We start from the raw sequence: 144,179 nt of genomic DNA, 5'->3' as shown, positions 1-144,179 counted from the left end.
ACCGCTCATCGAGCGCCAAATTCCACTGTAGGGTCATCACCAGACATATAAGTCCAATTGTGCAACTTACAACTGAAGCTACTGAGCTTAAGCTGCGATCTAATCCTGACCTCAAATCCTTCCAGACTGGCCCATCACCAAAACACATAATACACCTCTCGAACCTCATCCATGGAATTACAAGTCGGCGATGCACAGCTGATACCGAGCGCTCATGTGCGCATACGAATACGTGAAAGGAATTCAAAGAGTTATGTCCCAAGCTGAATCAATCCCACACGATAAGGAAAGAAAGATGGGAAGTATATATCCTAAATTCCCTGTAGCCTCTCGAAGATAAGTATGGACGTCATCATACCGATCCGCAAGACTCTACTAGACACTTGCTCATGACTTGTAGAACTTGTGAACCTGGAGCTCTAATACCACCTTATCACGACTCAAAATCCAACTAGTCGTGATGGCACCTAACCCAACCTGTTAGGTAAGCTAATTACCAACTATCCAATTATAAAATAATTATTAAAGCAATTTAAGTGAATAAAGGTCTTAATCTTATACATTCCCCAAGAACTGGTAGTACAAACCATGAGCTTCTAACAATAGAGTTTACAAAGCAGAAATGAAATAAATACATAGTCTGTTTGAATAGTACATAAACAGAGCTTTTATAAAATCTAAGGCTACCATGAACAAGAGGCAGCTACAACAGGAACACAGGTACATCTTCAAATCCGGCAACCATCGAGCACAGCAACAACAACAGCCAATATCTACACGTAATGTGCAGAAGTGTAGTATCAGCACAACCGACCCCATGTACTGAGTAAGTAACAAACCTAGTCGTAGGTTGAAAGTAGTGACGAGCTTCCACCAAGGTCAGGTCCATAACCAATAGTCCACAACAGTCCATAACAACATAAAGCAAATAATAATAGAAGTAACTCAGAGATAAAATGCTCAGCCAAATCATGATTTCCAAAATAATAGTTCTTCCTTTCAAATACATCAGTGAAAACCCAAATCGTTTGCCGAAATTGCCAAAAATATGAATAGTTTGAAAATAATAAATTTCTCCTAAAATCTTTTCAATAATAAATAAGATGTTTCATTTTTTCCTTCCAGATAACCCGTGTAAATACAAATGCATCACTATGCCCATCTGTCAAAATGTATGAGAAATCATGAATGATGTGATGTTGTACATCATGAGGAAAATACATCTCTATGCCCGTATGTCATGTGTGCATGCCAATGCGATGCAACTCAGTGATAAAATCATAAACAGCCCCTCTGGCAGAACATCACTCATATACAGCCCCTCGGACAAACCTCACAGTCACTCATGCCACTCGAGCATACCTCATAATCATGCATGCCACTCGAGCATACCTCACAATCACTCATGCCACTCAGGCATACCTCACAATCACTCATGTCTCCCAGTCACTCAGCACATGGCACTCGGCACTTGCACTTAGTAGGTACATGCGCTCACTGGGGGTATGTACAGACTCCGGAGGGGCTCTTTCAGCCCAAGCGCTATAATCTGTACGGACAACTCACGTACTGCACAGACAACTCATGTGCTGTACTAATAAAGTATATAAAGCATGCTGCAGGCGAGTAGCCCCGATCCATACTAATCCTCACAATCAGGCCCTCGGCCTCACTCAGTCATCAATCTCTCCAGTCTCTCGGGCTCACAATGTCATGCAAATAGCCCAAAATGATGATATGATGTATCAATAAATAACAACAGAGACTGAGATATGATATGCAATAAAATGAATATGACTGAGTATGAATTTTCGGTTTAAGCAAATAATTCACAGCAATATGACCTCTGTGGGTCCCAATAATACTGGCACATAGCCTTAACATGATTTTTAATATACTTTTCAGCTCAATTTCTTTAACTCATAAAACCGCATGGAAAATGCCAAGATCATTTAACTATAAAAGTCCACATAAATAATTATGTCACAATTTCTATAGTGCATGCCCACACGCCCGTCACCTAGCATGTGTGTCACCTCCCAACAATTCACATAATACATATATTCAGGGTTCACACCCTCAACTCCAAGATTAGAAGAGTTACTATCACGACCCAAAATCTCACATGTCGTGATGGCGCCTATCTCAATACTAGACAAGCCAAAAATCTTAATAAACCACCATATCTTTTAAATTTGAAAACAAATAATTAAATTCAGCGGAATAAATCTCACAATTTCAAATATAACACTCCCAAAACCCAGTGTCACTGAGTACATGAGCATCTAATATGAGTTCAATGTTTGACTGATAAAAACCACTGTCTGAAAATATAGAGCAGTACAATAACTGAAGGAAAGAGAGAGAAGGTCAGCGGACGCCAAGCAGCTACCTTGATAGTCTCCAACTGATAGTACTCTGAAATCTATCAATCTCTGTGTCCGAAAGCACCTGGATCAGCACACGAGGTGCAGAGTGTAGTATGAGTACAACTAACTCAATAAGTAACAAGACTAACCTCTGGGCTGAAAGAAATGATGAGCTCCGTAGTACAGTCCAGTAAAAATTATGGTACTGAAATGTAGGCATGCTTCCAAGTTCAACAGTTAAAATCAGTACAAATGAAATAGATCAATACTGCATGATATGAGGCATGTGACATCTCAGTAGAAGGACCTCATGTAAATACTGGTCACAAATTATCCGGTCACTTGGTACTATTTATGGCCAGTCCATCCCAGGGGTGTTCCAACGCGTATATATATATATATATATATATATATATATATATATATATATATATATATATATGCACATGGATTGACAGTCAGTCACCCAGTACCGTATAAGGCCAATCCAGCCCTGGGATAATTTATCCCTAAATATAAATGACACGGACAAGATCCATGTCCAGATAACTCATAACAATACAAATAAGTAATGCAAGTCCATGCCCTGGGAAAAATCCATCCCAAATATATATATATAAGCAATAAGTAAGGCAAGTCCATGCCATGAGAAATCCATCCTGAATATCGATGATCATCTACGCTCATTGGGGGTGTGTACAGACTCCGGAGGGGCTCCTTCAGTCCAAGCGTATACAAAGCCAATATGACCTACTGCAGGCGGGCATTCCCGATCCGTATAATAACAAAGCCTATAAGGCTTGCTGCAAGCGGGCAGCCCCGATCCAAAAATAGTAAAGCCTATAAGGCCTACTGTAGGCGGGCAGCCCCGATCCATATAATAATAATGTATAAAGCCATTATGGCATGCTGCGTTACGCAGCTCAATCCCATAAATATCCTCACAATGGACAATTATTACTAAGTGTGAAATGTATATTTTTGAACAATTAATTCAACAACAACACGACCCCATGGGTCCCAAAATATTGGCATGTAGCCTAAACATGATCTTTCTCACAAGCCTCAACTCAATTCCTCTAACACGTGCCACATGTTCAGATAATAACATGATTCTTTAATTTTACAACTTCACATGATTTATTCAAGACACAATTTCTGTGGTGCACGTCTGCATGTTTGTCACCTATCATGTGTGTCACCTTCAACAATTCATATCATACCAAATTCAGGGATTCATACCCTCAGAACCATGTAATTCTTTACTCCGGTATGTCTTTGCCTCGTGAATTGGCCCCCAAACGCCTCGAATCTAGCCACAAATAATTTGTTTCGGTCAATAAAAATGATAGGAATTAATTCCATAAGAAAATACAAATTTTCCATCAACATCCGAAATTTCACCCAAAAATCGCCCGTGGGGCCCACGTCTCAGAACCTGACAAAAGTTACAAAATCCGAAAGCTCATTCAACCACAAGTCTAACCATACTAAGTTTACCAAAATCCGACCCCAACTCGACCCTCAAATCTTCAATTTAAACCAAGAGGGTTTTCAAACTTTTCCAACTTAATTCACCAATTAAATGATAAAAATAACCATGGATTCGGGTAATTTAACCAATATTGAGTAAGAACATTTACCTCGTTATTTTCCTTGAAAAACTCACGAAAATCGCCTCTTCCCGAGCTCAAATCCGTCAAAAACTTTCAGAACTTAAACTCTCTGTCCAGACCTCTCTTCTTTGCGAACGCAACAAGTTCCTCGCGTTCGCGAAGCACAAAATGTGCTGCCCAACATTTGCTCTTCGCGAACGCGAGACACTGCTTGCGAACGCGATGCATTACGAAGCCCTTCGTCGCGAACGCGAAGGCAAAATATCAATGCCCACTATTTTTCCCTTCGTGAACGCGGTGAAAAACCTCGTATGACTCCAGCCCCTCTTCGCGAACGCGAGACTCTCTCGCGAACGCAAAGGGAAAATCTTGCCTGCCTCAAATTCCCCTTCGCGAACGCGAGGGCCTACTCGCGAACGCGAAGAATGAAACCAGAAAAATACACCAGCAACCTTCAGTCAACATGCTAAGTCCAAAAACGACCCGTTAACCTCCCGAAACTCACCTGAGCACCTCGGTACCTCAACCAAATATATCAACAAGTCCTAAAACATCATATGAACTTAGTCGAAGCCTCGAATCACATCAAACAATGCTAAAACCACGAATCGCGCCTCAATTCAAGCCTAATGAATTTTAAAACTTCCAATTTCTTCAAATGACTCCAGAACCTATCAAATCACATCCGATTGACCTCAAATTTTACACACAAGTCATAAATGACATAACGAAGCTATTCAAATTTCCAGAATTCAATTTCGAGCCCGATATAAAAAAGTCAACTCCCCGGTCAAACTTCCAAACTCAATTTTCTATTTTAGCCATTTCAAGCCAAATTCTACTACGGACTTCCAAATAATTTTTGGACACGCTCCTAAGTCCAAAATAATCATACGGAGCTATTGGAATCATCAAAACTCAATTCCGGGGTCGTTTACACATAAGTCAATATCTGATCAACTATTTCAACTTAAACTTCTAACATGAAAATTCATTCTTCCAAGCTAACTCTGAAATACCTTAAAACCAAAACCGACAATTTACACAAGTCATAATATCTCGTAGGAAGTTATTAAAGACTTCAAATAGCTAAAAGGAGCGTAAATGCTCAAAACGACTGGTCGAGTCATTACAATCTCCCCCACTTAAGCATATGTTCATCCTCGATCGTGCCAAGTGTTGTTTCCAAGCCATCACATCACTATTCCATCTACCATGCACATACCCGGGGGTGATCCCACGTCACCCTATTCTATATAGGCCTGACTATAATACAATAGAAAATCATTAATTTAACCTTAGCCCAAAACATGGAGCCCAATTTCTAATACCCAGAATTCTTTCCAAGATCTAAATCTTACACACCGTATAAGTCTGAACAAGATGTATCGAGCCATAGCCATAAACCCAGATATAATCACATTACATACTACACAACACACATGCTCGCAACACCATTCTTGATCACAATCACAGTAATTACTCCAAACCAACCAAGCACAAGTATTAAAACCCCGCATTCAATAGAACCTCATTCCAAAACCTTCGTGCACTGCCAATGATGAAAGAAACAATCAAAAACTCATAACCACTCATCAGATCAACTAACCATGAAGCTCTCTCACCCCAACCAGAACTATAATCACTTTCTAAGTCGTTTCAATATTATACTCCTGAATATACCGTAATCAAACATGATAGTACCCATTCTAGGTCCAATGACCTTATATTATTAAATACAATTATCCTATTAACATGCCACACCAATACCACTGAATCCACAACTGCGCAACCTCGTACCCAAAATGGAAGATGTCTCAAAGTAGAGAACTGTATTGTAAGTTCAACAAGTACCACCACAACTGTGATGCTATAAGCTCATTATATATAGTGGACCCCATACACATAAGTTTAATAACAGTAACCAGCTCTTCTAGAGGTCACATTAACATCCCTCGCATGGACAACTCACGTGCTATGGTATCAATATCTGAACCTGCACGGATACAACTCACGTACCAATAATATCGATAATTTGAATATCAACAGTCTATCAACAAGGAGAGTATCGTAACACCTATGAATATCTGTAAATCAAAACAAAAAGGCCCTTTCAATCACACACCCTTTTCAGGGATCCTCGGGCAGTTATAACATTCCTCTAAATATCCAAAATTGACCATTCCGTTCAGAATTTGTGATCTTCCTTTCAAGAATGAATTGCCACATCGTACCTATAAATCTAAATCCCTCAAAACACACTGCTATGCTCAAATCTAAATTGTACTTCCCGAACAAGCCAAAGGACATGTGCTCTTTTAGCACAATCAACACTCAAATAAGTAACCCTACCCTAACACGACCAATCAATTTCATACTTCGTGTGCACTACATCCTTCAAAATAACAACTTACTCATTCCATAATTTTCATACTTTACTCGAGTCATCCCCGATCTCAAACTCAGTAATTCATAACTAATCAACAAGTATGCCTCGGACCAAAACCAACATCACACCTAATCATGCAATCAAATCGTAGATAGCAGACTCCCCCACTTGGACCAAGGCCATATAACAAAACATCTAATATCTCACCATACCCAGTTAATATCTAAATTGACTATGCTAAGCAATAAAAGACCAACTCGGGTCTCGTCCCCCAATAATTCCCACATACGACCGATACACCCGGTACACAATTATAGTATCGCCCATCGACGTAGATACATAAACAGGTGAAACTAAGGACTCACGGGGCATATCCAGAAATGAACAAAATATGATGAAACCAGGGTCAAATAATATAGATGCCTCCCTGTGGCACACTGAGACAATACATGTGATCACCACATCTGAAGCAACAACATCTAGCCTGGCAGGAAAAGCATAGAATCAGCCCTGACTGCCACCGGATCGACCTCCCCCTCTTGGGCAACCCCTAGATGACTGAGCCCCACCCTGAGCTAGCTGAGCGGGTGGTGGAGCAACTGGTATAGAAGTAGTAGCCTGACTCCTCGCGTACGGCAGGGACAATATTTCCTCACATGGCCCAGCTCTCCACACTCATAGCACTCCATCTCGTGGAATGGTGGCGAGTTCTGAGGCAGACCTCGGGAACCAGAATGACTACCAGAAGGACCCGGTACATATGATCCTTGAACTGATGGTGCACGGAGTGTACTCGGGGCTGGAAGTGCACTGAGTGATGAATGACTCTGATGAGAACTGTATGAACCATGGTTAGATGATGCACCACTGTGAACTGGATGATTCGTCTAAGCGTGTCTGTAAGAACGAACCCTACCGTGGTAAAACTGACCCCCTGAAGGAACACCGCTATAATCACCTGGACCACGAGGCCTCTTAGATTCTCTCTTTCCGCGTTCCTGGCTGCGAACCATCTCTATCTACTGAGCAATGTCCACTACCTCATCAAAAGTAGCACCAGATACTCTCTCCCTAGTCATAAGTAACTGCAGCTGATATGTGAGGCCATCAATGAACCTCCTAATCCTCTCCCTATCAGTGGGAACCAACCAGACTGCGTGACGAGCCAACTCAGAAAATCTCATCTCATACTGCATCACAGATATATTACCCTGGCGAAGCTGCTCAAACTATCTGCGCAGTACGAACTTCTCCAGAAAGACCACGGAGAACTGCTGCCAAGTAAGGGGTGTTGCGTTAATAGGCCTACGCCTCTCGTAAGTCTCCCACCATCTGAGTGCAGCCCCAGAAAATTGAAAAGTAGTGAATAAGACCCCACTGGTCTCCAGAATACCCGCTGTCCGAAGCATTCGTTGACACCTATCCAGAAAATCCTAAGCATCTTCTGACTCAGTACTGCTAAATGGTGGAGGTCGAAGCCTCTCAAATCTCTCAAGTCTCCTCAGCTCATCAGCTGTCACAATAGGAACTATCAGGGCCTGAGCAGCTGCAGCCAGCTAGGCTGGTAGTGCCCCCGGTATCTGAAGTCCCTGTACTACCTGGTCTTGAATAAGTGCAACAGGGGTATGAATACCTCCCCCAGCCTGAGAAGTGGCAGGTGCGGCCTGAGCCGAAATCACCTAAGCAAGACCATTGCAGGCTGCCAATATCTAGGCCAAAGTCTCTTGAAGGCCTGGAATCTCAATGGGTACAGCTGGTGTCTGAGCTGATCCTGTCAGCTCAACTATATTTGGAATCTGCTCCTGAGCTAGAGCAACTGGTGGTACTACAGGTGCTGGTCCAATTGTGGTACGAGCTACACCTCGACCTCTACCTCGGCCATGGCCTCTACCATGGCCCCGGCCTCTCGCGGCCCTAACTGGTGGCACTGGTGGCTGACCATCTGATCCAGTAGTATGTGTTCTCACCATCTGTGAGAGAATAGAATAACAGAAATTTAGTTTTTGGAAACAACAAATTCGCACGATAGAATACAAGAAAGTGAAATTTTCCTAAGGGTTCTGCAGCCTCTCGAAGATAAGTACAGACGTCTTCGTACCGATCCGGAAGACTCTACTAAACCTACTCATGACTCATGAGACCTATGTTACCTAGGCTCTGATACCAACTTGTCACGATCCAAAATCTCACCTGTCGTGATGGCGCCTATCTCAATACTAGACAAGCCAAAAATCTCAATAATCCACCATATCTTTTAAATTTGAAAACAAATAATTAAATTCAGTGGAAGAAATCTCACAATTTTAAATATAATACTCCCAAAACCCGGTGTTACTGAGTGCATAAGCATCTAATATGAGTACAATGTTTGACTGATAAAAACCACTATCTAAAAATATAGAGCAGTTCAATAACTGAAGGAAAGAGAGACAATGTCAGCGGATGCCAAGCAGCTACCTTGATAGTCTCCAACTGATAGTACTCTGAAATCGAACAATCTCAGTGTTCGAAAGCACCTGGATTTGCACACGAGGTGCAGAGTGTAGTATGAGTACAACTAACTCAATAAGTAACAAGACTAACCTCTGGGCTGAAAGAAAAGATGAGCTCCATAGGTACAGTCCAGTAAAAATAATGGTACAGAAATATAGGCATGCTTTCAAGTTCAACAGTTAAACTTGGTACAAATGAAATAGATCAATACTTCATGATATAAGGCATGTGACATCTCAGTAGAAATACCTCATGTAAATACTGGTCACAAATTATCCGGTCACTCGGTATTGTTTATGGCCAGTCCAACCCAGGGTTGTTCCAACCCGTATATATATGCACATCGACTGACAGTCAGTCACCTTGTACCGTATAAGGCCAATCCAGCCCTGGGATAATTTATCCCTAAATATAAATGACACGGACAAGATCCATGTCCAGATAACTCATTATAATACAAATAAGTAAGGCAAGTCCAAGCCTGGGAAACATCCATCCCAAACATACATATAAGAAGAAGTAAGGCAAGTCCATGCCCTGGGAAATCCATCCTGAATATCGATGATCATCTACGCTCATTGGGGGTGTGTACAGACTCCGGAGGGGCTCCTTCAGTCCAAGCGTATACAAAGCCAATATGACCTACTGCAGGCGGGCATTCCCGATCCGTATAATAACAAAGCCTATAAGGCCTGCTGCAGGTGGGCAACCCCGATCCAAAAATAGTAAAGCCTATAAGGCCTGCTGTAGGCGGGCAGCCCCGATCCATATAATAATAATGTATAAAGCCATTATGGCCTGCTGCGTTACGCAGCTCAATCCCATAAATATCCTCACAATGGACAATTATTACTAAGTGTGAAATGTATATTTTTGAACAATTAATTCAACAACAACATGACCCCATGGGTCCCAAAATATTGGCATGTAGCCTAAACATGATCTTTCTCACAAGCCTCAACTCAATTCCTCTAACACATGCCATATGTTAAGATAATAACATGATTCTTTAATTTTACAACTTCAGAGGATTTATTCAAGACACAATTTCTATGGTGCACGTCTACATGTTCATCGCCTATCATGTGTGTCACCCTCAACAATTCATATCATACCGAATTCGGGGATTCATACCCTCAGAACCAAGTTTAGAAGTGTAACTTACCTCAAACCGTGTAATTCTTTACTCCGGTATGCCTTTTCCTCGTGAATTGGCCTCCAAACGCCTTGAATCTAGCCACAAATAATTCATTTCGGTCAATAAAAATGATAGGAATTAATTCCATAAGAAAATACAAATTTTCCATCAACATCCGAAATTTCACCCAAAAATTGCCCGAGGGGCCCACGTCTCAGAACCCGACAAAAGTTACAAAATTCGAAAGCCCATTCAACCACGAGTTTAACCATACTAAGTTTACCAAAATCCGACCCCAACTCGACCCTCAAATCTTCAATTTAAACTAAGAGGGTTTTCAAACTTTTCCCACTTAATTCACCAATTAAATGATAAAAATAACCATGAATTCGGGTAATTTAACCAATATTGAGTAAGAACGCTTACCCCGTTGTTTTCCTTGAAAAATACCTAAAAATTACCTCTTCCCGAGCTCCAATCCGTCAAAAACTGAAAATGGGACAAGGTCCCATTTTCAAAACTTAAACTCTCTGTCCAGACCTCTCTTCTTCGTGAACGCGACAAGTCCCTCGCGTTCGCGAAGAACAAAATGTGTTGCCCAACATTTTCTCTTCGCAAACACGAGACACTGCTCGCGAATGCGATGCTTTACGGAGCCCTTCTTCACGAACGCGAGCTCCTCTTCGCGAACGCGAGCTCCCCTTCATGAACGCGAAGGCAAAATATCCATGCCCACTATTTTTCCCTTCGCGAACGCGATGAACAACCTTGTATGACTCCAGCCCTTCTTCGCGAACGCGAGACCCTCTCATGAACGCAAAGGGAAAATCTTTCTTGCCTCAAATTCCCCTTCGTGAACGTGAGGGCCCACACGTGAATGCGAAGAAGAAACCAAAAAAATACACCAGCAGTCTTCAGCCAACATGCTAAGTCCAAAAACGACCCGTTAACCTCCCGAAACTCACCCGAGCGCCTCGGGACCTCAACCAAATATATCAACAAGTCCTAAAATATCATACGAACTTAGTCAAAGTCTCGAATCACATCAAACAACGCTAAAACCACGAATCGCACCTCAATTCAAGCCTAATGAACTTTGAAACTTTCAATTTCTACAAATGACTCCAGAATCTATCAAATCACGTCCGATTGACCTAAAATTTTGCACACAAGTCATAAATGGCATAACGAAGCTATTCAAATTTCCAGAATCATATTTCGAGCCCGATAACAAAAAGTCAACTCCACGGTCAAACTTTCAAACTCAACTTTCTATTTTAGCCATTTCAAGCCAAATTCTACTACGGACTTCCAAATAATTTTTGGACACGCTCCTAAGTCCAAAATTATCATACGGAGCTATTGGAATCATCAAAACTCTATTCCGAGGTCGTTTACACATAAGTCAACATCCGGTCAACTATTTCAACTTAAGCTTCTAACATGAATATTCATTCTTCCAAGCTAACTCCGAAATACCTTAAAACCAATACCGGCAATTCACACAAGTCATAATACCTCATAGGAAGTTATTCAAGACTTCAAATAGTTGAAAGGAGCATAAATACTCAAAATGACTGGTCGGTTCGTTACAGTTACTTACCTCGAACAAGCCGAATCCAATATAGAGCAAGCTAAACAATGCTCCAGAAATCCCATTATGCGCGTATCAACTTCCAAACGGCTCGAATCTAGTCACAATTAATTTGATTCAGCTCACAAAAATTATAGGAATTAATTCCATATCAAAATACTAATATTTTCCAAAAATCCGAAATTACCCCCTAAAAATCACCCGTGGGGCCCACATCTCGGAATCCGACAAAACTCACAAAATATGACAACCCATCCAATTACAAGTTCAACCATACTAATTTCACTCAAATCCGACTTCAAATCGATATTCAAACTTGAAATTTTCGTTTTGTGACATTATAGAAATTTCCTTCTATTTCTCTTGAAGATTCAATAATCTTACACCAAAAATGAAGATTAATTCATGAAATATAATCACAAGGGAGTCAAGAACACTTACCCCAAGTTGTGTAAAAAAATTCCTCTCCAAAATCTCCCAAACTGTACTCCAAAATCCGAAAATGGGTGAAAAATGTCGAACCCTCGAACTTAAAGGATTCTGCCCAGTCGATCCGCACCTGCAGACAAGATATACGTACCTGCGCCTCCGCTTGTGCGAGCAAAATGTTGCATGTGTGGGCTTCACTTGCCTGCCCAGTTTGCGCATCTGCAAGGAAACCACCGCATTTGCGAGGCCGCATCTGCGGGAAAGACATCGCAAATGCAAAAATCCTCAGCTTCCATCCATCTCGCTTCTGCGCGCAATCTTCCGCATCTGCGCTCACGCAGTTGCGGAATTTCCCTCGCACCTGCGACCAATGCCTCACAGTCCCTTCCCACATTAGCGCTTGCCAGTCTCGCTCTCGCACCTGCGATGGAATTTCCGCAGATGCGATTGCATCACATGGCAGAAACTTCAGTTTTTTCTCCTAAGTCTGAATTGATCCGTTAGCCATCCGAAACTCGTCCGAGCCCCTCGGGACCCCTTCCGAACATACCAACAAGTCCCATAACATAACAAGGACCTACTCGAGGTCTCAAATCACACCTAACAACATCGAAATGATGAATTACACCTCAATTCTAAATTAACAAACTTTGAACTTTCAAATGCTACATTTTGTGCCGAAACACATCAAATCAATCCGGAATGACTACAAATTTTGCACACAAGTCATATTTCACATTACGGACCTATTCCAATTTCCAGAATCGGATTTCGACCCCGATATCAAAAAGTCAACCCCCCGGTCAAACTTCCCAAAAATTCATCTTTCGGCATTTCAAGCCTAATTCCACTACGGAACTCCAAATAAGTTTTCGGATACGCTCCTAAGTCCAAAATGACCAGACGGAGCTATTTGAATCATCAAAACTACATTCCAGGGTCGTTTACACATAAGTCGATATCCGGTCACTATTTTAACTTAAGCTTTAAACCTTGGAACTAAGTATTCCAATTCATTCCAAAACCTCATCGGACCCGAACCAAATTACCCCGGCAAGTCACACAATAACTGTAAAATACAATTTGAGCAGTAAATGGGGAAACAGGGTTGTAATACTCAAAACGACTGGTCGGGTCGTTACACCTTGTATATATATTAAATATTTATAAATATTTGATGGTTAACCCAGTTATTAACTTGAGATTAATGTAGGTACCCATAAATTTAAATTTTTTGATCCGTCTATGGAGAAAACTCATATTACATGCATGCAACAATAGCTAATAATGCATATTTAAATAACAGAATGAGGCAAGATTGTGATGACCCAAAATGTCATCTTTAAAGTTAATAATTAATTTTGTATACTAAGACCTCAAAAGGCACTATTTATCATTCCTCTACTTGCGTGCACAGTCCGTAAAATTTTTCGGAAAGTTTTTATGTGAAAATTGGATTAAAATGTGAATTAGAGCTTTAAAACTCAACTAAGTTGACTTTGGTCAATATTTTGAATAAACAGACTCGGATCAGTGTTTTGACAGTTCCAGAAGGTCCGTATCGTGATTTGGGACTTGGGTGTATGCCCGGAATCAAATTCCGAGGTCCCTAGCCCGAGATATGGAATTTTGATGAAAAATTAAAAGTTTAAGATCAAATAGTGACTGGATGTCGAATTATGTGCAAACGACCCCGGAATAGAATTTTGATGATTCCAACAGCTCCATATTGTGATTTTGGACTTAGGAGCATGATCAGAATTTTATTTTGAAGTCCGTAGTGAAATTAGGCTTGAATTGGCTAAAATAGGAATTTAAAGTTTGGAAGTTTGACCGGGGAGTTGACTTTTTGATATCGGAGTCAGAATCCAGTTCCAAAAATTTTCATAGCTCTGTTAGGTCATTTATGACTTGTGTGCAAAATTTGAGGTCAATCGGACTTGATTTGATAGGTTTCGACATCGAATGTAGAAGTTGGAAATTCTAAGTTTCATTAAGCATGAATTGGAGCATGATTCGTGATTTTAGCGTCGTTTTATGTGCTTTGAGGTTTCAACTAAGTTCGTATGATATTTTAGGACTTGTTGGTATATTTGGTTGAGGTCCCGAGGGCCTCGGGTGAGTTTCAGATGGTTAACGGATCAAAAATTGGACTTAAAAAGCTGCTGCAATTTTTGTTCTCTTCTGTTGGATATTATGGGCTGTGATCAAGCCCAAGATCAAGCCTAGCTATCAAGCCTAGGGTCGATGGCCAGGGTCGAAGGCAGAGACAAGGCTCAGGATTGATGCCATGATCGAAGGCCCAGCCTCGAGTCCATGATCGAAGGCCCAGCCTCGAGGCCATGATCGAAGGCCCAGGCTCGAGGCCATGATCGAAGGACCATGCTCATGGCCATGATCGAAGGACAAGGCTCGAGGCCAAGATCGAAGGACCAGGCTCGAGGCCATGATCGAAGGACCAGGCTCGAGGCCATAATCGAGGCCTAGGCTCGAGGGCCATGATCGAAGCCACGATCGAGGCCCAGTTTCGAAGGCTGCCTGGGCAGATTTATAAAAGAGGGCATTCATCCCATTTGCCATTTTTAACAAATTGGAGCTTGAGCAAAGGTGTTTTTTGATAGATTTTCAAGGAAAGACATTGAGTTCAGTGATTCTAACTCGAATTTGGTCAATATATATGAATATATCATTATTTTAACTATTTAATTAGTGTTTTGAGATTGAAATTTGAGAAATTTTAGAAATCTTATAGAAACGAATTTTTGAGATTTCGGTGTCGATTCGGAGTCGGATTTGAGTGAAACTGGTATGGTTGGACTCATAATTGAATGGGTTATCGGATTTTGTGAGTTTCATCGGATTCCGAGATGTGGGCCCCGCGGGCCATTTTTGAGCTAATTTCGGATTTTATTGAAAAATATAGTATTTTCTTATGAAATTGATTCCTATAAGTTTTGTTGACTGTATCGAATTAATTATGACTAGATTCGAGTTGATCGGAGTCGGAAAATCGAGGAAAAAGCATACTACTTGGTTAAATTGAAGCAAGTCGAGGTAAGTGACTTGTCTAACCTTGTGTGGGGGAAATCTCCCCTAGGATTGGTATTGAAGTGATAAATTATAATGTGTTGAAAGTCGTGTACATGAGATGACGAGGGTGTACACGGGCTAAATGTGAAAGATTATATTTTTAAATTGTGTAGATCACTGTTGCGCATTAATTAAACTATTTTATTCTGATATATTCTTCATCATTGATTTAATGTTTATATTTTAAAGTTGCTTGACATTTTCCTACTAATTGTTTTATCTGTTTAGTTGAAACTTGGTTTCTTTTATTTTATGCATTATTTGAAGTTGTTTTTATTTAAATTAAATATTATTAATATGAAGTATTTGACATTTTAAATTTGGTATTGAAGCAACGTATTAAAGATTTTGAAATATTATTTTGCTGAATTATTTATTCCTGGATATTTTTGTAAGATTTTCTTACTCATTGTGATGGAGCCGTGATCTTTTTATTGTGGAAAAATATTATTGGTGATTTATGTTGGCATGAGTCGTGAGCGCTTTATTGTGGAAAAATATTATTGTTGAAGTATTTTGGCAAGTTAAATTATTTGAGCATTTGAGGTGCAAATTGTGATTTATTGTGATGTTGATATGCATGCGGTGGTATAAGGTCTGGGTATTGAAACGCATGCGGTGAGATAAGGGTGGCTTGATATGCGTGGCTAGTAGAGAAAACTACTAGAAGTCATGCGGTATGATAACGATGGCTAAAACGCGATATGCAATTTCGGGAAAAATGTTTTCTTTAAAATAAATTATGAAGGCTCCCGCGGTGAGATAAGGAAATGAGATATTGTGAATTTATTTATGATTTGGGACTACGAGGCGGTACCTCGGGAGTGCCCTTGTTGATGTTGATTTGTGGTCGTAGTTGCCTTTGATTTGTTTGTGATTTTTCTTAAAGTTGAAAAGAAATTATGTTTTGTTCCACGAGGTATTATTTGCTATTATTTGTGTAATTAAATGGTGACCTACTACTTGATTCATTTCCATTGTCATTTTATTTTATTATATTATAAAACATTTTACCATCCATCTATTATTATTTTTCAGTAGGGCCTGACCTGAAATCGTCACTACTCTACCGAGGTTAGGTTTGGCACTTACTGGGTACCGTTGTGGTATACTCATACTACACTTCTGCACATCTTTTTGTGCAGATCCAGGTACACCTTATCAAACCAGGCATCAGTAAACTAGTTGTACGAGGAGACTTCGAGGTATATCTGTCATCGACCGCAGACTCCGGAGTCCCCTTCTCTCTGACTATATTGTCTTCCTTATTTGCTTTAGACTCTGATGTATAGAGACATAGAGAATAAATTCGTAGAAGCTTGTGACTTACTTCTACCGGATTTTGGGAGTTGAAATTGTTTGAATTGTAGTTTATTTATTTCAGATATTTATTATTATTCCGCATTGATAGACTTACCTAGTCTTAGAGACTAGGTTCCGTCACGATATCTTACGGAGGAAATTTGGGGTCGTGACAAGTTGGAATTAGAGCACTAGGTTCATAGGTATTATGAGTCACAAGCAGGTTTAGTAGAGTCTTGTGGATCAGTACGGAGACGTCTGTACTTATCTTCGAGAGGTTATGGAACTGTTAGGAAATATTCACTTCTTTGATTCCTTATCGTGTGCCTTTGTTCTTAAGGGAGTATATTCCTCGGAGTCTTAAAGATGCATGGCGCGCAGAGTGTGAGCAGTTGCGCCAGGGTTCTATGACTGTGTCAGAGTATGCGGTCCGATTCAGTGATTTGGCTAGGCATGCACCAGCCTTGGTTGCTACGGTTCGAGAACGGGTTTGCAGATTTATTGAGGGTCTCCACCCTAATATCAGATACAGTATGGCCCGAGAGGTAGAGTTAGACATCGCATACCAACAGGTTGTGTCGATTGCTAGGAGATTGGAAGGTATGCGGATCTGGGAGAGGGAAGAGAGGGAAGCTAAGAGACCCCGAGATTTTGGAACATATAATAATTCTCGTGCCCCAGTTGTAGCCCGTCATGGTAGAGGTTATGTGAGTCGTCCTATTCATTCAGCACTTCCAGCTTCCAGTGGTATTCCGGCTACTCCTAGACCTCAAGTTCTATATTATGCACCACCAGTGTCTTATGTACCTCCTGTACGGGGTGCTTTCAGTGGGCAGTTTAGTCGATCAGGCCCGAGCCAATCCCATTAGCCACGTCCTCTGAGGGTTTGTTTTGAGTGTGGTGGCACTCGTCATATCATGAGGGATTAGTTACCACTCCACCTGCACAGCCAGCTAGAGGTGGAGGTCGGGTAGGTATAGGTCGCCCTAGAGGGGGAGGCCAGGCCAGATATTATGCCCTACCTTCTATGACAGATGTCGTTGCTTCTGATTCTATTATCACATGTATTATTCTGGTCTGTCATAGAGATGCATCAGTCTTATTTGATCCAGGCTCCACTTATTCTTACATGTCATATTATTTTGCCCCGTATTTGGGTGTATCACGCGATTCCTTGAGTTCTTCTGTTTATGTATCTACACCCGTGGGTGAATCTATTATTGTGGACCGTATGTATTGGTCGTGTTTAATTGTTATCAGTGGTTTTGAGACCATAGTTTATTTATTATTGCTTAGTATGGTGGATTTTGATATTATTTTGGGCATGGACTGGTTGTCGCCCTATCACGCTATTCTTAATTGTTATGCCAAGACGGTGACGTTGGCTATGCCAGGTCTACCACGGCTAGAATGGAGAGGTACCTCGGATCATGTTCCTAGCAGGGTTGTTTCATTTCTTAAATCTCAACGAATGGTTGAGAAGGGGTGTGATGTGTATCTTGCCTATGTAAGAGATGTTAGTATTGATACTTCTACCGTGGAGTCAGTTTCTATAGTAAGGGATTTTTTTGATGTATTTCCAGCGGATCTTCCGGGTATGCCACCCGACAGGGATATTGATTTGGGTATTGATTTGTTATCGGGCACTCAGCCCATTTCTATTCCACCATATCCTATAGCCCCAGCAGAGTTGAAAGAATTAAAAAAACAGTTACAAGAGTTGCTTGATAAGGGCTTCATTCGGCCCAGTGTATCGCCTTGGGGTGCTTCGGTCTTATTTGTAAAGAAGAAGGATGGTTCTATGCGGATGTGTATTGATTACTGCCAGCTGAACAAGGTTACAGTGAAGAACAAGTATCCATTGCCACGTATTTATGACTTATTTCATCAGCTTCAGGGTGCCAGAGTGTTCTCTAAGATCGACTTACGTTCAGGCTATCACCAGTTGAAGATTCGAGAGCCATATATCCCGAAGACTGCTTTCAGGACTCGGTACGGTCATTACGAGTTCCTTGTGATGTCTTTTGGGCTGACCAATGCCCCAACAGCATTTATGCACTTATTGAATAGTGTATTTCAGCCCTATCTTGATTCTTTCGTCATTATGTTTATTGACGACATTCTAGTGTATTCCCAGAATCGGGAAGATCATGAATAGCACCTGAGGACTATACTTCAGACTTTGAGAGAAAAGAAGTTATATGCAAAATTTTCAAAGTGCGAATTCTGGCTTGATTCAGTGGGATTTTTGGGCCATATAGTCTCGTGCGAGGAAATCAAGGTAGATCTAAAGAAGATTGAAGCAGTGCAGAGTTGGTCCAGACCGTCCTCAGTTACGAAAATCCGGAGTTTCCTTGGCTTGGCAGGGTATTATCGCCGATTTGTAAAGGGTTTCTCTTCTATTGCTGCATCTATGACCAAATTGACCCAGAAGGGTGCTCCGTTCAGGTGGACCGAGGAATGTGAGGAGATCTTCCAAAAGCTCAAGACAGCTTTAACTACAGCCCCAGTATTGGTATTACCTACAGGTACAGGATCTTATACTGAGTATTGTGACACATCGCGTATTGATCTCGGCGTAGTGTTGATGTAAGACGGTAGGGTGATTGCCTACGCGTCCAGACAGTTAAAGGTACATGAAAAGAATTATCTGGTCCACGATCTTGAATTAGCAGCTATTGTTCATGCCTTAAAGATTTGGCGGCATTACTTATACGGTGTCTATTGTGAGGTCTACACCGATCACCGGAGTCTACACCATCTATTTAAATAGAAGGATCTTAATTTTTGGCAACAGAGATGGTTGGAGTAGCTTAAGGATTATGATATCACCATTCTCTATCATCCCGGAAAGGCCAATGTAGTGACCGATGCCTTGAGTCATAAGGCTGAAAGTTTGGGCAGCTTAGCATATTTACTGGTAGCAGAGAGGCCTTTAGCCTTAGATGTGCAGGCCTTGGCCAATCAATTTGTCAGATTGGATGTTTCCGAGCCGAGCCGAGTGTTGGCTTGTGTGGTTTATCAGTCTTCTCTTTATGATCGTATCAGGGAGTGTCAGTATGATTACCCTTATCTGCTTGTCCTTAAGGACACAGTTCAGCACGGTGATGCCAAGGAAGTCACTATTGGAGATGACGATGTATTACGGATGCAGGGCAGGCTATGTGTGCCTAATATAGATGGTTTGCGTGAGTTGATTCTCCAGGAGACTCACAGTTCGCGGTACTCCATTCATCTGGGTGTTGCGAAGATGTATCAGGACTTGAGGCAACATTACTGGTGGAGGAGGATGAAGAAAGACATAGTGGAATATGTAGCTCGGTGCCTAAATTGTCAGCAGGTGAAGTATGAGCATCAGCGGTCAAGTGGGTTGCTTCAGAAGTTAGAGATTCCGGAGTAAAAATGGGAGCAAATCACTATGGACTTTGTTGTTGGACTTCCACGGACTCAACAGAAGTTTGATACAGTTTGGGTGACTGTGTATAGGCTGACCAAGTCAGCTCATTTCATTCCTGTGATGACTACCTACTCTTCCGAGCAGTTGGCTCTAATCTATATTCGTGAGATTGTCAGACTTCACGGCGTACCGATAACTATCATCTCTGATCGGGCTACGCAGTTTACATCACGGTTCTGGAGGGCAGTATAGCGTGAGTTGGGTACTCGGGTAGAGTTAAGTACAGTATTTCACACTCAGACAGACGGGTAGTCCGAACACACTATTCAGATACTGGAGGATATGCTTCGTTCGCGTGTGATATATTTTGGGGGTTCTTGGGATCAATTCTTACCACTTACGGAGTTTTCTTACAATAACAGTTATCAGTCGAGCATTCAGATGCCTCCGTATGAGGTGTTGTATGGTAGGCAGTGCAGGACTCTAGTGGGTTGGTTCGAACCGGGCGAGGCTAGACTATTGGGTACAGACTTGGTTCAGGATGCCTTGGAAAAGGATAAGTTGATTCAGGATCGACTTCGTACAGCCCAATCTAGACAGAAGAGTTATGCGGATTGGAAGGTTCGTGATGTTGCATTCATGGTTGGTGAGTGGGTCCTGCTCCGGGTTTCGCCTATAAAGGGGGTGATGAGGTTCGGGAAGAAGGGCAAGTTTAGCCCTAGGTATATTAGACCTTTTGAGATTGTTGAGAGAGTTGGAGAGGTGGCTTACAGACTTGCACTACCACTTAGTCTCTCTGCAGTTCATCCAGTATTTCATGTTTCTATGCTTCGAAAATATCACGGTGATCTGTTTCATGTGTTAGACTTCAGTTCGGTTTAGTTGGACAAGGATCTATCTTATGTTGAGGAACTAGTGGCTATTTTAGATAGGCAGGTTCGAAAGCTAAGGTCAAAGAACATTGCTTCCGTGAAGGTTCAGTGGAGGGGTCATCCGGTCGAGGAGACGACTTGGGAGACCGAGCATGATATGTGCAGCTGTTATCCACACTTATTCACCAGCTCAGGTACTTTTTCTAACTCCGTTCGAGGACGAACGTTTGTTTTAGAGGTGGAGAATGTGATGGCCCAAAATGTTATCTTTAAAGTTAATAATTAATTATGTGTTCTAAGATCTCGAAAAGTACTATTTATCATTCCTCGACTTGTGTGCGCAGTCTGTAAAATTTTTCGAAAAGGTTTTATGTGGAAAATGGATTAAAATGTGAATTAAAGCTTTAAAACTCAACTAAGTTGACTTTGGTCAATATTTTGAGCAAACAGACTCGGATCAGTGTTTTGACAGTTCCGGTAGGTCCGTATCATGCTTTGGGACTTGGACATATGCCCGGAATCAAATTCCGAGGTCCCTAGCCCGAGATATGGAATTTTGATAAAAAATTAAAAGTTTAAGTTCAAATAGTGACCGGATGTCGAATTATATACAAAAGACCCCGGAATAGAATTTTGATGATTCCAACATGTCCGTATAATAATTTTGGACTTAGGAGCGTGATCGGAATTTTATTTGGAAGTCCGTAGTGAAATTAGGCTTGAAATGGCTAAAATAGGAATTTAAAGTTTGGAAGTTTGACCGGGGAGTTGACTTGTTGATATCGGAGTCGGAATCTAGTTCCAAAAATTTTCATAGCTCTGTTAGGTCAATTATGTCTTGTGTGCAAAATTTGAGGTCAATCGGACTTGATTTGATAGGTTTCGACATCGAATGTAGAAGTTGGAAATTCTAAGTTTCATTAAGCTTGAATTGGAGCATAATTCGTGATTTTAGCGTCGTTTTATATGATTTGAGGTTTCAAATAAGTTCGTATGATGTTTTAGGACTTGTTGGTATATTTGGTTGAGGTCCCAAGGGCCTCGGGTGAGTTTCAGATGGTTAACGGATCAAAAATTAGACTTAAAAAGCTGCTGCAATTTTTGTTCTCTTCTGCTGGATGTCGCGCCCCTCTTTCTCGCGAAATCGGGTTTTGACATTGACAACTCTTTTAAAAGGAAGGGTTACTAAAAGAGAGAGCCACCACCTAATGGATTAAGGTGCGTTAGGGCACCTATTGCAAATGACTCGGGTTTAGTAGTTTGCGTCACCAAAGATCGGGTAAAGGCTCAAATTACCTCGAGGAGAAGGTGTTAGGCACTCCTTGAGGTCCACAACGGTGGGTCCCGGCTGAACTCAAATCATGTGAATTAGTCTAAGAGAAAAGAAACAATTGACAAATGAAATAAACAATTTATTTTAAAATAGAAATGGGGAGGTCCTAAGTTTTTTAGCGTAAAAGATCACCCCATGCAACATAAATAATACTCCGTAACTCCCTCAAGACGGGATATTACTCATTTTATTCAGCGGGCACAGACTATCATCTCCTGCTACCCGATTACTATCTTTAAGTTGTTTACCTAAAGCGCTCTAGTCAATTCTAAAGTTGCACTACCTGTCTCATGCCTAGGGTCCAGGAGGCATTTGGACCTCTATTTCAGGGTGGTTCTAGACCTTAACTTTGGTTGCTCAAAAGGAAAAAACTAGGCGACATACAAAAACAGTTAGGACTTTTAATTAGAAACAAGTATGGGCTCAAGTTACCCTCCGCATTTAGACATCAAATGCACGCCAAACTGATTAGCATTGACAATTGCAGATTTTAATAAGTTAAGGTTGTAGAACCCTATAGGCAAGATCTCTATGTGACATTGAATTTAATGAGCAGACATTTTATACGTAAAAGCCTTTTCTCTTAATACAATTTCTAAAACCGGCATAATTGCCTACCGATTGCAGGTATAATGGATTAAAACCTATAGGCATGATGCCTAGGTGATTCACGCAGTAACTAACAATGGTAATCATAGGAATATGTTCAGAATTGCTTAATCGAGTCGTATAGGCATGGTTTCTAGAATGGTAATTAGCACGGTGTTGAAAACTCTTAAAGAAATGAGCAGGGCGATAATTAAAATGGATTCAGACTTTATAGGCATGATTTCTAGAATTAAAACTGATTTTATATCCTATAGGCATGATTTCTATAATTAAAAATAGATTTTAGATCCTATAGGCATGGCATCTAATTTGTAGATTAAACCGTACGTAAACAGAATCCTATGCACCCATTGAGATATTAATCATTCAATATCCTATAAGCATGGTTTCTAACTAGTAAAAGCATAACACATTTGAACCAAATAAAGAACCTATAGGCATAATTTCTAATGCACATTTGAGCAAAGTAATGAACCTATAGGCAGGATTTCTACCCATTTTCAATACAAGTGTAAGATAAAACCCATTTCCCAATTTCACTAATACCCCAAAATGTTATTACAAGAATTATTACAAATCAGAATTAATGGAATAAATTACAAAGTAGAATAACTATAGGGAGCCTACAGCAGGCCCAAATATATACCTAGCCAAGCCAAGCCTTCATTCTCATGGCTGATAACAGCCCAAATTTACATCTTCATGGACATAAGGCAGCCAGGAATTAAGTGATTCACCCTGTGGGCATAAAAGTTGAGCATATAGAACCAAAACCCTAGTGTGTCAGAGTTTCCAAGGGCTTCAAGAACCCAAGGCAGTGCTCACATTAGGGAGGTTAACAGAGATAATTCAGAGGAGAGACTAGGGACCAAGTCCTAGTGTGTCAGAGTTCATGAGGGTCTCAAATGAACCCTGAGCAGTGCTCACACTAGAGAGGTCAAAGGACAGAACCTACGTAGCCTTGGCTTTCAGCCGGCTAAGAATGGGATTCAAAGAGCTTAGGTGACAAGTGAAAGAAGGGACCAAAGTTGAGAAACAGGAATTGAGGGATTTAAACAGACACGACCAAATTGAGAAAACAAAGCAAACAGTTGAATAAATCACAGAACTTTAAAAAGCAAGCTGAATGTAAACTAAGAAATATGTCCCACACTTAGCACAGAAGCAGTCATATGCTGAAAAGAAGTTGAGAAAAGAACATGTTTGCATGATTGACAAAGATTGTTGTACACAGGTGCAAAACAGGTTGAAACATGGTTGAATTATGCTAAGTACACAACCTTGTATTGTTACCAAGAAAATAGGACAGTATTGTGATGAGTCAAATAATCATAGAAAGAGCAGGGCATCATGTTAGCACAGGGGTGAGATTACAATCACAAATAAAGACACATATGCAAAACTATTACTACAGAGTGGAAGGTAAAATCATGTCAAGTAGCAGATATAGGCATTCAAGCTTTGTCATAGTGGTCTAATTAGCTAAAGATGATCCGGTTATAACAAAGGTTTAGCCTAACATTGCAAAGTAACAATTCAAACATGATGAGACAACTGTTCCAAATCACAAGCAAACACCAGAGAGGTATGGGGTCGAGTGATCATGTTGAGTGACACAATAGCAGAGAGGCAGATTATGACTAACAATGAAGGTCTTGACACAGGCTAACACAAATATGACGCATCCACTACAAGTATTCAGGACAAAGTAAGTAAACATGTTCATGAGCATTCAGGAGTCAATTCACTCACTGAATAAACCTTAAGAAGGTTCAGATTAATCAGGCTAGGAGTAGATAACTTCAAAACTGTTAGCATTAAGAGCAGTTAAATGCTAAAGAGACTAAAAGCATATAAAGTTGACAGAACGATGCCTAAACACAACTCAGAAGCATATTGAACCATGGATTCAGAAGTAAGAACACATACAAATCAGAGACACGTAATGATGAAATTGCACAAGTCAAGTGACTTACCAGTTAAGCGAAAATGCATAAAATAACAGAAGTCCACAATATTCTGAATAGCAAGTTCTCAGAACTAAACGGCCTTGACTTTCAGCCGGCCAAAATCAGAGTATAGAATGCAATATCAGAGTAAAGCTTTAGATCTAGTGAGGCTATAATGAGTCAAAAGTGTCCTCTAAAGGGAATGGGGGAAGGGTTTATATAGTGTAGAATTCGAACACATAGACATGGAAAACAAATTATTCAGATGCAAACAAGATAGAAAGAAAATATTCCGGAATCAATTAGAAGCGATTTTAGAGCATAAATTAGAGATTTAGTAAATCAATAGGGAAACACACAAATAATACCAAAAATACCAAAATCGTTTAGAGTTATATTTAAGGCAAAGAATAAAGTAAAAAATAGGGAAAGATAAGGAAAAGAGTAGTCAAACACAGAAAAGGAAAAATATCAAGTAAGAATCGGTAAGAAACAAAGGGGAATTCAAACCCTAGTTGGCAGAAGTCGAAGATTGGCCAAAATCTCGGCTAATCGGACCCATATAGCCATGGTTGTGAAGCATATGGACGAGATACATGTCCAGATTCAAGTAGTCAAGAGGAAATGGTCAAAATCTGAGGTGTAGTACTTGCCATGTTTAGGAAAGTACTAAGAGGTAACATAGAATCATAGGAGATGGTGGTATAATACACAAAAGGTAAGAAAATTATGGAAAAATCCATGATTGAGGCAGATTCAGAGAGGTTATTTGAGAGGCGGCGGGTTATGATTTTCAGAGAGGAAAGAATAGAGAAGCGGCGGGTTTGGAGGGAATGGGGTTAGGGTTTAGGGTTGAGTGAAATAAGGAAAGGGGGAGTTGTTTGTGAGCCGTTGATCATTTTTTATCAACGGATGGGATTTGAGAAGGGGCTGGGTCGAGTTTGGACTGGGTTGGGTCGTTTAGAATTGGGATGGGGTAATTGGGCCAAGGTCTGGGTAGTCATGTCCGAAATTAGGAGGAATTTAGGGTTAGATTTTAAATAAATAATTTTAATCAAATAAATAATTTATAAAAGTAATAAATAAATAAAAAAATATCATTTGTACATGCAAATGATTAAAACGGTTATTTAACATTATAAAAATATAAAAAATTAATTTTTGTATAAATAATGTAATTATATGTACATATGGGCTATTATTGCAAAATATTCAATTTAGCCCTGAAAAATACAAATGTAACTATACGAAGTGCACGGAAATTATTTAAAACCTCATATTGGTATAAATGATAAGTTTAGATGATTAAATTATCATAAAAATAATTAGAAGGGTAATTATTAGATATTTATATAATAAAATGCAGAAATAAATTGATTTAAAGTCTTTAAAAATCATGGAAGATTATGAAAAATACTCGTGTATGCTTGTAAATCGAATGATGATGCATATGCACTATTTTGAAAGTATTTATATATATATTTGGAAAAATATGAGGGAAAATGGGTATCAACACTGGATATTCTGGGCTGTGATCGAGCCCAAGATCGAGCCTAGATATCGAGCCTAGGGTCGACGGCCAGGGTCGAAGCCAGAGACGAGGCTCAGGATCGATGCCATGATCAAAGGCCCAGCCTCGAGGCCATGATCGAAGGACCAGGCTCGATGCCATAATCAAGGCCTAGGCTCGAGGGCCATGATCGAAGCCACGATCCAGACCCAGTTCTGAAGGCTGCCTAGGCAGATTTATAAAAGAGGACATTCGTCCCATTCGCCATTTTTAAAAAAATGGAGCTTGAGCAGAGGTGATTTTTAATAGATTTTCAAGGAAAGACATTGGGGTAAGTGATTCTAACTCGAATTTGGTCAATATACACGAATATATCATTATTTTTACCATTTAATTAGTGTTTTGAGATTGAATTTTGGGGAATTTTAGAAATCTCATAGAAACAAATTTTTGAGATTTCGGTGTCGATTCGGAGTCGGATTTGAGTAAAACTGGTATGGTTGGACTCTTAATTGAATGGGTTATCGGATTTTGTGAGTTTCGTCGGATTCAGAGACGTGGCCCCGCGGGCCATTTTTGAGCTAATTTCGGATTTTATTGAAAAATATAGTATTTTCTTATGAAATTGATTCCTATAAGTTTTGTTGACTGTATCGAATTAATTATGACTAGATTCGAGTCGATCGGAGTCGGAAAATCGAGAAAAAAGCATACTACTTGGTTAAATTGGAGCAAGTCGAAGTAAGTGACTTGTCTAACCTTGTGTAGGAAAAATCTCCCCTAGGATTGGTATTGAAGTGATAAATTATAATGCGTTGAAAGTCGTATACACGAGGTGACGAGAGTGTACACGGGCTAAATGTGAAATATTATATTTTTAAATTGTGTTGATCACTGTTGCGCATTAATTAAACTATTTTATTCTGATATATTCTTCATCATTGATTTAATGTTTATATTTTAAAATTGCTTGACCTTTTCTTGGTAATTGTTTTACCTGTTTAGTTGAAACTTGGTTTCTTTTATTCTGTACATTATTTGAAGTTAATTTTTTTTTAAATTAAATATTATTAATATGAAGTATTTGACATTTTTAAATTTGGTATTGAAGCAACGTATTAAAGATTTTGAAATATTATTTTGTTGAATTATTTATTCCTAGATATTTTGTGAGATTTTCGTACTCATTGTGATGGAGCCGTGAGCTCTTTATTGTGAAAAAATATTATTAGTGATTTATGTTGGCATGAGCCGTGAGCTCTTTATTGTGGAAAAATATTGTTGTTGAAGTATTTTGGCAAGTTAAATTATTTGAGCACTTGAGGTGCAAATTGTGATATATTGTGATGTTGATACGTATGCGGTGGTATAAGGTCTGGGTATTGAAACGCATGCGGTGAGATAAGGGTGGCTTGATACGCGTGGCTAGTAGGGGAAACTACTAGAAGTCATGCGGTGTGATAAGGATGGCTAAAACGCGGGATGTTATTTTGGAAAAAATATTTTCTTTAAAATAAATTGTGAAGGCTCCCGCGGTGAGATAAGGAAATGAGATATTGTGAATTTATTTATGATTTGGGACTACGAGACGGTACCTCGGGAGTGCCCTTGTTGATGTTGATTTATGGTCGTAGTTGCCTTTGATTTGTTTGTGGTTTTTCTTAAAGTTGAAAAGAAATTTGTTTTGTTCCACGAGGTATTATTTACCATTATTTGTGTAATTAAATGGTGACCTACTACTTGATTCATTTCTATTGTCATTTTATTTTATTATATTGTGAAACATTTTACCATCCATCTATTATTATTTTTCAGTAGGGTCTGACCTGAAATCGCCACTACTCTACCGAGGTTAGGCTTGGCACTTACTAGGTACCGCTGTGGTGTACTCATACTACGCTTCTGCACATCTTTTTGTGCAGATCTAGGTATACCTTATCAAACCAGGTATCAGTAAACTAGTTGTACGAGAAGACTTCGAGGTATATCTGCCAGCGACCGCAGACTCCGGAGTCCCCTTCTATCTTACTATATTGTCTTCCTTATTTTCTTTAGACTCTGATGTATAGAGACATAGAGAATAAATTCGTAGAAGCTTATGACTTATTTCTACCGGGTTTTGGGAGTTGAAATTATTTGAATTGTAGTTTATTTATTTCAGATATTTATTACTATTCTGCATTGATAGATTTACCTAGTGTTAGAGACTAGGTGCCGTCACGACATCCTACGGAGGAAATTTGGGGTCTCGACAAAGATGATAACAAAAGATTTACTCGAGGTATTGGGATCTTTTTCCCTTAAAGGAGCTAAAATATTGTTTAGTAATGTAACTAAAGCAAGATTCATGCTAGGATTGGTAAACTCCAAACCGAGGTCCTTTCAAGGATCTGTTTAGTCTAAATTGACACGATTAACGCAAACTTGATCATTCTCTCCAATTCGAAGTAAAATACTTTGGGACTTAGAGAGAGAAAAAAACGACTGTGTTGGTTATCGCAAAAAAAGAAAAAGATATTAGGCGAATTTGATGCTCCCCGAAATCATGAGAAAGTCACTCAAACCCACAAGTATTTTCTTTATAGATTGCCTCTTCCTCCAACGTAAAATTATTCTCTTTGATAGACTTCTTCACACATGCCTTTTGATTTCTTCTCTTTAATCATGTCTGCAATTTCCTGAAAAGCTGCATACAATATATTCTTTGTGTCAGCACGATCATGCGCCATGATCAAATCAAGAAATTTCCAAGTAGCTAGAAATCAATATTGGCTTTGGAACACATTAAATAACATGTTATAAGTCAAAAATAAAGAACAACTCTCTGTTATAATTTGTTATATGAAGTCAGGACCAATAATTAATGCAAGATTTGTGGCTGCAAACTTTCATGAACTCTTGGTAAGCAAGCCATAGAATCAAGAATATTACGATTCTCACAAAATAATACTCAATATAGAAAATACTTGTAAATTCTTTGAAAACTTATCCAGTTCAACTTGTAAAATGTTTGAAATCTTACCGGCAAAAAGGAAAAAGATTTGAGGTTGTTAGTTGGGAGAGAGAAAGAGACATGTGTGACAGTTTTTTGAAGGAAAGAAAAAGATGAATGTTGAAGCTTTGCAGAAATAAAATCTTTTTAATTTAAAGTCCTAAATATAAGGAAATAATTCAAATAAAAAAAGATTTGATAACCAAAATTTTAAATTTTTAGTGTTTTTAAAGTCCTAAATATTAAAAATAATAGTTAAATAACTGTTTTGTCTAGTGTTAACTGTTAACTATATTTTAGAAGGGTAAAAAAGACGAATGACATTTCGCTAAGGGCTTTCGTGCTTTTAATATAATATAAATAAATAGATATAGATATTATATTATAGATTAGTTTGAATTTTTTCCTTTTTACGTCGTAGCATGTCTCAAACACTCAATTTCCATATCGAAGAGGTTGATTTTTATCTGTCAAAGAGAAAGCAAGAAAAAGAGAGACGCACAAAATTGGGGATCCACGTGTTGTTATCCAACTTGTTTGAAGTCAAAACCAAAAGTGTAACACGTGTTAAGTTAAGTGGTCAAAAACCTCTAGTACATTCTTACATCCATGACCAAATATCACAAATTTCCATTTTCTCAAAACCATCTGATCATCTTTAATTTTCTTTAATATGAATATCTTAATCACACTAATAAAAACAAATCTGATTATTTGAAAATTGGATTTACATATTTGTGTTTACCCTAAAAATCGGATAAAGTTGAATTTATGTATGGTTCTAAGGGCAAGTAGATTCCTCTGATATGAAAATAACAATGCACGTATTTATGGTGCAAAAATAGAAGATGATGAACAAAGATATTAGGTGAGCTTTAGAAAGATAAACACAATGAATTCTTAATCCTAGTGAAAAAGTGTCTTCTATTACAAACTCTCCTGGCTTTTATAGCCAAGGATTGCTACTTTATCTATAGCAACATGATGGAATAAATATTACTAGTGGAGGACCCATGATGGTATGTCTCCTCCTTAATTCCCGCAGAGATTCTCTCCTTTGGTGCAGTTGTAACAGCTTTTGTCTATGAACTCGATACCGACTCGAGCTCGGTACCGGATCGGAACCTCGGCCTTGATTTCGAGCTAGGTGATCACTTTCGGGCATCGATATTCGGGACCTGTATCGACCGATGTTACCTCGGTCGATTCGAACGCCCGGGCTCGACGCCCCCATCTCGGAATTCACTCGGGGTCTCCATGAAGGTACCCCTCGATTGAAATGCCATCCTCGATCGATCGTCACGACCGAGGATCGGTTTTAACCGTATACAGATAGCCCCCTCGTTTCTCGGAAAGGAGATGACAAGGAACGATGTGATTTCCCTAAGGTTCGACCGAATCGACAATGACGTTTCTATCGGCTTTGACTATGACGTGCATGATAGCTGTCCCATCGATTTGGTTTTGTCGAGGCATTTAATGCGCGTCAGTCGGTGGTCGGCCACCGCTAGACGAATCGTCGTGCCTTATAAATGATTTTCGCATACAATGTTTTCCACTTTTGTGCTTCCTCTTTTCCTAAATTCTCTTTGATTAGTTTCTCTTATTTCGTCGTTTTAGTGCCGCTTGTACCAGAGTTTCGGTGTCGTCCCCTCTTTCACCTTTCTTTGCGACTTTTTCTTCTCGTATTAATGGCGAAAACTTCAAAAATCGTACCTCACAAGGAGAAAGCTTCTTCCTCACGGCCGTGTGACGATAAGGCGCCGACCGAGCCGTCCGTTCAAGATTATATTCCCGGCCCGTGTATTTTAAAAGCTGATTTTAAAGTGGAGAATCCTTCGTCCGTTCTGGGTCGGTGTGAGCACGTATCGATGTATATGTGCTCTATAGCGTAGGTTAACCTCGAGACCGTCAGGAAAGATTGCGGCTGGGGTTCTGAGGTTGTGATACAAATCCCCTCCTCCGATGAGAGCGTCACTACCTATGTGGAGGGATTTCTGAGTGTTTACACCTACCCTTTTACGTTGGGAGCTGTCGATCCCGTGATTTTTGATTTCTACAGGAGATATCAGGTCACCCTCGGCCAAATTCATCCTTCCTTATGGCGTATAGTCATCTTATTGCGTTTCTTCTCTATCAAAGCCGGAGGGTTGGATTTTTCTCTGAGCCACCTTATACGACTGTATCGGCCTCAGATTTATCGTGGACTTATTAGGCTATATCATCGGGCATCGAAGGCTTTGATGTCGAGCATCGATGAAGATAAGGATCGAGGCTAGATGGGTCGATATGTTCGGGTGAGGACTCGTGATCTTATCCTGGAGGAAAAGATGCTGTTTCCTGAAAAATGGAACTTCGACCGTAAGTGATCCGTGTTTGCTTTTCGTGCCTTTTTCCGTGTTTGCTAATATTATTTTCTGATGTTCAGCTGCACCTTGGATGCCACAAGTTGTGCTTGATCTCGAGGATTGGGTTCGAAAGTTAGCCTCGACTTCATCCTATGCCGAGCGCGCTTGGCGTGATTTGGCTAAAGGTAGATGGGAGGCCAAGAATCATGGTGAGGTTCGGTTCCTGTTTCCCTCGAGGTATATTCTGCGTTCATTTCGTTATTGATTTTTCCCTTGTATATAGGTGTCACGCCCCGAACCTAGGAGCGAGACAAGCACCCCGTGCCTCACCTAACCTGGCGTACCAAATTGCGACTAAGGGACTCTGAACACATAATGTCATACTTTGGCCATGGGGCCACCTTGCAAGACAATTTGCGAAGCAAAATATAAAACTGAATGGAAACTAGCACTAACTAAATATCAATATAAAGCTAGGCCGACAAGGCCGTCATAGCTACTACAGCTGACAAACCACCAATTTATACAAACCCAACATACTGCACTAACCAACAGGATATGCCTACAAGCCTCTACTGATAGATGTACTGTGATCGGAACAGGGCCCCGACCTACCCATAACATATATACAGATATACATAAGATGTACACAAAACTCTAGTCCTGGCAACTCCGAAAGACGTGGAGCTTACCGATCAGGCGAAACTCGGAAAACACCTACTGAGGAGGTCTACCCGTCTGTCTGTCTGAACCTGCACGCATGAAATGCAGCGCCCCCAAAAAAGGGACGTCAGTACGAAATAATGTACCGAGTATGTAAGGCAATAAAATAACTGAAATCTGAAACTGAACTGATAATATGATAACTGAAATTAACTGGGAGTCAAAGATGATCTGGAGATATACTTACCTGCTGATAATGACTCAACTCCTTCAATATAGTAAGTAAAATAATTGTACGGCCTTATAAGGCTCGGTATATATAACTGCTCTGCCATAGTAGGCTCGCTTATAGGCGCTCGGCCATACTAGGCTATGTATCTCGACCATGCTGGGCTCGCTCATAGGCGCTCGGCCACAGTAGGCTCGGTATATAACTTTCCATCTGATCAGAGGTTGCCCAATAGGGGCCTGCCCATCGATTATAGCTCGATGGTAATGAAAATACTGTAATACTGTATATATAGGCTTGCTGCTCTCTTGACTGAAAGAAGACAATACTAAAATTGAATATAGAGTCTCGATAAGGAATAATATTGTAACTTATGAGAGTAGAATAGTGTGAATAAATTCATGAATATGAACTTCTCTTTTTGTCTCATTACTAACACATGTAGCTACGAGATCATGCCAAAATGAAGGAAGGCTTAGCCTTAACATACCTTATCACAATCTTTTCAATCACCAAGTTGAACTCACCTCTTCGCACCTTAATCTACAAGAATGATAATAATACTATCGTTAAGTTACGAAAGGTACAACTATCGCACAACGAACGACAAACCTATTTTGTATTAAAACGGGCAGCATCTCCCCTATAATATGCCCTTCCTCCAACTTCAAGATAACACCAACAATACAAGGACAGAACAATAACAACATATATACATCATTTTCCAGCCCTATATACACCATCAAATACTACAAAACAGCCCAACACACCCCAATCTCTTCGTACACAAAACGACCACCGTAGTAGTGTCAAACGACCCGAAAATGTTATGACGAACGACCAGCCAACCACCCTACATTTATATGGTGTTTATAAACCCCCTTCCTCCTCCAAAACTCCACAAAATAGTAATAAAACACGCAGCCCAACAGCAACACAAAACAGTCCACAAAACAGTCCGCTACAAGTGAATAACTCGAACTCACGGCTTCCGATCACCATCCCGTGAGTTCTTACAAGTATAGAACGACTTACCATGAATTTACAGAAGAAAAAATGGATGAAAGAGAGCAGTAAACTCACCTTATTTGTTGGATAACTCAGCTCCTATCTTGGTTCTTCAAACTCTAAGTTTTACCTCCAATTGGAACTTGAAAGGGAGAGAAAATCAATTAGGGTTTGTGGGAAATTTTTGGGAGGATTCTTTGCAGAGCTTATGTCTGGTTATTATGCTCTATTTTAAGTCTAATATATGAAGAAAATAGTCCCTTAAAAGGCCTCTTTGGACGACCCGAAATGGCCCATTTTTGGGCTTTCATTTAAGCAAGTAGGTGACACACCTACTTGTCACCTAGCAGCTTGCGCAGTATCGCAAAAATGCACATATCTCTCTACTCCAATGTCGTATTGACAAATGGTTTAATGCGTTGGAAAATAGACTCATAGATCTTTAATTTGATGGGTGGAACACACCATAACTCTAAGTATATTGGGAGAAAATTGCAGTTACATTTGACCCAAAGTTTCAGTAAAACTTATGAATGTAACTTGTGATGACTTTCATCGACTTTTGTTCCACAACTCGCTTGACTTAAAAACATAACACACGGATGTAATACGACTAATATAAATCATAACATAATCTCTTTATCATGTTAATCACCCTAGTCTCACCCCAAAGGTACATGTTATAACATTCCCAACTTGTCGACTTTCGATGAAACATTGTTTTATTTAATTGCTTTAGCTTCTGAACTGTCCAACCCTCTTTGTACTTGTTGTTCATGATCTTCAATATTTGTAACCTCAGAGGTAACATGATTAACTTACTTTATATACTTTTAAATATTATCTCATTTTTTTGTCCTACATTAGTTTGCTTATGACGCATTTTTACATACGAAAATATAGGGTGTAACATCACTCCCCCCTTGGGAACATTCGTCCTCGAATGTTTACTCTTGGAGACTTTGGAAACTTTTTCCAGAGTATCCTTCGTACACTAGGTTAAAACCAACCTGCACGTAGCCAGAAACATACTATGCATGCCACACATGGCCAATCTTTATAAATAGCAGCAATTTGCCTCACCGACCGTAAATCATAAATATTGAAAGTGAAAAATAAAAGCTTACCTGATGACCTGCTAGCCTACATAGAGCTATGTTGTAGCGTCCCATCTCGAACCATATCTTCATTTTGAAATAGGTGGGGGTATTTAGACTTCATTTCTTCCTCCGATTCCCACGTCATCTCTTCTACATTCTTGCTCCTCCATAAAACCTTTACGGAAGCTACCTCCTTATTTCGTAGATTGCGGATTTGTCGGTCTAGGATGGCAACTGGAATTTCCTCGTATGACAAGTCCTCTGTAATCTGTACATCATCCGTGGGCACCACTCGGGTAGGATCGCCAATGCACTTCCGTAGCATAGATACGTGAAAAACCGGATGGACAGACTCCAATTCTGAGGGCAACTCTAACTCATAAGCTAGTTGGCCCACTCTCCGAATGATCCTATAAGGCCCAATATACCGTGGGCTAAGCTTTCCTTTCTTGCCAAACCTCATCACGCCCTTCATAGGTGATACCTTTAAGAATACCCAGTCATTAATCCTGAACTCTAAGTCTCGTCGCCGCACGTCAAAATATGACTTCTGACGACTCTGAGCTGTCAACAGTCGCTCCCGGATAACCTTTACTTTCTCTACGGCCTGCTGAACCAGGTCTGGCCCATGTAACCCAGATTCTCCAACATCAAACCACCCTATAGGAGATCTGCACTTACGCCCATACAAAGCCTCGTACGGAGCCATCTGGATACTGGAGTGGTAACTGTTATTATATGCAAACTCGATAAGAGGTAGATGTTCATCCCAACTTCTTTTAAAATCCAACACACATACTCGTAACATATCCTCGAGCGTCTGAATTGTGCGCTCGGCTTGTCCATCAGTCTGTGGATGAAAAGCTGTGCTGAGATTCACCTGAGTCCCTAGACCTCTCTGAAATGACCTCCAAAAATGTGCTGTAAACTGAGCCCCACGGTCAGATATAATAGAAACTGGTACTCCGTGTAGCCGCACTATCTCCTTAATATATAACTTTGCATAATCTTCTGCTGTATATGTAGATCTGACCGGTAGGAAGTGAGCTGATTTCGTGAGCCTATCGACTATCACCCATATGGAATCGAACTTACGATTAGAACGAGGTAAACCCATGATAAAGTCCATGTTTATCGCCTCCCATTTCCATGTCGGGATCTCTATAGTCTGCATTAGCCCTCCGGGCTTCTGGTGTTCTACCTTCACTTGCTGGCAACTAGTACATTGGGCGACAAACTCAGCAATGTTCTTCTTCATATCATTCCACCAGTACATATCCTTAATGTCATGATACATCTTCGTCGATCCAGGGTGGATGGAATACCATGAATAATGTGCCTCTGACATAATCCTGTCTCGTAGCCCTGCTACATCTGGAACACACAAACGACCCTTGTATCTGAGAACCCCATCTCCCTTGAGCTCTAACAATGGCTTCTTCTGCTGCGGAACTCGCTCTCTCAACTCGACCAACTCTGGGTCCTCGTACTGCCTTTCCTTGACTTCAGCTATGAGGGATGATTTTGCAGTGTTTTGGATTACAACTCCACCATCCTCAGAATCTACTAACCGAACCCCCAACGAAGCCAATTGATGAATATCTCTAGCTAATTGTCTTTTCTCGGGCTCTACATGTGCTAAGCTACCCATAGATCGGCGACTTAAGGCATCTGCTACAACATTAGCTTTCCCTGGATGGTAGAGAATGTTAACATCGTAATCTTTCAATAACTCAAGCCATCGCCTCTGTCGCAAATTCAACTCTTTCTGCTTGAAAATATATTGTAGGCTTTTATGATCAGTAAATATATCAACATGAACACCATATAAATAATGCCGCCATATCTTAAGTGCATGGACAACCGCAGCTAACTCGAGGTCGTGGGTCGGATAATTCCTCTCGTGCTTCCTCAACTGCCTTGAAGCATATGCAATTACCTTCCCATGTTGCATCAGGACACATCCTAACCCGACACCTGATGCATCACAATACACGGCATAACCCTCTAGACCCTCTGGAAGTGTTAGAACTGGAGCTGAGGTCAACTTGTTCTTAAGCTCTTGGAAACTCCGCTCACAAGCCTCTGTCCATTGAAACTTAGTTTCTTTCTGTGTCAACTTCGTCAATGGTGCCGAAAGGGAAGAAAAACCCTCTACGAACCTCCGATAGTATCCTGCTAAGCCTAGAAAGCTACGAACCTCTGTCGGAGTGGTAGGTCTAGGCCAAGATTTCACGGCCTCAATCTTCTGAGTGTCCACCTTTATCCCTTCATCTGATACAATATGCCCCAAGAATGCTACAGACTTCAACCAGAACTCACATTTAGAAAACTTAGCATACAACTTACGATCACGGAGGGTTTGGAGTACCGCTCGCAGGTGGTCCGCATGCTCATCCTCTGAACGGGAATAAACCAGAATATCATCAATAAATACTATCACGAACAGATCTAAAAATGGCCGGAATAGGCTATTCATCAAGTCCATAAATACAGCGGGTGCATTAGTCAACCCGAAGGACATGACAAGGAACTCGAAGTGGCCATATCGGGTCCTGAAGGCTGTCTTCGGAATATCTTTTTCCCGAACTCTGACCTGGTGGTACCCCGACCTCAAATCAATCTTGGAAAAGCATCTAGCTCCCTGCAACTGATCAAACAAGTCATCGATCCTTGGAAGTGGATACTTATTCTTAATAGTTACCTTGTTCAACTGCCTATAATCGATACACATCCTCAGCGAGCCGTCTTTCTTCCGCACAAATAGTACCGGTGCACCCCAAGGTGAGGTACTGGGCCTAATGTAACCTTTCTCCAGCAAATCTTTTAACTGCTCCTTCAACTCCTTCAATTCGGCAGGTGCCATTCTATACGGAGGGACGGATATTGGTTGAGTTCCTGGAAGCAAATCGATGCTAAAATCAATCTCTCGCTCTGGAGGAATACCTGGAAGCTCATCTGGAAACACATCTGCATACTCTTTGACTATGGGAATAGACTGAAGTGTAGGTATCTCAGCATCTGCATCTCTAACTCGCACAATATGATAAATGCACCCTTTTGCGATCATTTTCCTCGCCTTCAGATAGGAAATAAACCTACCTCTGGGTGTTGGTGTATTACCTACCCATTCAAGGACTGGCTCACCCGGAAAATGAAATTTGGCTACCTTTGCTCGGCAATCAACTGTGGCATAGCAAGCTGCCAACCAGTCCATGCCCATGATAGCATCAAAGTCCATCATCTCTAGCTCAACTAGGTCAGCTGAGGTCTGACGACTACAAATTGTCACCGTACAACCTCGGTAAACCCGTCTAGCAATAATCGATTCTCCGACCGGTGTAGATACCGCAAAAGGATCACTTAGTATTTCAGGCACTATACCAAACTTCCTCGCGACAAATGGGGTAATATACGATAAAGTAGATCCTGGGTCTATCAAAGCATAAGCATCGTGAGAGAAAATGGTTAATATACCTGTCACAACGTCTGGTGAAGACTCCTGGTCCTGTCGACCCGCTAAAGCATAGATACGGTTCTGATTACCACTTGAACTGGAACCTCTACCTCTGCCTCGACCTCTACCAGCCGAAGACTGAGACTCACGCCTTGAAGGATGCACGGACATAGACGATCCTGTTGCTGAACTCGCTGGTTGTGCCATTCCCCCAGAATCTCTATTTGGGCAATCTCGCATCATATGCCCCGGACGCCCACATGTATAACAAGCATCAGAACCTGCTCGGCATTGACCCAAGTGTCCTCTACCACAGATGTCACACCGCGGAGGAAATGACCATGTCTGCGCAGAACCTCGTTGTCGCTGCAAACCCGATGCCCGTGAGCTCTCACCTGGTCCTGACTGAGTATAGCGGTCATACCCGTAACCCTGTAACTGAGGTGGCGGAGGCCTAGGTGGCCGTCCGAAGTACTGGGTCCTATAACTACCCTGAGATTGCTCCTGAGACCTGGGAAATCTCATCCTCTTACGTTGCCCTTGCTCAGCCCTCTCTGTACCCTGCTGCCGACGCCTACCCCTTTCTATATTCTGGGCGAATGCCTGAATTCGGGAGATATCCATACTATCCTGCAATGCAGCGGTGGCACATGCCTCGGTTAACTCTGGGGCTAACCCTGCTATAAACCTGTGAATCCTGTCCCGCATAGTAGAAACTATGGATGGTGCATATCTGGCCAATGAGTCAAAACGGAGACTATACTCTCGAACACTCATATTACCCTGCTTGAGGGCTAGAAACTGATCGACTCGAGCCTGTCGGATCTCCCGCGGTAAGTACTGGTCAAGGAAAGCATCTGAAAAATTCTCCCAAATAGCTGGAGGTGTATCACGTCCCCTGGACCTCTCCCATCCCTCATACCAAAGGATGGCTATATCTCGGAGTCGAAAAGCTGCTAGCTCAACTGCCTCTTTCTCCGTGGCATGCATAACACGAAAGATCCTGTGAAGCTGATCTATGAAATCCTGCGGGTCCTCCCTCTGATCTGTCCCCGTGAACTCTGGGGGACTCAAAGCAATAAACTCTCGGACCCTTGAACTCCCAGACCCCTCAGAAGTTCCTGCACTAGCTGATGCCCTAGCATGTTGCTGGGTAGCTACCAACTGTGTCAACAAATGCACCGCACTCCTTAAGTCCTGATCTGATGGAAGTGGAGGGGGAACTGGATGTGCGGTTTCCCTAGGAATCTCCGTAGTTGGTGGAGGAGCCGGTAATGGCTGAGTAGGGGTCTCCCCTTGAGCCTCAGACTGGGCCCCATCTACTGGGGGTACCCTGTTGGTCCCCTCACCTACTACTGTATCTCTCCTCTGGCTAGCCGTAGTCTTCCTAGTCACCGTCATCTGTGCATGCAAACACCAACACATAAGTTTAATTCAAATTTCCTATAACTCAGTTCTATAGCACGATTTAGATTTCAAAGAAGTGTAACCAACTCCTAAATGCCCTGTAGTTCCTTGCTTATATAATGTGGTGCACAACACATCTATAAACAAGACCCTACTAGACACGGCTTGTAGACTCCCTAGGACAGAACTGCTCTGATACCAAGTTTGTCACGCCCCGAACCTAGGAGCGAGACAAGCACCCCGTGCCTCACCTAACCTGGCGTACCAAATTGCGACTAAGGGACTCTGAACACATAATGTCATACTTTGGCCATGGGGCCACCTTGCAAGACAATTTGCGAAGCAAAATATAAAACTGAATGGAAACTAGCACTAACTAAATATCAATATAAAGCTAGGCCGACAAGGCCGTCATAGCTACTACAGCTGACAAACCACCAATTTATACAAACCCAACATACTGCACTAACCAACAGGATATGCCTACAAGCCTCTACTGATAGATGTACTGTGATCGGAACAGGGCCCCGACCTACCCATAACATATATACAGATATACATAAGATGTACACAAAACTCTAGTCCTGGCAACTCCGAAAGACGTGGAGCTTACCGATCAGGCAGAACTCGAAAAACACCTACTGAGGAGGTCTACCCGTCTGTCTGTCTGAACCTGCACGCATGAAATGCAGCGCCCCCAAAAAAGGGACGTCAGTACGAAATAATGTACCGAGTATGTAAGGCAATAAAATAACTGAAATCTGAAACTGAACTGATAATATGATAACTGAAATTAACTGGGAGTCAAAGATGATCTGGAGATATACTTACCTGCTGATACTGACTCAACTCCTTCAATATAGTAAGTAAAATAATTGTACGGCCTTATAAGGCTCGGTATATATAACTGCTCTGCCATAGTAGGCTCGCTTATAGGCGCTCGGCCATACTAGGCTATGTATCTCGACCATGCTGGGCTCGCTCATAGGCGCTCGGCCACAGTAGGCTCGGTATATAACTTTCCATCTGATCAGAGGTTGCCCAATAGGGGCCTGCCCATCGATTATAGCTCGATGGTAATGAAAATACTGTAATACTGTATATATAGGCTTGCTGCTCTCTTGACTGAAAGAAGACAATACTAAAATTGAATATAGAGTCTCGATAAGGAATAATATTGTAACTTATGAGACTAGAATAGTGTGAATAAATTCATGAATATGAACTTCTCTTTTTGTCTCATTACTAACACATGTAGCTACGAGATCATGCCAAAATGAAGGAAGGCTTAGCCTTAACATACCTTATCACAATCTTTTCAATCACCAAGTTGAACTCACCTCTTCGCACCTTAATCTACAAGAATGATAATAATACTATCGTTAAGTTACGAAAGGTACAACTATCGCACAACGAACGACAAACCTATTTTGTATTAAAACGGGCAGCATCTCCCCTATAATATGCCCTTCCTCCAACTTCAAGATAACACCAACAATACAAGGACAGAACAATAACAACATATATACATCATTTTCCAGCCCTATATACACCATCAAATACTACAAAACAGCCCAACACACCCCAATCTCTTCGTACACAAAACGACCACCGTAGTAGTGTCAAACGACCCGAAAATGTTATGACGAACGACCAGCCAACCACCCTACATTTATATGGTGTTTATAAACCCCCTTCCTCCTCCAAAACTCCACAAAATAGTAATAAAACACGCAGCCCAACAGCAACACAAAACAGTCCACAAAACAGTCCGCTACAAGTGAATAACTCGAACTCACGGCTTCCGATCACCATCCCGTGAGTTCTTACAAGTATAGAACGACTTACCATGAATTTACAGAAGAAAAAATGGATGAAAGAGAGCAGTAAACTCACCTTATTTGTTGGATAACTCAGCTCCTATCTTGGTTCTTCAAACTCTAAGTTTTACCTCCAATTGGAACTTGAAAGGGAGAGAAAATCAATTAGGGTTTGTGGGAAATTTTTGGGAGGATTCTTTGCAGAGCTTATGTCTGGTTATTATGCTCTATTTTAAGTCTAATATATGAAGAAAATAGGCCCTTAAAAGGCCTCTTTGGACGACCCGAAATGGCCCATTTTTGGGCTTTCATTTAAGCAAGTAGGTGACACACCTACTTGTCACCTAGCAGCTTGCGCAGTATCGCAAAAATGCACATATCTCTCTACTCCAATGTCGTATTGACAAATGGTTTAATGCGTTGGAAAATAGACTCATAGATCTTTAATTTGATGGGTGGAACACACCATAACTCTAAGTATATTGGGAGAAAATTGCAGTTACATTTGACCTAAAGTTTCAGTAAAACTTATGAATGTAACTTGTGATGACTTTCATCGACTTTTGTTCCACAACTCGCTTGACTTAAAAACATAACACACGGATGTAATACGACTAATATAAATCATAACATAATCTCTTTATCATGTTAATCACCCTAGTCTCACCCCAAAGGTACATGTTATAACATTCCCAACTTGTCGACTTTCGATGAAACATTGTTTTATTTAATTGCTTTAGCTTCTGAACTGTCCAACCCTCTTTGTACTTGTTGTTCATGATCTTCAATATTTGTAACCTCAGAGGTAACATGATTAACTTACTTTATATACTTTTAAATATTATCTCATTTTTTTGTCCTACATTAGTTTGCTTACGACGCATTTTTACATACGAAAATATAGGGTGTAACAATAGGTGTAACTAGGGATGCCGTTCTGTGGCCTTTGAGCGTTGATGAAGGCAACAAGCCCCCGGTCCTGGAACAGGGTAAAGAAAAGAAACGAAGGGCTTCCTCTCGGCCGGAGGACCCTAAGCCCAAAACTCGAACGGTGAGGAGAAAAATCATTGCCCTTTCGATTAACTCGGTCCATCGACTGAGGGAGGAAGAAGAAGAAGAAGATAGCTCCTCGGCTTTGGTAGTCCGACCTGCGGAGGCAGTCGAGGTTGTTAGAGCTGCTGAGCCGATAGCGGCAGTGCCCATCGGGGTTGGTTCCGAAGACCTAGGTCTCGATCGAAGTACTCCGAGTGATTTGCTCGGGGCAATGGCAATGGGTCATTTACCTTCCCTTCTGTCTTTTTCTGAGGAGGCGTTGAAGGAGGCTCGAGAGCTGAAGACTCCCGATATTGGTGCTGGCTCAGGTGCAGCGGATCCTTTTAAGGATTGTTTTACCGGTGTTGATGACAGTTCCGATATCGGTGATGCCTATCTTTTGTTAGAGGAAGCTCAGCATTTTATTACTCGGGTAATGATTATTTCGTACTTGGCTTCTTTGTTCTTTTCCATACTTGGCGGTTCCGATATTGGTGATCCCCCCTTTTTTTTTGCTTTGTTGGTGTTGATGACAGTTCCTAACTGTGCAGGCCATCGGTAGGTTTCGAGTTGATCTTAGCCAGTATGAGGCCGAACTCCAGAAGGTCTTAGGTGAGAGGGATGACCTTCGGCTTCTTTGTAGCAAGAAGGAGGAGGCTATCAAGGATCTTCAAGCGGATTTGGCTAAGGTCCGTGAAGAAAGGGTCGAGCTCGATCAGCAGGTGAGCCTTGTTCTGTTAAAGTATGGATTCGACTCGACTGTGGAAGTTAACCATCCGTTGTCTCAGTTGCAGCAAAAGATCGAGAAGATCGGGCTACTTCGAGAGGAGGTCGATCAAATCCATGCCGAATGCAACCAGTGGAAGGAGACTATTGACTGCCTGGCAGCGGAGAAAGAAACCATCTTAACAAAGTTACTATCAGCCGACATTCAGCTTCGAAACGCCAAGCAAAAGGTATTGGCTCAGACTAAGAAAATCGATGAGCTTGAGATACGACTTGCTGAGGCTAAGGCGGAGGTTGAGTCGTCGAAAGTTTTGGCGGATAAGTCTATCGCTGTATATCGAGCTGATGCTGAGGTCGCTCAGGTGGAGGCCCGGGAAGCGGTGAAGATTGCCGATGCTCGAGCTCATTGGGTTGCCGAACTTGTTAAGTGTAGATCTCGGAGGGAGACCCTCGAGGTTTCGATCTTATCGAAGAGGTAAGAAAGGCAAAAGAGCTTGAAGCGGAGGCTGAAGCCTTAGCTTCTGATGATGATAACGATGATAACGATGATGGTAGCAAAAGCGGGTCCGAGGGTGGGGAAGACCTCGACCCAGAAGCTTAGAGTCTAATTCTCATTACCTGTAAATTAATTACGTAGGCAATTTTGTATATATATATGACAAGGTTGATTTTGCTTGTTGAGTTGATGATGATTCGAATATTAACGTAAACTCTGAGTAAACGTAGCTTTTTCAATGTTTCAAATTCGATTGGGTCCTTGTTCGAACTTGGCAGCCCGTAGGCTCAACGGTCGACTGAGTATTTCGAATATGATATAGGAGTAGCCCGTAGACTTAATATTCGAGTGATTACTTCGAACTCGAGATAATGTGGAAGCCCGTAGGCTTAATATTCGAGTGATTATTTCGAACTCGATGTTGAAGTAACCCGTAGGCTCAATGGTCGGCCGAGTATATCGAACATGATATAGGAGTAGCCCGTAGACTTCGAGTGATTATTTCGAACTCGAGATAATGTGGAAACCCGTAGGCTTAATATTCGAGTGATTATTTCGAACTCGATGTTGAAGTAACCCGTAGGCTCAATGGTCGGCCGAGTATATCGAACATGATATAGGAGTAGCCCGTAGGCTTAATGTTCGAGTGTTTTTTTTTTTGAACTCGAGATTATGTGGCAGCCCGTAGACTTAATATTCAAGTGATTATTTCGAACTCGAGATAATGTGGAAGCCCGTAGGCTTAATATTCGAGTGATTGTTAATTCTGGTTGCATAATAAATCTCAAGCCATTGTACATATGTTTTGGGGCAATCAAATATGAGTATGGTTTATTTTGACCATTTTGGCTCTTACAATTTTTTCTCTATTGTTGTGAGAAGACTTTGTTGCATCTGAACTCGATGTATTTGAGGGCCTGGTGCCCCCCCGGTATTCGAGGCCATTCGGGCTAAGGGTCAAAAGCCTCGGATACTATTTTGTCAGCGCAGCACGATCGATGGTTGCCTCATTAAAAACCTTGCCGCGAAAAACCCATTTGGGAAAAGGCCGGTCTAAGGAAAAAATAGTGCAACATGTGCTTTTGAGTAAAAGAATACTTCTGTTCTTTGTTCGAACTTCTGTACGGGACAGATGAATAAGGTCGGACCTTAGCAGTAGTACCGTTTTAGATGTGATACATTCCAACTGCTTGATAGCTGTTTGTCGTTTATGATGCCGAGCCTGTACGATCCTTTCCCAAAGTGCTCGAGCACCTGGTACGGTCCTTCCCAATTTGGTCCTAGTTTTCCTTCGTTTGGATTCCGAGTATTGATAGTGACTTTCCTTAACACCAAGTCTCCTGGCTTGAAGTGGCGAAGTTTAGTTCTTCGATTGTAATACCTTTCGATTCGTTACTTTTGTGCGGCCAACCGGATGAGGGCAGTTTCTCGTCCTTCGTCCAATAATTCAAGGCTGCTGTTCATAGCCTCGTTATTTGAATCTTCCGTCATAAATCGAAACTGGGGCTAGGTTCTCTGACTTCGACTGGTATCAATGCTTCGGAGCCATATACTAAGGAGAATGGGGTCGCCCCTGTACTGGATTTTGATGTTGTTCGGTACGCCCAAAGGACTTCGGGCAGGATTTCTCTCCATTTTCCCTTAGCGTCGTTCAATCTCTTTTTCAGATTTTGAAGAATAGTTTTGTTTGTTGATTCGGCTTGTCCGTTTCCACTGGGGTGGTATGGGGTTGCTAGTATCCTTCTTATTTTGTGATCTTCGAAGAATTTTGTGATTTTGCTGCCAATGAATTGCTTCCCATTATCACATACTATTTCAGATGGTATTCCGAATCGGCATATGATATGATCCCACAGAAAGTCGATAACCTCTTTTTCTCTTACTTTCTCGAACGCCTGCGCTTCAACCCATTTAGAAAAATAGTCAGTCACAAACAAAATAAATCTGGCTTTACCTGGGGTCAATGGCAGGGGGCCGACGATGTCCATTCCCCATATCATGAATGGCCATGGTGATAGGACCGAGTGAAGTTGTTCTCCGGGCTGATGGATCATCGGAGCAAACCTTTGACATTTATCGCATTTACGAACAAATTCTTTTGCGTCTTTGCCCATATCGATCCAATAATACCCTGCTCTGATCACTTTTCAAACTAACATGTCGGCACCGGAGTGATTGCCACAAGTACCCTCGTGTACTTCGCGGAGGATGTAATTGGTATCTCCCGGATCTATGCATACCGCCATCGGTCCATCGAATGTTCTTCGATATAACGTTCCGTCCGCAGTCAAGGCAAATCGAGCAGCTTTAGTTCTAAGGGTCATGGACTCTTTGTGGTCTGAAGGGAGCTTTCCGTCTTTTAAGTATTCAATATACTTATTTCTCCAATCCCAGGTTAAGCTAGTAGAATTTATTTCGGCGTGCCCTTCCTCGATTATAGATCTTGAAAGTTGAACGACAGTTTCCGAGTTCAAATTATTCACCTCGACCGATGATCCCAAATTAGCAAGTGCATCGGCCTCGTTATTCTGTTCTCGTGGAACATGTCGTAGACTCCATTGTTTGAAATGGTTCAAAGTGACAAGCAGTTTGTCCAAATACCTTTGCATTCTGCCTTCTCGGACTTCGAAGGTTTTGTTTACTTGACTCACTACTAGCAAAGAATCGCAATTGGCCTCAACGACCTCCGCTCCCAGATTCCTAGCTAGCTCGAGACCTGCAATTATGGCTTCATACTCGGCCTTGTTGTTAGTTAACCTGATAGTTGTAATAGCTTGCCTAATAATGTTACCCCCGGGAGATTTTAAAACTATGCCTAGCCCGGATCCCTTTACGTTCGAAGATCCGTCCATAAAGAGGATCCATGCCCTCGTTGATAAATTTCATTTTAACAGTAGTTCTTTTTCGACTTCGGGTACGAGGGTCAGCGTGAAATCGGCCACGAAGTCTGCTAAAATTTGAGACTTGATGGCTATTCGAGGTCGATATTCGATACCGTACCCGCTGAGTTGGATGGCCCATTTGGCCAATCGGCCCGATAGTTCGGGCCTATGCAAAATATTACGAAGTGGGCAGGTGGTTAATACGCTTATGGGGTGGAATTGGAAGTATGGTCGTAATTTCCTAGAGGCGCTAACCAGCGCAAGCGCCAATTTTTTCAAGTGCGGGTATCTAGTTTTCGCTTCCCCTAAAGTCCGACTTACATAGTAAACTGGAAATTGCGTACCTTCCTCTTCTCGAACTAGGACACTGCTTATGGCGACTTCTGATACTGCCAAGTATAGGTAAAGTTTTTCGTCGGTTTTTGGAGTGTGCAGCAGTGGTGGGTTCGATAGATATCGTTTCAGTTCTTGTAATGCTAGTTGGCATTCCGGTGTCCAAGCGAAGTCGTTCTTCTTTTTGAGTAGAGAGAAAAATTTGTGGCTTCGATCTGATGATCTCGAAATGAATCGGTCTAGGGCTGCTATTCTTCCTGTTAACCTTTGTACAGCTTTCACGCTGTTCACGATGGTGACGTCTTCTTGCTATTCTTGCCATTGAAGACGTCACCAACTGCCAACTGCCATGACCAAATATCACAAATTTCCATTTTCTCAAAACCATCTGATCATCTTTAATTTTCTTTAATATGAATATCTTAATCACACTAATAAAAACAAATCTGATTATTTGAAAATTGGATTTACATATTTGTGTTTACCCTAAAAATCGGATAAAGTTGAATTTATGTATGGTTCTAAGGGCAAGTAGATTCCTCTGATATGAAAATAACAATGCACGTATTTATGGTGCAAAAATAGAAGATGATGAACAAAGATATTAGGTGAGCTTTAGAAAGATAAACACAATGAATTCTTAATCCCAGTGAAAAAGTGTCTTCTATTACAAACTCTCCTGGCTTTTATAGCCAAGGATTGCTACTTTATCTATAGCAACATGATGGAATAAATATTACTAGTGGAGGACCCATGATGGTATGTCTCCTCCTTAATTCCTGCAGAGATTCTCTCCTTTGGTGCGGTTGTAACAGCTTTTGTCTGTGAACTCGATACCGACTCGAGCTCGGTACCGGATCGGAACCTCGGCCTTGATTTCGAGCTAGGTGATCACTTTCGGGCATCGATGTTCGGGACCTGTATCGACCGATATTACCTCGGTCGATTCGAACGCCCGGGCTCGACGCCCCCATTTCGGAATTCGCTCGGGGTCTCCATGAAGGTACCCCTCGATTGAAATGCCATCATCGATCGATCTTCACGACCGAGGATCGGTTTTAACCGTATACAATTTGAAATGGATATTGTTTTGTCGTATTTCAGACAGTTGGTACCCGATGGCACCGTCCAACCCGTTTCTCTCTCGCAATGTTCGGATCAACCTCATCAACCGCCACGTGTCCCTAATTGAATAGGAAAGCTACAAAAACTTACAAATAAAAAACACCGGTCTATCCTTGTCCAATCACAAAAACGAAACGGTAAAAATCAACTGCCGTCTCCCCTTTGCTCCTCTCTCTCTCTTGTTTTTGGCATTTCTCTTCCTAGTAAGTCTAACTAAGCACTCACCAAATACTCCCCCATTTTTCTTCCTTTCTCCATTTTTATTCTTCGATCTTTACATTTACTGTGTTTTCCGAGCAGCACAAGTGTGTGTGTGTGTATATTTATGAGTATGTTGAAGAAGCTTGTCGAGAAGGCTTCTTTTGTTAAGAAGGTGAGTGATCTCTGTTATTACCTCTTTAACTTCACCTCTGGATCTTCTTTTTCTATTTCGATTCAGTTTTTTGAAATCAAATTTGAAGAGTCTCAGAGAAAATCCATGGATATATAATGTCACTGCCGATCATTGCTGAGATTTTACATTTCCAATTTGTTTTATTATAGTGCTAATCTCTTCTCGTTTTCTGTTTCCTCACTAATTTCAATGCTCAGTTGATTTTATATTGGTGTGTTTTAAATTAATAAGAAAAGAATTATTTTTGAATTTCAAACTGTTGTTGAGAAGCTCTTGAAGTTGGACTTGATTGATCTCGAAAGTTGTGAAGCATGACGCAATCACGCAATAATGTTAGGCTTTACTTTTGGTCCTAACTGTTAAGATAAGAATATCATTTTTTTGCACTACTTAAATTAGTCTTCATTTAGCAAAAGTACAGGAACTTCTGGAGTAACACTGCTAGTTTAGGAACTTTTGGATTTTAAATTAGTGTCTCTAAATAACAATATCCATTGTGTCTGACACTTCTATAGAAGTTGAGGAAAGAATCTTTTACTTCGAAATTTTTAAGAATCTGATTAATTATAGGTGAATAAAGACCCTTTTTGTAATGATATGAATGCATTTATGTTCCGTTGCTTTAGTAGTATGGGATCTCTATGTTGTTTTTGGAATCAGTAGTTTCTATTTGGGTCTCAAATATGGTTAAATACAAGGTTTCTAGATGTTGCATACAAGCTTTTAATTGGTGCCATTTTTGTTACAAAAATTAGTTGTTTTCAAGATTTTTTTTCTTTATCTGTAGGATTAACTTTTTTTTCTTTTATTTAATAAAAGAAGAAGCTGAATTAAGTGGTCGGTCTTTGTGGTTTAGGTAGGAGAGTGGAGTGAAACAATAATAACGGAAAAAGAGGCACGTAATCTTTTGTGAGTATGAACTATACAACTGCTGGTCGTAGAACAAGGCTAAGAGTGACGCTATTCTGCTTCCTTTTGTAGCCCTAGTTGGAGTGTTAGACTTACGAACCTCTCCTATTTTCACATTTTACAAAAACCTATGAATTTAGGACACATGTCGGGGGACATAATATCTGTCGGAGAAAAAGGAAAAAGGAAATTAATTCCTTGTTTACATCAGATATTTTTGCCACATTCACTCTTTAGCACGCAAAAGGCACAAGAGTGAAGAGTGGGGGATGTAGCCAGAGTCCACACGCAAATATGGACCTCCATAAATGAAGAGAAGTGGGCCGTGGGCCCTCGGCCCATGATTCCATTACGAGGTCCATGAACCTAAGAAACCTAAACATCTGGCAACACTTCTTCTGGGGGGTGCCGCGTGGAGGAGGGAGCAGTGCACCGGAGCTTCAGTTTATTAAAGATTTTTTTTTTTTTTAATACTAAAATCGTTCACTTTTACTTGGCATATATATGAAAAATAGATTTTTATTTTTACTTGTCACTTTATGTATATCTAAAAGAAAATAAATTATTTTTTCAGTTATACACACAGTATTTATTACTCATTTTAAATTATTTTCTTAAATTTAATAAAATATACATCAATTAATATGAGTATCATTGTATTAAAAAGTCAAAAGTATTAGAGTAGCTATAACTTCGTGGGATGATTTAGACATTTTATTATTAGTAAAAAACAATTCGGATAAAATAAGGAAGCGTTGTTGTCTCGTCCACGTGGATCAACGGGCAAAGTACTAATAGATGTGCACTTTGTTTCCGACTTTAAATCTAGGGGCTAATATCCGGCCAACGCTATGTCTTTGAGCAAATTTTTGCTTTTGTTGTACGGAAAAGGGAAAAAATTTAGAACAATGATGAGGAGCCGACTGTTACAGTTGACGAGATTATTTCCTATTACACGGTTCTGGTTCCATAGATATAACAATCCTAAAAAAACAAAAAAGTTTGCTGCATTAACAGATACTAAAAGGAAAATGTCATGATTGGCGACGATGACATTTGCACCATTTGCAGGGAGCACATTGAGATTTTCTTGACTATGTAATAAGCAGTGACGTGTATTTTTTTAGGTTTTTCCTGTTTGATTAAGGGGAAAAAAAACAGATGAGGATCTTCTACTTGCTGATTAACGTTCTTATATATGAACTACTACCATGGTCTCGGTGAAATTAAATGAATCAAATGAAGATCTTTTACATTACCAAAGAGTTACAATAAACAGATGATCGTGTCAAATCTCGAGTTAAAGTTAGGAACTTGGTTAACGGAAACATAGTTGCATTGTATTGTAGTTTTACATATTGCTAAACGTTGTGTTGCAGCCTGGGGGAGATTCAGATGGTCTGAAACCTGAACACATAAATCCCCGCTGTGTTTATCATTATGGCATCCCATCAGGATCTGTGCTATCAGCTTATGACTCCATTCAGAAAATTGTTGCTCTTGCTACCAAGTAAGTGTTGCGAAAATGTTACTACTATATTTCAGTGAGGCTAGGAAAAAACCAATCCCTTTAGGCCTATGACTCAAGGTGTTGAAAATTTCAATATTGTGTTTAATATGCAGAGATGGACGGATCAAATTATTTGGGAAAGATAGCACACAAGCTCTGCTGGTATCGTCAGATACCGTGTCGAGCAAACTTTTGCAGGTATGGATCTTGTGAACCCTGCAAAGAAATTTCTTCATTGACATGGAAATATGTGTAATATCATGAGCATGCATCTTGTGAAACTGATCTCTAATGAAAATGTTTTTTTACAAGTTTATGCTAATTTATTTTTTTGGTCTTGCAGTTTATGGAGAACCAAGGCCTCCTCATTAACATTAACTCCAATAATCGAATAGAGGCAAGTTAGCATACTCTATAAGCAGTACCAAAGTCTTTTCTCACTTTATTTTTCTAAGTAGGAGTTTTCTTTCCACTGTTGCTTTAAAATGTGGGAATTAACTGGGTTTGTTATTGTTGTTACTTTAAAAGGTTAACTTTCTCAGCTATATTTACTTGCTTGAGTGTGGCAATAACTGTGTTGTGAGACTAATAATTTAATAACTTGGTCATCATTAGGTCTGGGATGTAGAGCAGAGGTATTTGTGTAATGTTCAAGACTTCGACCGGGAAATCACTTCTTTTACAATCCTACAGCAGACTTCCTACCTGTAAGTGCTTTGACGGTACATCTAGGATACTCTGATTTGTATGCCTAGATTATGTGAGCCTGAGATTCATTGTGCTGTCCACAGGTTCCTTGGAGATTCATCAGGACATGTTTCAATTATGAAGGTTGTTAAAGCATCCTGTAATATAGAGAAAATGGAATATTGCATTCCTTTTTCAGCATCGCATGGTGAGACCAATTCTCTTTTTTATACATGTTGCTTATTCGTTGTTTCGATGTTGTTCATGCTAAAATTCAACTGCAGTTTACTCATGAAGTAAAGTTTCTTGAGAGATTCTCATATTTGTTTGTGATCACTAATGCTCGTCACTTGGTTCAGGGTTCGTGGATGAAAGTATACATATAAATGTAGATCTTTTTGTTTCAAATGTTAGCGACTTAGGGTACCGAAGTATTTGTAGTCAGAAACATTTACTGTGGATTAAATTTGACATTAAGGAACAATGGAAATACATTTTATAGATGGTTTGAAAGTCCGCCCCCCCCCCCCCCCCCCCCAAAAAAAAAAAAAAAGAATAATAAGAAAGTTGTTAAACAGATCGTTCAGTCACTATTCCATTCATAGGTCCTCAATCACATATCACCCCATGTTGGCCTGACAAATGATACTCATTCAGGCCTATCAAATGAAGTAGCCGGGGACAACGCTGTAGTCCATATACTGCCTCAACCTGCTGCAGAAAGTAAGAGGTAACTTTTATGCTATATTTCTCAGTTTGATAAAGACCAGATCAAGGGACTCTATCCTTTGCAAAAGCTTAGTGCTGCTTTTGATTCAATAAAATTCATATTTATCAATTTTCAATCAATTTCACCTCAAAAAATATATAAGAGGTAAAGCTTCCTATTAATAGTTACCTCTCTTCTTTGCTGGAGACTTTGGTTTCATAACTCTTACTGTATCAGAAATACTGCTGATGGGAAGAAAGTTAGCATTACCCAAAATCTTATTATCATTGTTAGAAACACTACATTCTAGAAGTTACTAGCCATGCATATCTCAATGTTCAAAAAGTGGGTTCAGTAACTTTATCTGAAGTTCATTTTGTGAAACATAGGGGTTTCTGAGCCTATTCGAGTTGTACTTACCATATATGAGATGAGGCACTACTGATAACTTTGTCTGTTGAATTGTCCTCATACTGTATCATGTTGAACTGAATGTGCTTTTACAGACCAAGGTTTATTATGGTTTTGATGATTATATGGCGATTACTATGTTACTACACAACAATGACAACTACCCCTACTACGCCTCAGTCTCAAACGAGTTGGGGACTATGTTACTATACCTTTATGAAAAATTATTGTTTATGATTTTATCGCAGGGTGGCTATTGTTTACAAAGATGGTGTTATAATACTATGGGCAATTCGAGAGAGCAAAGCAATCTTTATAACTGGGGGGTGTCCTTTGCATTCTATGGGTAACGAGACAAAAAAAGCAACCACAGCGTGTTGGTGCTGCCCTTATGGAAGTAAACTAGTTGTTGGATACAGCAACGGGGAGATATTCATCTGGAGTATTCCAGCCACTTCAAATTCAAGCACAGATCAAGAACTTGAGGAAGTGCCTAGTGGAACTCAAAGTGCCCCTATTTGTAAACTGAATCTTGGATATAAATTAGACAAAATCCCTATAGCAAAATTAATATGGGCCTATGCAGAAGGAAAAGCAAGTCGATTATATGTTATGGGCTCCCCAGATTGTCAAGCAGCAAATTTGCTACAGGTTACTTTCTTTTATATATGTGTTTATGTTATTCTGTCACTCTTGCTTTCCTTGATGAATTCAGAGTTCGGACTCCAGTCCTCGTGTATAGCTGCCACTTCATTTTAGGTTAATTTGTTGTTGCAAATTGGTCACCACGTTTTCTTTTTCCAATCTGTTGCCATCTAATTATGCATTAGTCTAGGTTTCTCTCACTTCATTTGCAAGAATAGTCACTAAATAAGGCTAATTCAATGGTGATGGTTGCACACTCATCTCATCTTTTATTAGAACAACATTAAGTAGGTTATTTATATTGGATTACTCTCCTATTTTCATCCAATAGGCCTGCATTCACTCAAAGTCATACGATTTGTCATTTGGCACTTGGCAGGTAGTTCTACTAAATGAGCACACTGAATCTCGCACAATTAAGTTGGGACTTCACCCTCCCGAGTCTTGTCTGAACATGGAGATTATATCAAGCTTTCCTGCATCGAGAAAGAACATTAACAGTTCGTTACTTTTGGTATCAAAGTCTGGCCAAATTTACACATATGATGATTCTTTGATTGAAAGGTACCTATTACAGTACCAGTCTAGGTCACCACCATCACTTCCAAGGGAAGTGAGGGTGAAGCTCCCACTTGTTGATTCAAGCATCACCATTGCAAAATTTGTAGTAAACAATCCCTACATGTTGTTTTCCATGGATCAGGTGAGCATACTTATTCTTCATCTGATACATTTTACTTCTACAATTGTTTTTTCAATGCTATAATTATTGACATCCTTTTCTGGTTTTGCAGGACTATAGTAGCCTGATAAAAGATAGTATACCTCTTTTTCCATTTGAGAGGGCACAAAAAGATGGAACTGGTCCAAATTCAACTCAATTTTCCAAGGCCAAAAATGTATTCGTAAGTGGACACGATAATGGAGCCATAAACTTTTGGGATGTCTCATGCCCAAATCCACTTCCTATTGTTTCACTAACTCAGCAGGTAATGTAGCAAGAAATTTCTATTTTGGAATCTCGAAAGGCATTTTCTCTTTCTTGTTGGTCAACCTCAAGTTGTCGATAGACCATGTCGCAACAGAACCACTACTTATATTTGATTGGCCCCAAAGGTGTCGTTTTCGGGGATAGTAACATGTATCTCTTAGTTGTCTCAACAGCCTTAGTTTTTTCAGTTGTATATGCAAACAGTTAGTAGGAGGACTATCAATTTATAATCAATTCAATAATGTGAGCCCGTCAATCATGTTAACATTTAGCTTCTTCTGTTTATTGCCATTCGAATTTACTGTAACTTTAACTCTGCAGAGTGAGGACAACCTATCCTTAAGTGGTATACCATTAACGGCGTTGTGTCTTACCTCTGACTTACATATCCTCATCTCTGGTGATCAAAGTGGAACGGTAAGCCTACCTTTTATGGATATACCAAAATTGAAGGTATTTTCTGCATTCTGAGGGTCTTATTTAGCTGTATACTTGTCATGCAGGTACGTATCTATAAGTTCAAAACTGAGTTTTTTGCCCCCGACACCAGTTTTCTGTCTTTTCAAGGTATGAAGCATGAATATCAGCAAAAATGTGAGAATGTTACCAGACATTGTTGATTAGTTGAGGTGTATACTTTATTTCGTAACTTTCAAAATTACAGTGGACGTTTCTGTAAATTTTCATTTTATTGGGTCATAACTGCATTACAACATTGCCAACAACTACACCTCAATCTCAAATAAGTTGATTCGGCTATATGAATCCTCACTTCTCCATTTAAGCCCATCTCATATCATCTTATTACCAGATAAATTAAAAGTGAATTAAAATAAAAGTGAGCATAACTGCATTGATCTCCTAAACGTAAATATACCCTATTTTCTTTACTTTATGTAAGCAAATGAATCCAGAATCAGCAGAAAGAATGAACTGTTGACTTATTCATGCTATTCACAGTAGGTTCAAAGAAAGGAAGCAACCCAATCCAGAGTGTCAAGCTTGTTAAGGTTAATGGAGCTGTACTTTCTATAAGCACCAGCCAGGATTCTAAGTATTTTGCTGTTGGCTCTGACCAAGGATATGTAAGCTTCTGCTTCCATTTTTCTTCCAGCTATACAATAGGTTTTCTAGCAATTTATCCTGCACCTCTCTCCTTCCAACATAAATGTTGGTCCCGATCATTTGGGAATGATGCCACTCTAGTAAGTTTGTAAGATTATGTGCAGAATGTGTATTGTATATCTCAGAATTTTAGGTTGACTATTATTGTTAATTCGGTGTGATATGAAGGTTCTCTTGTATGGACGAGCATCGAAGCTTTTAACTGAAAGCAGCTTGTGTGAATGTGTGTGTGTGTGTGTATGTTTAGATACTACATTTTTCAGCTTGATTTGAACTTTTTTGAAGGCTCTAGTCATTCTGAGGTTCTGACAAGTACCCTAATTAAAAATGTTTGGCGCCTTCAATACAAAGCTCCCAGTTACCTGTTTTCCTGTGGTTGTAGAAAGGGGAGCGTGCGACATACTGTAGATGCTTTTCAAGTCTACCATTCAGATTAAAAGATTGAGTGTTTGAAGTCCCACAATTTGTGGTATGCAGGTAGTATTAATTGATTCCGACAGCAAAACCATGCTGTATCAAACACATATTGCCAGTGAAATCTGCACTGGTGTCATCTCTATGCAGTTCAACACGTGCAGCTTGCATGGATTCGACAAGAATATCTTAGTGTTAGCGACAAAAGATTCATCAGTCTTGGCCCTTGAGACAGAAACAGGAAACATACTAAGCCCTTCCATGGTCCATCCAAAGAAACCCTCCAGAGCTTTATTTATGCAGATTTTGGGTACTTAACCATAATTTATAGAATCTGTTGTTCCTATTCTTGGCAAAGCTTGCTCATGAACGTTTAAAATTAGCAAATATTCATGTATTTCCTATTTTCTAACTTTTCTGCAGATGGACAAGAACTGTCCGGTCGAGGATTAAGCATTTCAGATGGTATAGACATGATTAAGGGGAATTCGGATAATAGTGCATCAAAGCAACCAGTAGTATTGCTCTGTTCTGAAAAAGCTTTGTATGTGTATTCCTTATTGCATATTGTTCAGGTGAGTGTCAATTTGTCTTGTGGGCATATATAAAACAAGCATGCAACCCATCTCACCGTGTATTCTCTTTGCGTACAATTATATTCAGGGTATTAAGAAAGTATACTACAAAAAGAAGTTCCATTCATCTCTGTGTTGCTGGGCATCAACATTTGAGACACCTGAGGCTGGCCTTATGCTTCTCTTCTCCAACGGAAAAATTGAGATTAGGTGACGTCTCTTCCAGTGATGTGACCAGATATATGAGAATTATTGTGCTCCATAATATTATCATGAATAGATCCTCTATTGGTGAATTCTGTCATGGATCATACAAGGTTTTTACTGGCTTAGAAATGTTTCTTTCAGTTCTAGTTCAAAAGCATACTATGGCGTACTAGATCTCTAAACCATTAGATTCTTCTGAGGGACAAGAATGTAATGCTGTGGAACATGTAGATTTTGCCTCTTCAAAGAGAGCTTATCAGTTTGCATTTTTATTATTTCCTTTTGAAGTCCTGTTGGGTAACCGACAAAGTGCACTTAAATGTAAACTGATGAGTGCCCGCTAGAAGCCTGTGGCATCTAACTTGTTTTTCTCTCTCAGTTTCTCTAGTTATATCCACTGAAACAAGGGGAAAATTATCTATATCCTGCTGAGTTTAGTCTTCAAACTTCAGGTCTCTCCCAGAGTTGCCCCTTTTAAAGGAAACTTCAGTTAGAGGCCTCATACTTTCGCCGCCAAAGGCAAACTCCATTGCTGACCATTCGATATGCGCTTCAAAAAATGGTGAACTCATAGTGGTATAGCACTGATACTTTAGGCCTTTTCCACTTCTAATAAGTTTATATGCCTTTATTTTCTGACTTGAACTCCAAATTTTTCAATATGACTAGGTTGACAGGGATCAAGAAATGTTCTTCGTCTCAGTTCCCTTGCAAAATGATACTTTCAGGTGATAACAAAATCTTTTTTTTTATTTGACAGCCCTGCTTTCTTCTTGCTTATTCCGTCTGCAACTCCTAAGGAGGAATTGTCTAACATAGTTGCCCCCCCCCCCCCCACCACCACCATCACCACCACCACCACCACCACACACACACACCTCCTTCAGTTCCCGCTCTCCGGTGGGAATTCAATTATGTTCTAAGAAATACAGAATTGCCTGCAATCCATAGTATATTCATAGTATTGCTGCGCATGATATTCCTCCATGACAGGTTCCTGGACTTTGCTTCCCAAGTTTACGATAGAAATCTAGTGGTTGAACCAGGGCAGATCCCTGCACCCATCATCCACAAAGAAAAGAAAAAGGTTGGGGTTCTCCAAACTCTGAAATTTTAGCTAAACCTTTTAGTTCATTATTAAATAATTTCTTTTACATTCATGACTATAGGGAATTCTTGGATCTGTTTTCAAAGATGCCAAGGGAAACAAGGCAAACAATGTGCCTGATGCCGGAATTGAAAATGCAAGAGCAAGTATTGAAGAGATGTCCGCAATGTTTTCAGTTGCCAACTTTCCATCAAATACACAAAGCGAAGAGAAGTTAGGCAGCAATGAAAAGGATGCTGACTTGGATATAGGTACTTTTTGTCTCTTATAACGGTTGTCCGTTTTTCATCAATCACTTCTTCTATTGAACTGAAGGACCTTGCAACCACATGATAAGGGCAAGAACCTACATAATGCTCCTCTCAGACTGCACTGAAAATCAGACGCAGAAGAAAGTGGAAGTAGGGAGCAGTGAACAAATAAGAACCTTAAAGAATTACAATTTAACTTGCTGAACTTTATATATTCATGAATACCTGAAAGGTTTAGTTGATGAAAGTCTGGAGAGCATTACTTTAAAGAGTTGCTCATTATTTTCCCTTTGAGAGGATCTTAAGTGCTTTTCAAAATATACAACTACCTGATGCTAACTTTATATTTTCCTTTAAAGATGACATTGAAATTGAAGATCCAGGAGAGAAACAGAAGTCAAATCCAATGGTAGCAGCATTAAACAAGCAGAACATTACAAATACATTTCAAGCTCTGAAAGGTAAGTTGGATTGGAAAAAATGATAGTTATTAACATGTTTCCATAGCTGCACCACAACGCATATCTGTCTATACGTGTATAATATAGAAGTGTCGTAACACTTTCAACTTTCTACTGAGTCATGTTAATGCTGTGTGACAAGTCACGAGTTATAAGGTTTTCCATCAGTCTTTTAGCTAGCTTCTTTACTAAGCTAATAATGGTACTGAATGACCACTAGTTCTGTACCATTTTCATTCTAAAAAAAATAGTCTGTTACCATTTTAAAATGTCTTCTAGAAATCATTGTTCTTCTTTTACAGGAAAATTTATGCACATGAAGGTAAAAAATAATAAAGCCCCGACAAATGATGCACCACAAGATGACAAGGCAGATAGTGTTGATCAAATTAAGAAAAGATATGGATACACTTCTGGTGTAAGTATCCTTTCCTGCATTCACAGTCTATTTTGCTCAAGAAGGGAGGGAATTGAAACTGTTTTGTCTAATTGAGAGGGGAAGTTGAAACAATATACTTGTTGAAAGTGAATACTAGTTTTTTTCACTTGGCGTCCTCTTTTACTTCCTAAATATCGGGAGAGTAAACTTACCCTCCATCTTTTACGTCATCTTTTTGTTATTTGACTGAGATTTTGATATGCAAGTAGCTCCATGGAAGCCCGCAATTTAATTAAAGTTTCCTACTATGATTGCAGGAACCCAGTGCTGCAGAGGCAGCAAAGTCAAAGCTCAGTGAAAATCTGAAGAAGTTGCAGGTACTAAAGGATACTTTACTTATAAATTAAAAAGGCTACTATGTCTGATTATTTAGGCTTATCTACTTATTGATAGTACCTCCATCCAAAGATAGAGAAAAGCAAAACAAAAAGGCACTGAAATTTTGTAAATTGCATGGGCAGGGCATCAACATAAGAAGTGCTGAGATGCAGGACACAGCTAAATCCTTTTCTTCCATGGCTAAAGAGGTGTTGCGATATGCTGGAAATGACAAAGCAAACTCATGATTGGTTCACTCTACACGTAAAAATGTGTTTGCTGAAACTGTATATTAGATTACAATTCTGAGTATGTTGCCAGATATCATCTATTGTTCCTTTTTACGGGCTTGGAAGTTTGAGATTTTCTTGTTTTCTTCCTTCTACTTAATATGTAAATAGTTATCACAAACCCTTGGGCATGTTCATACATATGCACAATGTTTGATATGATTCTTTTATAGACGTAGGAGGGTGAACAATGTTTCCTTGTTTGAAGTTATATAGATGCTTGGGTAGAAAGTTCCTATTTGTAAACTTAAAATCTATTAATATATTCAAATTTGCAGCTCAACTACCATCATATGACAATCAAGTTAATACCCAGATAATTACACACTGCCATATTGGAAAAAAGACAAATATGAATGATTGGTCGACTCAGAAGAAACTACCGAAATCGTCCAATATGACAAAGGGACAATATAAGCAATAATAGACCCTTGTACCACTCCTCAAGAAATGGAATATCTTAAATGATAAAGCAGTTATGCTACTTTCCAGTGGCTATAATGACAACTTATACTACTAAATATCTGTCCCACGTTAATTCGTACCTGATAACTTCACCCTTTAAATAAAGATCATATAAGAGTACTGAATAATACAACCAAATAGTCCGAAGCAATTATTCATTTAGCCATTCTACAAAAATTTGGACAGCACATGGAAACGAGACTCTAGAAAAGTAAACAAAGTAGGATTGTATTATCAGATTACAGACATGTTAGACAATAGTAGTCACACTTCACCAAAAAGGCTAGACAAAATTTAACAAGACACCGCCTAAACCAACAAAGAGAACCAGAAAGATAAAACACGTTTTTCTCTAAAGACCAAACGTAAGAGATATTTTTGCAAACCTGTTATATCATGAAGAATAAGATCGTGCCCCAACGCCATAAAGAAATACAATAACAAACGCAAACAAAAGGTATTTGCCATCAAACCATTGCATTATCACGAAACGGATTAGATGAAATGTATATGATACTACCAACAAAAGGAAATCCGTAGCTGAATTTTCCATTAAACACCACCAAAATAAAAATACATAAGCCGTTCGAGCTATCAAGTCAGCTCATCTAAATTACCCTTATCCCGGTCCCAACTAAACCCCCCCAAAAACAAAAAAGAAAAAGAAAGGAAACCTTAAAAAGAGGGCATCTATTTATCAAGGAAAGGGCTGAAAGGGATTCCTACATCAACTTTGCCATAATTTTCTGCAATTCAACAGCTATTCAGTTTTTAATCATCATCCTCCTCCTGTAAAACAAATATGAACAAAACTCAACAATAAGTTTTCCATAATTCACCAAAATAATTTAACTAAAGTAAATTAGACTAATAAATGCAAAGGCAAACCTCTTCGCTTCCATCATCGTCCTCGTCATCATCATCATGAACCTCAGACTTTGACTTGTCTGATTCATCCTCTTCAGCATCACCAGCCTGTGTTGCACCGGAAAAAAAATGAAACCAAAAGGCTGAGCACAAACAAACAAACACACACACACACACTCTTCTCACTCTTTAGTTACATCAGTAGGATAAAATATTAACCTGTTTTCTGTTATAGGCATCCATGTTCTTTTGGTATTCAGCCTTTCTTTTCTCAGCCTTTGCCTGGTAAGGTGCTTTCTCCTAAATCACATTAACAAGCACAGACAAAGTTCAGTAAACAACTCAATTACTGAAAATCATGAAATCATAACCAATTTGAATATAAATTTTACTCACAGCCTCTGACAATTTTTTCCACGCGTCTCCACCAGCTTTACCAACCTATAATGATACCGATAGAAACATTAATTAAGAAAAAAAAAGTAAACAGAAAAACCGATGGCTACTGCGTAAAATAAGGTTTTGCTTAAGAAGAATAACTCACAGCGGCAACAGATTTGTTGTTTGGGTGCTTTTCCTTGTACGTCTTCCTGAACTCCTCCCTTTATTCATCAAAAAACAGAAGGAACACAATTAAATACAGCTGGTTTAAACAGAAAAAATCAACAAAAAGAACAGCGATTAGAAGCGTACATGAAAACGAAGAAGGCACTTGGAGGCCTCTTAGGCTTGTTTGGATCCTTCGCAGCTTTCTTCGCTTTCTTCGTCTCGGTAGCCTTCTTCCTTACTCCGAGCCTGTAACAATTCATCAAAAAAACAAATTATAATCAAAATTAATCCAACAAAATCAATCATAGAAGCACCTAAAGACCTAGATCTGAAACAATAACACGAAAAGAGAAGAAAACTCACTTGGAATCAGCTCCAGCCTTAGATTTACCTCCTTTCATGACGAAACCTGCAACGAAATTGCAAAAACCGGTGAGAATCGGTACTGAACCGGCGGAAAAGGTGAAAACTCGGCCGAGTCAGCGTCGTTAGGGTTACGTTACCTCTAGAGAGAAAAAACAAAGAGATGTATATTCCTTTGGTGCGTTGTGAGTGAATTGGGTGAGCGAAGGGGCGAGAGATAAGAAGCTTTCAAGTGAGGGACTGCAAAAGAATTTTGCACAGTGTAAAATCAAATCATAGAATGAAATTTGAAGTCCGGGGGCTGGTTTGGGCGGGATTTCGAAAATTCTTTTGCCACGTCATCGATCCGCGCGCTTCTGTTTATTGGATGTGGCGCTGTTCGCTACTTCTCTTTCGTATTGTTTTGGCTTCTCTTGGCTTTGTGTTTTCGTTGTGTTTGTTGTGGGGGAGGATTGTGGCCGTTGGATGGCCTGAGAGGGAAAGATTAAGACACGTGGCAGGATCCTGTAAGTCTGGGGCTTTTAGTAATTTGATCCACACGTGTAGGTGGGTTTTGTGGTGTAATGACAGAGTTAACCTTTTTTATTATGACGGTTCTGTAAAGGGGCGGTGTGGGTTTATTAAACAAATCTCGACAAGGGGAATAATTGATGCTTAGACCACGAGTGGTAGGGTTAGTCTAGTCATTTCACTAGCTGAAAGAATCTCTCATTTCCATTCATTTTCCTTCTTGCAATTGAAAAATATATATATATTGTCTCATTTTCCATTTTTATCTACAACGCCAGTTGTTCTTGTTTTGCTACCAATAAATATATTTATACTAAAACTAATATTTTAATTAACATGCTAGTTCATTCTGAATTTACAATTGGGTAATGGTAAGACTAGCAATACACCTTTTTTACATCAAACGTGATCCCGAAGTCAAGGTACGAGTTCGACCGAATTCAGTAATTTTAATCTAAATATTTTATTTATTTAAAATATTTATTAAATATACATAAATTTTTAATTTACAATGCAATAATTTAAAAGAATTAGAATCCGAACACAACAAATTCATATCCCGTTCCACATTTGCGTCATATGATCAAGTTGAAATAAGAGAATAGCACTATCACGTTAGCGGATTGCGTTTCAAGTTCTTTTTAATATTTGAAGTCAACTAACTCGAAATGCAGTCAATTGCTGCCACTAAAATATGTAATTCATCAAAAAATTGAGTGTTAACTCACATGTAGAACTATTATAATGCATCTTGTATGTGGAAATAGGGGTGTACAAATAAAACCGACAAATCGTACCAACCCGATAATACGAGTCAAATCGAGAAAAAAAACTTGACTATGATTTGTTTTGATTTGATTTGGTGTTGGAAAAAAAAATCGATCGTATTTGGTTTGGTTTGGTTTTAACTTAAAAAAGTCAAACCAAAATCAAATCAACCCGACATTATATGTATAGAAGTTTTAAATATATTTAATACATAAAAATATTTATGGTAGTATAGTTTATAAATATTTCTAGGTTTTTTCATAGTTTTATATTTTAACGTATTATTTCAAGTTTGGGCTTATAAGTTTTGGATGCTCCAAAAAGTTTTATAGTCCATAAATATTAGTAACTCAAATAAATCCTAAACCAAAATCAAATTAATACTAATACTAATAAAATACATTCAATTGTACTACGAATGAAAATAGTATTGAATATCTATTTTTTAGTTTTTCCATGGTTTAGATAAAATGTATAACTTATTTTTCCTTTAGTGGTTAGTCATGTAAGTAATAGTACCTATTAGTCATAATTTTAAATTATATTTATTTTCATTATGGCTTATTAGTAATATTTATTTTATGCGATTTTATTATCTTTATTGTTGAATATTTTAGTACAATGCTATGACTCATCTTATATTTATGTTATTTTATTGAAAAATATCTTATATAGTTCTGTCTTGCTAGGATTAAAGAAATATTTTGACCACAAATTTTACGTTTTGTGTTATGAAGATTTTATGGGGAAAAAATCAAAAATCCAAAAAATTCGAGAAAAACCGAGATTATATTATGTTAATTTTTATTATGGTTTATTAATTAGCAATATTTATTTTATCTTTGTTATTTAATATTTTAGCATAATGCTATGAATAATCTCATGTTATTATGTTAGTTTCTTGAAAAATACATTATATGTGGTTATATTTTACTAGGACTTAAGAATATTTGGATCACAAGTTACATATTTTATGCTATGAAGACTTTACCGGAAAGAAAATCCGAAAAACTCGAGAAAAAACGAGATTGAAAAATTCGATTTTGTTGGTTTTGTTTGGTTTATAAATTTAAAAATCCGACACTATTGATTTGGTTTGATAATTGAAAAATTCAAATCAACCCGACCTATATGCACCTCTACTTCTAAGCTGAACTCCATTGCCTTCATTAGTCATTGGAGTTCTTGCAATTTACTTGGTTCGTGAACGGATGAAAGGTTTATTTGGCGTGTGGTCTTCCTTCATGAGATCTCCACATGGATCTCATTATGTGTTGAATTTGATCATTTTTAATCTTGTCTCGCTTTATATGATCGGACATCCATTCTAACATTTGCATTTTATGTGACAGTCATCTTATGGAGTACATGATATATATTGTTAGTTTGCTCATTTATAGATGAAGCAACACAAGCATATGCTTAATGACTATTCTTGTTATAAACCCGCAATCCATGATCATGAAAAAATAGCTTATATCTTCAATCATTATTTTCTCGCTAATGACGTCCTCTTCATACATGTATTATTATGTATTACTTTCTCTATCCCAATTTATGTGATATAGTTTGAATTTCGAAAGATAAATTTCTTAATTTTGACTGTAAATTCAGATATATAATTTTCTAAGTTTTTTTTGAAATACAATTTATGTTAGGATCAAAATAATTGGGCGTTATGCGGAAGCTAGCAAAGTATATCTTCACTAACAATAATCAGACAGCAGAAGAAAAATATACCAAAAGAGACACAAGTATTTAATGTGGTTTAGTCAATTGACATATATCCACAAGTAGAGATGATCAATTTACTATACAAAAGAGAGTACAAAATACCGAGAGAACAACCTCACAAAGAGGCACGCACAAGTGTCAAGCTAACACTTGCCCCAAAAATTCTCCCAAACAAGACTCTCAAACCCCTTATGACTACATTGTGAATGCTATTAAATGAGAAAGGAGGATTCTTAATTTATAGAAGTCCAAAATATTTTCTTCCAAGAAAAAAGGACTAGATAAATTTTTTTTGTAAAAGGTAAAATAAATTATGGTAAATGTATTACTTTCCTTCAAGAGATATAAAAAACAGATATGATAAGAAAATATGGAAAAATACCTAATAGTGTGAAATATAATACTATTCCTTTTGTCCTAATTTATGTAACTGTATTTGAATTTCGAGAGTCAAATAAATTTTTCTTTGGTTGAGATCTTTTTCATATGCCTTTTAAATATATCAAATTACTAATTTTTTTGTGACCTATAATATTTTTTGCGTAGTTTTCAAATACGTAAATTGTTGGATATGTGCAAAAAAAGTCTCACATGAAAAGTAGAAAGAAAAAAAAGTTACTTATAATGAGTTGAATACTCTTAATATGGTATGAGTCCTTTCGAAAAAAACTGTGAGGGCTTGACCTATTCTTGATCATATAAATAATTTTCAAGGTGTTATTGATCAGCTGTCTGGAACGGGAGTCAATTTTGATTATGAGATAAAAGGATTTTGGCTTCTTAACACTGTAAGATTCTTGAGAAACATTTTCTTTGATAAATTCAGCTCTTGGTGGTAAGGTGACTGATGATAGGCTATAATTACGTATTTTAGTCGATTATTACACTCTAATTTACTGCACTTTAATTGAGTTTGAGCTTTAATCACTAGTGTTTTGCACTAATTGTGTGTTTTATGCCTTGTAGGAGTGATTCAGAACTATGTAGATATTAGAGAATGAATTCAAGTGATTTGGAGCTTTGAAGTCTGAGTAACAATCCAAGTAATTAAGCCGGGATCGTGTTCGGGGATCAAATTTGATCGTTAAGAACGAACGAAGAATCGATTAGGCATATTGCGCACTGTCTAGTAACATGCACATAACTTTTTGCTCAGAACTCCATTTGAGCTTCACAATATATGGTTAGAAAGTTAATTCAAAGAGCTATAACTTTCATGTTTTACATATTTCCAAATTCCAAACATAACAGGGTGAAAATGCGCAACAAGTGCGCGGCCACGCACTAGCCGCGGATGTGAGGCAGAAACTGGCCAAAATCCGCGGCCAAATCCGCGGCCGCGGATGTCGTGACCTGGAAAAATATCCTTTTTTCGCGTAGTAGAAGGTATAATTATTTGGGCCCGACCCTACTTGGTATATATATATATATATATATATATATATATATATATATATATATATATATATATATATATATATATGAAAAACGGTATTTTGAGTACTTTTGACATATTTTTGACACAATTTAGACCTAAGGAGGCTAAGGAGACTGGGGATTCGACCTAAGGAGGTAAGAACACACTAGGAATAATGCGGAGAATTCTTCTACAAGTTTCTCACTTCCTTCTTCCTATTTCTATTATTGGTTATGAATTCTAGTATTGTAGTTATGCATACTATTATGAATATCTAATTTGTTATCTAAGGTTTTGATGGAACCTCTTGGAGGATGAATTCTTGTTATGTTTTAATATAATTTAACCTTTGAATTTGTCTATTTGTTCAACTACGTGCTTATTTCAGTTGATTGAATGGCCATCGTTTGACTGTGCCTATTTATTATGTGTTGCTTGAGAAAGGATACATATTTAGGTGGTTGTTGAACAACGTCACTCCTAACGTATGTGAGAAATCAATACATCGGGTTTAAAGGTAGGTTTAGAAATAACAAAACTTTGACGTGGTTATAGTGAGCTGTTTGGTAAAGCCAACTAGCGTAGTTCGAGAGAATATGCCTAGTCAATTATTGTAGTTGCTCGAGAGAGAATCACGGCACCTAAAGTACTCACGATCAGTAGAGAATACATAGGCAAAATTATAGGAAACATAGCGGGAATGATTCCGACAATTGGAAAAATCATAACTCTAGACCTCTTGAATTTAGTCTCCAACCCTTAGTATCTTTAGTTGTTAATTTACTGTTTTAGTTTATTAGTTAATTAGTTAAATATAAGAATCTTAATATTTATAACTTAGGAATTGTTCAAACTTGTCTTCTTAGTGGTAGTCAACAACTATAGCTAAGCCTTAGTTCTATGTGGGATTTGACTCCGGACTTGTAAACCGGATTATATTTGTAGCGACCGCTTATCCTTTTTAGGATTAGAGTTGGGCGTGACCATAGAATAAGCCAAGTATAAGGCCCCGTGAAAGTTTTTCTAAAAATTGGGGTTCTGTGATATCGGGGCAGGCGTAGAGGTTAATAATAGTAGAAATTCTTCATTTCGGACTTTTTAGATTGAACAGTTCGTTAGGGAGTTGAAGGAAAATATTTGGCAGATATAGGCATTTTTGCGACCCATTATGCGGCCGCAGAATGATCGGAGAGTGAGGCAGTTTTTCTGGGTCATTTTGATGTCATTTTTGTGGCCCATTATGCCACCGCATAACCATTTTGCGGGCCGCACTCTTGTCGCACAATCAGCCTTGGAGTTTTGCGGAGGGAGGTTCTGCGGCGCATTATGCGATCGCATAACAGGTCTACGAGGCCGCATAGTGACCGCAGACCCAGTAAGTTTCTTTCCAGTCTTGGCACCCAATTTGTGCGGCCGATATGCGGACCGCATATCCATTCTGTGGTCGCACATATCCTGTCCCGGAGCTTCCTTTTTGGGAATTTTTAAACCCGGCCCTTCTTCATTAAAACTTATACCATAGCCCATTTTGAGCACATTTCTGATATTTTTAGAGTGAGAGAGAGTTCTTAGAGTGGGGGAGTAACCTTTAACCTATTATCCATCAATTCTTGCTCAGTCAGTAAGGATTAACAAAGCAAGTCTTCATCCTAAAGGTAAGAATCTATGCCCTAACTCTCAATTTCAAAAATTTACAAAAAATGCGATAATTAAAGAGATAATTTTTGGGTATTGGGGTTGTTGTCTTGCATGCATTTATTCTTGAAATATGCGGGAAGGTTGTGAGCTAGAAATGGTAGAGAATGGGTTGGGGAATGATGGAATCTTTCACAAAAGGGCCTTAAGAACATTGATGCACACCTAGTGTTTGATAATATGTTCAAATGAGCTAGAATCATGACCATCTTCCTAATTTTTTGTCCAACTTGTTATAATTGTAAAATAGATCGAAGTGCTAAGAATTATGAAATGTTTTAGAGTTTAAAGGAAGCTCAATTGAGGTATGTTGGCTAAACTTTATCTCTTAGAATCGAATTCCATAATGTTCCCGTGAGTTTTAAAGTATGGGTTGTGTATTAAAATGTTATGACTTTGAATCGTATTTCAAATGAAAGTTAGTATGCCAAATTGTGCGAGAAAATCTCAATATTCTTAACTCTTAATTGCTCGTATATGTACCTAAAGTCTTGATTGGAAATATTTTATTGTTGATAACATATAAAGGTGGCTGGAAATGAAATAATTGAATTGGGGGATATAGTGTGTGGCCAACGTGAAAAGAATTTAAGTTATGATTGTGGCTGGTAGTGAAAATGATCTGAGAAAATACGATAAAGAATATGAAATGCGCCTCGACTCAATTGTTTAGAAACGATTTCGAAAATATAATTGCCTAAAAACGTTTGTACTAAATTCATGCTCATAAGTGTATGCTTTAACTAATGCTTTGCTTTATAAATATATCCAGTATGCTTCGAGTTCTTACATACTCGGGTGTTGAAATTGTATATTATTATTTATGGGAAGGAGTATTGCAAGAATAAATGATGTATTGATTGCTTATGATTTTGATGTGTGCTTGTATTGCTGGTCAGTATACCCCATTATTTGGGAAGAAACCTTTTGCGTTTAAAGTTCCCATTACTAATAAATTTGAGTTATATGATTGCTGGAATATTATATATGTTGATATTTGATGGTGATCTTTGAAATTGAAAGAGGTGAAACTGTGGAATATGAAATACGGTCACCGTGCCAGGAATAAATATTATTGTGAATGGCCAAATGAGCCAAGGAAATATTATTGTTGTGAGTGTCTGGAAATACTAATAAGAATTTATACAATGTGAAAGTTGTTGAGGCGAGTACAATTGTATTTATGTTACCTTTGTGTGCAAATCAAATAAAAAATATTTTTGGGAGCATCATTAGCAAAACCGATGAAGGGTGGGTCATAAGGCCTACACATGAAACTACACATGTCGGTATAGTGGTGGATTGTGATTATTTCCCTTATTTGGGATAGAATTAAAATATTGGAGAAAATTATGATATTATTCCCCTTAATTTGGGATAAAACTAGTAACAATTGTGGATTGGAAAAGTCAACCCACATGTGGGAAGGCGGCCTAGCTGATCGGGTGGAGATCGGACGCCATGTTGCGCATATGGTGGTACTACTCTTGGTAATAAATTTCTTTCGCTTCACTCGTCAAACCACATTATTCGTGGGGAGATGGCCTAGCCGATCGGGTGTGATCAGACTCCGTGCTAACAAAGACGGTGGTATATCGGTGCTAATGATCTCCCAACTAAAATTGTATATGAAGTTCGTATTTTGAAAATTATTATGTTTTAACTGGACAATTGGATATTGTTGATTGTGACTTGTTGTTTCTATGTGTTATCTTTTCTTATATAGTCATTCTATTTTGAAAGAGAATTTTTAGCTTTACATACTAGTACTATTCGACAGTACTAACGTCCTATCTGCCGGGGGCGCTGCATCTTTAATGGATGCATGTGGATCCACAGCAGGCGATATTTATCTGTGATAGCGGTACAATTTCTTCAGCTGACTTGGTGAACCCCCTTCATTTCGGAGGTCATGTATCTTTTGTTTCTCACGCACTGTGTTTTGAGGTATAGCCGTGGTCTTATTGCCGGCATTTCCCTATTACTCTTCTATTGTACTTATAGGCTCCGTAGACAGGTTGTGGGTTATGGTTGAAATTGAGAATTGAACTGGAAATGTTGATATTTGGAAATCATATTTTTATTTTCATTAATTCTATAAACTCGTAATATTTTGGAAATTATGAATGAAACTGCTAATGGAAATGAAAAGGAAGTTGTTAATAAAATCTTCTCGGTATTTGATTAATGGAGTATATCTCCTATTTATTCATAGATGAGTTTGGGTAGAAGGTAATCAAAGAGGCTTGCTCGGCCGGGTTCTCTCGGTTGAGCGCCGGTCGCGCTCTCCAAGTTTGGGGTGTGACACCAAGAGTCTGTGTTGAATGAGGAAGCAAGAAGAAAATCGTAAGGTTTGTCCTCACATGCAGATGTTTTGGTTACATAAGACTGGGAGAGAGATAGAACAAGAAGTATGAGGAATAAAGGTAAAGGTAAAGGTAAAAGTAAAAGTAAGTCAAAATCCAAATACCAAAATTATTCGTGCAACATGGCAAAAAAGGATATATACTGGAAAGTTTTTCTATAGGTTGAAGCAGAACATTAGAGAAGGAAAGAAAACTGAAAATAACGAGAACAATATTGTTGATACTGTTCGAGATGACCTTCTCTTTGCTTATGATGAAAACATCATCAATTTGGTATCACATGAGACAAGTTGGTAACTAGATTATGGAGCTACCTTACATGCTACACCAAGAAAAGACTTTTTCTCATCTTATACTCTTGTTAACTCTGGAGTATTAAAGATGGGCAATGCTAGTGAGGTTAAGGTATTTGGTGTTGACACAGTTTGTTTGAAGACCAATACTTATACAATGTTAGTTCTTCAGAATGTTAAGAATGCTATAGACTTTCCTTTTCATATGATTTTCGCAAAAATATTACATGGTAAAGGTTATCATAATGCCCTCTTTAATGGCCAATGGAAGCTCACCACGTGCTCATTAGTAGTGGCTCGAGGAGTTAAGTCTTCTCATTTATATGTGACACATGACTGTATTTTGAATGACTCCATAAATTTAGTGAAAAGTGATTGCCTGAGTCATATGAGCTCAGAAAATTACGTGTCTGGATAAGAAAAAATTATTTTCTAGAGTGAAACAAGCACCAACTCCTTATAAGTAATTTCTTTTTTTTTTTGACTTGTCATGTGAGACTTTGTTCACGCACACAGAGAAGAGACTGTGTATAGTCTTTGAAGTTATGGGTAAAGATAGTAAACCAGCTCATAGAGGGGCAAAGGCACTAAGTAGAGCCACATGCCTTTACTCCGTCATCTACATACTCGTCTTGTCAAAGTATTGGCTTTAATACTATGAGCTCCTTATAAGTAACTTCTTTTTCTTTTATGCTTTCTATGTGAGACATTGTTCACACACTCAACACATATGAAGCCATTTTTATTTAGCGGGATATAAAATCAAATTGGTTCTTTGGCTCAATTCTGATTTCCCCATTTTTTTTCACAAATTTCATCATAATATCACAATAAGTTGCACCACTTTAAATATTTCGCTATAATCTTTATAAGTTGGAATAAAAGCACTTGCTCCACTCATTATCGCTGCCTTGCCAACTTCAGAAATGAAAACATATCTTACTACTTGTTTGTTCTGTCATTCCACATAATAACTTATGTAACTAACAAAATAGATACATATTTTGTAATAATTAATCATTTGTTCGATTTAAAAAAAATAATTCTATACAAATAAACATATATATATATATATATATATATATATATATATATATATATATATATATATATAGTGCGCAGAATCGTTTTATGTAATTTGTTTGTTTGATACCAAGTCAAATTAAAATTTGTCAATTTTTCCAATATTTACCATAAAACAAATCAATCCAAGCACATCATTTGTTTTAAATAGGTTTATAGCCTGTTTGGCCAAGCTGAAGAATTCAGCTTATTTTGAGAAGTATTTTTTTTGAAAGTGCTTTTGAAAAAAGTACTTTTGGAGATAAGCAATTTGTGTTTGGCTAATCATTCTGAAAAGCACTTTTGATCAATAATTTTTGTTTGGCCAAACTTTTCAGAAAGTGCTTTTAAGTATCAAATTATGAATAAGGACATGAATAGATTTACTTAATAGCTAATATTATAAGTAAATAAATAATCTTAAAAATTTGTTATTACATGCAATAATTAATTTTTTTTATTTTATTTAAGTAAAATATGAAAATAAAATTTAAAAGTACTTAATTCTTTTAATATAAGTTAAATATATTAAAAATTATTCAACAAATATAAAAGCATTCACCCCTAAAGTCACTATATATTAGAAAGCTATCCTAAAAATAATAAAAAATATTTATACATTAATATCCTAAGTATTAGGTTTAACGATTATTTTGGTATATACTATATTTTATTAAGGGTATATTTGGTAAGAAGAAAAAGTTAAAACTGTTTTTGCTTCTGCTTTTAGGAAGAAGTTACTTTTTTTCTGCTTCTCAGAAACTATTTCTACTTCTTTCCAATTTTTTTTTCTCTCCAAAATAGCTTGGCCAAACAACTCAAGTTAGAAAAAAAAATATTTTTGAGAAAAAAAAAAGGAAGCACTTTTGGGCTATTGATAAGCTTGGCCAAGCGTGCTATTAATTTGGTCCAGCTTTTCCTTTTTTTTTTTTATTTATTTATTTTTTTTTCTTTAACACCTCTAACAGCTAGAAAAAAAAAGAAGAAGAAAAGCAAGGGCCGAAAAGAAAAAAAATAAAAAAGAAAAAAGAAAAACCAGGAGAATAGAGAGAAGAGAAAGATAAAAAAGCTGGAAATCCAAGCTCATATTGGTTCCAAAGGCGACGAGGACAACTGATACGGATCGGGAAATCCAAAATAGGTAAAGCAGAAAAGAGCAATTCGAACCATAAAAACAGCAGCGACGAAAATGGAAGAATCAACGGCTAAAGTAGGGAGATCAATAGCCGCGCCGATGATATTCCTTATTGTCGTAGCTTTGCAATTCCTTTCCCGCTATTTCGAAATCAATAAAAAGGTTATTCTTATGTTTTTCATGTTCTTTATATCACAATTTTCCTTTTAAATTTTCTATTTAACAATTTTCGGTTTAAGTTAATTTCACAATGACTCGATAATGAATATCAGTTTTTTTTTTAAAATCTTAATTTTGATTTGGTGAAATAGCAGCTTTTAAGTTTTTGCTTTTGAGAGATATGAAACATCTGTCGATATGTTAATGATTGATTTGTTCAATGTGGAGGCTTGAGTCAATTCGATTTTGTTTGTTCTATAAGTATCATAGATATCTTAATATTTGTTAAATAATGGCTTGATCTACAATTGATGTTGTTCTATGGTATAAACTGTTAAACTTTTTTCAGAAAGGTTCCACAAGCTCCGAGGATATGCAGCTGCGTGCAGAAATTAAGCAGCTGCTAAAGGAGGCAAGTGCCTTGTCACAGTAAGTGATATCTTGTTTAGTAATCAGACTTCACATCTAGTTTTTTCTTTTTCTTGTTAATAACAGTAGTGTCAGGCCAGCTAAATCAAGGGTACCTGCTACTCCCACCTGTATAGGTACCTAAATCAAGGGTTAAACAGATGAGAATAAATCACCTAGAGATTTTTGTCTTTGCTGGTATTGCTAGAATTTGAACCATGATTTCCCATGGTCGAATCCAACATCACTAAACGCTGAGCCGCACCCTTGGGGCATATGTAGTCTTAGTCATATAAATTACTACTAGTATCTTTTCTTTGTACGTCAGAGCTTATCCTAAGCCAGATTTCATTTTGATTTTTCTTTGCCGTGAATTTTCAAAGATTTTCTTTTATGTTGAGTTACCGTAGTTATACTTGATTGATAAGTGGGTTGATAGTTAGTAATATATAATGAAACTAGAAAGTGGAGTTTTCAGAGGGCACATGATAGTTTTCTCTTTTCATATGGTAAATAAAACTGATCATGTCATTAGGGAGGTTCTATGGTATTGAAAATTGATTAGTGCCTTCGGATATATTTCAGGCCGTCAACATTTGCACAAGCTGCAAAACTGAGGAGGTTAGCTACAGCCAAGGAGAAGGAACTTGCCAAAAGTATCGCTTATATTCTATCTTCTTTAGAATAGAAACTAGTACTTTACTCATAATCCATACCTAGAATGACAAATACTACATGGCTGTGCTGCCCTGGCTTGATATAGTAGCTTTTAGAAGGAATATTGGACTTGACTTCTGTATATTCGGATATGATACGTTCAGCTGTTTTCTTGCTATAGGGAATAGAACATTGCTGATAGAACTTACTGGTTACTGCCAGGGACAAGTTATTCACCCACTTAATGAAGTGATTCGTCTTCCATGAATTTTATGCCCAAATTTAGCAGATTGTGCCCAGATTTATGCTGCCTCTTGTAGACAAAAGAACAGTCATCATATCCCACCAAATTACATTTGTGACGGAAAAGATTACTTTAAAAGAATTGACGATCCTCATTATCAATAGCATTACAAAGCAAAGAACGAGCATTCTGCAATGAGTTCCAAATAAATGTAAATCTTGTCCATTGTACTCAGCCTACCATGGATATGAAACCACGAGATAAAGGAATACTTGGAAGCACTTCAGACTATGCCAGTACTATTAGCTGATCTTTTCAATTTTTCTATAGTAATTTGACTAGTTAAAAGACTAGATTGAGTTGAATGCAAGAGCGTTTCAAATGTAGAGGACAAGGTGCAGCATACTAACTCTTTCAGCTCAACATGAAATTTATCAATAAATTTACACATTTATCATTCTCTGTTGCAGATCAAGCAATTCGCAGCAAAGAGACGAAATTGTCATATGATACATACACAAAAGGCCTAACTATTTTGCAGGTATGCATGGGGTTAAGTGGTTTGCAAGCTTCATTTAAGTGGTAATATGCTTATTCACCTGCTAATCACACAGGTCTTGACGTACTTGTTGCTGGTTATCTGGTTTTGGCGTATTCCTGTGGCTTCAATATCTAAGCAGCTTGTACAGCCTTTTGGTAATGATGTTAATTCGTAGATTTTTGAGCTGTAGTCATATCTGCATGACATTTCATGAATGTGATGCATGCTTATAATGTACACATTTGCCAATTTGCTTTGCTGTGTCTTTCATTGCGGTTTATGGACTAATGTACATTTGATTGCTTTCGCCGGCTTTTAGGGATATCCTTGTTTCTATTTCCATCGAGCAATCTACCAGTGACATACTGATCTGCTGTTCTTCCACTTTTGCAGGCAAGATGTTGTCTTGGCGAGCTGGAGGTCCTACTAATGAAAATGTTATGGTAATGATTAGTCGCGAATATTTCTTTAATGTCGATTTGTTTCTTTTTGGGGAAATAATGACTGAACGAAGCAGCCCTGTGAGAGTAGGTCTTACGGTTTGAGCCTCTGCTTAAATCCCACACCTTACCTATTTATTAAAACAACAACAACAACAAACCCAGTGTATTCCCATAAATGGGGTTTGGGGAGGGTAGTGTGTACACAGACCTTACCTACCTTATAGAGATAGAGAGGCTGTTTCCGATAGACCCTCGGCTCAAGGAAACCTTACCTATTTATTAACTTAATAGAAAAAAGAGTAAAAGAAAAGGGTTTAAAAGATTTATTCACTAGGTATCGTTATATTTTCCTGGGGCTTTCAGAGAAGCACCTAAGAATTTAGGAAACTCTTTCCCTGCAGTTTTCGTCATTCCTCACTTCCTACGGAAAGCTAACATTTGTCAACATTCTTCAAGTATATTATTGTGATCATACAGTGTCCAGTCCATCCAACCCATACATAACATATGATTAATAGGATCTACAGTCCTTTTCTTTTCCTATTTTATCGTGAGTTTTGAAGAGAATTACCTTGTTGGATCTTATTGTACCTTTGGTTCTTTATATTGGGCCAAGTCTGATGTGCGTAAAAGGCAGCACTTGTAACATATCACCAAAAAAACCAAAGCTGCTTGTGTTTTGGCTGAATGACATTTTGAACTGTTTGTTTATTGCAATTGCAGGTGGGTATTATTCCATGGTTGATATTGTCTACGAGAGTCAGCAAATCTATCTGCCGAAGAATATTCAACTAGGAGGAGAAAGTATAAGTGACATTAGTGTGCACTGACCCTTTTTTTTCCTTTCTTTTTGATATCTATTTCGTTGTATTGTCAATTCATTGGGATTTGCACATTGAATGTGCTACACCTCTGTAAGGAGTACACTTTTTCTTTTTCTGGAAGTAGGAACAGATGCGATGAGTTAGAACTCATGTTAGAAAGGAGTACTTCTATACGGCTTCTTTTGGTTTTGAAAAGCAAATGCAGTTTTTGGTTGTTGGATTCTTTAGGGATAAGTTAGTAATATTTAAAGTTTGTGAAGTGGATCCACTTTTGAAGTTGAAATATAATTATATTGTGTGCATTTGGTATACAAAAGAGGATTTTTGTAGTCACAACGCTAGACATAATTTGCACGATCACGTCAGCCTTGCTGTTGATGCTGCTTAGGGTTGAGCTACATTGGCTTGGTTCAGCTACAACAGTCTCAAATTGGTTGTAAACTTCGTCCTTTCCTGCAAAAAGAAGTCTAATCCACAGTCAGGATTTAGTGTGTATATGATATTTGCTTCATTGTGTGGTTAATGCGATGTACATATTGCCACTGACTGCTTTTGTTTGTGGCAATGCTTGTAAGAAAGATGCATAACCCACTTTTTGTTTCTAAGTGATTTGAATATTTGAATTTTTTTACCTTATCAATAGTTTTCTCCAGCTCTCTTCCCTGAGCAGGTCACAGCAATCCATGTCCTTCAGTTGAGTAGCAATGTAGCTGTTTGCCCCTCTGGAGTGTGAGTTCACCTGCCTAATGTCTACTTAGTCACCACTATTCTAGTGCTGCAGGGTCTGCTGACACATCCATGTTAACATATCACTATTCAGAATTCATTTTCTTTTTAGGATGCACTCTTTAGTCTTCCTTTCACTTTTAGAATGTTATTGCCCATGTTAACTACCTTCTTTTTTCTTCCATTAACTCTAAAATTTCACTAATAAACACCAAGTTGGTATCAAGAAGTATGTGCAAGTTGTGTATATGACTCAACCTGAGTCATATACAGGCATTTGTCAAGTTTGTTCAGCTACCTATATATACTAACATTCGCCGTCAAGCTTCTGAAACCATGTTGACTACTCAAAGAATGTGTTTCAGTAACTTGATTCTGAATCTCTCTATTTATAGAAGTAATTGATACAATTAAGTTGAATAGAACTGGAGTTACAAATTCTAGGTTAATTCCTCAAGTATCTCCTTATCCCAATTGGTTCGTTGCTTTCTCTTTCAGGTTTTTGACTTATCTCTCAGCCATATGTAAGGATGATGTTCAGGGAAAGAAGCTAATACATGCAGCCATCAATGCATTGTTTTGCGTTCCGGTTTCTGGAAGTTCTGAAAATGATAATTCTGTGGAGAACCAAAGTGAAACTAGAGATGCAAAACCTGCTTTACTTTGGAGTGTCTTGTTTACTCAAGCGCTTACTAAGGTATCTGCAATACCCCCCCTTTTTTTTTGATTTGCTCTAGACAGCTACCAGCTACCATTTTGTTTCAATATGAATTTTCTTCAGTTCTTGTTTCATTTCGCTAAAGGAAATGTGCTATTCGTTTTGATAATGCTTTTTGTTTGTCAAAATACTGAAACGGCTATCAAGCACATTTCGCTTTTTAGGCCTTTGCTGTCAGTCACTTTTGATTCTTTCAGGGTTATGGATTATCTTGTTTATTTTGGCCTGGAATCTTCTGCAAATTTAGATAGAGGTTATCAACTTATCATATAGAATATCTAACATGTTCATTAGTGTATTCATAAAAAAAACATGTTCATTAGTGTCACTGAGCATAGTACATTAGTTGGTTGGCAGATAGGAATTAATTACTCGTGTTTATCACCCGTGTTTTGTTTAGAGTTGAAAGTCAGACTAGAGCAGTTGGATTGCTTATCGCCCAATTCAGTCATTATTTTGTCCCGGAGGGAGGGTGTGGTATCAATATTCATGGATTAGATTCCATGGGATTAAGTGTGAGTATTCCTTTTCAAGAAGTGTGAGAATTACCCTTTAGATCTCCACTTATAAATAGGCTAAGGAGAGCTTTTGCTTCATTTCTCTTCCTCGTTGCCCTTCATCTCCCTCCAACACAGAGCCTTTCCAGTTACATCTTGCTACCTCTGGCGACTCCTCTTCCCTGCAGATTGCTTTACCTGCTGTCCGTCGATCCACCCCCCAATAGAGAAAGGCCATGTAGCTGAGATTATGATTTTCTGCCTCCGATCTCCTCTTGTTCCCTCCCTTCAGCTGATTACTCCGTCTCTTTCCTTTCATTTGTCTTCCTTGTATTTCTTTCTCCTGCCCTTGCAATTTAATGTTCTTCACCCCTTTGTTTTTTTTCCTATGATTTTTTCCCTTTGTTATTCTTCTCTTCTCCTTATCCCCGAAAACATTCTACTTTTATGTCCTGAAATATTTACGGTTTGCTAATTATTCAACAATCTTCTTCTCTCTCTCTCTATTTTCTTCCCAACAATTATTACATTCTTTTACCCAGGTTGCGATTCTTCTTCTGTACATTATAGTTCATGGTTGAAAATTATGGATAATTAGTGTTAGATTGATGGACATTGGATGGAGATGAATTTGTGATGGAAAAATCAAATATAGTAGTCTAGTTAATTAATCTAGTTTCGTACTTTCGTATATATTATATAAAACCCTTGTTTTGCATGAGGACCATTCTTGGACTGATATTTCAATTTTCGTGTAAAATGCAGATTGGGTGGGTTACTGTTGAGGTACCACATGGGAAGCACAGAATATCGGGTTGTGATACATCTTAGGATTCCCAAATAATTAATCATTTATCCATGAGCTAATAATCTCAGTTTATGTGACATGCTGCCAAATGATTCCCGAGTTTGTGATCCATGCCTGGCGTCTTGGCCTTACTTTTCCAAATTCCGTCCATCAGTTTTAGGATGTACTAGATAACATCATTTGTACCCCCACGCCAGATGGGAGTCCATACTACCATGATCTTCTGGTTGCTACAGAGAACGTAACATCCATTCTGCTTTTCTTAAATGGACCTCTTTTACATTGGTCCCTATCTTCTTTTTTCCCTGATAGCTGCCACCTCTTTTCTTCTTTCATCTTGTCCTTTACCTTCTTTGTCATGGCCTGTTTGCATTCATATCACAAGGGCTTATAGTGATGTAGGAGAAGGCTAGATCCTCAGACATTGACCCATTTGGTGTTCTTGTGCTATTTTTGTGTAGATATTTCAAGAGCTGTACTTTGAGCCTGAGGGTCTTCGAAAACAGCCTCTCTCTACCTCTACAGGTTAGGGCCAAGCTCTGCATACACACTGTCTTGGTATTATATTGGATATGTTGTATTATTTCAAGAGCTGTACTTTGGTGAAGAATTCTTTCCCAAGACAGACAGCCTCATTGGAGGAGGGTGCTGTCGAAGAGCTGGAGGACTAGAGACCAAATTGATGCTGCTGGATATGTTGTCATTTAAGGTGACAGTTGGCAGAATAATACAGTTTGGCATGGACAATGACGGCGAGAATATATTTGAGGTGGTTTCTGTCCCTATATTCCAATGTTGAAGTGTTTACTTGAAATACTTCGTTGTTGTAAGAGTAATAGCTATAGCTAGCCTTTCTTGTTTCTTCGGCCTACAAATGAACAGGAATGAGCGTAGAGGGTTGGCACGAGACTTGGGAGTGTTAAGGAGTTTGTCTACTTTTGCAATTATTTTTTGCGGTGGTTGATTCGAGACTTTCCATGAAAAAGATCGAGTTAGGAGTGGAAGAATCCCAAACGTCCCTGACGTCGCACTTGCAATCGGTAATAGGAGTACATTTTAAAGGTACTATCCGTTACTAGTAGTCAGTAGCAGTGGAAAAATCTAGTGAAAGGCCTGTGAAGCCTATGAGACTCTTTCACCAGTCGCCACGTGGCCGACATGCAACCAAAAGCCTATGTTATTTTCACCAGGCACGTTTGGTCCTTTCGATACTCTTATTACAGCAACTGTTTGCTTCTAAGAAATAAATACAGTACTTCTTCCGCTGGCGGCGTTTCAGATGTTTTGTCAATTTACTTTTGTGTACTTCGATGGAACGCGTGATGTGTTTTGCATGAGCATTGGTGCTGTCTCCCTTAAACTTTTCAATGCTTTGGAATAAAACCAAGATTGGGAGCCCTACTCTTTCATCATGCTTCCCTTTTTCATTGTTGGAAAATATAATGAAAGTCACTATAAACATTGATTTCTTTTTCTAATAGCTCAAGCATAAAAATGTATGTGTAGTAAATTTCGTTCGACTCTCTTGATCTTTTGAATTTAGTAGTAATAAGTAATACGTATCTCCTTCACCTTTTAAATGATAAAGTGAACCTCTAGGATCTAAAAGTAACTGCTAAAAATGAATTGATTATTGCATGTATTTTCAAAACATAGAAAACCAGATTCTTTGGAACGGTATCAAGCCCTTTATTTTCCTTTCCCACCCAAATTATGGTGTTTGCTTCAAAAATCTTACGAAAGTGCTTCATCCAATTTTATTTGAACTTTTTGCCAAAAAACTGGGTTTGTTCCTTGAGAGCAGATGGTTTATCGGAAACAATCTCTCTATCTCAAATAGGGGTAAGGTTTACGTACACATTAATTTTTTTTTCAGATCCCATCTATGGGATCAAACTGGGTTTGTTGTTGTTGTTGTTTTTGCAAAAAAAATTATATTTTTCAACCATTCACCAGAATTCCAGAAAGGAAAGTTTTTTAATTGAAAAAACAGAAAAACTCACTTTTTGGCATTTAAAAGTTTCTGAAACAGAAGTTACAACTTTTTTAACTAAGCTGTATTACGGAGATCAAGTCCCAAAAGACCAAAAAAAAAAAAAAAAAAAAGAGAAAAAGAAGAAGATTTGGAGAGATGAATGCGTTTAGTCAACACTCAAAACAAAAAGGGAAAAAGTCAATAACTAATAGGGATAGAATGAAACAGAAGAAATAGGAAAAGAACAATAAATACACACCCTTCTGCTTCTCTCTCTCTCTCCTCCCCGGGAAATGACAACTGAGCCTCATGCAATGCGCCTCTCTTCTTTCAACCTTTTTGCTTCCCAATTACTCCTTTTCTTTCCTCTGTCAAAGCTCTCTCTTTTCACTTTCAGTTTCTGTTCTCTCTCATGGCTTCTTCACAGAACCGTACCCTCACTGCTCTTGTCATTTTCCAGAACTTCTTGTATCCTGGTATGTCTCTCTGTTTTCACATGTTTTTTTTACGTTATAAAGCCAAAATCTTGATATGGGTCGGTGTTAAAACCAAGTCTTGGATTCACGTTTTGTTTTCATTCAAATGCACAGATTTTTCTTAGCTAAAGTACTCTGTTCTTTTAACAGTGATGTTTAGGTCGGTTCATGTATACCGAACAGAAGGAGGAAAAGAAGAAATGGAAGAGAGGGAGTATTTGTTTCATGAAACCAGTAACTTTGAGGAAACTGGGTTTGCTCCAGTTATTACATTGCACAAATTTGATGTCTCTGCTCAGTTTGTAGGGATTGAAAATGGTGTATGGAAATGCATGTTTGTGTATGACTCTGGGCGCCATCAATCCACCAGTACTAATGCTAGTCCTGAGTGGCTTTCGTTTGCTGAGTACGTTTTCATTTTCTGAGTATAATTTTTCTTGTTTCATCATCTTTAGTACACTAGGAAACTGGTTTTTCTATGTCCCATTTTATGTGATGGTGCTTCACTAGATACAGAGTTTGATATATTAATTTGACTTATACGTTATATAAATGATAAAGCAGGAAATGTTATAAGTGGTTGGAAAGTTAGTTTTACAGAGAATGTGAGTCAGCACTTTTTGTTTGTTTGGTCCAAGCTTCATGTTGTAAATGACAAAAATCACTTGATGGAGTTCAATAATTCCCTGAGTTAAAGGGAACAACTTCATTTTGTTGTAAATAGCTTTTATATTATGCATCTCCCTGGTGCTATTCTTAATTAAAGATTTTATCTTTTTATGAAAAAGTTAGTTTGACATCGAAAACGTCACATCAAATTTTAAGCTTTGATTGGTTTTTGATGAATTTGAACTTTTGAATGTTATTAAGGTGTAGAAAAATGGGATGTCAAATAGTTTGGTATGACCCAAGCGGAAATGTGTCATATAAATTGGAGGGAGAAAATATTTTTCTAATTCTCTCGAATCTTTCAGAATTAATGATGATTTCATGACTGTAAATTTTGCAGCTTTGCATGACTGGAGGTCGTTGTTTATGTCATAGCAGGCTGTGCGTGTTGTGTTCAAATTAGTACTGATAAAGTAATTTGGCTTTTGATTATTTAATAAGTGATGCCAAAATGTTCTCTTTTTTTCTTAGTTCCCCTTAAAAAACTATCCTTTTCTTAGTTGAACCATTGAATATGCCTGATATCTTTAGTTCTCTGGTAATCCATGACTCGTTATTTTTGGTTAATATCTGTAGTTCATCCTTTACTTAGCCAGAGCAGCTACAAAAGCTACTGCTTGAAGTGGATTCTGAAAAATGACTTACTTTGGCTATGCTCTGAGCATTTCTAAGATGAATTTACTTGCCTGTAAAGGTTCTGATGCAATTACCATATTGCCGTTTTCTGGCTTCATGGTATGCTCTCAATGAAGGACCTGTGCAAGGCAAAGAAATTCTTTTTGCTGCATCTTATATATTGGTTCAGTAATAAGTCTTGAGATTTTTCGTGCAACTAGAAATACTTTTGATTAGCAAATGTGAGCATAGGTGAAATCCATTTAGGCTCATAATACTCTTGCCTTGAAGTTTCAGACTAGTCATAGTTGTTGATCCCTCCAACTGGAGCTGCAATTATAATTCACTGGGATGTTATTATTCTGTAGTTAATTTTTATATTCTGTGAGCTATTTTTACTGTTTGCGCTGTTTCCTATTTCATCTAAAAAATTGGAGATCAATTACTTATCGTTCCATTGATGCAATTGTCATTGTTTCAGCGTTAAAAATTGTGTGTCCTGTCACTACCTGTATTTATGTGACTTGGTGATGTCCGTCTTTAACTCATTCTCTATTTCTTACTTAATTCTTTTATTTTATGTATCCAGAAACCCTAAGATGGAGTTTATACCAACATTAGCCAATGATCTGCGTGCTATATCTGAGTTAGCACTAAATGTCGAATTCAGGGAATTGTCGGGAAGGTCAAGCACTGAGGAAAGTGGAGGTAACAATATTAAAAGCAATCAGCTAGACGTGAAACGCCGCGTGCCCTTTCTGGACCTTAACTCTCTCCCTTATTCAGACTCGGACATTGAAGAAAATGACCAAAATGCGTCAGGTTAAATTCCAGCTTTGTTTATATACAGGAAGGTCTTTCAATTTCTGTATCAAACAGTTGGATATTGAACATGAAGTATCATATTATTAGCATACAGAAGTAAGCTGTATCTTTTCTTCATTGTTCATGCTGGATGCTTAGACATTCACTAATAACTAGATGAGATCATATTGAAATTCATGCTGCTTTATTTACAGTTAATCTGAATGGTGGTTTAGTGGAACATATTCTACTATGCATATGATCTTTCAAGCTAGGAGTGTGTATGGCCTCAAAAGAAGCTATATAAATATGTATTGCTGATTACAATGGCGGATGCTGGGAATAGTTTGTCCTATTTTGTGATGGATTTATACAAACAAGGAATCCTTCTAGGCCTTTTATTTCTAACTCGTGGTGCTGCTTGGAAACATATCATTGGTACAAGTTCCGACATCTCACGAATTTAGCTAGACATTTAATTTGCAAAGTTTCTCGTAGTGAGTCATACATTTTCAATTCCTTTACCAGTAGTTCTCAAGCATTCACTAGGTCCCCGGAGAGAATGGTTTCATGCTCTGTATGATCCCAATCACTCAAGGCTGTCTATCTTACAAGAGCGGCATGGTTTTGGCCTCAGCTTAATGCAGTCTTCGTTATTAGTATGTTTACTAGCCAAGCTCTATAAAGGGCATTTAAATTAATGAGACATATCTCCAATGGGGTATATTCCCCCTAAAAAATCAAGTGATCTGTTATGAAAGTAACAAACTAAACAAATTTGAACAACATTCAGATGTCGCACGGGAAGATAGCACTTTCAAGCAAAGAACTCATTATTTGTGCTGATGTGTTTTACCATAGTAGATATAGTTCTCATTAAGTAGTGAATCAGAGCAACTTTAAAATGACGATTACTACAATGGTAACTCTGCGAAATGACCTGACCAGATATTTTCATGTGAATTTCTAGGTTTCCTACTTACGTATCACTCTTTATATTAGGTTACTTGTATATTGACCTTACATGTATATGTCCATCATCGCTCTGTTGTGTATACTTATATCTTTCGGTTTCCAAAAGGAGATATGTCTCTATAAATATTTTGGATCTTATGGGTTTAGGAATTTTTAATGACAATGGCTGTATGTCCTGTCCTAATCACGGGTAAAAGTCTGTATTTTAAATCAAAAGCATTAACTGTTAGAAGTTCCTTTGTTTTATTGCCAGCTTTTGGCGTTGGATATCACACTATCATTGTTAAGCAGAGTTTCTGCTGGTATCGGTCCACATATTAGTTGTACTGGCGATGTATAGCGTCCTTATGTTTAGTTGGAAATCCAAATATTCTAAATGGGCTAAGTGGCAAAAACAATATCGTAACATCTAGCGATATGATCATACATATTTCACGTTTGATGGGAAGGACTTGAGGCCAAGTGAAGAGTTCATATATCATGGTGGATGGGAGATTTACATGATTTTCCTTAGTACTGTGTCTTCTGTGTTTTCCGTCAGGCTGTACTGTATCATCTTAGCTGATTCTCTTCAAGATAGAATATAATTATAATATACTAAATAAAGCTATAGATTCAAAGAGCATTCTCTGCGTGGATTTCCTCAGAACTTGATGGGTGGTTCTCATTTGTCACATAGCTCTTCTATCAGAACATTTATTCCTTTCCCTTTTGAAGTCATAACTCCAGTGCTAATTGCAAACACCTATGAGTTTATGTTATTTTTGCTATGCTTTGTGCATTTTCTTTTCTTCTTGAGTTTGAATTTTATTTTCTGGATCATGGTTTTAATGCCTATTAGTATGATGCAAATTTCTCACTTTACTTGATCAAAAATGGCAATTAATTGATCCATAGACTTCAGTTGCATTCATGGATTTCATCATTTCTCTTTTCTGTGGTTTTGCAATATGTGAACTCACTACCATCAGTTTATCTGCTTATTATTTAGTAGTCTTTTACTGGTCTGCTCTTTTTCAAAGAAGAAGGTACCTTCTGTCATCTGTGACATTATTTCCAGGAAACCTGGCACCTTGTTTTTTCTTTTCCTAGCTTAACTTATTTTTCTAGGAGTGAAATGCGAGGACTTTATTCCAAAAATATCATCTTTAGTTCCATAATAAGACGAAGTTTATGAAGAGTAAAAACCTGTTCATATCTTTAAGGATGTCATAAAGTCTTGTCATTACAAATATGATTCCATATTTAGCTTATTTTGTTTAAAATATCGGATGTGTAAAGAGATGCTGATAAAGGAAATAAAACGGAGTGCATTCACTGTAAACTAGATGGACAAGTTTCCTTCTGTGGTAATGCAGGAGCAGTTCACTATCGGTTTGGTGAGTTATTTGGTCACCAATTCAGTCTAATGAACTTGGTTCGTGCTTAGTTTGTTCGTACTTGCTAAAGGATGTGAAATTATACTAGGTTGGTTGATGAGTCAAAATTGTGTTAAATATTTTATGCATTTTTTCCCGTTTTTGAATGATTTGCTTGGTGTTTTAATTGTGGAATTGGCCTAATTTGTGGATTATTGTGGTGTTAGGTACCAAGAAGGGCCAAAATGGAGCTAATGGAACTATAGTGCTAAAAGCAGGAAACTGAAGCTATTTTGAGCGATAAAAGAAGGTGGTGCGGAGAAGTGAAGGTCCAGCCGGCAGCTGGTTTTTCAGCACTACGCAGCAACACCAGCGCGCCGTGAGCTACCCAGTTGGCGCAGTGGACCTTCTCTTCTGTGCACCTTCTTCTTTTATTGCTCCTCTTCTCCAAATAGCTTCAAATTCCTTCTTTTATCCTCTAAATAGTTCCCTAGCTTCATATTCGTTCTTCTTGGTACCTAACGCAAAGCTGTATAAATGCTTAAAGGATACAGAATTACTAACACAAAGCTGAAATAAGAACAAGCATCTTGATATGTTGTTAGTGGAAGACTGCTCTATGATTTAGAACTGAGCTAAACACAACAGTGCAATAACAACTTGTTGATTCTATTTACCCTCTTTTAGTTTTAGGGCAGGGACTGGAGCAATATCGGCCTTAATTGCCGTTCTGTATGGACTTATTTTCCAGGCTACAGATCAGTCTTAGTATTTTTTACTGCAAGGTAAATTGGGGACGACACAACTTAATTGCCTTGTAGAAAAGAAATCACTCTTAGGTTTGTTTGTTTTTGAATGTTCTCTATGTTTTGTGTTCCTTTTCTTTTAGCAGGGTTAAAAGCTGCTCAGTATATGTTAATTATTTATACATTGAACGAATAGTTAATCTAGTTCATTTTCTTGGTGTCCTAATACTGTTGGATACTATGACCTAAGATATGTCAATTAGCAGCAGTTGCATTAAGCTAGTTTCTGTCTGTCTGATGTTGTAAAAATTAGTTCTCTAGGAACTTCCGATCTAATTACCAGATATACCAGTCTTTAAATACTTTAACATGTGTAAATGTAAACGTTTTTTTCTCTGATAAAAGCATAGACACTTGCTAAAAGGATTATGAATTTGTAGAGAACAAGAAACGGAGGGCGGCAACCAAAGACATAGCAAGACTCGCTTTGGAAGATCTTGCCAAGTACTTTGACCTTCCAATCGTGGAGGCTTCAAAAAGTTTGAAGGTTGGACTTACAGTACTCAAAAAGAAATGCAGAGAGTTCGGCATCCCTCGATGGCCACATAGGAAGATCAAGTCTCTAGACAGTCTCATACATGATCTCCAGGTATCCTCTTCAACTCATGTATATTTGCTCCTATTTCATTGAACACACATTTTTCTTTTTCTTTGTTTCAATGTTCTTTATTATATAGCTAGATGTAGGAAATTGGTAAATGTTACTTGGACGGCCTACCAACTAATGCTCTTCAACTCATGTATATTTGCTCCTATTTCATTGAACACCACATTTTTCTTGTTCTTTGTTTCAATGTTCTTTATTATATAGCTAGATGTAGGAAATTGGTAAATGTTACTTGGGCGTATGTTTTTGTAGGAAGAGATGCAACGACAACAGGAGGAAGACGAGTTAGCAGCTATCGCAGTAGAAGAGAGAAAAAGAAGGATAGAATATGAAAGAGAAAGCATAGAAAAGAAGCCTTTCATGGACATACAGAAGGAAACTAAAAAGTTTAGACAAGATATCTTCAAGAGAAGATATAAAGCTAGAGTTCTTGAGAACCAATGTCGAACATTACCACTGTTTTAGTGTATCGAACATTAGATAGTTAAAGGAGCATCCGAGAAAATGTAAGTATACATTAGCTAGCTAGCCTTTTCTCAGAGATAGCAATCCTTCCCATCATTTTCCACTTCCCTGGTGGTGCATTTTTGTTATTCTACAACTCGGCGTCCTATTCTGAGGTGTTTAAATAAACAGCTTGATCAAGTTATTCATAGGATAATCTGGGATTCGTTGTTTAACTGATGGTTTTGTTGCCGCAAGCTACGCTTAATTGACTAACTGTTGAAGCCTTGTTTTGTTGTCAATTCAGCATAGAATTTAACACTGTTGGCAGCAAGGAGGTTGATTGTTCTGATTTGGTTGTAATTCAATTTATTTTAATCATTATTTCATGGCAATTTAAATTTTCAACAACAAAATGTGTTCTGTCACCTATGTATTGCATGTGTTATAAGTTAGAAATAACTTGCACTGATTTTGTCTCTGGATTAAAGCAAAGATCAATCAGATGTAATCCGAACAAGCTTTGCTATCTTACTTTGATTGTTCCTTCTATTTCTTTGCAACTGGAGAAGATTGGAGACTCTCATCGTTACTCCAAAAATTTGTTTTTACCTTCAGCCTTGCCCTTTAATTAGGCTAGAAAATTTACTCTACTCTTGATCTTGTTTCGTTTTTTTTTCTTTAAGTCTTAAGGAACAGATACACAGGTTTTTGAGGTATGCAAATTAGGTAGATTTTAGGTAAAAGAAGGACAACATAGGAAGAATGTGAATTGTATGTAAATTCAGGCCTTATAATTCGCCCACAAGGACGACGCTGCTAACCAAATAGAGATCCCTACCTTTTACGTTTACTTTAGCCATAATCAAAATCATCAGCTTTTGGCCATCTTAGTGTCCAGTTGAGTATACAGAGTACAGACATTCCTCCAACAGCATGTTTTGAGTATTTCTGTCTTATAATACCTGTCTGTTTTATTCTTTTTTTCTTCAATGTTTGTCGTTCTTGTATTTTATATGTAATCTTTATTTGGAGTATAATTCCACATTACTGGCTCGAGGAAATATCGAGTTCTTGACCAAAAAGAAACCACCTTTGGATGGTGATCTCAATTTATTATGGTTCTTGATGTTTGTTTATAAAATGCAGACTGCAGGTTCTGACACGTAAACTACAACTGTTTGAATTTGGTGTGGGAATAGAAAATGTTGAAGACAAGTGATAGTTTAGCAAGGAGGTTGATTGGGAGTTCAATTGTTTACATGCGTAGATTTCTGTTCCGAATTTTATCTGTAGGTCCAATACCAAACCACATCGCCTTTATTATGGATGGGAATCGGAGGTATGCTAAGAAACGGAATATAGCGGAGGCTACTGGATACAGAGCTGGTTTTTTGGCTGTCATGTGCATGCTCAAGTATTGCTACGAATTGGGAGTCAAATACATGACTATATATGCATTCAGTATCGATAATTTCAGAAGAAGACCGGAGGAAGTTCAGTACTTGATGGACTTAATGCTGGAGAAAATTGAAGGATTAATCAAACAAGAAAGCATTGTCAATGGATATGGAGTGAGGGTACATTTCGTAGGGAACCTGAAGCTTCTTAACGAGCGAGTTAGAGTTGCAGCTGAGAAGGCGATGCAAGCCACTGCCAACAACACCAATAGCACTCTCTTAATCTGTGTGGCCTACACTTCTACTGATGAGATTTTGCACGCCGTTCAATCATCCTGCCTAGAGAAATGGAATGAAATCCAAGAACTTGACGCGAACCAAGCTCAAAATGGTGAAATAACTGAAGAAAAACTGGAGCTAAATCATATCATAAAGCTGGTAGATATAGAGAGGCATGCATACATGGGATTGGCACCTGATCCTGATGTTCTGATTCGAACTTCGGGTGAGACTCGTCTTAGCAATTTCCTTCTTTGGCAGACTACAAGCTGTTTACTGTATTCCCCAAAGGTATTGTTTCCTGAGATTGGTTTACGACACTTGGTATCGGCAGTCTTGAATTTCCAGCGACTGTATCCTCATTTGGAGAAGGAAAAGAAGCAGTTGTAAAAATCACTGCTATTTTACCTTTATTAGTCTTTTACATGCGCTTTGTCCCGTTTTTCCTCAGATCAGTAGTTGCTACCAGTCATTATTTCGATATTTTAACACCTCAAATGATAAGGTTGATGTTACGCAAAAACTGGTTTTAGAATAAATAATTGAATTTGTATTTTCCAAAATGCGTATAATGAAATGAAGAACAATAATGATAAATAAACCGAAATTGAGATTAAGATAAAAGAAATCTAATTGAGCCTCGGCCTCGGATGTGGCTATGCTGTAATGAATTACAAGCCTTAATGGATACAATGAGAAAGATAGCTTCGCAGGAATAGTGAGTAATCTAGAATGTTGGAGCTAAAGTCTTTATTTGGATTTGAAATCCACAGTATATCAAAATATATTCTCATTATAAGATCATCACAAACAGTCCAATAAATTTCTGGAATGAACAAATTGATTAAAATCTCGACACACTCATTTTAAGTCCATAATTTTTTTTCAACTACTATTAATGGCACTTAATTATAGTTTTCCGCTCATAAGATAGTAATTAGAAACACCGGTGTAGCCTTGATCTAATTTAGTTTCTTTCTTAAGAAACATTGCATACATTATTTAGGAATGCTAAATACATACGTTGCTGCTAGTAGGTTAAAAAAGGCCATCACGCAAAAGCTGTGAATTGTTGTTAAGTGATGTTTTCGGTCTCTATCTCTTTCTCTAATACAGAACTTTAATTTGCGTACATACCGTCAACAAATGCCCATATAATATGCTCACACGGAGAACGCTGCAAACAAACTAGATCCTGCTTCTTCTTTCATATATAATCCACTTTTTACTTAGCTTTGACTGCACTATCTCAGCGTCCATTTGAGGGTACACACTCTTTTTTTGCAACAGCATGTATTAGTATCTTCTTTTTAAATGTAGTACTAATATATATACTTGTCTGAGCTTTTCCTTCATGTTTTTGGTTTATCTCAATGTTGACTGCAGCTTCTGACTCTTATGTTGCAGTCTCTTGAACTTGGTTCGGATTGTAAAATGTTGAAGAGTATGGATGGTTTAGCAGGGAAGTTGTTTGGGAGTTCACTCCTCTACATGCTTAAACCTTTGTTCCGCATTTTATCTGTAGGTCCAACTCCAAACCACGTTGCCTTTATTCTGGATGGGAATCGGAGGTATGCCAAGAAACGGAATATGGCAGTAGGCAATGGATACAGAGCTGGATTTATGGCTGTCATGTCAATGCTCAAATATTGCTATGTATTAGGTGTCAAATACATGACAATATATGCATTCAGCATCGATAATTTCAAAAGAAGGCCGGAGGAAGTCCAGTATTTGATGGACTTAATGCTGGAGAAAATCGAAGGATTACTCCATAAAGAAAGCGTTGTCAATCAATACGGAGTGAGGGTACATTTCGTAGGAAACCTGAAGCTTCTTACCGAGCCAGTTAGAGTTGCAGCTGAGAAGGCAATGCAAGCCACTGCCGACAACACCAATAGCACTCTCCTAATTTGTGTGGCATATTCTTCGACAGATGAGATCGTGCATGCTGTTGAATCATCCTGCCAAGAGAAATGGAATGAAATCCAAGAACTTAACGCAAACCAACCTCAAAATGTTGAAGAAACTAAAGAGATACGGGAGCTAAATCAGATCATAAAGCTGGTAGATATAGAGAGGCATATGTACATGAGATTGGCACCTGATCCTGATATGTTAATTCGAACTTCAGGTGAGACTCGCCTTAGCAATTTCCTCCTTTGGCAAACAACAAGCTGCTTACTGTATTCGCCAAAGGTATTGTTTCCTGAGATTGGTTTGCGACACTTGATATGGGCAGTGTTGCATTTCCAGCGACTGTTCCCTCATTTGGAGAAGAAAAAGCAGTTGTAAATTTAGTGCTACAGTTCCTCTGTATTTTACCCTGTTTTTTCCTCGGATCACTTATTGCCTAATATTTTACCTTCATTATATAGCATAATGCTCTCCTCTTAAGATAATCTGTCTATAATTGCTGCAAAGTACTTTTTATTCAAAGTTCCAATAGGTTAACTTGGCTGTTTTCATATTATTGAATTCCAAATTAATGCATTCCAGTATCAAACAGAAGTTTAATCGACTACATGCACAAGCTGTCTCGGACACCACAATTATTATTGAATATAATTTTATACTCCGTAAAAAAATTGATTCGTTTGTTCTCAGATAAAAAAACATATGGACTAAGAATTCGGTCCTTCCTTAAAAATGACTAATAACCCGATCCGAAGCTTCCAAAGAATGCAAACTTTCACAACCACCATCCATGCCCTCCATAACCCCCTTCAGTAAAATAATGAATAAAGGAAAGAAGAACTAGAATCAGATCAACTTGGAAAGCAAAAGTGATTTCTGTAGAAATGGATTTAGGATTTCAAGTTAATAAGTGGGAAGTATCATTGCATCTGCAGCTCCTTCTTGCTAATTAAAGAAACTTAGTGTAGATATCAGTATTATACAGTATTATTTAAGAAGTAAGTGCAAATGGTTGGAGTTAAAGAGAGTGGAAGGCATATTTTATCGTTAAATCAGTAGGTTTTATGTTCAAACCAACACTATGTTTGGTTCAAGGATCAGAAAAGAAAGAATAGCGGGACGGGGGAACCATTGATTTCAGTACCCTGTGGGAAGGAGTGAGACTTGACATTATAACAATGAAATGAAAAGGCGAATTGCAAAAAGAGTAACACAGTAGTACGTGATCGCACAGCCAAGGTTGAGACTGCCATGTGCTTACCTGAAGGAGTGAGACTTGAGCACAAAGCATAAGGAGATATAGTTAAAGGTGTATACACTTGCGGATGGCGATGATCCTAAGTTCCTAACAGATATACACTTGTGAAATTACAAGCCGACAATTCAATTAATAAATAACATTTCAATATACATATGATCATGTAACTAGGACCTTACAAATGAAATGATTTCAAAAACAGTTGACATTCATGATTCAAGTAATTTTCAAATGAATGATTGAAGAGAAAGTTGTCAAGACATGAAAAGAGTACAAAACAGCCAAAATCTTGACAAAGAATATCACAAATCTGGCAATCTCAGCAAATGTAGCTACTACCAAGCATTCTGAATCCAGGATCAACGCTTTGATTGGTGCAAGCTAGGCCTGTTACAGAACATTCGACCATTGGCCCTCACAAATGCAGCTATGCCCAAACTCATGCTTGCCCATACCATTGCATATAGCAAATTTCGGAGATCATATCGAACTATAGACAGGGAAATAGAGAACAGGAAACGTGTAAGGTTTAACAGCATCAAAAGACGTAAAGATTGTAAACAGGTAGTGTTATCGCAACATAATAAGCAAAGAGATTGAAAGACTAGATTTGCCATCCTCCAGAATTTAACACATACTTAGTGAAAAGATAGAAAAGATCAGGACAATGCAAATTAGAGGGCATTAAACTATTTCTCATCTGCAGTTCGGTTCTTCTTAACTCCTTGTTACGATGAAGTTAAATTAATAATGCGTGACCTGAATATAAAATATGATCGAAGAATTATTAGCCAATTATTACCTTATTCCTTCTTCTTTTTTTTCCAATGAAAGAATTAAAAGGATTTGGATTCTTGAATAGAACTTCAAAGATAATGATTGAAGGGCAAATTAAGAAAAACTTTCAAGTTATGCCAACTCACCTTTCCTTAGCGATAACATAGCAAAGAATAACCCCGTCATTATCAGCGCCAATGCTATAGGAAATGGCTGTAATCACATAAGATACTTGTTAGGCAAGTGTCGACCTTAATTACTACTGATGGTATTGAAAGTTAAAGTAAAATGCATAATGCACACTTAAGAGTATATGATTGTCATGAAAAAAAGAGAGATACAAGAAATAGAAAGAACAGGTTAATGGCTGTCATGCGGAATAGCTGGGGAGTAGAAACCTTGATGTAAAAAAAATGAAATACAAGAAATAATGCTTAAAATGAACTAAATGCTTTGACATGTATTTCCAGCTGACGGTGACTTTTGAGGGATTAGAAATAAAAGAGGTGTGGTGGGATAGGCTTCAGAGAGATTCACCAACTAATTACATACTCAACATAACCTTTCTTCTGTGCAGCAATAAAATATCATTCTATCATTCTGTAGTTCTTTCTCTCTTTATAAATTCGTATGACTTTCTTTTAATAAATTTAGAGATATTGCCACGTAAACCTGTGTTTTTGCCTCGTACCCAGGCTTTAAACCAAACATAAAGAGGAGGATACTTAAGAACAGGAAGCATGAACTTCACTTAAAGTGCTTTATAGAAATCTTGACAGTACACTGATGAAGTCAACAATTTGCTATGCCAATATGGTCAAATCACTGGAATCTGATGAATAGGAGCATGTTAAACATGATTAAACAGCATAAGTAATATTACTCACAGCTTTAGTCTCAATGCCTCCTTTCTGGGATGACGGCTTCATATCTCGAGAGACAGACAAAATATAGTGTCCTTGCAACAAATCAACTGCATCCTTCATGATATAAAAAGAATGAAACACGAAGTCAGTGTCCAAATTGGAAAGAGAGAAGCCCAAAATCATCATAGCCAATTCAAACTAGATACCGGTACACATAACATTTGAACATTCTTAATCAGAGCATCTCCTAGTAGTCAACAAGAGACGAATTGATAAGTTATGCGTTTATGGTTTTGATGATTTGTCAAACTTTATTAAGAACCAGATCAGTTCCCTGTGCCTATTGGGACATGCTCAGTTGTCCAAACTCTCGAGAAACTAGATAAGGGAACAAATAAGATCAGTTCCTCAGCTGTCGTACATTCAACTCTACAGCTGGAAAAACTGTCTCACTGTACCGACTGGCAGCAATGCATTCCTCTTTTCTCGCATCCCAGACAGTGTCTCAAACTATGGAGAATAGACGAGGAGGAGGTCATTTTCGTCGTTCCGGATTATGACATGTTTCGGAAGTTCCTCAAATGCGAGCGTTATTTTTTGAAGATTCTATCCTATTGATGTCGATCCTCCACGATGCTTCTGACGACCTGACTGTTTGCCACTGCGATTGCATCCTAATCTAAACTAATGCGTTACAAAGGTTTTCCGAGGGTTATGACCGAACCTTTTTAGGTTGCCTATACATCTGAAACGGAATCAGGTCTTAACGTAGTTTGTGGATAATGATAAAGAAAATATGATGAATATGACTGAGCCTGACTCAGGTAGCCTACATATCCAAATGGAATCAGGTCAAAACATACTTCGATTACAACAGATGCAAAATGAAATGGTTGAAAATGATGTGGCCGAGTCTGACTTAGATTGCCGACGTATCCAAATGGAATCAGGCCAGGACGTAGTTCAATAACAAATAATGACTGAATCTAACGAGGATTGCCTACGTATTCCTTCCCAAGGAAATCAAGTCGGGGTGTAGTTCCAAGCACATACAATGTGATACTTGGGTTTTCTATTACAAAAGAAAGGGGAGAGAGAGAAAACTGAATCCTACGTGGATTGCCTACGTATTCATCCGCAGGAAGTCAGGTCGAGTGTAGTTCCGTTACAGCCAAATACTAACTTTATTGTCTTTAAACGTAGTATCTCTTGATTGCGTCTGAGTTGATATGCTTTGTGCTGATTCTTCCGTCGATCTCTACCAAGATTAGCGCTCCTCCCAACAACACTCGGTGGACCACGTAAGGACCTTGCCAATTCGGCGCGAACTTTCCTTTGGCTTCTTCTTGGTGGGGGAATATTTTCTTCAGACCCAACTGCCTCAGTATAAACTGGCGAGGCTTCACCCTTTTGTTAAATGCACTGGCCATCCTATTTTGATACATCTGACCATGGCATACTGCATCCGTTCTCTTCTCGTCAATGAGCATGAGTTGCTCCTGCCTAACCTATATCCATTCTACATCGTCTAACTTGGCTACTTGGATGACTCTTAAAGATGGTATCTCAACCTCGGCGGGTATCACAGCTTCAGTGCCATATACCAACATGTATGGCGTTGCCCCAGTGGAGGTTCTCATGGTGGTCCGATAACCTAGTAAGGCAAAGGATAATTTCTCGTGCCATTGCCTATGATTGTCCACTATCTTTCGTTGAATCCTTATTATACAAGGTTTGACCTAATACTTAATAATCTGAAAAACCTATCATCTCAAATGCTAGCCGCCAATGTTTCCTCCAGGTGCACTCAAGAACAAAGCTGCTACAAACCAAGGACCAGATCCCAACACTGAAGATGTCTTAAGTCCTTAAGTTTGTTGTGTCTTTGTCTTTTGTTCTTTACTTGTATTCCTACACGGCTTTCTAGAAGTATTTTGTAGGACATCATTTAACCATTATTGTTTTGGTTGTTTGGCTAGAGTTAGTCAAGAGTGTTGCTTTGTAATAGAGTTATTGCAAAGGGCTTACAATAGAGTTATTGTAAGGGGGAGGGATTAATAGTTTAATTCCTAGATTGCAATAGGTTGTAATCTGAAGTTTCCTCAGTTTAGTGGAGTTGAAATCCTACTAGGGTAGGTCGTGTTTTTAATTCATTGAGCAGAGAGTTTTCCACGTAAATATTGTGTGTTATTTACTTACTGCTTGTTTACTGTGGGAACTGATTGAGAACCTGGTTCTCTATACTGTTTGGTGGATTCCTAGTTTCTATCAAGAATCCAGGGGCGGCCCAACGGTGTTTGGGGCCTAAAGCCAAACTTCAATGAGGGGCCCTAAGTTTTTCGGTATTAAAAAACTTATTTATTAAAATTTTATTTAAAGTTTATTTTTCTAGTTTTTTGAGATGTAAAATTATTAATAATTTATTTATAATCGATTTCTTGACTAGGATTATATATGTTTTCACTTTCTAGGATTATTATTCAATTCTTTTAGGATTTTCTGATTTTCTAAAAAATCGGTGACTCACCAATTTCTTCTTCTTCTTCTTGGATTCCATTGTCTATCTAACTCAATTATATTAGTGATTTGTTCATCTACCACAAAATTTTCCCTAATTTTTTATTTAAATTTTTTATTGTTCGCTAAAAATTTATCAAGCACTCCTTTTTGGGATTGTATTAAAGTTTCAATTCTTCCATTTTTTGGCATTTTTAATACATGGATTCATATTTTCTTGTTGACATATTAAAATTCATAATAAATAAATAAAAAGATGATACATATACTTACAAACAAAAGATATCAAAAAATAACAAATTCTAGATGCAAAGTAATAAGAAAAGTACGGAACAATTGAACCTGGTTCAACAAACAGTTATAGATAACTATATTACTTTTGTTGCTTCAATATTTTTGGTGCAATGCCGGGAAAGCTTGACAAAAAAGGGTTGCAATTGCCTTTTGCTATCTTACTTGACGAAATGTTTTATGAGATAATGGACTTGTAAAGAAAGACAAAGTAATCAAATTAATATGGGCCTCATGATAATAATGATAGTGTATAAAGGAGTCAAGAAACATATTCACACCTAAAGTTTAGGGCTGAATCCCAAAAGTAACTATTCATATTACCAAATTATCTCTTATTTCCTTTTTCATGAAAAATGCATTTTTTTTGATATATTAGATATTTTTAAAAAAAAATTATCATATGCAACTATTTAATATTAGAAAATTTTGGGCTCCCATAGATATGGGGCCTCAAGCGGTTGCTTGAGTTGCCTTACCATCGGGCCGCCCCTGCAAGAATCCAATAAGATGGCAGCACGTTGCAGATGGATTCAGACACATGAAGTTTAGAACCGTTAAAAGAATGCTTTCCAAAATTTCAACTGACAGATTAGTATGATACCAATTTGCAAGTGACAACACACAATAAAGGCTAAGGGTGGCATGTGGGCCGGTTAGGACCGGGCCCGGCCCAGGACCGCAAGCCCAAATGGGCGGTGGGCCTAAACGGTCCTAACCGGATAGGGCCGGGACCGTGGGGAGGTGAGCTGGGTAGTGGGCCGGTCCCATAGGCGAGGCCCGCGAGACCGGGACCGGGACCGGGACCGGGACAGGCTGGGAAGTGAGCCGGTTCAAGCGGTCCTAAACGGGCATATACGGGCCCAACGTGGGCCCAACGTCTAATTTTTTTTAAAAAAGAAATCTGCCCATTTGAGCATTTAAAATCTAGCCGTTTCCTCTGCCAAAATAACCGTTGGCTATTTACAAAATAGCCATTTAACCCCCCAACTTTGTTTTAACCCCAATTTTTTTATAATTACACTTTTTCCTATTTTCAACTATAAATACCCCATCATTCTTTCATTTTTCTCACAAAATCATCAATCTCTCTCAATCTCTCTTATATTATGATCCAAAAAAAGATCGGGAAGAATTGGCAAAAATGGTTACTGTTATGTGCTTACCCTATAATTGATTTAACATCCTAAATTTTAATATTCAATATTTAATATCGAATACAGCTTTTATATATATATATATATATATATATATATCGAATATAACTGATATATATACTATACTATACTATATATACATCTTAAGATATATATATTATAACGCATTGCTTTGAATATCTCTTAACAATACTTTTGTCTTTAAATTTGAATTAAAAAATTTAGGTCACAATTCTATAATATAATTTACAAGGATTTGACTTAGATATTTTTATTACCATTTTTTTTCTCTAACTTCTATAAATTGTTTTAAAAAAAATAGAAAGTATCCGTTGGGCCCACTTAGGCCCGGGACCAGGCCACTTAACCCGGGACCGGGCCACTTAATCAGGGACCGTTAGTTTGTGGTCCCGGTCCCGGGCCGGTTCCAACAAGAAGCCCGCGAAGCCCGGGGACAACTTCGGACCGGCCCACTTAGGATCGGGCCCACAAAGCCTACTTAGGCCCGGCCCGGCCCACATGCCACCCTTGATAAAGGCTACTGACTTGATGTGATGTACAAACCTGAGTAACAACTAGTTGAGGTATGAAGCATCATTACCTGTTTAGTACCATCAACAAAGTTGTTCAAGTAGTATCGTGTTAGGGCATTCCATCCATCAGTGAGAATCCCCTGAGCTGTTCTGTGGCCAAATCTGCATATCAAACAAGAAGGTGGACTTCAGTTGTGACAATAATAGGTGAAAGAAAAAGCTTGAGGTCATAATATCACGGTTTAAAGAGTACTGAACAAAAATAGGTGCACACATAAAAGCTAAATCCCAGAGCTTATTGCTTCAGGATATCATGTAAAAACATGTGTTAAAATTTTTAACCACAGAACTGAGGCATTTCACAGGACGAATAGAAGTCATTTAATCATATTGACTATGAAAGAATAAACCTAATTGGGCATGGATACTCTTAAAGCAACTTCCAGAAGCCATGCAACTTAACATCCCTCCGAGTTGTTTTTAGATATTCAAAATTGGGACATCAGGAAATAGAGTGATATATGAAAGGTTCAATAGCATGCAGTCACACAACAGTAGAGAACTCGCATTTACCTAAAGTATGAATCAGTTAACAGCCAAAAAAATGTTGATAACTGAAATCCAATTTGTTGACTATAACTTATAAAGTCTTGTATATATGCTATATCCATCACAATCACGAGATAAACTATCCATGGAATTTTGCAGTCGGCACTGAAAGATCCAATCCCAGTTTTACTCTTGAAATGAATGTAATTGGCCAAAGATCAGTGCCAATGTCAATGATGGTTTAGGAACTTCATCAGGGTCCAAATCCTACTGATATGTCTGTATTTGTATTAATGTACTCTCCAACACACTTTGTATATAAAGATATTTATACATTTTTACATACGGAAATATGAAATGCAGAGTAACTATTCATATCTAAGTATTGGTATACAATACCCTACCCTGTTCTAGCAGTTCCAAAAAACTCACACCGGCAAGACGACGTTATCAAAATATTTAAGGTAGTGGATGTATGGAAAGAGTTTCAACCCTTCTTATAATACCATCTTTCTATTTCAGCAGAACAAGAAAGTTGTTACCTGACAAAATCTCCCTTTAAAGCTGGAGTACCAGAATACTGGATGCTTATATCATCCCCATGATTGGCCCACACTGAAAATAGTTATAAGGTAAAAGAATAAACGGGTCAAGACAAAGAAGTTTAATATCTATCCAGCACAGAAGCTTTAGCACATAAAAAAAACTGCTCACAGATTTTGAAGTTTTCATCAAGGTTGGGGTGTGAGCTAATAGTTTCTTCTGCATCGAAAGTACCAAGCCTTCTGAGTTGGAATTCCAGCATTTTCCGACCTAGCATGCTCTGCAACCAAACATCGTCAACTAGAACATCTGTAAAGTGTGACTAGAGGTTGAAAAAGTTAACCCAAATTGGTACGAGCTCCTCAGAAGGGAAGATACCTGAGTTACATTTGTACGGTCTAAGCAGTCAATGCAGTTGGTCCTCACAACTCCGAGTTGCAGCTCAACTTTCTCACCTTTCTCATTTAATAGAAAGTACCTATACATAAGAATAAGAAATCCAAATCTAATGATCAAGATCAGGTGAAAAAACGATTAGATATTACAAGAAGAGAACTGGTAGGGGATAGCTTCTATTCCTCCCTGCTTAACAAAACACCAAACACAAAGAATTATGCAAATATAGAGTCTCTAAAGACAACAGCATGCAATTGATTGTTGCTTGGTCCACAGAAACTCCCTTGTTAAGTCCAATACCATCGATGCGCTCCCTATTTTCTGCTCTCTCTCCTAGTATTTCCTGATTGAGTCTGCTATTTGGTTTAGTTTTTCAGTTTCACTCCAATTTTCTAGCCAAATAAAAAAAAAAGCTTTCTTCCTACTGCTAATGTTGCTGCCTCTGCATGCGACATAGGTGTTTTGGCATAATATTTTGCTTTGGAGATGTATAACATGAAATGACTCATTCTGGTTTCACTTATTTGTTTCTAATAGTTCCTTCTACGATAGAGTACTTCCTATTAAGTATGTAAAAGTCGTCACAATGACTTCATAGATTCAAGTGCACAACATGCTGACTTAGATTGGATTTCCTGACTAGTTCTTGGTTACGAAATTCAATCCAGGTTTAAATGGTTTATTTGTCCCTCCCAGAAAGAATAAAGAGCTATAAAATCAGTTAAAATTCTTTACAATTAACCCACCACACCCTCCATGATTTAAACAACCAAACCTGGGCCAATTGCTGCAGGCCAGAATGGGTCCTTGCACATCCCATCTCTACTATCATCCCTCTCGATTTAGGTAGATGAGATTCAGATTCAGATTAGGAGCATATTTTATGTTATCCCACATTAGTTGCGGCTAGTAATGGAGTAGAGAAAACTGAAACTATATTCAAGATAGTAAATAGTGCCCAATAATATATGTTTGTGTCAGTATGTATTACTCAACACTTGGAAGAGGGTATACCTATTTTTAATGAAGAAATCCTCAATTTGATCATAGAGGATAGAAAGACGTTCAAAATGAACGTGCCCACATATGTGGTGAAAATCAAAGTGCAAGTATCTGCAAAAGTCATATATTAGAATGAAGTGTACTACCTATAAATTCATACAATTTACCACAAGGAAGAAACTTAGAGACCTACCTGACATCGTCACCAACAACATGCTGCATTGCATTCGCAAACTTTTCACTTAGGCGTCCTTCTCCTCCATGCTGATAAGAGTTTTGGAGGAAAAAGTCAAGAACGGATAGATAAAATTGTCTAGATATATCGATGCAAATATACATCGTTTGTTTTTCATACATATCACATTAAAGATGAGACTGCCTCCAAGGTATCAGAAAAAATCAAGCCACGTTTCTAACAGACCAAATAGCCTGGAAAAACAAGAATGACTTTATACCTTATTGACAAGATCAATTGATAAAACATTTCCGTACTTCTTTCTCAGATCCAGGTAGTGTCGCTCAACAACTCTAGGCTGTAGAATGTTACACAACAAATTCATCAAAAGTGAAAGGCACAATAAGTGTGTTAAAGAATCGAGATACTAAAAACAAAAGACAGTGGTACTCAACTGCTTCTATAATTCTCACTATCTCAAACTTGGGCTTATATGTCAAATCAACAATCTGATTCCATAGTAATGGGATTGACCCTCTGACCTACAAAAGGCAATAAGTCTTATGAAATAACAGGATACCTCAAACAAAAAGTGAAAAATGAACATATGCACCTAAGTCTTTCACATAGAGCACGAAGCATTCTAAAATGTGATGTATCAGTAAAACTCAAGCACTCATTTAAGATTGTGAATTTCTGGACCTTTCCTTTCGCTACTAGCCAAAAGATTTTCCTTTTCCGTAAAGAGATGACTTTGATCATACACATAGTCATTATCAAATTGGACACCAAAAGGGATCTTTTATGCTTCTCGTTATACAGCTCTACAGCTTCTGAACCCAGTCAAATTAGATTCAGGAGACGTGTCATTCTGGCCCACATGGAAATCAAAACCCATCCACATTTCTTATTAAACTAGTAAAGAATAGGTGATACGAAACCTGTCAAGAAAATGTTAAAGAGATAAAACACACCCGCACATAAACACTGATTATGCGGGAGATTATCTACTGCTAAGCAACTAATGAAAATTCAAGCAAATAGAAGATGAGCTATTGTCAGGCAGAGAGTTAATAAGTTTTATTGTCTTTGTCAAACCAAAATGTACATTGCATCTCAGAGGTCCTGTATTGAGAATTGAACTGTCTTTCATTAGTAAGCTCACGAGAAAACTTTGATAAGTCAAATAAATGACGCAGTACATTATAAGAAGGATTTCTATACAGAATGGTCTGAACACCAAAAACCGTCTTGATAATTGATTTAGTAATTTCTTTAGTCTGATGACATCCTGTCCTCCACCCTAGTACTCTCGATTCCTTCTAATCAAACCCTTCTTCTATCACCAACTAGAGGAAACACACACACAACTTGCACCACAGAGAAAGTAGAACAAAAGTTATTAGAGTTATATGTTTAAACATTTTATCCCAACAATATCAATAACATCAGGATTTTAAGTAAACCCCCTCAGTCATCTACATATTTATAAAAGGGTATCAGCAAAATTGTTGGTGTAGAAAAAGTCATAATTAAACTTTGAACAAGTGTACCTGAACAAATGATGCTGTATACCCTTTCAGCTGGATAATTTGCTCACTTTCCACAAAATTTGCAACAAATCCATCAGAATCAGCCCCTCTTCTCCACATTCGAGTGCCTACATTAATGAGCCAATTGCAGTAACCAAGAGAAAAGGTGAAGACTGATTAACTAAAAGAAACTGAAGACTTGAGTAAGAAGAAGCAAGTTGCAACATTGATTCTATATAATTTGCATTCATTTCATATACTTAATGAGAATGGATGATTCTACAGAACACACATAACAATATTTGTGACCTCGTCCATTACTTGCATTGATCATGCTTTGTCAAATTGCAAATTAAAGAGAAAAACAACAAGAAGAAAAAAGGAATACCAGTTCTCCTGTTGCATCTCCTTGCAATCAGCGTAACATCAATGATGTCTTTACCAATTGCAGATTGAAAATTGTGAAAACCTTAAGATAAGTTAAGGCGTACATCAAAAAGGAACAATAATAGCTCTCATCGAGCAGGAGTTACAGTAGATGTGCTACTTGGAAAAATCTGTGAATTTAACTGAATTACAAGGATACTGCCTTGGACAACAGGAAGCAAGAATGGATCAAGCTGTAATTGCAAGGGATAACAAATGAGTCAAAAAAACTAATGAGAGAATAAAATGAACCCAAAGCACATAGATACCTGACCTTGTTATCTATCATCACTTCCATCATATAGTTGTTCCAAAGAAATCGAGGGTCTGCCTGAGTAAAAGAAATTAAAAGCAATCTTTGAGATTACAGTTGCTTGTCAACCAACTAAAATAATTTAGAAGCAAGAAAGCTACTGCATTTAACTAGATGACTTTAAGCAATCAGAGCTACACCATCACATCTGTAGGACATTTAAAACACTTACTTGTCTCCATAGAGGAAGCAACTTGGATTCATCACCCAAATCATGCAGTCGCTGAGCACTGCAGTATGAACCATAAGTATCTTACTGTTAAGCACTGCACCGTGATATCTTAACAATCAGATGAAAGATATTCAGCAATACGAATGTGTCAAGTCAATTCCATGTGGGCTGCAGAAGATAACACTTACCAGTTTTTTTTTTTATAAGGAGAAGATAACACTTCCAAATTGAAAATAATACTCCAACACACTATCTTTAAAAAGCTCTTAGGTAAGAAAAAGTCATTCAGTGAATCGGTGGATCACACACTTGGAGACAGGGACAGGGGCATAAATTGCAGAATTCACCTCTAAAAATGGTAAGCTAAAGAGGTCATATAATGAGAGATGATAAAAACGAAAGAAAAAAAAAAGAACAAGAGAAATTGCCTTAATTTGTCATTGAAGACAGTGACCTAAAATCTTTTCAGGGGTTCAATGATATGAGATAAAGGGAGTTCAAACAAGTAACTTGGTATACACTAACCAACAGCCCCCATATAGAACCAAAGACTAAAGTTCTAGGCTTCAAAATTTTGAAAAAATACACTTACGTAGAAAATGGATTGTGTGCCTAGCCGAACAATAAAAAAAACATATAAGCAGTTAGAAGGTTGAAAAGACATTTCACCTCAATGTTAAATTGACATCATAAGAGAAGTACAGACCAGGAGTCCTCTCTGCAACATTAAGCAGTGCAGAAAACTGAGCTTCCATGTTTTTCTGCCAAAAGCCAAAGCTATATCATAGGTACATAAATGGAAAATACTAAAAAGAAACAGGAATAGGAAAGTACATCGGAAATTGGAGACCTACCTGTTCTGCAGAAGAGTTCTTGAGAGAATGATCGCAAGGAAAATATTTCATTGATGAAACTTTAAAGATAGGGTGCCCGAAGTAAGATCCCACACATTCACGTTCTGTTATGACCAGTAAATATGAACCTGAATGCAAGAGCAGCACACACTAGATCAGAGCAAGTTTAGCAAGGCCGATAGCACGACCACTTAATATGATAAGGCATAGCGGGATAAAGAGAACTCATAATCATTCTTTTCTGGAATTTTGATATTTCTTTCAACTTCTTTCTATATATTCTGTATCTGAGTGTGATTATTTTATGGAACAAAATCTGCCAGAAAATGATCAACAAAAGAGGACAATCTTGACATGTATAAGTGACATTATTATTACTTGATATAGAGCACATGGACAAAAGAATTTTGGTTTATTGAGAGCTGACTCTCTATTGGAATATAAAAGCAAAAACTTGAACTTTTTAGTGCTTCCTAAAACTACTTACCAGCCAGAAGCTTTAGCATGCCTATAACACCAAATATTGTCTGGATTTTAGGAACACGAACTAAAGTGCATTCCGGAACCTCATCTAACATAGAGAAAACATACCAGAAATAGAATATGTTAGCTTAATAAATAGTTTAAGTCCAGAAGAAATACATAAACAGGAACAGAAGCAAGTAAACCTATTAGTTTCATAGATCCATCCATGCGACTAATCTCCAAACACGAACCACAGGATCCATCAGTAGGCTCAACAACATACTGATCTGGGAATTCCCAAAGTCGCATCCTTGTATATAGTTTTTGTGAAGGATCTGCCTTCTCCATCATAATTCAAAATGCTACTGACACGGAAACACAAATTTGATTACCAAACCATTGCCTTTAAGTGGAATATGCAAAATATGAATATACTAACACAAGAATTCAAAAGGATGAGTGACAGCGCCACAAGTACAAGTAAACTCTGATACTTGCAACACGTGTTGACATTATGCAGGTTTAATCCTTCCCCCTCATATATTTCACCCATTGAACTTGTTTTAGGAAACAAGATCGTTATTTTGCAGACAAGAATTATCTCAAGAAACGTATCTAACACATTCTTGACACGAAAAATCCCAAGAAGTTATTGCCTTTATGGGCTAACAATTTCAGGGACATTATAAAAAATTCATAGAATCTCGTACAACAGATGATTAAAGAGAATGAAAAATTGAGGCACCTTAGAAGAAAAATGCCTGGAAAACGAAAAGGAAAGTAATAAATCAATAGGTCAGGGGAGGCTTAGCCCAACCCAACCAGAAAGGATCAAGAACGATAACAATGGAAGAGGCAAAAAATAGAAATTTTTACGGGCAAATGGCATTAAGGGAGTGGGATATAACGACTGATTCGCGTACAATTAACGGAATACCGAACTATGCCTTAGATGCCGCCGCTCAGTTAGTGCATGTCACTTTCTTGTACTTGTCCGTTTTTCTTGTATAGGTAGGATTTATATATATATATATATATATATATATATATATATATATATGTTATAAAATAAAAGCAACTTAGTAAAATATGAACAAGACATGCTGTTATGAAATAAAAGTAATTTAGTAAAACATGAACAAGGCATAAAAAGTGAAGAAAAATATGTCATTGAATATGTCATTAAGCATAAAAATATGTCATTGAATATGTCATTAAGCATTTGAGAAGATCATGGAGGAAGAGTAGACATCCACCATAATTGGATTTTTCTTATAACACTCCCACTTGGATGTCCATAGATAATGTGCCTCGTTAAAACCTTATTAGGAAAAAACCCTATGGGAAAAAAATCCTAGTGAAGGAAAAAGAGTACACATGTTTAGAAATACGCCTTTTGGTTGCCTCGTTAAAAACCTTGCAAGGAAAACCCAGTGGGACAAAACCTTATAAGGAGAAAAGAGTGCAACGCGTATTAACTCCCCCTGATGAGAGCATCAATTCACATCCTTGAGCCGTCGCATCCCAATCTTGTACACTAGTTTCTTGAAGGTTGACGTCGGTAGAGATTTCGTGAACAAATCAACCATATTATCACTTGAACGGATCTGTTGCACATTGATATCACCATTCTTTTGAAGATCATGTGTGAAAAATAACTTTGATGAAATGTGCTTTGTCCTATCCCCTTTTATGAATCCTCCCTTCAACTGGGCTATGCATGCTGCATTGTCTTCATACAAAATTGTGGGTAGTTTGTTACACTTCAAACCACATTTGTATTGAATAAGGTGTATTATAGACCTCAACCATATACATTCTCGACTTGCTTCATGAATAGCAATTATCTCAGCATGATTAGATGAAGTAGCCACGATTGATTGCTTAGTCGATCGCCAAGATATAGCAGTGCCTCCATATGTAAACACATAGCCTGTTTGAGATCTTTTGTGGGTCATTTAAATACCCAGTATCGGCATAACTAATAAGATCAGGACTGCAATCATTGCCATAAAATAATCCCATACCGGTAGTCCCTTTTAGATATCGCAATATGTGTTTGATTCCATTCCAATGTCTCCTTGTAGGAGCAGAGCTATATCTTGTTAAGACATTAACTGAAAAAGTTATGTCAGACTTTATAATGCTAGAAAGATACATTAGTGCACCAATTACACTAAGATATGGTACGTCGGGACCATGAAGCTCTTCATTATTTTTATGAGGTCGGAATGGATGTGCTTTATCCATATAAAATAGCTTTAAAATTATTTTAGTGTATGTTGATTGATGGACAAAAAATTCATCTTTCATATACTCAATTTGTAGACCAAGATAAAATTTTGTCTTTCCAAGATCTTTCATTTCAAATTCTTTCTTTAAATAGTCTACTACTTTAGGAACCTCTACTGCTTTAGGAAGCTCCCTAGGAGTTCCAATGATATTTAACGTACACGGTGATTATAACAAATTTAGATCCAGATCTTTTTATAAATACACAAGGACAAATTGAATCATTCTTGTACCCTTCTTTCAACAGGTACTCACTCAGGCGATTATACCACATGCACCCTGATTGTTTCAATCCGTATAAGGATTTTTGAAGATTTATTTAATAAATTTCTTGGAAACCTTAATATGCTTCAGAACAATTTAAATCCTTCAATGATTTCCATTATACGCATATCATGTTTTTCTTGTATTGCCAGATTAAAACTTAAAATGGCGACATCCACCACAGGAGAACATGTCTCTATATAATCAATGCCAGGATATTTATAAATCTTCTTGTGACCCAAGTCGTCTTTATGTCTATCGACTTGACCCTTTTTTTTCGCACAAGAACACATTTATACCTCCACTGGCTTTATACTTTCAGGTGTTGGGACTATCCGTCCAACTTCATATTTTTCATGTGAAATCAATTTTTATTGCGTATTTTTCATTTGGCTAATCATTTATCTGTCCAAATTTTATGACAGATTTGGGCTCAAGATCCTCGTCAATATAAATAATATTGAGCGCTACATTATATTAACAATATCGTCGACAATCATTTTATATCGGTTCTACTATTACCCAATAAAGACATAACTTATTGAGATCTCGTTATCTTATTATTTTCAGGTACCCGAGCCTCTCCCATGAGGTCTTATGAAGTGTTATGTCGTGGTGCTCTTCTAGAGCACTTGCCTCCTTATTATGACCATCTTGAACATTTGCTCCTCTCCTTTTTCAAGGAGTTTTATCTTTGGAACCGATTAGTCTATTATGCTTTATGCATGCTATGGACTGTATTCATTATGAACTTTATTTTATTTGGAGCATTAGCAGCTGAATATGACATTTAGCTTTGGGTCAGCAAATACGCCTGGCAATATTTTGCAAATGAATTATCACTTGGAATTTCAAGTTCACATTTTCTCGTACGAGGATCTCGATGTACTCATAATAATTTATTACATGCATTACTTTTTCAGCTGCCCATTTTATCCCCCTATTGTTGGGATCACCAACACATATCCCTAGCCTTATTTTGGGATCCATCTTTGTGCATTGTGGTGGAACAATTAAATCATATAGCACATTCATATTTCTAGATAGAAATTATTTGGTTCCTGACCCTGAACCAATTGTGATAGGGAGAACTTATCATAACTTGGCTAGATGCGTACAAGTGCTGTTGTATATTAAATAATACATCATATACCAAATTTTATTTTGGTAATTTTGTTCTCATAACCAATGGTTTAGATATACTTGGAGGTATACAATTTCTGCTAAACCAACTTGGATTTAAACCAGTATTATCAAGATAAATTATCATAATTTATATTCTGGAACTGTGCTCTAATAATTTGAGCAATCAATCTTGCAAAAGCCAAACTACAAGTTGATAACAAATGCACATGTGACCATAGAATAAATGCATCTATTAAAATTATATAATAGTAAACGGTCCACATGAAAGGTGACTGAGCCCATATATTTATCACCTTTTATTCGTTCTATAAATCAAGGGATTCAATCTCAACCTTAATTGGTATATCATGAGAATAAGCAGCACAAGAGAATTCTTGAAGAATCTTATATTTCTTCAATATATGCCAATGTAATTCTCAACTTAATTTTTTCGTATCATAATTGAACCTAGATGGTCAACCGGTCATGCCAACTAATATTTATTTCAGTAAACCTCTAGTTTAGCAATTTAGTAAAACATGAACAAGAAATTGAGATAGAGAGAAGGAAGAGATTTTCTTCTTCAATTGTGTGTATTTTCCTATCTATTACAAGACCTTTATATAGGCATAAAAAGTGAAGAAAAATATGTCATTGATAATGTCATTAAGCATAGAAATATGTCATTGAATATGTCATTAAACATTTGAGAAGATCATGGAGGAAGAGTAGACATCCAACTAAATTTGTCTCATCTCCATGTTCTAATATGTTGTGTTCCCTTGTTAGTCGGCGTGGTTTGGTGGGTGACACATAACAAATGTATGAACTTAACTTATATACACTAATTATTATAACACTATTAGTTTATGTTAACATTTTGCACTAGGTAATCTGTTTTATTTTTATTTCTATGGATAATTAACTGTAGTTACTTTTGAGACTATCCTGTATATAAAAATTATTTCACATTATTCATGCATAGAATTAAACTCTGTATATACACACACATTATTTTCAAAGTAAAAGATGCAATTAAATTACTACACACTTCTAGTTTCGATCTGTATGCTATGTTGTTTAGTTAATATGGACTAAAGCTAGGAGATGATTAAATTAACTTTTTCTATGAAATTTAGAAATTTAAAAGCAAACATTATCGTAATATGAATAGTAATTTTTTTAATCAAAGGAGATTACTATTTTGCCCCCTTGACGTTGTAAATAGGAAATTCAACTTAAGGTAGAATCCAATATAGCAACTCAGCAAGAACTGATCATCAGTGGTCACTATGCCAACAACTACAGGTTTGAACAAAAAGTTTTGCTGTCCACTCATGCACGGAGGCGGAGTCAGAATTTGAAATTTATGAGTTCGAAATTATAATTTTTTTAAGTTACTGGGTTCTAAATTAATAACTTATACATATTCAATAGATTTCTTAAGACAAATACATGGTTTGAACTAAAGGTACTGAGTTCGGCCGAACCCGCATCCCGCACTCTACCTCCGCCACCGCTGATGCAAGAATATTGGCCAAAAAGCATTCATGACAAAACTGATAAATAAGTAATACAAGAAGAGAAATATTATCTGTAACTTCCATTGATTCATTCATTCATACAACAGCAACACAATAATGAATGCATATGTATTAGGAAAGCTCTAGTTATTTCATCTTATAATATGATAGCCACCACGTTATACATCTTGCTATATGACTGGAATGAGTTATTAATGCCTTGAGATTCTCGCATTGATCAGATCACCTCCTCCGAAACCAATAAAAGCTTCATCTTCATATGCTTGGTCTCACATTAAGCCTAGAAGCAAGCTTTTGACCCAGAGATTTGTCAGCCTGCAGTAATCCGTTTAACATAGTCAGGAAATTTACAGAATCAGTCGTCGCCCCTTAAGAAATGGTTGGGATTATTTTTCTGATTAAGTGAAGTGAACACGAGCCAAGGTTGATTTACTGAACTTTGAATTGTTGAAAAAAACATGCCAAGATAAGCTTGAGAATTTGACCTAATAGTCTAGAGGCGAATTCAAAATCTAGAGTCAGTATGTTCAAAGTGAGTGCGATCTTATAATATGTATGCCTTTAAATTCTTTTTTGCATGTATACATAGTTTGAGCTGAAATGAAGGAGTTCAGTTAAACCAGCAGAATCTGCCCTAAATCCACGTCTGCCTAACACATAAATAAATATAGGGTATGATGGAGTACTGACCTGAGACCAGTATGAGATCCAAATGCTGCGTATCTCGTAAGTGATCCGAGGATCAGACAAGGCCTCCACCCACCGACGAATAAAGCGTTCTTGCCTATGATTGAAAAAACAAGTATATGTCAAACAGAAAGGAGATCCAGTTTAGGATTACTGAATGTAACTTAACAACACCACACTTTAAGATAGGTCAATCATGTTTACCTGTCTGGTGTGAATGAGCGGTACCTTTCTCCTGGTTGATTGAAATTGTTCTCTTTCTGAATGACACACTGTAAGAAAATTCAGCAGCAAAAAAGTTAAAATAAGTCTTGTGTTGGATTAAGGGTCCACTTCAATATGCATCTACGGATATCTACTTGAGTTGTTTGGGCAACTGGATCAATTCAGGGTGTCAACTTTACACTGCTTCAGAATTTATAGGTTTTAATTCAGCTTCAAGCATTATTAGATAAAAGGTAGAAAGGAACAAACCTTCTCACGTTTGCCAGTGCACATTGTAGAAGGAATAGGATACTTCTCAGCATGGCGAACAGGATCATACCTTGAAGGGAAGTAATCGATCTGTAATTAACCATGCATTAACTATTACGTATAAAGTAACACCATAATCGAAACATCAAATAACAATAAACCAAGACATTAACTAAACTGAGGTTACAACACTGTATTATGCTTTTTAATAAAAAAGCCTAAAGATCATCTCAGAACTATTTCAATGGATATGAACTTCCACGCTAAGGTGAAGGCACACCCATATGCTGCAATAACGTGTTGGCTTTGTGGTGTTAGCATAGGATTTAAGTTATATACACTGATATGTAAAGAACTTTTACTATATCAGTGCGAAATAACTGGTTATTTCCCTATTCTTTAAGTTACTACATCACCTTTGCTATGAAAAGTACCTTATTGTTATACGTGATAAAAATACAGAACATTAACCTGATGTTGTAAAACAATTTTATAACTTATAAGAACTTGATCTCTTAAGCAAAATCTCAATCAAATATGGATATGTACTGTTATAGAAGGAGAGAGAAATACCTCCTCATCCCTGTGCATAAAATTCATGGAGCCATCGTAGTGATTGTTGTGATGAGCGCACTTTGGAGCATTAGCAGGAAGTTGCAAATAGTTTGGTCCAAGTCGATACCTCTGGGTATCAGAGTAGGAGAAAATACGAGTTTGAAGCATCTTATCATCTGAGTAATAAACCCCTGGAACCACAATAGAAGGGCAGAAAGCTAGCTGCTCATTTTCATTAAAGAAGTTATCAATGTTCTTGTTCAGAACTAATCTTCCCACCGGCTGCAAAGGCAAGATATCCTCTGGCCAAGTTTTAGTCACATCAAGCGGATCGAAATCAAATCTGTCTTCATGATCTGGATCCATAGTCTGAATGAAGAGCTTCCATTCAGGATAATTTCCAGCTGCAATAGAGTCATAGAGGTCCTGAGTAGCGTGGCTATGATTTGCTCCTCCGACACGGGCTGCCTCATCTTCCAACAAGGATTTGACACCACATGTGGGCTTCCAGTGGAACTTCACATAGGTTGATTTCCCAGCCTTGTTGATCAATGTGAATGTGTGGACACCAGATCCGTCCATATGCCTGTAATCTTGTGGAATACCAATATCGTCGAAGAGGAAAGTGAACATGTGCAGGCTTTCAGGAACATGAGAGAAAAAATCAAGGACCCTCCAATTCTCCTGGATATGGGACTTAGGATTTGGCTTCAGAGCATGGACCATGTCAGGGAACTTCATTCCATCACGGATGAAGAAGACGGGGAAGTTGTTCCCTACCAGATCAAAGTTTCCCTGATGCAGAGGAGGCATATCAGAATTCAGGCAGAAGGTAAGGATTTACTTCAAATACAATCAACAAATCCCAAATACAATGCAGCCATGTTTAAAAAACTAAATACGAGGTCATTTCTCGATGAGAGTATGAAAAATTAGGCAGCATAATAGTGACTGCAAGGTATTGAATATCACAGAGCCCTATGGTCTCTACTACGGTGTTAAGCAACATGAACAATCACTATCATATTACATAAGTTGCAATATGTAAGTCCATATCGTATTTAAGTTGCAATATAACATCCTCTACTAAGCAGTCCAGGCAACACTTAATTAAGGAGGAACATACTTTAAATCGTCTGCGAATAAGGAAATTGATAAATATAATCCAGTCTGTATATGGAAATTGAAGATATAACGGTAAATGAATGAACTAGTATTTGTAACTTGTCAAATTAAATGTTGTAATTCGCGTACCTCTCTGGTGTAGAACTTGACAGCAAACCCACGAGGGTCCCTCAGAGTTTCAGGACTACCCCTCTCATGTATAACAGTGGAGAATCTCACAATCACAGGAGTTTGGACACCGGGAGCTCGAAGGAAATCAGCACAGGTAAGGTGAGTGATGTCATGGGTAACTTCGAAAAACCCTTTGGCACTAGCACCTCGGGCATGAACAACACGTTCAGGGACACGTTCCCTGTCAAAATTGGCAAGTTTCTCCACCAAATGGTAATCCTCAAGCAATACAGGACCTGTCAAGAAAATTATGAGCAGCCACAGACACAAATATGTAAAAGAGTCTATCATACAACAACGTCGCTCTCAGTATCAAGTTTGATATAGTAATCTAAAAATAGAGTGATAACATGTTATAACTTGTTAAATTGCACTGATAGTGTAAAATTTTTTCATAATCAAATTGTGTATAACTTAAACTCTGTAAAATTAACATTAGTCCTACAGGGTGCTAGTTATGTTAGCAAACATCTTGAGAATAACTTAACAATAGCTATTTTCGAACTGATATTGAAATAAGCAACGTCTTAGCTAAGCATGGAGCATATAATAGTATTAACTCGTTACACTTACAACAACGAGTTTAACTTATGTTTGACCGTGTAAAAAATATTTACACAATCAGGTCATGTATTAGTTAATTACAGCTAAATTTTCTTGATAAACATTAATTGGTGATCTGGTAAAAATGGGAACTAACATCTTATCACAAGTTAAAATTAAATAGTGTAAAAGTATCTTTATACTGTTAGTGTATATAACTTAAATCCATAAGCTAAATCTTGCAAAAATTATTGGTAAGAAAACATCTTAGCTCCCGTACGAGAATTAGTTATCGAGATACTCGAGGCCATCTTCATACATCTCATTTTCACCCAAATTGTTGCAAAATGGAAGTACAAGACATTCCTATTTGAAATGATTTTAAGGCAAAAAGGTCAATGAATCATACCTCTTGCACCAACAGTAAGAGATGAATTGTTGTTAAAAACAGGAGCACCAGAATTAGTGGTGCAGAATGTAGAATTGAAGGCACTTGACGGACGGTACTGCCATTATAACAACAACAACAGCAAAACCATACATAAGTTTCTGAAATTAGAAACATGCATGCACACGGTAAATAGCGAACTGCAGCCAACTTAGAGAAACAAGTTGAAAAGTACAAGTTAAGCAAACGATATTAGTAGTAGTAATTAATATTATCTGTTCTTTAGGCATATTCCATATTCGAAACTAGATTCGCGCAATTAACGGATAACATGGCTTAAAAGTTAAAACCGAGACCTCTTATTAGGATGAAGCGATTCCAGCCATCCCACCACACACCTCGGGGCTTTAATAGTATTATTATGTAACAACAACAGCTAAAGAGCATAAGTTGGAGGGAAAAAATAGAATTGTACCTTGTAAGGATCCATTAGTTGCCTTCCTTTTGCTTCAGAAAGCTAAAGAGAGAGTTGTAGAATAACTAAAGAAAAAAGAGGATGAAGGGACGTGTGGTCTTAACCAATCGACTCCCTATAAATAAATGAATATAATAAGAAGAGGAGGGAAGGGCACGTCTTATTTAATTTTTGAATAATTTGGTTTTCCTTCGCTCGGTTAATTCTCCTCCTCATAAGCACAGATATAGACTTTTTGGCAGAACCCAGAAAATTAGAAGAAGAAAAAAAAAACAGAGATTAAGCGTACGTAATATAAGGAGCAAATTACGCCCATTCCATGAAAAGTTACTCCAATGTCTATAATTAACCAGGTAGTAGTATATACTTAAAGGTAATTAAGGGCCATTTATAAGAAAAATTTAGGTGAGGTAGCTGAGATTAATCTAGTTATGTAGGAAAAAGTGTGAGATCTAACAAATAACTTATTCTAATTTGCCTTAAAAGGAAATAATTTAGCATTTATATGAATTAAATTTACCTAAATAGTACGGAATGGATATGACGAGCAGAAAAGAGCGGAAGTTTAAACGTCCACCCGGACTAATTTGGGAAGTTGATTATTACTTAGTTGATTAATTAACTGATCCATTTATTGTACTTAGTTAACTAAATGACGATTTCCCAATGACTGCGTTCTAAATTCACTAAGAAGAGTACTAATATCTGACAATATATATATAAATTGCAAAATGCGGAGGATATCAGGCTTAAACCGAGAACACTATTATTAGTACTATAATAATATGACCTGCAAAATAAAAAGCGAAAATATAACAAAGCTAGCTAAAATCGGAGGCATATGCGGAATTTTACGGAAAAACAAATGGCCCAGAATTTGTGGCTTTGCTCCTGGTTACGAATCACTAGTAGAAAAAAGTGGGTCCAAATAGAAATACTCCTGCTATTTATTGTGAATGCGATAAATAGTGGAGTTGGATAATACTTCAAGAAAATATGAGAGCGTCATGCGTTCAGAGTTTCCTTATCTTGTTTTTATTACTTACCGATGCATCTAGGCTGTAGCTAGCAACAAGCCACATTAATAACCTTCTCGATATCACAAACAACAAGTGATGAGGTGGTTATTTGGAGCCACATACAGAATGTTACATCAACAAAGAAAATAGCAGAAACACTTGTCACTATAAAATGAGTACGTGAAGATCCGTTTCACATTATTTTTATTCTTTCGAGGGACGGGAGAAGGAAAAAGAGTAACAAGAAAGTATATTGGGAATCACGTGAACTCTATATCTTTTGTCAAGATTCTTTATATATATTTGGAAAAAGAATCAAATATACCATTCTATTTTCACACATTATCTACATTTAATCCATATTGTACTATCAGATCAAATTTATCTCTATCATTATATTATTAGGTCAAATTTACCCTTACAATCATCAAACTTTTAAAAGTATCCTTTGATCTGTTAAGTAATTCAAAATCTCCCAAATTTCTTTTATTTAAATCACTTGTTGTTCTTCGTGCTCCACTATTTTTGAAATAATTGGCATTTAAATTAGAGAAAAAATATTAAATAATCCAACCGAATAAACAAAGTATAGTAAATTAAAAAATCTAAATTAGACTGCTTTTCTAAATTCTAAAAGTATTTACAACATCCCAATTTTATTAAATTCGTTGCACCAAATGTATGGAGACTTTGCAAGTATTAGTGATTGAAGTTGAAGTTCCTTGGAGACTTTACATTGTCTAATTCAACTTTGCTTTAATTAAATACCTACACATTGTGCACTCTTAAGTTAGTCGATCGAACTCTATACTAACCAGGCAATGACAAAATATATTTGAATATACATATACATACATGATGATCAGCTGCATATAATACACAATAAATAGACCCACTAAATTTTACGGTGTGTATATGATTGAAAAATAAATAAAATACTAAACCAATTTTATTTATTACAAGAAGAGAAATGGGTGCACTGGTAATTTATAAAAAAATTATGAATAATTTGTATAGTCTAGTAACTTTAACATTCACATCAATAGTAATTTTTAAAAATAATGGAGCAAGAAGAACAACAAGTGATTTAAATAAAAAGAATTTGGAAATTTTTTGATTACTTAACAGATCAAGGGATATTTTTAAAAGTTTGTTGATTGTAGGAGTAATTTTAGCCCGATAGTATAACGGTAGGGGTAAATTTGGCCCGATAGTATAACAAAGGTTAAATGTAGACAATATATAAAAGTAGATGGGTATATTTGACCCTTTTTCCAATATATTTTGTAGGCGTTTGGACATAAAAATTATAATTTTTGAAAAAAAAAAATAGTATTTGGAGTTTAGTTGAAAGATGGTATCTGAAATTTGAAATTATGTTTGAACATACATTTCGCTTGAAAAAGTATTGCAGTTTTGTGAGTGGGAAAAAATTTTCTAATTTTTTTTTTCAAAAAAGTGGTCAAAACCACCTTTTCGAGTTATTATAAAATAAAATAAAATAAAAATATATAAGAGTTTTAAATATAATGATTACTAATCTTAATAATTTAATTACTCAATAAAGTAAGACACTTTGCCCTACAGAAGTCTGGTATTTTTCTATAAATATGTGATATTTTCCTATTTTCAATTTATACATGAGTGTATTTTTATTTTAACACTCCTATATGACATATATAGATAGAATATTCATATATGTTTTTTATTTAATTATATGTCACGACCCAAAATTCTAATCTGTCGTGATGGCGCCTATCTCGATACTAGGCAAGCCGAAAATCTCAATAAACCACAATTTCTCTTAAGTTTGAAAATATAATATTTAAATACAATACAAAATCCCACAAATACTGATACGAATACTCCCCAAAACCTGGTGTCACTAAGTACTTGAGCATCTAATATGAATACAAGTCCGAAAACTACGGTCTATAATAGTCTAAGACCAAATACAGTAAACAAAGAGATAGGGAAGGAGAGACAAGGTCTGCGGAACACATCACCTACCTCTGAATCTCCGAAAAAAAATTAACTATGCGAGATAATCAACACCCGCTATGTCCAGAAGCACCTGAAACTGCACACGAAGTGCAGGGTATAGTATGAGTACAACCAACTCATCTAGTAATAATAATAAATAAGGAGCTGAAAATAGTGGCGAGCTATACAATTATAATTCATTTTTAGTAATTCGAGCAAAGAATATACATGCTTTCAAATCCGGCAGTTTAAGTCAAATTAATTTTATACAATTCAAGTTCATGTAATCCGGATACAGAATCCTTCAGAAATTTCACAACTACAACAGATATCAACTAAGTACATCAACCAATGAAAAACAAGTACAACCTCTGAGGACAACAATCACTCACTGGGCTCCCAGCCCTCAACACTCACACTCAATGGGTACCCGCGCTCCCTGGGGGTGTACAGACTCCGGAGGGGCTCCTACAGCCCAAGCGCTATTATCTGCACGGACAACTCACGTGCTGTACGGCCAATTCACGTGCCATAATATAAATATCTGGATCCGCATGGCCAACTCACGTGCTGCACGGCCAACTCACGTGCTATAGTATAATATAAGGATCCACACGGACAACTCACGTGCTGCACGGACAACTCACGTGCTATGGTATAATATATCACAATTAGGCCCTCGACCTCACTCAGTCATAAAACTCTTCAGTCTCTCAACAATCATAAAATCAGCCCAAACAATAATAATATGATACATCAATAATGAACAATAAAGACTGAGATAAAATAATCAAGTAAGCTGTGACTGAGTACAAAACAACAATTTAAGCAGACAATTCAACATGTACACGACTTCTATGGATCCCAACAATACCAACATATAGCCTAAACATGATTTCTAGCATGACTTATAGTCAAGTTTTCACAATACATAGAGAGCACATAACTATCAACAAGTTATTCAGCTTTACAGTTTCCACAGGACGGACCAAGTCACAATCCCCTCGGTGCACGCCCACACGCCCGTCACCTATCATATGCGTCACCTCCAAAATAATCACATGACACAAAATTCCGGGGTTTCATACCCTCAGGACCAGATTAAAACTGTTACTTACCTCAAAACGTGAAATTCTTTACTCTGCTATGCCTTTGCCTCGCAAATCGGCCTCCGAATGCCTCGAATCTAGTCATAATTAATTCGTTTCAGTCAATGAAATTTATTGGAATTAATTCCATAAGAAAATACTAATTTTCTATAAATATCCGAAATTTAGCTCAAATATTGCCCGTGGGGCCCACGTCTCGGAATCTGACAAAAGTTACAAAATCCGAAATCCCATTCAACCACGAGTCTACCCATACCAATTTTACCAAAATCCGACCTCAACTCGACCCTTAAATCTACAAATCTTATTTCCAAATTTCTAAGTTCAAATCTCTGATTTACACCTCAAAATCATGTAATCTAGTTGGATTATTCGACGATAATTCATTATGGAGTAGAAATGATCACAAGGGACTTACCTCAAGTTTTCCTTAAAAATCTATCAAAAATCGCCTCTCTTCAAGCTCCAATTTGTCAAAAATGGCGAATGGTACGAAGTCCGTGCTTTATAATTCTGCCTAGATAGCCCCCGATCCTGGGCCTTCAATCCTGGGCCTTCGATCGTGTTCCTCGATCCTGGGCCTCAATCTTGGTCCTCGATTCTGACCCTCGATTATGACCCTCGGTCATGGCCCTCGACCCTAGCCTTCGATCTTGCCTTCAATCGTGGCTTCGATCCTAGGCCCTCGATCCTTTCCCTCGATCATGGCCCTCGACCTTGGCCTTCGATCCTGCCTTCGATCTTTTCCCTAGATCATAGCCCTATTCTGGGCACGATTCAGGGCTCAATTCTGGGCTCGATTCTGGGAGATGGAATTTGCAGTAGCTATTTTAGTCTACTTTTTGATCCGTTAACCATCCGAAACTTACTCAAGCCCCTCAGGACATCAACCAAATATACCAACAAGTCCTAAAACATCATACGGACTTAGTCGAACCCTCAAATCACCTCAAACAACGCTAAAACCATGAATTACACCCCAATTTAAGCCTAATGAACTTTGAAATTTTAAGTTTCTACAAAACGACTCCGGAACCTATCAAATCACGTCCGATTGACCTCAAATTTTGCACACAAATCATAAATAACATAACGGAGGTATTCTAATTTCATAAAGTCAACTCCCTGGTCAAACTTCTCAAAATTTCAACTTTCAACATTTCAAGCCTAATTCCACCACGGACCTCCAAATAATTTTCCGGACATGCTCCTAAGTCCAAAATCACCATACGGAGCTATTGGAATCATCAAAATTCAAATCCGAGGTCGTTTACATATAAGTCCATATTCGATCAACTTTTCTAACTTAAATTTTCAATTATGAGACTAAGTGTCTCATTTCACTCCGAATTCTTTCCAGACCCGAACCCACTAACCCGGTAAGTCATAAAACAACTATAGAGCATAAATTGAGCAGTAAATGGGGGAACAGGATTATAATACTCAAAATGACCATCCGGGTCGTTACATTCTCCCTCTCTTAAACAAACGTTCGTCCTCAAACGAGTTTAGAATAATACCTGGAGTCTCAAATAAGTGTGTATATTTGCTCCGCATCTCCTGCTCAATCTCCCAAGTAGCTTCTCCGACTGGATGGCCTCTCCACTGCACCTTCACCGATGCTATGCTCTTTGACCTCAACTTTCGAACCTGCCGATCTAAAATAGCCACCGGCTCCACATCATAAGTCAAATTACCGTCCAGCTGCACTGTTCTGAAATCCAAAATATGAGACGGATCCCCAACATACTTTCGGAGTATGGATACATGGAAAACTGGATGAATACATGATAGACTAGGTGGAAAGGCAAGTTCAGAAGCCACCTCTCCAATCTTCTTAAGTATTTCAAAAGGCCCAATATACCGAGGGCTCAACTTGCCCTTCTTCTCGAACCTCAACACACCCTTCATGGGTGAAATCTTGAGCAGAACCTTCTCCCCAACCATGTAAACAACATCACGAACCTTCCTATTGGCATAACTCTTATGTCTAGACTGCGCCGTGTGAAGCCGTTCCTGAATCACTTTGACCTTCTCTAAATCATCCTGAACCAAGTCAGTACCCAATAGCCTAGCCTCACCCGGCCCAAACCAACCCACCGGGTACCGGCACCGTCTCCCATACAAAGCTTAATATGGAGCCATCTGAAATGATGGACACTGCTACACCGTGTAGGCGAACAATCTCGCGAATATAAATCCTAGCCAACCGCTCAGAAGAATAATTAGTACCAACTGGAATAAAATGCGCATATTTGGTCAACCGATCTATTATCACCCAAACAACATCAAACTTTCTCAAAGTACGTGGAAGCCCAACTACGAAATCCATGGTAATACGCTCCCATTTCCACTCCGGAATTTCAAGTCTCTGAAGAAATCCCCCCGGCCTCTGATATTCATACTTTACCTATTGACAATTTAGACACCGAGCTACAAACCGAACTATATCTTTCTTCATTCGTCTCCACTAATAGTGCTGCCTCAAATCCTGATACATCTTCGCGGTACTTGGATGAATGGAGTACCTCGAACTGTGAGCTTCCTGAAGAATCAGCTCACGCAAACCATCTACATTAGGCACACATAACCTGCCCTGCATCCGTAATACCCCATCATCTCCAATAGTGACTTCCTTGGCATCACCGTGTCCTTAAGGACAAGCAAATGTGGATCATCATACTGACACTCTCTGATGCGATCATATAAAGAAGACCGAGAAACCACACAGGCCAAAACTCGATTCGGCTCGAAAACATCCAATCTAACAAACTGATTAACCAAGGCCTGAACATCCAAGGCTAAAGGCCTCTCTGCTACCGGTAAGTATGCTAAGCTTCCCAAACTCTCCGCCTTATGACTCAAGGCATCGGCCACCACATTGGCCTTTCCGGGATGATAGAGAATGGTGATATCATAATCTTTAAGCAACTCCAACCACCTTCGCTGCCGCAAATTAAGATCCTTCTGTTTAAACAAATGTTATAGACTCCGATGATCGGTATATACCTCACACTGGACACCATACAAGTAATGCCACCAAATTTTCAAGGCATGAACAATAGCTGCTAACTCAAGATCGTGGACTGGATAATTTTTCTCATGTACCTTTAATTGTCTGGACGCATAGGCAATCACCTTACCGTCTTGCATAAGCACTACGCCAAGACCAATACGCGACGCATCACAATACACAGTATAAGACTCTGAACCTGTAGGCAACACCAATACTGGAGCCGTAGTCAAAAATATTTTGAGCTTATGAAAGCTCTCTTCACACTCATCCGACCACCTGAACGGAGCATCTTTCTGGGTCAATTTAGTCATAGGCGATGCAATAGACGAGAATCCCTCCACGAAATGACGATAATAACCGGCCAAGCCGAGAAAACTCCGAATCTCAGTGGCTAAAGATGGTCTGGGCCAACTCTGAACTGTCTCTATTTTCTTCGGATCCACCTTAATTCCTTCACTGGTCAATATATGTCCCAAGAATGCCACCGAACTAATCCAGAACTCACACTTAGAGAATTTGGCATAAAGTTTCTCCTCTCTCAATCTTTGTAATACAATACCCAAATGTTGTGCATGCTCCTCCTGGCTACGTGAGTATACCAGAATATCATCAATAATACTATGACAAATAAATCAAGATATGGCTGAAATACACTATTCATCAAATGCATAAATGCTGCTGGGGCATTGGTTAGCCCAAATGACATCATAAAAAATTCATAGTGGCCATAACGAGTCCTGAATGCCGTCTTTAGAATATCCGAATCCCGAATTTTCAACTGGTGATACCCAGCTCTCAAATCAATTTTGGAGAACACCCTCGCTCCCTGAAGCTGGTCAAATAAGTCATCAATACGCGGCAATGAATATTTATTCTTGATTGTAACTTTGTTCAACTGTATATAATCAATACACATCCGCATAGTACCATCTTTCTTTTTCACAAACAGAACCGGTGCACCCCAAGGTGACATACTAGGACTAATAAACCCCTTCTCAAGGAGCTTCTAAAGTTGCTCTTTCAATTCTTTTAACTCAGTTGGTGCCATACGATACGGAGAAATAGAAATGGGCTGAGTGCCCTGCACCAAGTCAATACCGAAATCAATATCTATGTCGGGTGGCAAACCCGACAGGTTTCCAGGAAATACATCCGGAGAGTCTCGCACGACCGGTACTGAATCAATAATAGGAGTATCTGTATCAACATCTCTCACAAAGGCCAAATATGACAAGCATCCCTTTCCAACCATACGTTGGACCTTCAAATAAGAAATTACCCTGCTAGGAATAAGATCTAGAGAACCCCTCCATTCAACCTTTGGCAACCCCGACATCGTCAACGTCACAAGTTTTACGTGACAGTCCACAATAGTATGACATGGAGACAACCAATCAATACCCAAGATTACATCGAAATTAACCATACCGAGTAATAAGAGATCAACTCTAGTCTCCAGTTCCCCAATAGTTATCACATACGAGTGATACACACGATCCATAGTAATAATATCGCCCACCGGTGTAGATATACAAATAGGTGAAACTAATCCTCTCCCTATCAGTGGGAACCAACCAGACTGCATGATGAGCCAACTCAGAAAATCTCATCTCGTACTGCATCACAGATATATCACCCTGGTGAAGCTTCTCAAACTGTCTACGCAGCTCCTCTCTACGGGGCTGAGGCACGAACTTCCCCAAAAAGACCACGGAGAACTGCTGCCAAGTAAGGGGTGCTGCGCCAACAGGCTTACGCCTCTTGTAAGTCTCCCACTATCTGAGTGCAGCCCCAGAAAACTGAATAGTAGTGAATGTGACCCCACTGGTCTCCAGAATACCCGCTGTCCGAAGCATCCGTTGACACCTATCCAGAAAACCCTGAGCATCCTCTGACTTAGTACCGCTAAATGGTGGAGGTCGAAGCCTCTCAAATTTCTCAAGTCTTCTCTGCTCATCATCTGCCATAACAGGAATTACTGGGGCTTGAGCAGCTGCAACTGGCTAGGCTGGTAGTGCCCCCGGTATCTGAAGTCCCTGTACTACCTGGTTTGGAGTACGGGCAACAGGGGGTATGAGTACCTCCCCTGGCCTGAGAAGTTGCAGGTGCGGCCTGAGCCGAAACCACCTGAGCAAGACCAGTGCAAACTGTCAATATTTGGGTCAAAGTCTCCTGAAAACTTGGAATCTCATTGGGTACAGTTGGTGCCTGAGCTGGTCTTGTCGGCTCAGCTATATCTGGAATCTGCTCCTGAGTTGGAGCACATAGAGGTACTACAGGTGCTACACATCTACCTCGTCCACGACCTCTACCACGTCCCCGGCCTCTCGCAGCACTAACTGACCGTCCGATTCGGTAGTGCGTGTTCTCACCATCTATGAGAGAATAAAATAACAGAAATTTAGTTTTCGGAATCAACAAATTCTCATGACAGAATACAAGAAAGTGAAATTTTTCCTAAGGGTTCTGCAGCCTCTCGAAGATAAGTACAGACGTCTCCGTACCGATCCGCAAGACTCTACTAAACCTGCTCATGACTCATGAGACCTATGTAACCTAGGCTCTGATACCAACTTATCACGACCCAAAATCCCAACCTATCGTGATGGCGCCTATCTCGATATACTAGGCAAGCCGATAATCTCAATAAACCATAATTTCTCTTAAGTTTGAAAATATAATATTTAAATACAATACAAAATCCCACAAATACTGATGCGAATACTCCCCAAAATCTGGTGTCATTGAGTACTTGAGCATCTAATATGAATACAAGTCTGGAAACTACGGTCTATAATAGTCTAAGACCAAATACAGTAAATAAGGAGATAGGGAAGGAGAGACAAGGTCTACGGAATACGGCAGCTACCTCTGAATCTCCGATTATTTTTTTAAATGTGCGAGAGAATCAACACTCGCTATGTCCAGAAGCACCTGGATCTGCACACGAAGTGCAGGGTGTAGAATGAGTACAACCAACTCAGCAAGTAAGAATAATAAATAAGGAACTGAAAATAGTGACGAGCTATACAATTTTAATTCATTTTCAGTAATTCGAGCAAAGAATAGACATGCTTTCAAATCCGGCAGTTTAAGACAAATTAATTTTATACAATTCAAGTTCATGCAATCCAGATACAGAATCCTTCAGAAATTTCACCACAACAACAGATATCAACTAAGTACATCAACCAATGAAAAACAAGTACCACCTCTCAGGACAACAATCACTCACTGGGATCCCAGCCCTCAACACTCACACTCAATGGGTACCCGCGCTCCGTGGGGGTGTACAGACTCCGGAGGGGCTCCTACAACCCAAGCACTATAATTTGCACTGACAACTCACGTGCTGCACGGACAACTCACGTGCCATAATATAAATATCTAGATCCGCACGACCAACTCACGTGCTACACGGCCAATGCTATAGTATAATATAAGGATCCGCACGGACAACTCACGTGCTGCACGGACATCTTACGTGCTATGGTGTAATATATCAGAATTAGGCCCTCGGCCTCACTCAATAATAAAACTCTCCAGTCTCTCGGGCTCTCAACAATCATAAAATCAGCCCAAACAACAATGATATGATACATCAATAATGAACAATAGAGACTGAGATAAAATAATCAAGTAAGCTGTGACTGTGTACAAAACAACAATTTAAGCAGACAATTCAATATGTACACGACCTATGTGGGTCCATATATCCTAAACATGGTTTCTAGCATGACTTATAGTCAAGTTTCCACAACACATAGAGAGCACATAACTATCAACAAGTTATTCACCTTTACAGTTTTTACGAGATGGACCAAGTCACAATCCCTTCGGTGCACGCCCATACGCCCGTCACCTAGCATGTGCGTCACCTCCAAAATAATCACATGACAGAAAGTTCTGAGGTTTCATACCCTCAAGACCAGATTTAAAACTGTTACTTACCTCAAAACGTGTAATTCTTTACTCTGCTATGTCATTGCCTCGCAAATCGGCCTCCGAATGCCTCGAATCTAGTCACAATTAATTCATTTCAGTCAATTAAATTTATTGAAATTAATTTCATAAGAAAATACTAATTTTCCATAAAAATCCAAAATTTAGCTCAAAAATCGCATGTGGGGCCCACATCCAGGATCCTGACAAAAGTTATAAAATCCGAAATCTCATTCAACCACGAGTCTACCCATACCAATTTTACCAAAATCCAACCTCAACTCGACCCTTAAATCTACAAATCTTATTTCTAAATTTCTAAGTTCAAATCTCCGATTTACATCTCAAAATCATGTAATCTAGTCGGATTATTCGATGATAATTCAATATTATGGAGTAGAAATGATCACAAGGGACTTAACTCAAGTTTTCCTTAAAAATCTATCAAAAATCGCCTCTCCCCCGGCTCCAATTTGTCAAAAATGGCGAATGGGACGAAGTCCCTGCTTTATAATTTCGTCCCAAACAGCCCCCGATCCTGGCCATCAATTGTGTTCCTCGATCCTGGGCCTCGATTCTGACCCTCGGTCATGGCCCTCGACCCTGACCTTCGATCTTGCCTTCAATCGTGGCTTTGATCTTGGGCCCTCGATCCTTTCCCTCGATCATGGCCCTCGACCCTGGCCTTCGATCCTGCCTTCGATCTTTTCCCTCGATCATGGCCATATTCTAGGCATGATTCAGGGCTCGATTCTGGGACATTCTGGGCTCGATTCTGGGAGATGGAATTTGTAGTAGAAGAAAATTGCAGTAGCTATTTTAGTCCACTTTTGATCCGTTAACCATTTGAAACTCACCTGAGCCCCTCGGGACCTCAACCAAATATACCAACAATTCCTAAAACATCATACAAACTTAGTCGAACCCTCAAATCACCTCAAACAATGCTAAAATCATGAATTACACCCCAATTCAAGCCTAATGAACTTTGAAATTTCAAGTTTCTACAAACGACTCCAGAACCTATCAAATCACGTCCGATTGACCTCAAATTTTGCACACAAGTCATAAATAACATAACGGAGGTATTCCAATTTTCATAATTGGATTCTGACCCCGATATCAAAAAGTCAATCCCCTGGTCAAACTTTCCAAAATTTTAACTTTCGGCATTTCAAGCCTAATTCCACCACGGACCTCCAAATAATTTTCCGGACACGCTTCCTAGTCCAAAATCACCATACGGAGCTATTGAAATTATCAAAATTCAAATCCGAGGTCGTATACACATAGGTCCATATCTGGTTAATCTTTCTAACTTAAAATTTTAATTATGAGACTAAGGACCCGTTTGGCCATAGATTTTGCCAAAATAAACTTTAGTTTTATTTGGCAACACATGTTTAGCCATAGATTTTGCCTACATTTTGGCCAAATCCCAAGTCCCAAATCTCAAATCCCTTTTGGACACAAATATCACTATAATATTTTTTAAAAATTGCCCCAAACTTTTGTATTTTATAAATGAGCCCACCATTTATTATTTTGTAACGATGTTGCTTCGTCTTCTCGGTTATCTGATCGTGTATCATGTAGTTCATTATAAAAATGATAATTTTGTATCAAATTTATTTTTGTTCAGGACTATGGTTTGCGATAATATAATGAATGCTATTGATAATGGTGCTGTTGTGTATTTGTGATAGTTTTTAGAACTTGTGGGTATAAGTCATGTTTCATATTTTTTCAAACCAAACTTCACCCAAAATAGATGTCGAAACACATTTTCATCTTCAAACCAAACTTCACCCAAATCAGATTTTTCAGAATAAATTTGGGAATCTATGGCCAAACGCTAGCTAAGTGTCTCATTTCACTCCGAATTTCTTTCGGACCCGAACCAACTAACCCGGTAAGTCATAACACAACTATAGAGCATAAATTAAGCAGTAAATGGGGGAACATGGTTATAATACTCAAAACGACTGGTCGAGTCGTTACATTATATAAGTAGGCCTACATAAGTATTCGTTATATTTAATGATTATTCCATCGTCAATTGGTTTATATGTGTAAGGTAATTTGCATAAAAGTTGAGATATTTAGGTTAGTGATCAATTTTATGTGTTTATTCTACGTTTGTGTTTAATTGAAATGGTGAAATTTGAAATAGATTTTTAAGTTTTAAATATTAGAATTTTGTGCATAGTGCAAATAAAGAAGGGTTTGGTAAATAAAACTTGGTAGATTTTAAATACCTAAAAATTATTAAAATAATTAAATGACTATTTTGTCTAGTGTGAACTCTATTTTTAAAGGGGATGGGGGAAGGTGAACGATATTTTGCTAAGGGCCTTCGTGCTTTTAATATACGGTTAAGAGTCAAATATACCCATGTACTATTGATTATAGTATTTAGAAATCCTTCTTTATACTATTAGGATTGGGACTTATGGGTCCGTGCCGTTTGGGAATTAAATATTTCTATCTCTCATTTAACGGAGGGGACACGTGTCAAATCCCCACAATATTTTCAGAACCAACTTAATAATACATATCCCATATTATGATCCGACCCACCCTTCTTCGTTTTCGGCATTTCTATATTCTGAAATAGTTCGTCAATTCAGTGCTTTGTTTGTCGATTCAATCTTCCTGGAGAAGACTTGAAAAGCATTTCCCAAGCATGGTTGAGATCAATGTGAAAATCAGAATGCCGAATCCACATTCTTTGGAAACTTCTTGGAAACGAAAGACCCTAGGCCTGTGAGTATTGGTATCTTCTAAGAAGATTACTAGAGGAGAGTGATCAAAGGATACTCTAGGCAAATCTGGTGGAAGCAAACCTGTCACAATCCGGAAATCCCACCCTTGGGACCGTGATGCCGCCTAACATTTTACTTGCTAGGCAAGCCAACGTTAGAATAGTTCATCCATTTTTTAACATTTCAAATTAAATAAATATAAAGAAACCGAAATAGCCGAAATAAATTCTGAAGTAAAGTGCGAAAAATCATAACATCTGAAATATCTAATACACCCGAATCTGGTGTCACAAGTGCGGGGGCTACTAAAAGTTCTACAAATAGAGTCTGAAATAAATACAACTATTTCGAATGAAACGAACAGTAAAAGAGGAAATAGGAAGGGGTCTTCAAGGTCTACGGACGTCAGCAAATCTACCTCAAGTCTCCGAATAATAATCCGAGCTAGTGCACCTCACATACAGCTGGGACCAGTACCAAAATCTGCACAAGAAGTGCAGAGTGTAGTATGTGTACAACCGACCTAATATACTCCGTAAGTGTCGAGCCTAACCTCGGCGAGATAGTTACGAGGCTATGACAGGACACTCGCGTAATTAAACATGTACAAACATGGATATATGTACCAAACAATAACATAATAGAGATTTAATATGTACAGTTGGGAGGAAACATGCGAAAGGGGAAACAAATACGATAACTACAATAGGAAAGACAATACGAACAATCAAATAATTCATCAACCAAAGAGGACAAATAATATACGAAATGAAAATGATACAGAATCACCCTTCGTGCTTTTACTCTCATCCTTACCATAAACTGATGTCATAAGAGAAATAAAATGGCACGACATCACCCTTCGTACTTTTACTCTCTTCCTCACCATGTATTAATCAGTAATTAAGGTAATAAAATGGCACGGTATCACCCTTCGTGCTTTAACACTCTCCCTTACCATGTCGTGATGAATACACAAATTCGGGAGATAAATAATGCAGGGGATGTACTTTACGTGAATTATGATTCCAAGATACCAAACCTCAACTTCCACATACTCAACCATTATTAATTATTCCATGAATACGGAAATAACGATCAAATAAGTAATAGTTTAATCTAAGCATAGATGTCATAATTAAAGAGGCAATAAATCACAAGGAAACAATTTCTACCCGCATGCTTTAACCCAACAACAACGCATAAGTACTCATCACCTCCCATATACGTTGTACACACACATTAAACATGTAGCAAATAGGCAAACAAGTCCTAATCCCTCAAGTCAAGGTTAACCACGATACTTACCTCGCTCCGCAACCAATTCAAAGTTCAACTACGGCCCTGACTTTCGAACAAGCCTCTGAACCAACCAAATCTAGAAAATGTTCAACCAAACGATTCAAAATAAGCCTTAGAAACTACCCACGAATGCAAGAGGTTCGATTTAGATCATTATTGAAAAAGTCAACAAAAGGACCCACTTGGTCAAAACTCGAGGTTCGGACCAAAACCCGATCATCCATTTACCCCCGAGCCCGGTTATGTAATTTAATTCAAAATCTGACCTCAATTCGAGGTCTAAATTCTAATTTTACAAAAAACCCTAATTCTACCAAAATCCCTAATTTCTACCAAAGTCCCTAATTTCTACCATAGAAATCTTAGATTCAAGGTTGAAATCTTATGAAATGAAATGAGAAATTGAAAGAAAGTAGGTTAGATTCACTTACCAATGAATTTAGGAAGAAAAACTCTTGGGAAAATCGTCTCTAAGGTATTTAGGATTGGGAATTTGAAAGAATGAGCTAAAATCCCCTCTTTCTCAGCTTTTGTCCAGGCATAGATGTCGCAATTGCGACATGGGGCTCGCAATTGCGAAACCCGCAAATGCGAGAATAGCTTCGCAAATGCGAAGAAGCTCACATCTCTGCTATCATCGCATTTGCGATGATTTGTTGGCAAATGCGAACTCTGAGACTCCGCAAATGCGACCTTTTGATCGCAAATGCGATCTATGTTAACCCATCCCCTCTTCGCAAATGCGAACCTAACAGTAATTTGAATGTTCGAAAATGCAAACACTGACCTCGCATTTGCGAGATCAGAGACTTGCACCAGAACTAGATGCACCAGCTATTTTTCCTAAGTCCAAAACCACTATGAAGCCTATATGAAACTCATCCGAGCCCTCGGAGCTCCAAACTAAACATGCACACAAGTCCAATAACATCATACAAACTCATTCGCACGATAAAAACATAAAATAACACCTAGAACTACGAATCGGACACTAAAACGAATGAAATTTTTAATGAAGCTTAAGAACTTTCAATATTTCAACCGGATGTCCGAATTACGTCAAATCAACTCCGTTTTGCATCAAATTTTGCGGACATATCATAAATAAAGTAATGAACCTATACCAAGTCCCGAAACCAAAATTCGGACCCAGTAGCAAAAAAGTCAAACTTCGATCAAACTTATTAATTCTTTAAACCCTTAAGCCTCTAATTTTCAATAAATTGCGATAGTTCGAGCTAGAGATTTTTGAATTCGATTTCGGACATATGCCCAAGTTTCAAATCACGATACGAACCCATTGGGACCGTCAAAACATTGATCCGGATCCATTTGCTCAAAACATTGACCGAAGTCAACTCAAATGAGTTTTAAGGCACAATTTCATATTTTTATCAAAATTTCACATAAAAACCTTATGAAAAAAGACAGAGACTGTGCACACAAATTGAGGAAGGCTAAACAGAGCTAATCAAGGTTTTAAAACACAGAATTTAAGGTTAAAACTGTAAATGACCTATCGGGTCATCACAAAATGGCTTTTGTATAGAAGGGGTAGTCCCCATTCAAAAGGATTCTATCTAGTTTGGTCCAAATACAATATTGCCCGGTTTGATTGTTGCTTCAAGTCAATTTGTTTTCATTGAAAGCCCAAACAAATAATTGAAATGATAAAATCATATCTTTAAAGCTCATCATTTCAATAAAGGCATTGAAGTCAGGAGGTCGACCCCCAAGTTTTTTCTAATGGATCCACAATTGCATTAAAGTTTTCCCTACTAGCCACGGGAAGTTAATGCAAGTCGATAGGTCCTTAAATCATCGAGTACACTATCGACTTCCCACATTTATCATGAAAACATCACCGATCTTTGGCGCTTATGGGGCCCCCTATCATACATATGCACCACCAGAGTATTTATACAAACTCTAGGGCGAGGCCCAAAGTGAACCCGGAGTAATAATGAGAAGCGGTCAAATCAGTAGCAAAGGCACCAGGACGGACGATTGGTTGAACCAGGCGATAGGTTCGCGATCGATAGCTCAGTGAGGTACGCCACCCGCCCTACTTCTAATGATAGATAGAAAAGGTAGGAGAGGGGCTGAGGGATGGCAAAGGTACAAAAATAAAAACTACATGACATACGTACGTTAAATGGTAGGCCCATTACAAATAATTATTAAGACGGTCTCCAGTCTCGCTCGGCTTGGGGCGATCACTTGAACAGAGCGAGATTGATCGATCTGCATAAAAAATTCTAGCTTCCCTTCCCAGGAGCGCATCTACAGAATAAAGAGAGCATGCACCACACTCCAACTATACTAGGGCCTTTAGCTTTTACTGAGAAGAAGAGATTACTTCCAGCTAGCTTTTTTCCCTAACCCTAACCAATGAATTATAGGTCGACTTAGGATAATTGAAAACGAATTCACTTTCAGTAATCGAAGGATGGTCAGGTGCCTTCGGGCACACCCCCAACTTCTTAAGTTTGGGAATTGTGCCGGACCAATGCTACGAGCTTTCGAAATCTAATAAAATCTTCGCAAAGTCGATCATTACGAGTGTTACGATTCATTAGATTGGCAGGTCCAATCGAAGGAATTCGCTCCAGCAGCTTTAGTACTTAGTACTTAATTAAGGCCCCAACCTTTCGCCCAGTTCTTCTCAGACTCCACCAACAGCCTTTATCAGCTGCTATGGTTCCCTTCCTGCAATGCGAATTTCTATCTCTTTGCGGCTACACCCTATTCTAATAGGACCCATATTCAATCTCTTAACTGAATTTTGAACATTAGCTAGCTCTGGACCTACCTATATTAGCCATGAGCGATCATCAATCGGAGTTAAAAGAAAAGAGACTTGACATGCCAAAATATCGCTCGTGGGCTCGGAACGCATGGAGCGGAAGGGATCAAAAGTTCCAAGGAGAAAAAAAAGATGAGCACTTCGGGCCACAGAGCCAACGTTTAAAACAAGGCTAAAGGAGGCCATACATGTAGTTAACTCCTCTCGTTGTAAGGAGAATGAGTCTATAGAGCCTACGAGCTGGCCGTTCCACTGTAGTGGAATCATGTGAGCTAGCGGACGATCCCTCGCGATTTGCATTAGAGGAGCCCGCTTTCATCATCTTTACCTAGAACTCTTTTATTCAGTATTGAAAAGGCCCTGGTATTACCTTTGGGAAATCTAAGAGGACAGCTCGCCGAGCCTATGGTGGACGTCGGTTAGGTTGTCGACGATTACGACCATTTAAAGGTATTTTTTTCATTAGCTGGAGTAGGACAGGGGCTGATATCGATAAGTTATTATAAATATAAGATAATTAAGGCATTAGGAATCTGGGTGATCACGCGCTTCACATAGTATTTATTAGGATTAGGACTGAGAAAAATTACAGCTTATTTCAGACAGTCCGGACCAACGTTTTTATCATCAACAGAGAGAGCCGCTCGATAAAAAAAGTCAACTTTCGGAAAAAATTATTCCTTTGACGAGTGCTAGTCAAAGTAGTAAAAAAGAAAAAGTGGGCAAGTAGCGAGCAGGAGCAGTGTTGGACTTTGTGGTTGTTAATGAGAATAAATGAAGAGGAGCACAACACCCTCCGCACTCAATTGGCTAATCAAAGTCAACACGGCCAGCTACTTTTGAATGGGTTACTAATAGAACCGTCGGTTCTTCAGAATCTAACATAGGGACCACCTTTAAATTTACCTGATCTGTTTCCAAATCATCCATTCATTCAACACTGCTACAACCTGCGAACGTATTCATCGACCGACAGAAATGCTTTTTTAGTTTGTTATTGGTTCCAACCCATGGACTTAGTAGCAGACGGTTCGGACGATGGTTGTGTCCTGAACCCAATCAGCGGCACATCTCCTATCTCCTAGAGAAATAACTGAACAACTGCGAGCCGCTAGTTTAATGGAGAATGGCGGGAGAGGCTAGGCGAGACTTAAAGGCTGCAACAAACAACCATTTTGTAAGAGGTTTTTCCAGAAAGTAAAAATCCGAAGGTTAGCCTTGCATAAACTAGGGAAAGATGGAACTCAACTTCACACTGGTTAGCAAAACCCTAGAGCTTTCCCTGCTTCGGTAGAACTTTCTACTTTACCAAGTCAAATATTTAAGTTGCGTTCTGCCATCACATATTCCAGTTCCTTCGACAAGGAAGTCGTCATTCTTTCCGGTGGCCTCTTGGGAACGCTTCTTGTAGGGTATTCCATGTTTAGATGGCATATCTTAAACACCCACATGGAAGATAAGGTTGATCTTTAGCTTGTAAAGAAGCTGAAGTTTTTAGGCAACTTATCCTACTTTCTCTATGATGGGGAATGTCCCCTCATACTTGCGGTTGACACCCTTACTAAAAAAAAAGAAGGATTTTTTGCAATAGTAGATTTTTTTTCTCATCCTTTCGCTTGAAATTCAGTTTCATGATTGAGTTTTCCCTTTCTTCTACATATGCTGGTGGTCCAACCCTCATAGAAAATTGCCTATGAGATCGCATTCCATCCTTTTTAAGATTGGAGGGCTCCATCTAGTGCTAAATAAAAAAGATCTTGTGAATATGTGATGTAAATATGGGAAAAATATGGGATGTGTATTATTAAATTGGGTCTGAAAATATTGTGGGGACCTTCCACGTATCCCCTCCGTTAAAGGAGGGGTAGAAATATTTAATTCCCAAACGGCAGGGACCCATAAGTCCCAATAGTATAACGAAGGGTTTCTAAATACTATAATCAATAGTACAGGGGTATATTTGACCCTTAACCGTTTAATATAATATAGATAATTTGACCAGTAAAATTATTATTGTAATATTAACTTGAGTAGTAGAAACTTATAAACTTCAAATTCTGAATCCGTCTTTGACTTTGTATTATTATTTTATAAAAATAACAATTAAAACATGAAACATTCAGTAGGAAGACGTTATATGTAGTTGTTATTAGAGAGGAATTTGCAAGAATTGGCAACTAGAAAGTTGAGCGATGTAGGATTTTCATTCTTTCCTTGACCTCCACCACTTTTGTTCTTCATATTTAAAGAAAGAAAAACCCAGATTATCGGAGATAAACATGAATAGCAAAACCTTTTAAAAAAAAAAAAAAAAGAAGTAACTTTGGTGATATATAGTTGACGGGAACATTTAAACTTAACAGTATTACCAAAAAATAAAAATTAACAGTTAACACCCTTATGGTTTGAGACTATTTATACTATAGTCCTATTAACTATTAAGTAACGAATTCTAAGCGTTCCTCCTACTAAATCAATCATATATTCATATAAGAGCTTCTACTGCAATAAACTTTTTATTTTGGTCATGTTAGATTTAAAATTTGACAGTACAATATAATCACAATCCTATCTTTATAGACTAATAGATAGGGAACACAACAATAACGTTTTGCCACGTGCTTTGCACATGTTTTACACAAGCTTTGCACAGTAAACTTTGTCTAATAAACGTTGCTTTATTTTTTAGTTTTTCACCTATTGTATATACAGTGGCAGTGCCATATTGAACCAAGGGGTGTCCTTCGCCGGCAAGTTACACTATTTTGCTAGATAATTTTTTTTATTTTATGTATATTTACTATACATTGACTCCTCTTGACTTTTCGATATATCTAATTATTTATATTTTGACACCCCACTGTGTATATACATGCATAAAGTTACAAGGAATTGAAATAAAAAGAGAGAAGTAAAACACATAAGATATACATAAAACAAAGAATTGAAAATTATTAAATAAGTCCCATTGTTCAACACCATCAAGGTATAGTGAAAGAAAATTGAACACTTATTGTTTACTGTTTACAGAGTACGTATTAATCATCCACTACCAATTTCAAATCAGGAACCACATTACGTTTAGCTGGACGTGATTCTGCGGCAACCTCCTCTACTCCTTACAATGCCTATTCTTTTGCTTTGTCCTCGATAATCTTCAATAGCTGGCCTTTTATGGTTGAAGATCAGCAAATTCATTCTTATTGAATCCTGGAGAAAGATATGCACCTTTTCTACTGGTTTGAATGGGAGAGCATATGCCCAAACAAGGCTTTGGGTGAATGAATGTCTTTTCTGCTGCGGAATGTTGGCATTTAGCTCAAGACTTTTTAAACCTTTTTTTCTCACATGGAAGTTGCAAACTACTAGTTGTTAGCATTATTTTCTATGTTAGTTGCAAAAATCTAGGATCTATTAGCATTACCCGTTCATTTAGTTGTAGTAGCTTAGAAAAATTAGACAAGTTTATTATTTTTCTCTTGTATAAGTAGTTTTTCAACGTAAAATAACGTACCAACTTTCATTTGCTAAAGCAGTCTCTTTTATCTAGTTATTACGTTATTCTTTGAAATTAATTTTAAATTCACTGTTATTTTAATTCCAACATTGATCTTATAGGATCTTGAGTTCTTCTAAAGAACCGTTTTTAAATTATTTTTAACCAATATCAAATTTAAACCTATTTTCAAATATGATAAGCAATAATCTCTCTTTGAATGCTTCGCAAATTTTCACTGATGAAAATTATCAGATTTGGTTGGTGAAAATAAAATCGTAAATTGAAGCCTATGATCTAATTGGCTGGTTACTGCATCCTCCAACCTCCTTCACCGGACACATCATGTGACGGCTTCCGCCCGAGGCTAGGTGTAACGACCCGACTTGTCGTTTTAAGTAATTACTATCCTTTATACTATTTGAAGTTTTGAATAGTTTCATATGATGTATTATGACATGTGTGAATCATCGATTTTGATTTTTGCAGGTGTTTCGGAATTAGTTCGGAAGAATGAATTTCATGTTGGAAGCTTAAATGAAAAAGGGTTGACTAGAGTTTGACTTTTGTACAAACGATCCCGAAATAGAGTTTTGATGAATCCAACAGCTCCGTATGGTCATTTTGGACTTAGGAGCGTATCCGGAAAATTATTTGGAAGTTCGTAGTCAAATTAGGCTTGAAATGGCGAAAATAGGAAAATTGAAAGTTGGAAGTTTGACCGGGGAGTTGACCTTTTGATATCGGGGTCGGAATCCGATTTTAAAAATTTAGAATAGGTCAGTTATGTCATTTATGACTTGTGTGCAAATATTTGAGGTCAATCGGACTTGATTTGATAGGTTTCGTCATCGAATGTAGAATGTTCCGACGTCGTTTCTTCAAGCATAAGTGGTATCACATTAAGAAAATGAGCTCCAAATTCGGTTTTGATTGATGCATATCTAAATTACGGAGCCATAGCAAAAAGAATCGTCGAATTCGGACATCGTATGAGAGAGTTATGCCCATTTCCGTGTTGGAAAAGATTTCCGTCGCCTCAAGCGCCCAGGGTAGCGTGGGGCACTAGTCCTAGCGTTGGAAATTGTTGGGATTCTGGAAAGTGCGCCACAGGCAGCGCCCCACGCTACCTGTGGCGCTCAAAAACACCAGAGGCTCTATAAACAGGATTTTTGGCCATTTGTTTCAAAAATAGAGTTGGGGTGCCCGGTTTAGGTAATTTTGGGCGATTTTTACGGGTAAACATTGGGGTATGTGTTCCTAATCCTATATTGATTATATTTTATGATTCCATATTCATTTACATCATGAATCCGTGAATTTATGGACGAAAAATTAGATTTTTATAAAATCTTCCAAAAATGTAAAATGAAGATTTGAAGGTCAATCTGATATAAAATCTTCCAAAAATCAGATTTTGTAAAATGAAGATTTGAAGGTCAATCGGGTTGCACGCCGCAGCAGGCCATATTGGCTTTATATACCTTTTTATTATGGGATAGGCTGCACGCCGCAACATGCCAGATTGGCTTATTATAACACGTGAGTTTTCCGTGCGGATACAGATATTGATACTATAACACATGAGTTTTCCATGCAGATTATAGCGCTTGGGCTGAAGGAGCCCCTCCGAAGTCTGTACACATGCTCAGTGAGCACAGGTACCTACTGAGTGCGAGTGTCGAGTGCCGAGTGCGAGTGCCGAGCGATTGGGAGGATTGAGTGACTGTGAGGACTGAGTGACTGGGAGGACTGAGTAAAATGATACTCTGAGAGTATGCATATGATTTTATCACTGAGTTGTATCGCATTGACATGCACATTTGACATACAGGTATAAAGATGCATTTTCCTCATGCTGCACGGTATCACGTCATTCATGACTTCTCACACATATTGGCATATGGGCATATTGATGCATTTTTCACTAGCTATGTGGAAAGAAAATGAAACATCTTATTTATTGTTGAAAGGAATTTTGGAAAAATTACTGTTTTCAAACTTACTCATATTTTTGGCAACTTCAGTAAAAGACTTGAGTTTTCACTGATACACTTGAAAGGCAGAGCTATTTTCAGAAATCGTGATTAAGTTGAGCATGTTATTGTTGAATTATTACTTGTGCTTCTTTAAATTATATTGTTATGAAATGTTGTTGGCTATTGGTGTTGCACCCAGACTTGTGTTCCAGCTCGTCACTACTTTCAACCTAAGGTTAGGTTTGTTACTTATTGAGTACATGGGGTCGATTATACTCATACTACACTTCTGCACCTTGCGTGCAGATATTGGATGTTGATGTTGCTGTGATCGATGAGAGCTGGATTTGAAGATGTACCTGTGATCCGGTTATAACTGCCTCTTGTTCATGGTAGCCTTAGATTTATAAGAATCTGTTTATGTACATTTCGAACAGATGATGTATTTATTTCACACCAGTTTTGTAAATTCTAATCTTAGAAGCTCATGATTTGTACTACCAGTCCTTGGGGAGTTTATTAGAGTTAGTTAAATATTATTTGAATCAGATAATTATAAATTGGCTTACCTAACGGGTTGGGTTAGATGCCATCACGACTAGTTAGATTTTGTGTCGTGACACTAGGAGCGACTGTAACGGCATTGGCGTTATTACCAACAAATGCCTATTGCACCCTAGCATTTCGAGGAAAACCACTTAATTAGTGGCACTCATATTGCCACTAATGCACAATTTCCACTAGTGGCACCTACCACTGCTCCATTTATAGGAGGAGTGGGACTTGGGGAAGCCAGTGGAGCAGTAGCATTATCAGGACAACCAATGTCACAACCCTAATTTTTCTCCGTAGGATATCGTGACAATCACGACCCAAAATCCATAAAGGCCGTAATGGCACCGGACTCCACTATCAGGCAAGCCAACAATAAGTACTTAATTAGGTTCTCATTTTGTTACTTTCGAAATTATATTTTCCTTCAATTAAATAGCAAAAGATGGAGTTTACAAAGTAAATAATAATATTTTCAATAATTTTAATACAAGACAACCCATAATCACCCAAAAACCCGTTGTCACAAGTGCATGAGCATCAGCCAGGAAGATAAAATAAAATACAACACATGTCCAGAATATAAATTAGGCAGAAAATTACATAAGTAACTCTGAATGGGACTCTGCTGGCTGCGGATCGTAGATGAGAATGCAGCACACCTAAGTCTCCACATTTAACCACACCTCTGCGCCCGCCAGGCTGCTGGTCATATATGCACCTGCACAAAAATGTGCAGCAAGTGTAGTATGAGTACATAAATCAACGTGTACCCATTAAATATCCCGCCTAACCCCGAAGAAGTAGTGACGAGGGGTCAACTTCGACAGTTACTAGTGGTCCAATAATATCAGGTACAGTAAAGAAGTGAATGAATATGAGACAGAGTAAATATATGAAACAAACAAGTATAAAATACGTAGTACAATTTTCCTCTTCACAATTTACTCAAGCTCTCAACTAGCAAGTTCCCTCCGTAACCAGAGCATATATTTAGATATAGTGGATTTTATCAAAGAGGTTGTCATAATCCAAATCAGGGAAAAACCCTCAGATACACTGGCTTCTTGCCAAACATTACGCACGATTCCATGAGGATAATATATATATAGGAAACGCCGAGGCGTACGGCCCGATCCAACATAAAAGTAAACTGTGCACTGCCGAGGGTCGAACGACACTAACCATAGATGCATCTATTAACCTGGCGAGGCGAACGACACGCTCCCATGAGAGTGGTACATAAATCATGCCGAGGAGAACAGACTGATCCCATAAGAGTGATAGAAGGAAATACCTTGCTTCATACGTGCGACGCGGTCAAATATATATTTAAGAAATATCCTCGCTCGCGGATCATACTTGCGACGCGGTCAAATATAAATTTAAGGGATCTCCCCGCTCGCGGATCATACTTGCGACGCAGTCAAATATAAATTTAACATTAAAATCATATCTCTTTCTTGATTCTTTTCAAAATAAGGGAAATTCAGCTTGTAGCTTTTTAAGAAAATTACCCCGCTTGCGAACATACATGAGACGCGGTTACACATAGATTTCTTAAGCTATTATAGCATTACTCAATCCTTTTTGAAATTACGAAGTTCAAACGAACCCTTTTTAAATCTTACGTTCTTCAATTTCAACTCTTTCAAAAACATTTAATATGCAAACTCAATCTCGCTCCCTCTCAAAGCAGACAATCAATATAAATCAATAACAATATCAATAAGGCATGATGTGAGCCTAAAACTACACGGACATAGGCATAGCTAGTAACTACGTACGGACTCTCGTCACCTCGTGTATACGTAGCCCCCACAAATAGAAGCACACAATAATTTAGTTCACCTATGGGTTTAATTCTCTCTTACAAGGTTAGAAATGAGACTTACCTCACTTCGAAATTCCATAACCGGCTCCAAAGCCTTTTTAACACTTCAAACCGATGCCCGTCGCTCCAAAACTAGTCAAATAAGTTGCAACCCAATCAAAATATGCTCTAATACTCATAATCAATCAATTTATAACAATTTGTAACTCCGCTCGAAAAATTGATAAAGCAACCCTAGGGCCCACGTGCTCGGATTCCGAAATTTTTTCTAAGATAAACTTTACCCATAACCTCACGAACTCAAATATATAGTTCATTTCCTATTCCATGCCCAAATTCGTGGTCAAAATTCACAAATACCAAATTCTAGGTTTTCATCTTAAAATCCCAAATTTCTACAAATTTTCATGTCTAAATCCATACAAATCCAAGTATTTAACTTGCAATAGGTGGGAATCACTTACCTTGACATAGATGACGAAAATCTCCCTTTCAAGAGCTCCAAAAATTGCCCAACCAAATGAAAAATGGAGGGAAAATGGCCAAACCCCGTCTTTAAAACAATCTGCCCAGGCCAGGCCCTTCTTCGCGTTTGCGACCTCCGTCTCGCGTTCACGAAGGCCAAAAACCCAGCTGCCTTTAATTCTTCTTCGCGTTCGCGGTACCACACCCGCGTTCGCGAAGGCTAAGCACTTCAAGACCCAGTTGCCTGCCTTCTTCGCGTTCGCGACCACTGCGTCGCATTCACGACACACTTCACGTTCGTGAAGGCCAACGACCTCAGACCCATTTTCTCATTTCTTCTTCCCGTTCGCATCGCCTTGGCCGCTTCGCGAAGGCTTGCCCAGCTCCTGCCTCACGTTCGTGTCCACCGCTTCGCGTTCGCGGAGGCCAAATCCAGCACCCCCAAAATTTCTTCTTTACGAACACAGGACATCCTTCGCGTTCGCGATGAAGGAAACCAGATACCAGTAACAACAGTCCAAAGCAACCCGAAATGGTCCGAAACCACCCCGAAACACACCCGAGGCCCTCGAGACCCCGTCCAATCATACCAACTAGTCCCATAACATAACACAAACTTGCTCGAGACCTCAAATCGTATCAAACAACGTCAAAATCATAAATTGCACCCCAATTCAAACTTAATGAACATTGAAACTTCAACTTCTACAATCGATGTCGAAACCTATCAAATCACGTCCGATTATCCTCAAATTTTGCACACAAGTCACATTTGACATTACGGACCTACTTCAACTTTCGGAATCGGATTCCCACCCCGATATCAAAAAGTCTGCCTCCGGTCAAACTTCTCAGAAACCTTCAAATTTCTAGCTTTAGCCAAATGACTCCAAAATGACCTACGGAACTCCGAATCAACTTCCGAACATGCTACCAATACCAGAATCACCATACGGAGCTATTCCCAGACTCAAAATCCCAAATGGACATTGATAACATTGAAATGCACTTCAACCCAAACTTATGAAATTCTTCCAAAATGCCAAATTCCACAATAGGCGCCGAAATACTCCCGGGTCATCCAAAACCTTATCCAGACATACGCCCAAGTTCGAATTCATCATACGAACCTGTTAGAACCTTCAAATCCTGATTCCGAGATCGTTTACTTAAAAATCTAAACTTAGTCAATTCTTCCAACTTAAAGCTTCCGAAATGAGAATTTTCTTTTCAAATCAACTCTGAACTTCTGAAATTTAATTCCGACCACGCGTACCAGTCATAATACCTGAAGTGAAGTTGCTCATGGCATCAAACTACTGAATGATGCACTAGAGCTCAAAACGACCGGTCGGGTCGTTATAGTGACGGCACCTGGTCTCTAAGACTAGGTAAGCCTAACACTTACTGAATTAATATAAGAATTCAACCATCAAATATATGAATTCAACCATCAACTGATAAATATGAAATAGAAATCTTTATACACAACTTACAATCCCAAAATCGGTAGTACAAGTCATAAGCTCTACTGAGTTTTTTAGAAAATCCCTAAATACAAATGTTCGGAATAGAATTAAACAGTACAAGTACAATATCATAAGGTGACCCCGAGGCCTGCGAACGCGATGACAGGTTTACCTTGAGTCTCCACAGCAATGCTCGACCATCTAGCTAATAATCAACAATATCTGGGGCACCTGATTCTGTACAAAAATATGCAAAAGCGTAGTATGAGTACACCACAACGGTACCCAGTAAGTATCAAGACTAACCTCAGTGGAGTAGTGACGAGGAACAATCAAGACACCCACTAGACTAAATAACCTGAACAAGTATAAATGTAGAACTATCAGGGAACAATAACAATATAAAGCTACGCATGATGACAATAATAATACAGAGTTTGCAATAAGGACTAAAACAACAGTTAGCAACGAGGCACAGCATGTAGTAACACTGTAGAGTAAGATGAACCCAGTTCAAATCAAGTGAAACCAAATAAAGGAAAACAAGTGACAACTCAATAGGAACAACCACTTTCACAATATGTTTGTCAAAGAATTTCCACGAGGTACCAAACCTCAAAATCACAAATCACGGGTCCCAATTCGTGAACTCTAATCACTTGGCATCTTGCGCCCATATTACAATTCTCAACAGCACGGACGATTCACGTGCCAACAAGATAACCCTCACATATGAGGCAAGTACACGGGAGTACATGTAAAGGGTCAAAATATTAGGATTAATCTTCTTAGACTGATATGGGTGGTTTGTTTATGTGTAGACTTGTGCAAGTGTTCTACCATAATTCAAGTCAACATGTAAGAGTAGAGACAATGAATGGAACATAAGAAATGATCACCATAAAATGTACAGTGTAATAAAGATGACAATGAAATTGAAACAACGAATAGTATAACAAGGTTAGCTACACAGAACTAAGCAAATAGTGCAACACGTAGAAAGACAATTAATAGTATGCTAGGGAAACAACAATCAAAGACAAGTACAAAAGAATGGGGAAATATCAACAAGAGCCACTACCGAGGTACCACCTCGTAGTCTCAAATTATAAAATGAATCACAATATTTCCTTATATCATAGCGGGAGCCTTTACATTTCGTTTTGAAAATCATATTTTCCCGAAATAGCACCCCGCGATTTAGCCCACCTTATCACACCGCATGGCTTCTAGTAGTTCCCTTACTAGCCACACGTATCAAGCCCACCTTATCTCACCGCATGCATTTTAGTACCCAGACCTTATACCACCGCATGCGTATCAATAATAACAACAACACGACAAAAGCCTCGTGCAAACACCACAAAAACAGAACGGCAAAAACCTCGTGCAAACAGCCGAAGAATCCTCTCAACAATAACACGTGTGCCAAAACATAACAACTCAACAAAATGACTTTCACAATATGTGCCATAAGCCATAACATTTCCCCAAAACAGTTTCAATAACATAACCACGCATAGCCCTCGACTCAACAACATTGAATACAACAGTAACAACAACAATAACATGAGGATACGACAAGTAAATCAATGCAGGAACTCCAAATCACAAGGAAATGGTAGAACGAGCTCACAAAGAAAGACACAACATGGATTGATGGTCTCAACAAGAATAGCTCAACAAGGAAGAGATAATGTGTAGCAATGATTCCACAAAAGTACAATTCGACGATAAGAGAGAAAACATGAATCAATGTTTCCAAATAAGGATAAGTCAACAGTGATATCAAAACTTCATTTAGGGTTGAGCAATTACGGAAGAGATACAACAATTCAATTAAGGATAAGCAATTACGGAAAAGATAATAATAACTTCAATTAAGGATAGACAATTACAGAAAAGATAATAATAACTTCAATTAAGGATAAGAAATTACAGAAAGGATAGCATGGCAATAAAAGAGGCAACAACTTCAATTAAGGCACATAAGAGTTTAATCGGCGATAAGGGTAAAACATGGAGCAATAAATTCCAAATAAGACACGTAAGGGTGAATTTAGTAAATGGGGGATTTAACATGACAAAACAACTTCATATCTAATGAACATAAGAACCTAAGATCCCTAAACGGTCAAATTTCCAAAGATAAGCCCAAGAACATAATCGTAACCTCGCGTACACGACCTTCACATGACAATTAGCACAAATGACTCAAATCCTAAGGTGGTAGTTCCCCCCACACGA

The 144,179-nt window shown here is 38.1% G+C and overlaps 8 protein-coding genes across 24 annotated transcripts; 5 read left to right on the top strand and 3 right to left on the bottom strand.

Moving 5' to 3' along the window:
* The first annotated feature begins 47,829 nt into the window (after positions 1-47,829).
* LOC104087766 (uncharacterized) lies at positions 47,830-59,324 on the top strand. 4 transcript variants are annotated; one of them, XM_009592328.4, is made up of 25 exons: positions 47,830-47,911; positions 48,009-48,081; positions 50,391-50,521; positions 50,635-50,719; positions 50,865-50,918; positions 51,137-51,228; positions 51,313-51,416; positions 51,866-51,938; positions 52,577-52,979; positions 53,353-53,676; positions 53,768-53,962; positions 54,286-54,381; positions 54,468-54,531; positions 54,925-55,049; positions 55,567-55,813; positions 55,927-56,078; positions 56,167-56,288; positions 56,738-56,861; positions 56,955-57,013; positions 57,279-57,372; positions 57,455-57,644; positions 58,004-58,105; positions 58,408-58,523; positions 58,802-58,861; positions 59,006-59,324. In XM_009592328.4, the coding sequence occupies exons 2-25, from the start codon at positions 48,034-48,036 to the stop codon at positions 59,108-59,110; spliced, it is 3,165 nt and encodes a 1,054-aa protein (XP_009590623.1). In that variant the 5' UTR covers positions 47,830-47,911; positions 48,009-48,033; the 3' UTR covers positions 59,111-59,324. The 4 variants fall into 4 exon arrangements, with proteins under 4 accessions (XP_009590623.1, XP_009590624.1, XP_009590622.1 ...); XM_009592329.4 differs by having other exon boundaries at positions 47,830-48,081; positions 54,928-55,049; XM_009592327.4 differs by having other exon boundaries at positions 47,830-48,081.
* Positions 59,325-60,077: 753 nt separating this feature from the next.
* LOC104087767 (HMG1/2-like protein) lies at positions 60,078-61,668 on the bottom strand. The gene is made up of 8 exons (XM_009592330.3): positions 61,537-61,668; positions 61,397-61,442; positions 61,178-61,279; positions 61,029-61,086; positions 60,881-60,925; positions 60,704-60,784; positions 60,506-60,592; positions 60,078-60,406 (listed from the first exon to the last, which is right to left on the bottom strand). The coding sequence occupies exons 2-8, from the start codon at positions 61,432-61,434 to the stop codon at positions 60,389-60,391; spliced, it is 429 nt and encodes a 142-aa protein (XP_009590625.1). The 5' UTR covers positions 61,435-61,442; positions 61,537-61,668; the 3' UTR covers positions 60,078-60,388.
* A 10,469-nt stretch (positions 61,669-72,137) lies between these two features.
* LOC104093253 (protein GET1) lies at positions 72,138-75,954 on the top strand. The gene is made up of 7 exons (XM_009598979.4): positions 72,138-72,538; positions 72,885-72,964; positions 73,529-73,599; positions 74,315-74,385; positions 74,459-74,540; positions 74,779-74,828; positions 75,552-75,954. The coding sequence occupies exons 1-7, from the start codon at positions 72,431-72,433 to the stop codon at positions 75,621-75,623; spliced, it is 534 nt and encodes a 177-aa protein (XP_009597274.1). The 5' UTR covers positions 72,138-72,430; the 3' UTR covers positions 75,624-75,954.
* A 150-nt stretch (positions 75,955-76,104) lies between these two features.
* On the top strand, positions 76,105-87,347 carry LOC117272965 (protein RKD5). 10 transcript variants are annotated; one of them, XM_070195306.1, is made up of 8 exons: positions 76,105-76,381; positions 76,877-77,075; positions 78,863-78,926; positions 79,010-79,463; positions 81,003-81,258; positions 82,726-82,958; positions 86,460-86,668; positions 86,939-87,347. In XM_070195306.1, exons 4-8 carry the CDS (start codon positions 79,379-79,381, stop codon positions 87,149-87,151), a joined length of 996 nt encoding a protein of 331 aa, XP_070051407.1. In that variant the 5' UTR covers positions 76,105-76,381; positions 76,877-77,075; positions 78,863-78,926; positions 79,010-79,378; the 3' UTR covers positions 87,152-87,347. The 10 variants fall into 10 exon arrangements, with proteins under 10 accessions (XP_070051407.1, XP_070051405.1, XP_070051406.1 ...); XM_070195304.1 differs by having other exon boundaries at positions 78,359-78,926; XM_070195305.1 differs by having other exon boundaries at positions 78,359-79,170; positions 79,284-79,463.
* Positions 87,058-89,715, top strand: LOC104093250 (dehydrodolichyl diphosphate synthase CPT3-like). 4 transcript variants are annotated; one of them, XM_018769810.3, is made up of 2 exons: positions 87,058-87,192; positions 88,280-89,714. In XM_018769810.3, the coding sequence occupies exon 2, from the start codon at positions 88,336-88,338 to the stop codon at positions 89,197-89,199; it is 864 nt and encodes a 287-aa protein (XP_018625326.1). In that variant the 5' UTR covers positions 87,058-87,192; positions 88,280-88,335; the 3' UTR covers positions 89,200-89,714. The 4 variants fall into 4 exon arrangements, with proteins under 4 accessions (XP_018625326.1, XP_070051415.1, XP_070051414.1 ...); XM_070195314.1 differs by lacking the exon at positions 87,058-87,192 and adding an exon at positions 87,562-88,044 and having other exon boundaries at positions 88,287-89,715; XM_070195313.1 differs by lacking the exon at positions 87,058-87,192 and adding an exon at positions 87,562-88,030.
* A 245-nt stretch (positions 89,716-89,960) lies between these two features.
* On the top strand, positions 89,961-91,222 carry LOC104093249 (dehydrodolichyl diphosphate synthase CPT3-like). The gene is made up of 2 exons (XM_009598973.4): positions 89,961-90,075; positions 90,217-91,222. Exon 2 carries the CDS (start codon positions 90,244-90,246, stop codon positions 91,102-91,104), a length of 861 nt encoding a protein of 286 aa, XP_009597268.1. The 5' UTR covers positions 89,961-90,075; positions 90,217-90,243; the 3' UTR covers positions 91,105-91,222.
* Positions 91,223-92,086: 864 nt separating this feature from the next.
* LOC104093254 (phosphoinositide phosphatase SAC6-like) lies at positions 92,087-105,454 on the bottom strand. Of its 2 annotated transcripts, none has more exons than XM_009598981.4 (21): positions 105,298-105,454; positions 104,756-104,914; positions 104,575-104,658; positions 104,088-104,215; positions 103,903-103,994; positions 103,234-103,291; positions 103,023-103,079; positions 102,909-102,942; positions 102,711-102,791; positions 102,344-102,450; positions 101,246-101,332; positions 101,071-101,148; positions 100,809-100,879; positions 100,628-100,726; positions 99,596-99,695; positions 99,389-99,497; positions 99,217-99,289; positions 98,194-98,287; positions 93,649-93,741; positions 92,908-92,974; positions 92,087-92,474 (listed from the first exon to the last, which is right to left on the bottom strand). In XM_009598981.4, exons 2-21 carry the CDS (start codon positions 104,901-104,903, stop codon positions 92,344-92,346), a joined length of 1,791 nt encoding a protein of 596 aa, XP_009597276.1. In that variant the 5' UTR covers positions 104,904-104,914; positions 105,298-105,454; the 3' UTR covers positions 92,087-92,343. The 2 variants fall into 2 exon arrangements, with proteins under 2 accessions (XP_009597276.1, XP_009597277.1); XM_009598982.4 differs by lacking the exon at positions 105,298-105,454 and adding an exon at positions 104,992-105,255.
* Positions 105,455-109,807: 4,353 nt separating this feature from the next.
* LOC104093255 (catalase isozyme 1) lies at positions 109,808-114,354 on the bottom strand. Its single transcript, XM_009598983.4, has 8 exons — positions 114,196-114,354; positions 113,742-113,838; positions 112,748-113,025; positions 111,512-112,288; positions 110,939-111,028; positions 110,669-110,736; positions 110,468-110,561; positions 109,808-110,092 (listed from the first exon to the last, which is right to left on the bottom strand). The coding sequence occupies exons 1-8, from the start codon at positions 114,208-114,210 to the stop codon at positions 110,033-110,035; spliced, it is 1,479 nt and encodes a 492-aa protein (XP_009597278.1). The 5' UTR covers positions 114,211-114,354; the 3' UTR covers positions 109,808-110,032.
* Positions 114,355-144,179: the final 29,825 nt, after the last annotated feature.

Source organism: Nicotiana tomentosiformis, chromosome 2 (genome assembly GCF_000390325.3).
Source record: "Nicotiana tomentosiformis chromosome 2, ASM39032v3, whole genome shotgun sequence".
NCBI classification, from domain to species: domain Eukaryota; kingdom Viridiplantae; phylum Streptophyta; class Magnoliopsida; order Solanales; family Solanaceae; genus Nicotiana; species Nicotiana tomentosiformis.
This window is presented reverse-complemented; position numbering and strand designations above follow the sequence as displayed.

What these genes read in the sequence shown, in the direction of transcription:
- LOC104087766 (XM_009592328.4), top strand. Translation starts at nt 48,034, where the DNA reads ATGAGTATGTTGAAGAAGCTTGTCGAGAAGGCTTCTTTTGTTAAGAAG. An exon ending in CAGTTTTCTGTCTTTTCAAG is followed by an intron (nt 54,532 to 54,924) that starts GTATGAAGCATG and finishes TGCTATTCACAG; the next exon opens with TAGGTTCAAAGAAAGGAAGC. An exon ending in TCCACAAAGAAAAGAAAAAG is followed by an intron (nt 57,373 to 57,454) that starts GTTGGGGTTCTC and finishes TCATGACTATAG; the next exon opens with GGAATTCTTGGATCTGTTTT.
- LOC104087767 (XM_009592330.3), bottom strand. Translation starts at nt 61,434, where the DNA reads ATGAAAGGAGGTAAATCTAAGGCTGGAGCTGATTCCAA. An exon ending in ACAACAAATCTGTTGCCGCT is followed by an intron (nt 60,926 to 61,028) that starts GTGAGTTATTCT and finishes GTATCATTATAG; the next exon opens with GTTGGTAAAGCTGGTGGAGA. An exon ending in ATGCCTATAACAGAAAACAG is followed by an intron (nt 60,593 to 60,703) that starts GTTAATATTTTA and finishes GGTGCAACACAG; the next exon opens with GCTGGTGATGCTGAAGAGGA.
- LOC104093253 (XM_009598979.4), top strand. Translation starts at nt 72,431, where the DNA reads ATGGAAGAATCAACGGCTAAAGTAGGGAGATCAATAGCCGCGCCGATG. An exon ending in ATTTCGAAATCAATAAAAAG is followed by an intron (nt 72,539 to 72,884) that starts GTTATTCTTATG and finishes AACTTTTTTCAG; the next exon opens with AAAGGTTCCACAAGCTCCGA. An exon ending in AAGGCCTAACTATTTTGCAG is followed by an intron (nt 74,386 to 74,458) that starts GTATGCATGGGG and finishes CTAATCACACAG; the next exon opens with GTCTTGACGTACTTGTTGCT.
- LOC117272965 (XM_070195306.1), top strand. Translation starts at nt 79,379, where the DNA reads ATGAAAAAGATCGAGTTAGGAGTGGAAGAATCCCAAACGTCCCTGACG. An exon ending in AATAGGAGTACATTTTAAAG is followed by an intron (nt 79,464 to 81,002) that starts GTACTATCCGTT and finishes TTCTTTTAACAG; the next exon opens with TGATGTTTAGGTCGGTTCAT. An exon ending in GTCTCATACATGATCTCCAG is followed by an intron (nt 86,669 to 86,938) that starts GTATCCTCTTCA and finishes ATGTTTTTGTAG; the next exon opens with GAAGAGATGCAACGACAACA.
- LOC104093250 (XM_070195314.1), top strand. Translation starts at nt 88,336, where the DNA reads ATGTTGAAGACAAGTGATAGTTTAGCAAGGAGGTTGATTGGGAGTTCA.
- LOC104093249 (XM_009598973.4), top strand. Translation starts at nt 90,244, where the DNA reads ATGTTGAAGAGTATGGATGGTTTAGCAGGGAAGTTGTTTGGGAGTTCA.
- LOC104093254 (XM_009598981.4), bottom strand. Translation starts at nt 104,903, where the DNA reads ATGATGGAGAAGGCAGATCCTTCACAAAAACTATATACAAGGATGCGA. An exon ending in CAATTGATCTTGTCAATAAG is followed by an intron (nt 100,880 to 101,070) that starts GTATAAAGTCAT and finishes AACTCTTATCAG; the next exon opens with CATGGAGGAGAAGGACGCCT. An exon ending in GTTGTTGGTGACGATGTCAG is followed by an intron (nt 100,727 to 100,808) that starts GTAGGTCTCTAA and finishes TGACTTTTGCAG; the next exon opens with ATACTTGCACTTTGATTTTC.
- LOC104093255 (XM_009598983.4), bottom strand. An exon ending in TTATGCACAGGGATGAGGAG is followed by an intron (nt 111,029 to 111,511) that starts GTATTTCTCTCT and finishes GGTTAATTACAG; the next exon opens with ATCGATTACTTCCCTTCAAG. An exon ending in GCACTGGCAAACGTGAGAAG is followed by an intron (nt 110,737 to 110,938) that starts GTTTGTTCCTTT and finishes ATTTTCTTACAG; the next exon opens with TGTGTCATTCAGAAAGAGAA.